The sequence below is a fragment of the Colossoma macropomum genome, unplaced genomic scaffold (assembly GCF_904425465.1).
Source record: "Colossoma macropomum unplaced genomic scaffold, Colossoma_macropomum, whole genome shotgun sequence".
In the NCBI taxonomy this organism is placed as follows: Eukaryota; Metazoa; Chordata; class Actinopteri; order Characiformes; family Serrasalmidae; genus Colossoma; species Colossoma macropomum.
In genome coordinates, this window is record NW_023494792.1 from 52,928,104 (window position 1) to 53,072,282 (window position 144,179).

At 39.9% G+C, this 144,179-nt stretch overlaps 2 protein-coding genes across 2 annotated transcripts; both read left to right on the forward strand.

Annotated features, from left to right (window-relative positions):
- The first annotated feature begins 58,052 nt into the window (after positions 1-58,052).
- On the forward strand, positions 58,053-110,439 carry arhgef39 (Rho guanine nucleotide exchange factor (GEF) 39). The gene is made up of 12 exons (XM_036577577.1): positions 58,053-58,098; positions 63,502-63,693; positions 65,473-65,567; positions 69,573-69,693; positions 75,520-75,638; positions 89,117-89,187; positions 94,592-94,720; positions 99,023-99,252; positions 104,940-105,028; positions 107,964-108,093; positions 108,198-108,319; positions 108,893-110,439. The coding sequence occupies exons 2-12, from the start codon at positions 63,544-63,546 to the stop codon at positions 108,930-108,932; spliced, it is 1,296 nt and encodes a 431-aa protein (XP_036433470.1). The 5' UTR covers positions 58,053-58,098; positions 63,502-63,543; the 3' UTR covers positions 108,933-110,439.
- Positions 110,440-135,461: 25,022 nt separating this feature from the next.
- Positions 135,462-140,221, forward strand: rergla (RERG/RAS-like a). Its single transcript, XM_036577579.1, has 5 exons — positions 135,462-135,689; positions 135,792-135,848; positions 136,687-136,760; positions 138,086-138,234; positions 139,275-140,221. Exons 1-5 carry the CDS (start codon positions 135,638-135,640, stop codon positions 139,558-139,560), a joined length of 618 nt encoding a protein of 205 aa, XP_036433472.1. The 5' UTR covers positions 135,462-135,637; the 3' UTR covers positions 139,561-140,221.
- Positions 140,222-144,179: the final 3,958 nt, after the last annotated feature.

A 144,179-nucleotide genomic window follows, 5' to 3' on the forward strand; every position in this document is an offset into this window, starting at 1 on the left:
CCTTTGAACCATCTGTAGCAGTCCAGGCTGAGGCCCAGTTATATATTTATAACATTTTTGTTGTAGATCAAACAGTGAGCATGAGATTTAAGCACAGCTTTTATTTCTGAGCAAAAACTAATAGTGAACCTTCAAAAAAGTAACTGACTCTACAGTGAAATCACAAACTGGAATAAAAAACTATAGAATACAACCTGCTATCCCAAAAAAGTTTGTGAGCTAATAAAATAAGATCGCAATGATAAGTAAATTCTGTTTGAAGTCAACTGTTGTTTTTTCAGTCATAGTTTCCTGTTTTAACAATATCCTATCATGACTAGACTTTGCCTGGATAGGCTGCACACTTTCCTTGAATGCAGCCACAAAGAACCCACTGTCATCATTCATGCACAGAAAAAGCAAAAAACTAGTTATTCTCTCTGAAATTTTATTTTGTTTGTGTTGCAGTGGACATTTTAGTTTAGTCTTTTTGTGTTTTAATTATTTTTACTTTTGTAACAGTAATAAGTACCTTTTTTTCTTGCTTGTCTTCATATTAGATTTCATTAATGTTAATAACCCTGCTTCCTCCATGGCAGTGCACTTTTATTGCTGTGAACCCTTCTGAACATCTTTATTACCTCTTTGTTCAGAAAATGTTGATGGTCCAGCAGCATGATTTCTACTTTTATCCTGTTTTGCGTTTCCTGATAACAGAATGTTTTCTGCCCACAGAAAACTGTAGCTTTTGTAAGTCTGCCAGTGAAGTCCCATGCGAAGAAGAGCAGCTTGTTCCTGTTGATTATAACACACTGTAAAAATGTAACAACCAACTGAATGACATGGCTTACTGATATCCGTCTTACTATCTCAAAATGGTGTCTGCTTTGAGATATTGCGACAGTCAGGAGTTTACCAAAACATTGCTTGTTTACAGTCTAGATTCTCTGTGTAAATGATGCGTTCTGAGGGTCATGTATCGAATGAACTGTAGTGAACTACAAAGAAAACACAGAATGAGTAGAACTGCCAGGCCTGAAGATGGTTAAAGATGGTTAAAAAAGGACAACAGGACACTCGTTAGCTCTATTAACTCATTAGCTTATCTGAAGAGGCAGGCTCTATTACTCATCCAAAACGAAAACCTATCGATGTTCCCCAGCTGTTATTGAATGATAAAACATGTTCTTCTGTTTGCTGCTTTATTTTTGTGCAACATCAATGGTGTCACCTAAAAAGTCTACAGCCCTACATTATTTTTGGCCAAAGTGTTTTTTGCCATTGATTTTCTTTTTCTGCGGTTAACCTGATATCCATTAATAAACTCTCATGAATACTCATATATCAAAATAAGTCTGAGTGCACACCCCTAGTAGCTACACTTTAACAAATAAAGGTTGCTAAATGGTTGTTCGCTTAGATGTACAGTTCTAAAAAAAAAAACAAAACTTTCATTTGTACAGAACCTACATTACATGGAGGTCCTTTAACACCTGAAATAGCCACCAGTGGGTGGCTATTGCCAGTGTAGTTATTAAATAATAAGCCTTATGATGTAATAAGCCTGAGATCTTAAAAGGTTAAATTTGAAAAGGTTCTTCATGCTCACACCTCTCATTTACAATAATGGTTCTGGTCATTGCCAGCTCCACTCACCAGCTTATGTTTGCCCTACCAGTTCTTGCCGCAATCTGCCACTCCACATCCATCTGCTCACCGCTGGTGGGTGTTTCATTTTTGTTCTTGAAATGAAGGAACTACATCAGACATCAGACATGTAGCATGGAAGCTTGCAATCACAATAAAGTGCAAATATTTGCTTTTATAATTTTCAGAACGCATCAGTCATCAGCACAAGTTGTAAAGTTAGCTTTGCTTAATCCCACTAGCAAGCTAGCTACCTTAGCATATATCCTATGAGCTACATATGGGTTACATTTTGTCTTCCTATTTGAACAATGTAAACTGTATCCAATCGAACGTGTAGAAAACCAGACATTTTCATTATTATCTTGAAACACTAGAAAAAAGTTGATGATGAAGGCCAGTCAGCTCTGGCCTGATTAGCTAAATGCAAAGCGGTAGCCGCAGTTCTTCTGCATAACGTTGAAATCTGCTGAGCATTTTCGCTGCACCGCAACCCATGATGCACCATGCAATGCAGAAGAGCTCTCCATTGAAATAAATAGGATGCAGTGAGACAAAGTCTTAGGTGGACGCCTACCACAGTACACGATGCTACCAAACCGGGAGAGTGAAGACGAGCACGTGCTTAGTCAGAGACACATGAAATGGCATCACATCTTTTCAAACCGCTGCTGACGTCACTGGACAGCTTGGAGGGCTTGGAGAACAATGTTAACTGACCATTCTGATAGCTGTGTTGGCTAACATTGCTGAGTGAATGAGGGGAGAGGGAGGCCAATTATGCTCTCTTGGACTTCTGGCCATGGATGACTGCGGCATTGCCGGGGATAAAACCCACAGTCTCCCAACAATGGTGCCAGTGCTTAGATGGTTGGCCCCCCTTCACAAATCCCCTGTCTGCAATCGAAAACTGGAGTCTCCCATATTGTAAAGTAAAAGAATCCATCATATTCTAGATCTGTTGATTTTCTCACGTGTTCTTTGTTCTCACACTAGCTGCTGCATTAAAAGGATTTGCACAGGAAACTACACAATTATCAGCATGATTTGTATGAGACATTTGTGAGTCTGTTTAACGTGTTATTGCTGGTACACTTGTAAATCAGGGGAACTTTATTATGGCGTGAGTGAATGCGATGGCCCTCCAAAGGGAAAGCCTTATGTTTATTAAATGCAATCTCACCTGGCCCACTGGCGAGGGGAATGCATGTAGGGTGAATTGCCTGCAAAGCTGCTGTCCGATTTGAATTGTCAATGCGGCCCTCTTCCATTTGACTCGTACGGAGAGCACTTTGGCTCAGATAGTGCAAAGACAGATTCCATCAGTTCCTTATCTGTTACAACCTGCATTGCTTGCAATTGGATTCAATAGCGCCCAATAATGGTGTTATTTTTTAAACATTAGGATACCTGGGTTTTCTGCACTGGTCAGCAGTGGGGTATATGAGAATGCGAAAAAAAGAGCATATAAAAAGAGACCAGCTTCTGCCTTCTCCCCCCCCCCACCTCCTGCTGTCCGGTGCCATGAATAGTGTATTATTCCAACCATTTTTCTGACTTTCAGGGGGAAAAGTAATTTTATCTTGTAAAGGATGTTTTTTTCTCTCCACGGCCCTGTCCCCAGAGTGGTGCGTATTGTGCCAGGACGGAGGAATCTACTCCCTGCATTGATACATCATGGAAGCCAACTGCAATCATCGTCTGACGGACGTCCTCCGAGACCAATTTAGGACCAAAAGATTTTGACCGTAACATTAAAATCACAGCTGACTGATAGAGTTGGCGCGAATATTCCTAAAAAAGAAACAATTACTATATCTTCTACATGCCAGCATTCATTTAAACACCAGTATCACTGCAGTATCAGTACCAGTCCAACATTTCTATAATTTCCCCTCTGCATGCGTAATTGGATTAGGCCTCATCTTGAGGGTAGTGGGAAAACATTAACATTAATTAAGATACCCTCATTTGCAATCTTATTAACAAGGACTAAATGAAGTGGTGGAAGCACTAGGGCTTTTTCAAATGCGCTGTTTTTGATTGTGCCTGGGAACAAACTGGTTATCTCCAGACCTATTACTTAAGATTAGGACTGTAAATTGAAGGATTGACCTGCAAACACGGCCTCGCCATGTGTTGACTCACTATTAAGGTCTTTTTCACGCTCACACCGCTCAGCTTGGTAGCCGGAGATAAAAGTCTGTTATGATTTGCTTTCACATTATGAGTTCAAGTCAAAACATTCATCCTCTGCCTAAACCTCTTACTTTTTTTTCCTTTTTTCAAAGTCGAATTTGCGCTGGTATCAAGTCAAACAATGTGTGCATGTGTTCAGAGTTGGAATAAGACAGGGTAAAAAAACTCCGGCTTTAAGAAAAGGCTTTTTGATTGCCTCAGATGCAGACGTTCGCTCTTGGAACGGAACAGAGTCGTCGCAAAACTCTATCTTATTTACATTTTTTCCTTTCCCCCCCTACACACACACACATATGCCGCACCGTTCCAGGAAAAAAAATGTGAGGGGGAATAAAACAGAGTGAAAATGAAAGAGTGCGTTTCAATGCCAAGGTGCCGGGGCCCTCTTTTAAGCAGTAAATGTTCTGACAGGGGAGAAGAGAAGGCGATAATGAGAGTTGAGCTCCTTTCCAAGACGGCTGTATTGTTTTAATTGTTAGAGCCTCGAAAATGGAGGGAAAGGGAAGAAAGAGGGAGGGAGGGAGGGAGGGAGGGAGGGAGAGAGAGAGAGAGAGAGAGAGAGAGAGAGAGAGAGAGAGAGAGAGAGATGGAGAGAGAGAAAGAGAGAGTCTCAGAGCCAGCATTTAAAAAAAGAACAAACCTGGCTTTTTCCAGGCAATGTGTTGGAGCAATTATGTACAAACCCTGTAATTATGCATATCTTTTGGAAACATGTAAAGCTGTATGGAAATGAGCCTGGGCCGTTTTAACTCCACACCCAGCACCCCCCACTGGCTGCACATTGTCTGATATTTCAGGCAGTTTTGGGAAAGTAATGGGGAGTTAAAGTCTGGGTTATGTATGAGTGTCTATGTGTGTGTGTGTGGGGTGTTGGAGCAGTGATGGGGGGCCTTAGGTTGTTTACTATAGGCAATACTAAGAAACATCTACCAAAACACTCTTGGCATGTATACTCCTTCGTTTACACCCCCCTCACACGCTTCCTCCTCCCACCCTCCCTCTCTCTCTGTCTCTCTGTCTCTCTGTCTCTCTCTCTCTCTCTCTCTCTCTCTCTGCATGTGCTAAGTCCCACCCTTAATTAAGTCTGCTGGGGTTTAAAAGTGTTGAATCTTGTTTAAAGACCATCTCAGCACATTTGGAGGTTTGCATGCATGCATGGTAATCAGGCCGTTTGGGCGCCGGGTGCAAAATCTTATTTCCAGCCTGATTTTTATTTTCAGGCTGTCTCATTTGTTTCTTTGCTTGTGATTTTTGCTTAAAAAAAAGAAAAAAAAAATTAGGGTACGTGATTGTTCCTTGTTCCCGACCATCACTGAGCGCGTCTCCTCTTACTGCCTCTCTTCCTCACAATTACCTCTAGTTAATCTTATCAGAGCGGAATTCAATTACTTTTATCAAGGTTATTTCATACATGATAGATGCAGCCAGTGCGGGGCCTTAATTCGGCCCGTGCTGAAAGCCAGCATTGTGCATCAGCCCACTGTTTCCACACAAATAAATTGAGCTTGGCTTTTCTCTTCCAACAGAGTGGCTTTGCCCAGAACGGTGACAATGCAACATGTAACAGCTCCATGAGAAAGCAATAATGGTGACATTATTTTGGTTCAGAAAGAGCTAAGCACCTGTTACAGCACTTCAATTCAGAGTCCACACTGACATTTAAATTTTTCATTTTTCAACATTGATAACAGGTTAGCAGTGGGGGCCGCAAGCCAGGAGCCACGTGGAGGCTATTTAAATGCTTGCAAAGTGGCGAGATTAAAATCGAATAAGTGCAGATTTCTCCCTCTCTCTCTCTCTCTCATGCCCTTTCTCTGTCTCTCGTCCTCCTCCTTTCCTCTTTTCCTCTTCTTTTCTACTTGACTTATCAGGATTGGTTCCTCCAGACCCATTTGCAGGCATTGCTGTGGAATCTGGATGAGTACCCCTCCCTCGTTTCTCACCAATTACCCCTGGATGGATGGATTGCAGCGGGATAATTGTGTAATTATCTGGGTGAAATAGGAAGTCTAATGTGTTAAAGTCGGATTTTTTTAAGCTGTGGTGTGGATGGAGTAAGTGGTATAGTGAAGGTTCGACTCCGCTACCAGTGAGGATGCAGCTTGACAAAATAGATAAATAAAAAGATAAGAGCAGCCGTGGTGGTGAGAATGCCGCTGACCCCTACAGCAGGCCCGAGAATGACACCTGGAAGAGCCGTTGGAGATGGAAGTGTGTGTGTGGGAGGGGGGGTGTCCAGGGCTCCATCAAGACCACAATCTGAATGTGCAACGGCTACTGTGGAAGTTAAGGGAAATTTTGCACACATCTGTCGAGTCAATTACAGTAGCTGCTGCTAGCCTTCACCTGGGATGACCTTTTTCTATGACCACATGAGAAAAATATAATCAAAATAGAACAGAGCAGAACAGAACAGAACAGAATAGAACAGACTGTCATTGTATTGTGCTTTAGAATAGAATAGAACAGCTCAGAATAGAATAGAATAGAATAGAATAGAATAGACCGCTACTGTTTCAAGAACAGAACAAAAGAAATTAGAATATAGGATGGAATAGTATAAGATACAATAGACAGCCATTGTTCTGTATTCTAGAACAGCACAGAATATAATTGAATAGAATAGAATAGACTGCGATTGTTTTGTATTCTAGAACAGCTCAGAATAGAATGGAATAGAATAGAATAGAGTTCCATTGTTTTGTATTCTAGAACAGCTCAGAATAGAATGGAATAGAATAGAATAGACTGCCACTGTTTTGTATTCTAAAACAGCTCAGAAGGGAATAGAATAGAATAGAATAGCTCAGAATACAATAGAATAGTGTCATTGTTTTGTATTCTAGAACAGCACAGAAGGGTATACAATAGAATTGAATTGAATAGAATAGACTGCCATTGTTTTGTATTCTAAAACAGCTCAGAAGGATATAGAATAGAATAGAATAGAGTGCCATTGTTTTGTGTTCTAGAACAGCTCAGAATAGAATAGAATAGAATTGATTATTATTGTTTTGTGTTCTAGAACAGAACAAAAGAAATTAGAATATAGAACAGGACGGAATAAAATAGAAAAGAATAGACTGCAGTTATTTTGTATTCTAGAACAGCTCAGAAGGGAGAGGAATATAGAATAGAATGAAATAGAATCGAACAAAACTGAACAGAATACAATACAAAACAATACAATACAATACAATTGTATTTGTTTTCTATTCTATTCTGTTCTATTCTGGAAGACAAAAGAATGGCATTCTATTCTATTATTATTATTATTATTATTTATTATTATTATTATTATTAAATGCCTTTAAGTCATTTCCAACTCCTGGTGACCATAGCGATGGTGTTTGTTCAAAATATTCTGTCATCTGTTTGGGTCTTCAGGCTTCTGAATAGCTGGTTCATGATTCCCCAGATTGTATCCATCTATCTTGTTTCTGTTCTATACCATTTCTATTCAATTTCTATTCTATTCCATTCCATTCTATTTTAGAATACAAAATAAAGGAAGTCAGTTCCATTCTATTCTATGCTACTATTATGTGGTCATGAGAAAAGGCTATTCCAGTCGAAGGCTAGCAGCAGCACTTGGGAGCCTCAAAATACAGCCTATGCGACTCCGTCCCAGTCCTCCAGACTAATATCTAGGCCAGTCTATAACAGCAGTGCCATTCAGAGGTTTTCTGTCGGAAATCTCTTTACGTCAGTAGACAACAGTGCTTTTTTCTTTAATTGAAGTGGCAAAAACAACGGAATCCCACCCAGGTCTATTCCTGTCAAAATCATACATTATTACATTGACCTTAATCCAAATCCCCCCACAAACCAAGCAATTTCTCTCTGCCTGTCTTTAAGATCCTGGCACAGAGCGAGGAAGGCGGCAGTAAACAGCAACTCGGAAAATGGTAAAGGGTTGAGGGGAGAGAATAACAAAATGAAAATTCAGGGGAAAAAGGGAACATAAGATATGTTGTCTGCTTTCAGTGGTTGTTAGGAAATAAATTGCTTTTGAAAGTAGAAATGTTTACCTCAATTGAGAGCCGTTTTATGCCCTTGACAGGAAATTATTTCACAGCCTCTCTTGCGGTTGCTCTTTCCAATGGTCGTGTTTTCTTAACCTTACAAAATAACTTGGCCTCCACATTCACTTCGAGTATAAACACTTATTCTGTGTTTTGAGGCCTCTCTCAACGGGTAGCTCAACTCATTTCTTTCTTCAGTGGAGGGACTGCCGAGGCAGAATGGAAGAGGGAAAGAAGCACGCTGTTATTCTGCCCTCTTCCCATATTTGCCCTTTGTGTTGAGTATGTACCTAGTAGCGGAAAGCAAATCGAATGTAGAATTGCACTGATAATCGGGAAAAAAATGATTGACTCAATAAATTTGTATTAAAGGTACGCATCATGCACACCGTTGCAATTTTGGTTAGGCAAACAAATCAGTGGGAAAAAAGTCCAATTTACAGTTGAGTATATATATTGCATATGTCTGCAAACTTTGGAGGAGCATGAACAACATTTGCCCATTGTTAGGACCGCAAACAATTTCCAACTCACCATTTCAGAGTTTAATGAAAAGTGGGGCTGCATTTATTGATTGGAAGAGGTTATCGGGGTGTTCAAGTCAAATCTAAAGGTCAAATCGGACCAGGACATTGCTTCCATTCTCGGCACTGAAATGAGTCATGTTTTCCCCATAAACATTCACATTTGATGGTTTACTGGTACAAAACATAACTAAATAAACACAACAAGAACAATGATCTCAAGGCCATTCATTTCTAGAAGGCAGTGAAGAGTTGATATGTGCCTGCTTATGCTTGAGTGTCTGGTTAATCTTCTGCATATATGAGCTGATAACACAATCATGGCTGAATATACACTATGTGCTCAAAAGTATCGAGACTCCAACAGCAGAATTGGGTGTTTAGGTAAAAATAAAATCATCCTCCTTTGCAGTAAAATAAAGCTCTGCTGATTGTTCAACACAGTTTTAACAATAAATGGTCTTAAACGCTGGAGTTAATGTAGCCTATAACTGCTAATTCACCCACCTTTAACTCTGAAGGTTGGCATGCAGACTGCTGGTCACATAGCAACGCAGATAACAATCTCATCTAGCTAGTAATCTTAGCTAATGAAAAGACAATGAGAAAGATTTGAGACAAACATCAATGATTTGGAGATAAATGGACTTATTTGCTTTTATAATCTGCAATGAGAAACAGTCAAACACTAAAAATTCGGGAAACTGAAGTCGCTTCTCATTCGCCAGCTTCTTTTTTGAATTTTCCCATTCCACCTTAAATGGTGCAGCAGTTACATTCTAGCGCCTCAGGCGCTATTTAAGGTGGAATGTGAAAATTCGAACAAGAAGCTGGTGAATGAGAAGCTGAGTTCAGCCTCGTAAAAATAGAACATTGAGAGACATTTTACAAGAAACTATTCAACTTTTTCAGAAGAGTGTCCTGCTGGAGAGATGTGAGAAAAGCAGCTATAGCTAAGCTAAAGCTTAAAGTCTGTGTTTTCATTTATATTAAATTTGTTAGCCTATACTAGTACTAGTAGTATATTTACCGGCAAGATGGTAAAATGGACATAAAATGTTGTGGCTCCCAAGGCGGTTTGTTTTTTGTTGAAAGGACAAAATGTCTCTTCTTGACATTTGGGTTGTCGATCCCTGCTATATAATTCATAATTCCCATATACCATGATAAGCCGCTTTTACTTCTGAAAAACTGGATAACATTATATTCCCTGTTTTTGCTGTAAAAAATTTTTCCTGCCGTTTTTGAAAGCCTGATTTATGTTTTCGGTCTCATCTTCATTGTAATTAAAAATGCAATTCTTGCTCTTCTTATAGCCCGTGACTGGGCTAAATCAAAGAACATTTATAGCATTCTTCCACCAGACAGTGTGGTACGGTGTGGTTAAAAATCTGTACCAGTTTTGTCATCACTTCCTCTGCCAAATGAACCACACCATACCTGAGTGTTATTTTTCTTGCTAGGGTACAAAGCGTGCCAAAGCAGGGATGTGTGGGTGGAGTTAGACCTGGTGCAAACCACTGATTGGTGAAATTCTGTTATGTGATGGGAAATGGACATAGGTTCCATTCCACGTATGGATAGTTCTGGGTATTGGGTTTGTAACCATACTATGCTGCCTGGTGGAAAAACACCACTGCTCACTGGAAGGTTGAAAGAAGATGCATTGTTGTTGGCACTATGCCTAAAACTAGTCGTTTATTATAATTTAATGAATTAAGCATTTCAATTAAGAATCTTTCATTAAACCTAAAAGATGCAAAAATAAAAGGTACAACCTTTGTCTCTTCTGAGCTCCTGGAATCATCCTAACCTCTCCACCACATTACAGCACCCCTGCATCCAAACCCTTTCAGATGATTTGGAGCGGCATCTGTGATCTGGAACTAATCATCCAACATCAGTACCTGACCTCAATATGCAATTGAATGCTCACAACAGTGTTTTAGCATCTAGTGTAGAGCCTAGAGGTGAAGAGCAGAGGCTGTTACAGCAGCAAAGAGGGGACAAACTCCCTATGAACACTCTTGATTTCAGAGGAAACACTGGATGAGAACATGTCTACAAACTTTTGGACATATAGCATAAGAGTGCATGTAGAAGCCTGGGGTCCCTCCTGACATTGACACTGGGGCTCAGTCCTAATCTCCAAACCTGCTCTTATCATGTACTCTCCAACAGCCTAGGGGCCACCCAGTCCCCCTTTACTGCCAGAACTGCCCAGCTAGGCTAGCACTGCTGCCCAATCTGCCTTAACTGATAGCCAGTGTCCACTGCCTGAAGCTCCTCAGGGTGGAGACAGAGAGCCCATTGATAGAAGGGCCACAGCAGACAGTCTGCTGGTCAGGCTTTTCTTTGAATAGGAAACTATTCAGGAAGTTATTTTGCTCTGCACTCTTCTAATAAGGTATCTTAACTGCTTTTGTAACATTACGCCTTACATAAGAGCACTTTGCATACGATTACTACTGCAGCAGCAGCAGATCCATTTGATTCCATTAATAGCATTCCTGCATGTTTGCATTGCCATAACAGGCATATAACCCATATGGACAGAGTCTCATTCTAATCTGGATTCTACCAATAAATTGCATACTCTGGCTCTCCATATCACTCTGCCTGTGGTGACTACAGTAGAAGCACCATGTGTGCATTTCATTTCAAACCATGACAAGTTTCCAGGCCTTTGAAGTTCAAGCACAAAATTGCAATGTTCCTCCAATTGCGTGGGCCAGCTGTAAATAGATAAATACAGGACTGCACACAATATGAAAAGTAAAGAAATAATGTGTTCCCACCAAATTAATGTGGTTCAAAATTCATAAGTGAGTCACACCTGGGAAATGAGATCTCATAATATTTCACTTACGGAGGAAGCATTTGTTCGCAACTCGCGCTCGAGTGAGGGGCAATATAATATGCAATGCACTCTATCAAACAAGTTCATGCTTTTACTCATCGTACACTCAATTTTGCAGCGGAAGCCACTGCAACCTCTGTAGAGAAGCAGGGCGTTGCGTGTTATTGAGTGCCTCTCAATCAAAAACACGGGTAAACAAAAACACAATGGCACTCCAACCAAAGAGCATGAGGAGAGATGACCTTCTCCTGATTGGTGCTTCTCCTGTTTAAACAAAACAAAATGTGGGGGGAAAAAAGGTACAGCAAATTAAGCGTGACTAGCTCCAAAACTGGATGGTCCTCACTTCCAGAATGAGTGGCCTCCCAATGGCCACCTCAACTTCCAACTGCTACAGATTCTATTTAAAGCAATAGTTCAGAGTAAAATCAAATTTACGCAATGTCCCCTTTTAAATGAGGTCGATCAGCCAAAACATGTTTGGTCTTTTAGTTTTGCACTGGAGCTACGAGGCTGATGTACAGTCCTACGTCAAAGTTTCAAGATCTAGTGGACATCCAATGATTAGGGGCACCAAAATTTTGTGCAAAAAAGTGCACAGTTTTAAATTATTTTAATCTGTTTACACTACAGTCTTTGAAAAATTCAGTTTGTGCTAAATCATTCAGTTAACATTAAATCTATTCACACATATGTCAGTCTAATAATCTAGCTATTATTATCCAAAAAGCAATCACCGTGGCAGACAGTGTCGGTAAAACTATAGGGACAGGATTATTTTGGCGTCTTACAGTGATCTTCTCACTCTCTCACTGGCATTCCTGACCAATCTTGACAAGTAAGAAATTAATGCTGGTTCAGTTTAGATATTTTGTAAAGAATTGATAGAATGAGACTTCAGAAAAACAAAAACCTTTTCTGGTTATTATGTTAAAAACAAAGACCTTTTAGGTTATTAGTGGTTTGTGGGGATAGGCCACTTTAGCTCTAATGCCCAGTGACACTACAGGATGTTAATCTGACCCTGCGTGTACTCCTCCTCAGTCAAATTAAAACTTTCTATCGAGCACAATTGTGCAAACTCTCATGCTTAAAGTTGCAGGGAACACAGTATAAAATATTTGTGTGATACTAAATTGAGTGTTATGTTAAACAACCATTGATGTTTGAATGAAAAAATGTTATGAAGATATTATAAAATGTGAATGTATAAATATAAGAAAATATAATAAAAGAAAGTTTAAAGCTACACTATGTAAGTTTTGGGGATTTGAACCTCTCTGGTGGAAAGGTGTAATTGCTCGCAACGTGCAGAAGAATATTTTGTTAGAAGGGTTGTGCTTCAGATGCTTTCCCTGAGCTAATGAACCTGATTATTGTGAGTGAGTTGAAAGAAAATTCAAAGAATTCAAACACAGTCAAAACTTGGTGAAGGACGTCTTCAGAGGATGTAAGTGCATTATCTACTACTGATATCAGTGTTGGTTTTTTAAATCCAACCCAATGCCTCTGACTTTACAATATTATTTCAGGCTTTACAGCGTGACTCCATACTTTAGTGTGTGTCTTTAAGTTTTAACAGAAAATGTAACTATATACATGCTAAATTGCCCCTGTGTGTGAGTTAATGTGTATGTCTGTATGTCTGCCTTGCAATGGACTGGCGACCTGTCCAGGGTGTATCCTGCCTTCCGCCTGATGACAGCTGGGATAGGCTCCAGCACCCCCCGCGACCCAGAAGGAGAAGCGGCTTAGAAGATGTGTGTGTGTGTAACTATATATACATATATATGTACACATGTCCCACATCTCTGGATGCTACCCAAGATTAGGACTTTCTAGTTTACTTTGAAAGAGGACAATTTTGCCAACATACACAGATGATTTAGTGGGCACTGGAAAGTTGTTCACAGGACATATTTTATATTTTGTATATTTCATATATCGTGTGGCCATAAAAGCAAGATTAACCTTTTACCCTGTGTTTTAAGAAAACACAGATTCAGGTTCTTTAGGCCTTTAAATGACTTCATACCTGCCACAAATTGTGTCAGGTTGTTAAGCAATCTCTGTACTTTTATCTATAAAAATGGATAGAAGTGCAGACAAAACTCAGGTATCATGATGTCACTGTTTTAGCTATATAACATTTTTTGTCCATTTTTATAGATAACACTGTGCCATACAGTGTTAGAAACCACATAAGCAAGTCTATTTGAGATTACGCGTGTGATGATTTATGCATGCAGTTTGCATGATGCTAATTGGTGTAAACCTTCAAACTTGTTTGCCGCATTAGCCTCGTAGCTCTAGTGCAAAACTAAAGATGCGAACCCCAGACACGAAACATGTCTTGACTGTCTGGCTACATTTGGGGCAAGGAGGAAAAAACTGTATGAAATTTGATTCTTTTGGCAAAGTATTGCTTTAAAATCTCTAAACTACATGTTTACACTTTTCCATAGTTGATGCTATATTAGCCCAGTGTAATTATGATGGTGGTGCAGAGTATGTACATGGTTTCCTGCCACTGAAACAAGCACACCAACTATTCGGAACAAGATGCCACACCTCGAAACTTAAAATTTAGATTAATGCCTCCATGAAGCAAAAGTAACTTCTGTGCGACAGCATCACCAATAATTCTGATTGAATAGTGATGATGAGTGTCGTGAAAGCCACGGTTGTCTGATCAAGTTACTGCATTCAAACTAACGACGACAACGGTGAAAAAAAGGAACTGACGATAGCTAATTAGTAAATCCATAATGTTTCCCTCCTTTTAAGCGTCTCCCTTGAGGGTGTTTTGAATCATTATGCAAATGATGTTGTCAAATGTCAATTAGCGCAGGAAGACACTCTCATGATTTATTATTTTCAAGAGTGCTTCTGCAGTTGGAAACTTTCTCCCACTAGTCATCAAAGGAAATAGAAAATGAGGTGTGTGTGTGTGTGTGTGTGTGTGTGTGTGTGTGTGTGCATGTGAGTAAAAAGTACACGAGTCCTTCTCACATGTTAAGAGGAATTAAATCCTTCATTCCAAGCCAAAGGACAAGGGAATGGTTAAGTGCCTCACTCAAGATCCTTATTGAAGAACCTTTGCCTCATAATATAGACAGTTTACCAGGTGCTAGGCTAACATCATTGCTCCTAATTGTTCCAGATAGCATGGGCTTAAACACAAGGGCCCTACAACTCGACTCCAAAGTTTTACAACAATTTTTTCCACCCAAAAGGGTTCAGAAGCCTTAATTGCTGTCACAGGCAAGAGATACTTTTTTGATGCACTGCAATCATGATTCATGCCAAAAAACATCAACAAAACTGCTGTCCAACAGCTGAGGGACCCTCTTGAGTTTGTATTTTTCATCCGGTTCTGTGGGCATGATGAGGGCCTTGTTACCAAAACTACTTACCACTTCATGACCAAGGGTGAAGTGCCTTTCTTAGTCGCAGAGCAATTGCTGAAAAAAAAAGCAGCCAATAAAAGACAACAGCGGATGTCAATTAGGTTGTGTAATTGAATAATTACTGGACAGGGCACCATGGCAGGGTGATTACAGGAGCAGTTCTCCAAATGTCAGAAAGCAATTGAAATGAATTACACAACTCTAAACTAACTGCTCTGATTGGATGGCAAATGTCATGCTCCGTTTACTCTGTTTAGCAAACCTCCTCTTGTGTTCTTTCTATTTTATTTTTCTCAGTTGAGGCTCCTTGGCTCTGTGATGGCGGCATCTCTTAATAACTTAAAAGATAGGACTGCACAATATACACAAAATGCAATATTGCAATTATGCTGCGATTATATTGCAGTTGTGATATGCTTTGAAATGAAACTCATGGTACATGGCTAACAACCAGCCTACATTATTCTGACCGAAAGTTTTTAAATTTACTCAATTACATGAATGTCTTGACTCGTCACAAAGCCTACAGAAACTCATTTGGAGTGCCTGAGGTTTCTTCAGGGTGGCCATGGAAAATAAATAGATTCGTTTTTAGTTGAAGTCAACCTGAAATCTAAATGGACCTTTTTTACCATGCTAGTTCTTGTCTCTGATCATTTTAAGCATGAGTCATCATATCATACAATTTAAAGGACATAATTCTTATTTTCTTCAAATTGTAGTGACTTTTGCTTGGTCTCTATAACATCTTCTGAGTTTTACATCACTGTGCACCAACATACAGGGAAATAATATACGAACCAATAATGTCTTATTTCACCTCCCCCTCCAACTATTCCAACCTATCATTGAGTAAACATGATCAGTTAGCTCAGATACCATGTTTTACTTGGAAATATACTATATGCCCAAAAGTATGTGAACACCTGACCATCACACCTATATGAGTTTGTTGGACATCCCATTCCAAAACTATTGACATTAATATGGAGTTGGTCCTACCTTTGCAGTCAGCAGCCTCCACTCTTCTCTGAAGGCTTTCCACAAGATTTTGGAGTGTATCTGTGGGAATTTGTGCCCATTCAGTAAAAATAGCATTTGTCAGGTCAGGCACTGATGTTGGATGAGAAGGCCTCGCTCACAACCGATGTTTCAATTTATCCCAAAGGTGTTCAGTGGAGTTGAGGTCAGAGCTCTGTGCAGGCCACAGGAGTTTCTCCCCAAGCTGTTAACACAAAGTCGGAAGCATGTAAGTATCCAATGCTGTAACATTAACATTACCCTTCTATGGAACTGAAACCCTGAAAGACAGCCCTAGGCAATCATCCCTCCTCCACAAATGTTTACTGCTGGCACTATGCAGTCCGATAGGTAGCGTTCTCCTGGCATCCACTAAACCCAGATTTGTCCATCTGACTGCCAGACAGTGAAGTATGTTTCATTGCTCCAGAGAGCACATTTCCACTGCTGTTTCCAGTGGCGGCGAGCTTTACACCACTCCAGCCGATGCTTGGCATTGCATATAGTGATCTTAGGCTTGTGTGCAGCTGCTCAGCCATGGAAACACATTTTATGAAGCTCCCAGCACACAGTTCTTGCACGGATGGTGCTTCCAGAGGCAGTTTGGAACTCTGTAGTGAGTGATACAACAGAGGACAGGGGATTTTTACATGCTACACACTTCAGCACTCCTGCTCCGTGAGTATGTGTGGTCTTCTGCTTCATGGTTGAGCTGTTGTCGCTCCTAGATGCCTTCATTTCACAATAATGCCACTTACAGTTGACTAGGGCAGATGGAGCAGGGCAGAAATTTCACAAACTGGCTTGTGGCAAAGGAAAGTGTATGTCATGGTACGAAAGAAAAATTAAGATATTTTTCATTGATATAATCAAATTAAATATTTTTCCCCAAAACTCTGTTATCAGATTACCGAGGACTGTTTGTTTTCTGTGTGAAATGTTGTGACTCTGTGTTGAGCTGCTAGTAAGCAATTTGGGGTGAAATTAGAGGTGAGAAGAACCCCCTGCTGTGAAAACCACTCAAACCTTTTACCAAGATGGCTGTGCCGAGATTAAACAGACAGCTTAACTACAGCTTTCATTATACCAAGACTTGTGTGCAGCTACCACACTACAAAAGAAATATTTAAACACAAATGTTGACTTGCTTGTTCATCTGTGAAGACAAAAACTCAGACCATTACTGAAGAAAAAAGCACAGCTCAATTGAGGGTCACAATGCAACAAAACAATTGCATTTTATGGCTACTGTAAAAAGGGGTTAAAGCACTTTTTTACATACAGTAGTGTTATGACTTATTACGACCTTAATTAACAAACAGCATATTGTGCATCTCTTCTTTCTCTTTCGTAAACTACCACAGCAAAGCCTTGGATGCATATACGATACACGCTCATGAGGTGAACAGCAAGTAGTACTTTCTGCATATGGGCTATTACAGATAGAACACTTCCCAACTGCAGCATATTGCACGCAAGCCATTTGTTTAAAGTAAATTCACATTTATCCTCTAATTCCGGAGATTTAGCCACAGCATAGATCTAAGCTTGTGCTCCTGCCTGTTCGCTTGACATTATAAATTTTTGAACTTATTGAGCCCACTAATTGAAGAGTGTTTCAAGTTTATTTGAAAAGTGCCAGGCCAGCAACGGAATCTTCCTTTTCATAACCCAATTAGGGGACCACATCAGAGTTGTTAGGTGAATGGTTTATTCATTATCCAGAGGTACATTTAATGGGGCAAACTCATTTAGAGGCTCATTATCAAACTTGGCAACAGATCATATTATCCAGCCGTTTTGATCTTTCTGAAGCGAGCTCATGTACTGAAAGAAAATGGAGCTCGGAGAAAAAAAAGCTAACGACATGCCAGATCGGGCCTTTGATTAAACATTGAGAGATTGCCTCTTACAAAGAACAGAATCATATATTGCTGCGCTGAGTTCCTATGGACTCCCAGGAGTCCCTCCCCCCCAGTAACTGTCCACCAACCACCTCAGCCAAGATCTTCCAGAAGAGCCAGGGGAGTCCATTGGCTGCTCCATCACTTTGATAGTCCAAGGTCAGGTTAAGATTCAAGATGGCTACCACACAAAATGCATCAAGCTTCAAAACTTGTCACAAAAGAAGAGGCATGCGTGACAACATGGAGGGTTGGGTAAGGCTGCGGGGTGGGGTGGAGTGGGGGTAGCTTTTGATTGGCAGCATCAAACATATGCTGAATATCAAGGTCTTTATTAATAAGTTCATGTTGATTCATGTTTGTCATGGATTCAGTGGGTCTGCAGAGACAACGTCCCTAGGTACAGTATGCCCCATTTTGAAGGAAAGTATAAGAATAACGTGAATAAAACAATGAGTTTTTTTTCCCTTTTTCTCCCAAACAAGGCATACATTCGTGGGTAATTTAGAGATATTTTCTTTTTATGGGCTTGATATGCATAACAAGGCATAACAATGTCACTTTGATGAGATTACCCACATGGAGACAAAACTGTCAAAAGTTTGACATGAAAGAACAAGGTTCTTAACAGTAGAATCGTATTGTATTATTTCTTATTGAGGCCTCATAGACAGAAGCAGAATATTAACTAGAGGGCTAGTGGACTATTTATGAAGCTACACACTCAACAGCATCAAATCAAAGTGTTTATCTTCTCTCTATTGGAGGAAATATCAGCCTAGAGTCATTATCTGTGGCAAACACATGAATCATAGAAATAGAGTATGTGGAAGCAGTATCTAGATTACATCTAACAATTCTGACTTACAGTAGTAGAATCCAAACTCAACCTCTTTACCATCAGAACTCAGAGAAGATTTATTTTCCTATATGGCAAGGAGAAGGCCTAGAGATTTCTGTGAAATTAGAAAACACATGAAAATGGTCCAATCATGGTGTCTTGGTAGATACAGGCAAGCAAGGATCTGAACTGAAGTCTAACATGTCAGATTAATCACTAACTTACTTAAGAACGGATAGTAGAATCAGCTAATCATATTTTGATTTCCAATGGGTGGAACCAATTTTGTGAGAAAAACACCACTTTAGGCCATCTGGAAGTCCTAGATACATCACTGACTGTGAGCACGTGCAGTAGCTCTGAACAATGCGTTTCAGTCAGAAGTTGAAATGGAAAACAGCAACAGTGAAATAGACACTATAAAACTGATAACACACATGTTGACATGTCTATATATACTTATATATAGAAATGTATGTCTAAAGGTCTTTTACAACTTTTGAATCTCCAGAGCCGCATGCCGCTGCTGCCGCTGCTGCCGCTTGTTGTGGTTCCACAACAGAATTAGATTTTTGTGTAAAAGGTTGACAACAATCTCGCTTAGTCAGCAGCTAACGAAATGGCAAAGAGAAAGATTTAGGACGAACATCGATAATTTGGAGACAAATGGACATATTTGCATTTATAAGCACAAGTCAGCTTCTCGTTCACCAGCCTCTTGTTTGAATTTCCCCTTTCCACCTTAAATGATGCTGCAGTTACATTCTGGCACCTTAGGCACCATTTAAGGTGAAATGGGAAAATTCAATCAAGAAGCTGGAGGATGAGAAGATGACCTCAGCCTCATAAAAAATCAAACGTTGAGAGACATTTTACAAGAAACTGTTCTATTTTTGGAACAGTTTCCTGCTGGAGATGCAAGAAAAGCGGCTACAGCTGAGCTGAAGCTTAAAGCAGAGCAAAGTGAGTCTGCGTTTTATTTATTATTTATTTATTTATTTTTATTTTTTAGCCTATACGAGGACATTAGCATGTACTGAGACATATTTACAGCCAAGATGTTAAAATGGACATAAAAAGTTTGTGGCTACCAATTTGGTTTGATTTTTGTTGAAAGGACAAAATGGCTCCTGATCTAGAATAACCAAAAAAAAAAAATGTTCATGGAAATCATTGTTATCTTAGTGCTAACATACCTACAACTAGAATTCCACTAGCAGAAAATAGCATTATCATAGAGTTGTTTTTCTTTGACTTCTTGACATTTTTGACATTTATGGCCTGAACCGAAGGCTTAGCTCTAACAGTCACAGTTCACCACTGCCATATAGAGATATACTGGTTTTGGAATCCAAACCAAAACTGAAAATTCCTACCCAATTAGTCAAAAACTATGATTATCCTTATGATTGCATGCCCCCACATTCAAATATTTAAAAGACCCCTTTAAGGACAGACCCTCTCTGCTTTTTTTCCATCCTGCATATGCAGTTAGTGAACTCTATCAAGTGGTATAAATCTTTAATTTTCAAGATCAGCATTAATGGCCGAAACAGCCTAAGATCTCTGCTCTGTTCCCGCCTTTCATCCTCTCTGCTGGCGGAATTCCGGAGGGGGCCGCGCTCAATCGTTTGCTCCCTTAAGTACACAAAATTAGCTGCTTATCTGTTGATCTCCGTACATGATCCCTGCGAAATCCTTTCTGTGTGTCCAAGGCTGCCGCCTTCACGAGAGCCTAGCTGCAGGAGCCCATTCCCTGGCATCAACCCCCCCTTTCCAAACCCCCGGCCCACAGAGAGGGGGAACTGGGCCTAATTAAATAGCTCTCAAAGACAATAAGGACCAGGCTTCCAACCTCTGACTGATTCCCGTCTCACTTCCGGGAGATCCAAGCAGACCTTAAGCCCCAGGCTTTTACCTAGCAGCTTGGTGGGATTTTCCAAAAAAGAAAAAAAAAAATTGAATCGTCATCTCTCAGCCTTGCATTAGAACGTCCATTTTCAGGAGAAAAAAAGTGAAGGGAATACGAAAAGAAATGAACACAAAGCAAGAGAACATAGTGAAAGATGTGCAGACTCAAGAAACGAGGTGGAGAAGCATTTGCAGGATGAGAGTGAGGAGATGAGAGAGAGGAGAGAGGGGGCATGGCAGAGAAAGCTGAGGGGCGCAAGGCTGATTTTGTTTTGATGTGTGCCCCAGTTTGTGGACTTGGGTTTTCATCCTCGCCGTCCAGTCTGATATAACGTTTTTTTTTTCTTTTCTTTTTTTTCCAGTTCTTACATTTCGTCCAGGCGTCGGACCATCTGCAGACTAGCTCTTAATTGTGCTGCGCCGCTGTATTTGGCTGTGTTAATGAGTGCAGGCTGTAGAAATAGGCCTATGCCTCTGCCTGTTAATGCAGCTCGTGGAAGCCTGAGAGTGACTGCAGCCCTCGTTAGCCGTGCCTGCTTGCTATTGATTGCGGCGGGCCACTGGGGGCTCCCTACCTGCAGTTGACTTTGTACTTCTGTAGGAGTTGTAAGGGTCTGCGGAACAACAGGGACCACGCACATCTCAAACAAGGTCTATGAAAAGCCTATCAATTAGGCTTTGAAGGTCAAGCAAACTCTCTCTATCCCTCTCTCACCCACTCTCTCTCTCTCTCTCTCAGACTCCCTTGGACTCTCTCGTCTTGAGCTGGAGGTATCTTCCATGCACTCGCTCTCTCTCTCTCTCCCTCTCTCACTCGCGTCGCTCTTTCCAAAATACATCTGAAGACTCCATTCAATTAAATATCTCTCGGCTCCAGCTGCTCCCTAAGTGAAAGGTCAACCAAGTCCAGGAGGCTAAAAGAGAAAGGCTTGGCTTCTTCAGAAAGCCCTGCCCTCCCTCTCTCTTCTCTCTCTCCCCTCCACCACCCAACAAAGCCTCCCCCAAGCCTGGGCTCTCTCCTAATGATCCCCACTGGTCAATCCCTAACTAGCAATGACAGTTCCCCCCAGAAGCACCACTGCGGACGAGAGCCAATCGATCAGGTGGAGGGAAAAGAAAAAAAAAACACACATATAATGATAACCCGCAGACATAATGTCAAGCCCTTGTGCCGTCCCAATTGGTTGACATTCAGGTAGATAGAGGGGAGAGCCAACTGCCCAGACATCAAAAGGGAGGTGCAGCAGCGGGTTCTTCTGCGCTGAGCCAGGTCCGTTAACCCCTCTCTTGCGTGAACTCTAATTACCCACAGTGTGGCCTCTGGGATGGTCGTCCTACTCGAGATGACCCGCACTCAATAACCATCAACACAAACACCACATAATTGAGCCTCATTACCGGAGCTGTAACCCAGTTACTGCTCTACTGATGGGGTGTGCTTGCAACTTCAGAGCACTGACGTCGCTTAGGCTGAGGCTGCTCTTTTGTGAACCGCAAGCCATCTGGACAGTCACTTACGCAAGTTGAGATGAATCAGTTCTTAGATTATTCTGTAAAATGAGCAATTAGAATCTCGGAGGCCAAGAGTTAAAAAAAAGAAGTGGAAATGATAGCAGCATGGGTGCAATGTCTGGGTTTCACCCTTGAAGCAAAAGCTCCCTTTTCACACTCGAACGTAAAAGACAAATGACTCTAGTGGGACCTGGAGCCCCGCGCGGGTTCGTCTTACCGCGCAATGCTTTGGCAATCTATTTCCCCCTTTAATTGCAAGCAGACAAGTGGAACCATACATCTGCTCCATGCTGCTCGACCCAATACATAAGTGCCATTGATCAGTCTGGCTTAAAAAGCGGTGCCACTTTCCAATCCCTCACCACTAGCATAGCGAAGGCATTATCAGACGAGCTGATATGATACACCAACTCCTGCCTGCCACCCCCTTCTCCCTTTCAGATTAAATTCAGGGAGTCTCTTTTTGGACGGGCGGCGGACAGACGGCCTGACTCCAGTGCTAGATGAGAAAGTGCTGGGCTGGGGCCGTCCCCCTGCCCTGAAGTTCCATCAATAGCCTGAGGAACGGCAGCCAAGCGGCTGCAACGACAGGACGCCTGTCGCTTGTATGCCGATTAGAGAGGAGCAAAGGGACGGAGAGAAGCAAGGGGACTGGCATGGTCTCTTAACCGGAGTCTTTTTTTTTCCTTTCTGCAGCTCTCTCTCTCTCTCACTCCCTCACTCTCTCACTCTTTCTACTGAACACTGGGGCAGACTGAAAGGTGATCGTGTTTCCCATACTATCAATACTATCACTTCCTTGGGCCCTGTCTCTTCCAGTCGCCAGTGGTTTTATAACCTTGTGGCACACTGCACCTCCCTAATAAGTGCCTCCATACTGTGAGACCCATTATCTTCTGTCAGAGTCAAAAATAAAGTATTTTTTCACTGACATGCATCACCCTCAAAATCACTGAGGGTTAGCTTAAAGACATTGGCTGATCATAAACTGAGAGTACTCAAATTTCACTGACTGTTTCATCACTCAGAGGAAAATTTTATGTGTTGCTGTTTAGTGACTCAGGAGACTTAATGGTGATTCTCCTAAAATTCATTAGATAAAGGAGACAATCTGAGCACAATGTGCAACTTCATCGAGATCTCTACTAAAACTCAACTGGAGGCATGGGAGATTAGTGGGTCCTTTTTCTCAGGAGAAATATCTGTGCAACCAACTTAAGCAAAAACTACTTTGTCTTTCCATCTGATCTTGTTGTTGTCTAGGAGAAACTACAGAGATATCAAGGAGATCTCTTTTTCTGTTTTTCTTTCCTGTGGGTGTTCAGCATTTCATCAAGCTCACATCTGGTCAGTGTACGTGTGCAATTTAGCAGAATATTTAAGCAGCTTGAAAAAAGCCGGATATGCAGTTAAAACATCAAAATCTTTGCTGCACTTACACGTGAAAGAATGTTCCATGACTGGGCTGATTTTTTCAGCCTAGTAGGCTCATGAGTCTACTGAATGCTTTGCTTTAATTGGCTCTCTATAACAACCCCTGCACGAATTAGGACATTTCATGTAAACTGTAAGTATGTGAGAGACTCTGTTCAAAACAAATTTCTAAAATAGTAACTTTACAGGAGACAGCAAAAAGGTTCTGAACTTTAAATGTAAGTTTAGGTAATGAGGTTTTATTCCAAGTCATTTTGGAGCATTTCTGTTGGTCCATTCGTCATGACATTTCACACAATGTAGGGTGGCTGCTGTGTTCAAATGATGTAGAAATACAAAAATATAAAAAAATAAAAATGTTTTAACATGATGTTTTTTTTGGATGCTATGATATTTAAAAAAGTGACTAGTGGGCAGGGAAGGGGGATGCTTGAGTATTTGTACTTTGTTGTTACACTGTTACACTGTTATTATTTTTAAAGATTTGTAATGTACTCCGGTACTATTGAATTGAATACTCACACTTTTACTGAATTATGATTATAAGAAAAAATATACTTTTTATTTCTTACATTTTCATTTTGACCCTCAAATGCAGATGACAATGGTCAGGAGATTTTCTCTTTTTTTCTTGTCAGTAATTTGAGTTCCAGTGCATTTGAAGGCGCAGCTTTTGTTAAAATTTCCCCTCAATTAATATCAGTGTTAAATAAAACTATCTGAAACTATGCTAATTTGCCTTTGTGCAAGGACCAGTACCACTGATAAGCCGCAATGCTGCCCACCACCAAACAAAGAAAACTTCTAACTCATTTGTTAAAACATTGGTTTTTACCTTTATATACCTACATATGTTTATGTGTGGATACTTTTTACTCAAGTATTTTTACTCAAGGATATTTTCTACTGATACTTTAATAGAGTAATCATACTTTCACTTAAAAAAAGAATTCCACCAATTTTTCTTTAAATTTTGGACAATTCTGTTGTAGACAAAGTCATTCAGAGTGGTGTGATATAAAGAAAGGCTCAGATTTCTTTACAGTGGTGGTGATAGGAACCAGGGGTTGCCACATCGACAGCACAAATATAGCCATCATATTTACTATCCAAAGCCACCAGTGAACCTACATGTGTCTTCTGAGTTTTTATATGTAAAGCTGATGATGGCAAGTTAGTGGGAAATCTGAAAAAATACAAAAATTGCCCCAAAATGTCCCACATGTAACCCCTCCACCATGAATGGATTAAAATAAATGGACAACAAGAGGTTTTAGGCCAAAAAGCTATCACAACACTATCGTAAAACAATGTCACAGCCATCAGGGAGCAAATTGGTACCATTTTGTGTAATAACTTTCTGTAAGGGAGCATTAAATTCTTCAGACATTTGGTTCCTATCACCATCACTGTGAACAATCCTGTTTCAGTACTTTTCTGTAGAACAGGGCATTTCACATCAAATCACTCTGAACATCTTTGTTTACATCTTAACCATTTAATTAATTAGAAATTTTGAAAAATTAAGTATTACGTATTTTTTCTTTTATTTTTTTCCACTCCTGTTAGTGGGTGAGTGATTGTTTCAGCACAGCTGAAAGTGATTCATTAGCTCAAACCACTACGCATTTCAATGTCGTATGAAGGTTTCATGAATCACACGTGGATTAGTCAGCACATCATTCCAATCTGCTCTCATTTCTACACAACTTTGATGAATAAGAGCCATTGTCCAGTGGCATAATAAAGCTTGAATTAAGGCAGGACCAGTGCGTACAGAGCAAAAACTTTGATATGGGAACTTTCTCCAAGGGAGAATTTGTCTCAAACCCCTCAGCAGATTGTATTAACTTCAATTTAATACCACACCCAAGTCCCAACCAAGATATTAAGCTATAAACTATTGGAACAGAGAGAAACATTTATTTTCTTATACCCATTTGATAGTGCAAAAATCATGAAGACATGTCACATGAGGCTGGATATAAAGTACATGATGATTGTAATATTCAGCTTGCATCAGTTACCTTAAAGTGAAAGAAGTGCTGTGTAAGTTATGACAAAAAACAGATTCTTCGATCAATCATTTTGTCCCTTATTGATCCAGGGGTCATACTTCCCCTTGTGTCAAAAACAAAACAAATGTTTCAGTGCTTTATGATTTCTCATTATATCCATGTCTCCAATGGTCTCCAATGGCCTGCAGACACACCCACTAATCAATAGCTCTGGGTCTCTATGAATTGCCATTGTGATGATTAGTAATCGACCTGCCTCCTTATGGGAATGCTTTATATGACACAAAGACTGGTCACGTATTCAAATACCACAGTAGCATATGATTTCAGTAAACACCAAATCTATGAGTGGATTTGAATTTCCTACATCCTTCAGGGAAAGCAAAGATATTATAGCAGCAGGCCCTGAGTGTATCAGTTAACAGAACCGGCCTGCTATCATTTCTGTCCAGTTGTAATAGGAACTCTGCTGTGTATCATTAGAGTAGTCCACTGGGCAACCAGTTTCCTCCTAGAAATAGCTTTAATGATTCATATATGATGACTTTACGCTAAGTTACCAGTTTGAATGTAGACTCATTGGCCATTTTATTATGTATGCCTACCATGAGGGGTGGAAGAGACAGCAAAAATATTATATCACACTACTTAAAGCTGCACTATGTAAGTTTTGGGGATTTGGAGACCTCTCTGGTGGAAATGCATAACTGCATGCAATGTGCGGAAGAATATTTAGTAAGCACGTTGAATGAGTATTCAAAGAGAACTTGGCGAAGGACTTGTCTTTCAAGGATATAAGTGAATTATCCAATATCGTCATCATATTTCCATCAGTTTAATGTTGATATTGCATTTGAGATGTAAACATTGAGCTGGACCTTCTTTTTGAGTCTGTGCAAAGTTTGACACCTTGTAAAAAACAGTTTCTGACCACAGGACCACTCTTGGCTGAATATTTTGGGTTGGTGGGCTATTCTTAAAGGTCCCATATTCTATATTTTTCTGTATATTTTATTTTTTCCTCTGAGGTCCACTTATTATGTTTTTGTAGGATGATAAAAACAGTCATAATTAATTTTACATGACCATTTTCCTACCTCTCTATATACCTGATATAGGCTGTATATGTCGAAATATGTAAATGAGCTGGTTTTTGTGACATCACAAAAACAGTGAATTCAAAATGGGTTGTTTTTGCAGCTTAGTTTCAATGTAGACTGTATGGACTGGGAAGTGAATGGTGTGATTTGAAACTATAATAATGTTTATGTACTGTACTAAATTTAAAGTCTTTTATTTTAAAAAAAAGTAAGGAAAATTCAGCAACAGATGAGATATAGTCAATGATTATAAACCTAACCATCACACTTACATGAGATTGTTGGACAAGGTTTTCCACAATATTTTGGAGAGTGTCTGAGGGAATTTATGCCCATCCAGTGAAAAGAGCATTTGTGAGTTCAGGCATTGATGTTGGATGAGAAGGCCTGGTGCGTGAATCAATGTTCCAATCCCAAAGGTGTTCAGTGGGGTTGAGGTCAGGGCTCTGTGCAGGCCACTGAAGTTCCTTCACACCAAACTCCTCAAACCATTACTTTATGGACATCTCTTTGTGAACAATCATGCTGGAACAGGAAAGGGTCTTCCCCAAACTGTTGCCACAAACCCTGAAAAACAGCCCCAGACCATTATCCCTCCTCCACCAAACTTTACTGTTGGCACTATGCATACCTGTAGGTAGCATTCTCCTGGCATCCGCCAAACCCAGGTTTGTCCATCATACTGCCGGATAGTGAAGCATGATACATCACAGAGTTTCCATTGCTCCAGAGTCCAGTGGTAGTGTGCTTTGCACCACTCCAGCTGCCACTTGGCATTGTGCATAGTTAGGCTTGTGTGCAGCTGCTCAGCCATGGAAACCCATTTCATGACTCTCCCAACACATGGTTCTTGTGCTGATCCAGAGGTAGTTTGGAGCTCTGTGGTGAGTGATGAGCTTAAAGTCACTGAGCTCTTCAGTATCACTCATTTTACTGCTTATGTCTATGGAAATTGCATGGCTTTGTGCTTGATTTTATACTCCTCTTAGCAATGAGTGTGTCTGAAACATCTAAACTCAATAATTAGAAGGGATGTCCACATACTTTTGGCCATATAATGTATATAGTAGATGTTTCTGATAAAATGACCAATCACAACATTTCAGCACTTCTCACTGAAAAAGAAACAAATTTCCAACTGAATAAAACACTATAAAATATGGGCTCTTGTTAAGAATTTCTTAATGTTGAGTTAACCTAATACATTTTTTACATTTTTTACAGCCTTGGTCCTCAGTCACTCACCATGGTAGAGGCACAGAACGACCTGTTTCATTGCACTGATTCAGCATAGCTCTAGTAGCACAGGTGCTGCACTCAAAGTCTTTCGCTTCCTTTAGCTCTTCACTCTTCGCTTGATTTCTGAGCGGTCCCCACTCGTTTCCCTTTGATTGAACTCAATGGGATTACAACAGAGTTAATCGCTCCTGGGTTTGTCCACTTATTACTATGTGAACTCCCCCTCAGCGCCCCATTGTTTTCCGACCTTCTGTAAAGATTACCTTGGAATTGCTCTATTGTCTCCGCCGGTGCGTGGGAGGCCTAATGAAAGGCGAGCGGCGGCCAGCACAATGGAGACGACGGCCGCTGTGGCAAGAGGTGCATGCATGTTCATTAACGAAAGCACAGGGACTGCCTTTAAAAATAGAAATCCTGGCAGGTCTCAGATTGAGCTATTAGGAATGTGTGATTATATGCTGAGCCCTCCCCTTCCCCAAACTCCCCTTCACCACTTTACACCAGCAGGAGACAGACAAAACTGTACCAAAGGCCAAGTGCAATGGAACCCATACAGGCCCTTTTTATCCTTGTCTACACTGCAGTCATGATTCTTGATTGAAAAAAAAATCATCGATTCAAATTAGACTTTTCGATGAATGCAATGATTAGTTGGCAGTTTGCATGATGATAATGCATATTTAAAATTCTCCTACTGCTTTTTCCCGCAGTAAGCCTGATACACACACCCATTTAGATGCATTTTTGACACATAGTGTTTTTATGTTTTAAGTGTTTTGGCGTTTTGGTTTGTTATCATTAATTAAGCCTATTTTTATTGTTTGACCTTTTCAAAAAAACTGTGATTACTTGATTTTGTCAAAATAACCAGTAGATTACTTGATTACTAATATAGAATACTCGATAGTGGCTGCTGTGGTTGCAGTACATACTTGGTACAACCCCATTTCCAAAAAAATTGGGACGCTGTGCAAAAAGTAAATACAAACAAAATGCAAAGATGTGCAAATAATTTAAACGCTATATTTTATTGAAAATAGTACAAGGAAAACATATCAAATGTTGAAACTGAGAAATTTTATTGTTTTTTGAAAAATATTTGCCCATTTTGAATTTGATGCCAACAACACGTTCCAAAAAAGACAGGGGCAACAAAAGGCTGGTAAAGTTGTGTAATGCTAAAAAAAGCACCCGGTGGTTAATTGGCAATAAGTCAGAAACATTATTGGATATAAAATGAGCATCTCAGAGAGGCTGAGTCTTTCAGAAGTATAGATGAGGAGGGACTCACCACTCTGTGAAAGACTGCATGATCAAATGCGACAATTCAAGAATAATGTTTCTCAATGTAAAAATAACAAAGAACTTTTGCTTTCATCGTCTACGGCACAAAATAACATTAAAAGATTCAGAGAATCTGGAGAAATCCCTATGTAAGGGACAAGGTCAAAAACCAGTATTTGCTGGCCATGATCTTTGGGCCCTCAGGTGGCACTGCATTATCACTGCATGGGCTCAGGAACACTTCTGAGAACCACTGTCTGTGAAAACAGTTTGTTGCTGCATCCACAACTGAACAGATCAACTAAATATCAACTAAATTCCTGAACTTATGAATTCTGAAAGCCTCATAGACTAAACATTAAAGAGTTTTGTAGTCTTCATTTCCATTCCTAATGAATAGATTTGCCCTCATAAACTCCAGGTTTATTATTTTGTTATTAATCTTAAAAGATTAAGGTTTGGTAAAAAATCAAATTTACTCAATTTTCCAGTTACCCAGACATGTTTGGTGTCCAAATTTTGCTTCTTTAGTTTAAACTGGAGATACGAGGCTGAGCATGCTAACAAACACTAGAAGTCAACAGTCATCCAAACCTTTTCCATAAATATATGTCCAAAATCTCTCTTAACTCAGTCAAACTGCATCCAGTTTTTCATAGACATGGATGCCCAGACTTGTCAATGTATTTAATGAAACAATGTAATTTACTGTGAACTATAAAAAAGAACAAAACCACCATGTAGCTAAACAGAGCAGGCAGCTATTTTTGACAACAGGTGTTTGGTTGCATTCTTCCCTGCAGAAGCCGAGTCCCCTTCCCACTCATCGTATGGACATATGGACTCTAGATTGTGTTGATTTTATCTTTTGGTTCTATTTCTAAACATATGTCTTCAGTTCAGAGTTTAAGATTAACAGTTATCAATAAAAAGAAACATCAGAAAGTGTGAACATAATCTGTAATGTCAATATGTCTGCATGACACGCATACATGTGAAGGGAAGTCAGATTTTGACACAATGCCTGTTTTACAATGGGACTGTCTGCTGCATTCAGCCACGTGGTAAAGCTTTATTTTTATACTTTATACTGCGAAGCCTAAACCACTTTTACAAGTCTGCACAACCTTAATGAAGACCTAGATGCAGTTTCAACTGGTTGAGAGAAGTTTTTCAGGAGGTACTGATGAAAAGATTTGGGTGACTATTGACGTCTTGCATTTGTTAGCAGTGTTAGCCTCATAGCTTGAGTTCAGAATAAAAGGAGCAAAATCTGGGCACCAAACATGTCTTGGCTGATTGAATACATGTGTTGGAAGTGGATAATTTTTTGATTAACCATTCCTTTAAGTCTTATAGCTTAGGCACCACCATAAATATTCAGTACTTTTTTATGAAACTAATAGGCAGGTTATGTAGTCATGAGAGTGTGGAACTGAATTGTGGGCCCACATACAGGATTAAATAATGATCAGCAATTCAATAATACACAGTACCCTTTCCCCAGTATTTCAGATATTTTAGAACTAAAGTAAATGCTGCTAACGGCTGGTCCGGCATATTGGACTTTTTAATTCACAGCAGTGATTCATATGGTAATTACTTTACCAAACTTGAGTGAAGTAGGCAGACTAGGCTCACTCAGAGGAACGGTATGCTTGTGTGGCCTCCAAAACCAAAAGGAGGGCTCTCAGTTCAAAGCCCTTGTAATGAGGCATTCCAACACGATGGAACTGATAACCATTAACAGGAGTGTTTTGTTGCAGACCTCGGTCTATGATAAATTGGTGAATGGCCTTTCATGGCAGTAAAGGCATTGTTTATAAAGGGTGTGTTTTCATTATTATCGTGAAAGGATGCTTTTGAAAAGCTAATCAACAGCAAAGGTATGGTCTAAGTGTATTTCATGGTAAGAGCATAAATAATTGTAAACAAAACATTTTTCTTTGATAATAGTAAGAATGTTATCTCATGGCCACTAAGACCACAGAGCTTAATCAAGTGTGTTGAGTTTCAGTTCATCTCAGTCCAATTTTGCAATCTAAATGATCCTTCTAATCAAGCTGCAGTTCATTTTTGGCCTTTGTGGAAATGCATGCAGTCTGATTAGCATGCAATAAAACATGGTTGCAAACATCTTCTAAAATATATGTAAAGTTGTAATTTTGGAGATAATAAGAGGTTTTGCTGTCAGAACAAAACCTTGTATCTCCAAAATGACAACTATCTACTGCTTATGTATGTATATATATATATATATATATATATATATGTATACTGACTTTATCCCAAGTAATTTTGGGCCCTTTCTTTTGGTCTTTTCCTTTTTTTGATGAAATTTACACACAATGTAAAGGACAACAGGCATTTTCAAATTATGTAAAGAACTGAAAAATGACAAAAATGGAGATGCGAGGTTTTCTTCCGAGAGCAGCGATGTATTGAGCACTGCCTACTGGAAAGCACAGGGGGCTGTTTTTTAGGGTGTGAGCAAGGCTTCTTAGTTCCGGTGAAGGGTGGTGTTAATACTACAGCATACAAAGACATTTTAGACATTTATATGTTTCCAACTTTGTGGTAAAGACATTGTGTGATGAGTTTGGTTTGGAAGAACTCCAGTGGCCTGCACAGAGCCCTGACCTTAACTCCACTGAACACCTTTGGGATGAATTGGAACATTGATTGTGAGCCAGGCCTTCTCGTCCAACATCATTGCCTGACCTCACAAATGCTCTTTTGACTAAATTCGTCACAAATTCCACAGACACACTCCAACATCTTGTGGAAAGCCTCCCAGAAGAGCAGATTAATGCCCACGGCTTTGAAAAGGGGAAATCCAACAAGCTCATATAGGTGTGATGGTCATGTGTCCACATATTTTTGACCATATAGAGTTTATATATATATATATATATATATATATATATATATATGTGAAAAACTTAAAAGATTGTAGCATAGTGTCAATACCCTGTCTCAGTAGCCAGACGAGAAGGTCATGCTGTTGTTTTGTGTAATTAGCCATCTAGCATCTAGCCATCTAGCTTTCAACAAAAAGCTGTCAACTGAGATGTTGTGTTCAATTCAGCTGAGGTGAGGAAAACCAACCACCCTGTGATTCAGGCCTGCAGCTCTACCAAACATCAACTTACACATACGTGAGCTGCTAAGAAAAGGTCAGGTGCACCATTGGCTAAAAGCTTCAGCGGTCTTTTGCTTTGCCACCAGGAAGGGCGTTTGCTGAGGGACTGTCAAAACTGCACGAGTCCCTGTCAAGAGAAGGGTGCACAACCTTTAGTACCCAAGCATTAAGGTGCACCACCTGCTTCACCTTAACATCACCTTAAAGGTTGCCTTACCCTTTAGTCCTCTCTCTTCGGATTTGCTGCTCTCTGACTTGAATATCTATTAGTTTTAGAACTGAAGTCTTCTCTGGGACAGCGAAGTCTCATGACTAGAGGTAGTAGGATGCATTCTAATGTTGAATTTTGCTTGCTTTTACAGTAAATATTGCATTTTACTTTATTTAACTGTCATTTTTGAATATTCAAATTCACGCACACATGTAGATTGAATATATAATGTCAATTTTTTTTAAAATGTCAGATGTCAAAAATATATTACAAACTTCACACATATTTTTTAAAAAAATGAAAATGAATGTTTTAATTGAACATCAATTCCTTGCAAGTCATCAGCATTACCATGATTATGAAACACCTGTAGATATTTAAAAGAAAATGAAAAAATAAGAAAATGAATAATATTTTTGTTGCATAAGTATTCAAAACCCTGTACTCTGGTAGCCCTAAACTAATACAGATGACAAAAAAACCCTTAGATGGACACAATTCCCTCTTAATTGGACAGGACGTGGAACCTGCATCACACCACCCAGACACAGCTGCCCTTCAAAGCTGAGCAAGACATAGACTTCTTAAAGAAGCCACAGATAAACCAATCACTTTGAAGAAGTGACAGAGTTCAGTAGCTTAAAGTGAAGGTGCAACAATCCATAATATCAACAGATCTGCATAAAACAAGTTTGTGTGGGAATGTATATGGCAAAAAAACAAGAAAGTGACCCAAAACGTTCCCAGAAAGTATGGGAGTGACCGGACAAAGTTGTGGTAAAATATTTTGTGGTCAGGTGAGACCAGGATAGAGATTTAGATCAATTTTTTATAAAGCTATGTGTGCTGCAAACCGAAAACTGCCCATACCTCAATAGATACCATTCCTACAGTAAAGTATGGTGGTGGAAGCTGTGGAAATGCTTTTCATCAGCTGGGACAAAGAATCTTGGAAGAATGGATGGAGCTAAATACAGGGAAATGTTTTAAAAGAGCCTGCTTCAGTCTGCTGAGAAACTGAAGCTTTTCAGAAGGTTCATTTTTTTAGCAGGACAATGATTCCAAGGCCAAAACCACATTAGAGCATCTGAACTCGAACAACCTGCTGCTAAAAATTCACTCACCAACGATGTGCAAAGCTGGTACATACTTACCAAGACTTGCTGCAAAAGGTGTATCTACTAAAGATTATGGTGGCCGGCGCAGTGTGTGTTGGGTCTGGGTCATTTACATTCCCTAAAGCTTTTGCGTAGCTTTGTCAATGTATAAACATCAGGCCTATAGCTTTAATTAGCCTGACATAATCATTGTACTTTCTTATATGTGTAATAAATAGCTAGCCAGCTAGTTTTACATCTAATTGTGAAGAGTACTGTTCATGTGAGGTTATTACTCCCCACTTTTCGAAAGTGGGGCTCAGTCCATTTGTTAGCCACCAGGCATGGAGAGCTACATGTTGTAAATGTGTGCAAGCAAGCCAAACAGCCAAAGAGCATTTCCATACCAAATGCCTCCTGGTCCTGCTCTTCCCTGCAAACCTCACAACAATGAATGCTTGGGATTTGAATACTTATGCAACAAACATATGTTTTTATTTGTCTGTTTGTTAGAATTTTTTTTTGATAAATCATATATTTTAACAATGAATTAAAAGTTATGCCATGAGTAAATATTTGCTATGATGATGACTCTGAGATTTTTACTGCTAGTTTTTTGTCATGCACTGTTTTACTTCTTGGAATCAGTTAGACAGAAGATGTGTGTTCTGTGAAGTGTGGTGTTTTAGTAAGGTAGACAAAATTGCTATAGAACACATTGTGAACTGTCATTTCCATGCAACACTATGAATATTACTGTATTACTTAATGTCTTTGCACTGTTTAATGAAGGAGGCCTGTAGCAGAAAGAAGTGCATTTTCTGCCAGAGCAAACTGACTGACAGCATTGTATTTGATTGGTTTCCTTTGATTTTTCATTATACATCAAACATAATTAACAAGTAGAACAAAATATAACCATTGTTGTCAATTGTGAAATTCTAAACCTATATTGAAATTTTATCATTAATGTCTTGATGGTTGTAATTGATTGATTCTTGTGCTAGTAGTGAAATCATAGTTGGATTAGATGTTGTTTATGAGGCCCCTGTTTATTTGTGAGTTTTTCTTTTTGTTTCCCATTATTTTTGTTTTTGTTTTTGGGTTTTGAGTTAATGACAATTTATTTCCACATTCAACACATGTTTTGTCTTTTCAGTCACTGAATTCCCCTGGTCTCACCTTTCAACCATGCATCTCAATATTTCATTTACTCATTAGCTAGAGGAGAGCTCATTAGTGAAAATCGCAGAAAAATCACACAGAGAGGTGCCTCCACTTTGCTTAGCTACTACACTGCCACATTAATTGATTACATGTTCATTCTGTAGGTCACGAAAATATTCAGCACTCATTAAAGCTACTGCATACAGCAAACTCCAACCTAACAGAGCAAACAAGAGGCTTCACCAGCTTTGGTATTACAGGTATTTGTATTTAGAGTGGGATACAATATATGTGGAATAAAATTATAATTACTTACAAAAAATATCTGTAATAAGATTAAAATAACTTTTTTAAGGATTGAAAAAAATTGTAAGGATTACAGTTTTGATTAGGCAATATCAATAAATCAGTCTTTTAATTGTTAATTTACTGAGTGTACCCACAAACTGCATAAAGCACCGCCACCATGACTGATAATGTGTAGTTTTGGAAGAAATTTGTCTTTGAACAGTCAAAATAGAGCAGTTCGCATTCAACATCTTTACTTTTAAGGAGGCATGGGGAGAAGTATAAGCTTGAGAGTAGTTCAAAAGTAATCAAATTTGATTACGTAGATCTGAAAAATTACATTTTCAGACAAATAATCTTGAATGTCCAGTACCCTTGTCCAGTAATCTACCCATCACTAGTCAGATTTCACCTTAGACAGCCTTTTAAACTGCAGTTGTATTGTCAGTTTAATCTCTGCCACACGGCCATCTTAGTGGGGAAGTGTGAATTGTTTTCACAGCAGGGGGTTCTCAGTCCCTCCCCCTTTAAACCCTCATTGCTCACTAGCAGTTCATCACCGAGTCACAACATTTCACACACAGAGAGCCAACAAGTGTCCTAGTTAATCTGAAAATCCAAGTCGATTTTTTCATTCTGCTAAACCCGCAGAAGGAGGCTGCAAGCAATGCCATATATTCATGAGAAATGCATAGCAAAACAAATGAATTTACAGACCTGTTCATGTGGATACTATACATGAAAAGGTTCAGCAATCCACCCACCACTAGTCAGATTTTACTTTAGACAGCCCTTTTAACTGAGTATTTACAGTATTTGACCTCGCTTTCCTTAGTTAACAACACACAGGGACACAATGTTTGGCTTAAACTGCATTATAACGTTTCAGCACAACTGGCAAACATGAATAATCTGATAAGTGCTGTCTCTTCACACCTCTATCATGACATTTACAGCCAACAGTGAGAAACTCAACATCCAGTGGGGGGCTTTATAATTAGCAGCGCTTTGCATGATTTAATCGATCGTCAGAAACATAGAATATCCACAAGGTATTAATTACTGCTCTCCTCCATCTTCCCAGTGCCACGGAGCCAGATTTCATTCAAGTGGGACACATTTAAAGCGATAGCCTCTCCACTATAAAACATGAATGAGCATCCGGGGTGGCCTCAGCTTCTAACAATGCCCTGAGTCAATGCCTTCGGCGAAACGTTTCTTTGGCTCATTTCTGTACAACATCCCCCCAGCCATGAGCCGTTCCCTTTTCAAGTGTGCTACATAAAGTGGAAATGTTGAATAGAGAGAGGAAGGAGGACCGCGTACACACATATATATGAATCAAAGGCACGTTGGCATCAGGGGAAGGGAATACACACACCTTAATCAAGACAAGTAAGCATCTTTTATTTATCAGTGATTTATTATTGAGTATATATCAGCCATTAAAAATGTAGGAAGTATTGCCTACTTCTTTCTTCGCCCTAAGTTTGGTCTCAATGCACGGTACCTAAGGGGTATTCTCGTATTCTTTTTTTTCTCTTTTTGCAAGTATCACTGCTAACATTAACTCAAAACTTTCTTAAACTACCCCGGGAGTTTATGTTTCATAATTCTAACATAAGCCCATTGAGGTTAAAGAGCAAAAAGGTTTTTCTTTCCCATTCAAAAGGAGTTTATTTGTGCAATGGCCATTGCTTGGAGCTTTAGAAGGTGCAATGCTGCAACATAATGGTGTGGTATGTTATGTTAAGATGAGAAATGAAGGCCTTTAACAGTTTGAGGTTTGTTGAAGTGCGTTTCTATTCTTTCTGTTCGCACTGTTACTTCTAATGTCGTACTCTTAAACATGATTAACCCCTTCTCACATACATATGCATTTTCATCTTCAACAATATTAATGGGATATATTTTGATGGAAATTATCGCTGCAGAACTTTTGCATTATGTGGAGGTTTTTATCCACTGACAGATTCTTAATGGATTCAAAAGTGATTCTTCATTTGTACAAGTGTGTGACAAACAACGTGACCAACTTTCGGCCATTAATGCATGACCTGCAGTCACATAAAACTTAGCATACACAAACAAAACTGATAGACAGCAGGAGCTAAAGTGGTAGTGAAAATAGCCAAACAGCTGAAATATCTGATAATCTGATAACGTTCACGGTGAATCATCCATTAATATTGTTATTTTAATTCCTACAATTTTGATGAAGTAAATCTGTAGCTTTCAGCAAAGCATGACAGTGATGGCATGAGAATCTGAGAGAGAGCCCTTTGCAAATGAGAGCAAATGAACAAACAGCCCAGTTGGCCAGCCGCACTGCCTGAGAGACGTTTTAATTAAAACTGTGACATTGTATCATAAAAAGCAGGAATCTAATCATGATGGAATAAGTATAATGTAATTATCGTCCAGGTTATAAATAGCTTTAATTTCATGCTTTGCAGGAAAAAAATGAAATGGAAATGGCAGCAGGCTGTTTACACAGATCAGCACCATCCTCAGCCAGTGCCAGTGGACAGGAACCACGTCCAACTTCTCCTCCACTGCATGTCTGTCCACTCTTCAGTCCGGCAAATCTTTCCTCATTTATCAGTCACGGCGGTCATCATGAGGACTGCACTTTATTTGTAGAGTCCAGTTGAGCTACACTGTAAATGCAAATGTTTAGGCTTTAAACACTTGAGAATGAACAATGTGGCATCAGAAACACTGGTTTAGGTTTGGTTTAGGTTTGAAACACTGGTGTTTATGGGCCAGTTTCCTGGACATGGATTAGGCCTAATTTTGGAATAAATTACATCACCATTCGTGAATTACCATTGGAAATTCTTTTCAGTCGAGACTTTATCTGGGTCTGATAAACTGGCCCTATATGATGTTACATTCAAGCTTTCCCCACTTTGTTCTCAAAGAGAGGAACAGCTCGAATATACAATGAGATGCACTTAAAAAGTATTACAGAAAAGTATGTAGAATCTTAATGAACCCCAGTTAAGCCCAAACCTAGACTAAAAAAATGTCCAGTGGTCAAAGACTATAAGCTAAATCTATGCAGCCTCATAGATTTACAGTGTGATACTAGACGATAAAACAGAGTGCTTCATACTGGAAACTCATTCACCTCCATCTCAAGGCATACAGCGAGGCAGATGGTTTAATGCTCACACCTACACATTAGTCACATCAAGTGAGAACATCGCTGGAGCATAAACAAATACCTAAGCAGACTAAACAAGAGCGTCTGCTTGACACTGAGACAAAACAAATGAACGCTGAGGCTACGGAGGTGTGAGAAGAGGACAGAGAAAGAACACATAAATAACTGGGCATTAATAACTGGCCTGTAGAAAAAGAAGAAGAACGCAAGGAGGAGGAATTCATGATGAGGAGTCACTAGTGGCACAGGTGCGAGAGGTGAGAAGTAGATCTGTGTGTGTCTCTAATGATCACAAGGGGCCCTTGAAGTGGTCCCTGGGGAACACCAGTACACAGGAAAGGAGAATCAAGCCGAGAGAGAAGGCTATGGCAGAGATTGAGCAAGAAACGTCTCAAATAATGATGCCTTGGACAGAGATTCAGTGGATAGAAGGGCAAACAAAGATCTATTTTCTGAGCAATATTTTCCAAGCAATCTGTTTTAGTACTGTGGTTAACAAGGCATAAAAATCTCACAGTTTCTTTCAAGACTTTTCACCTGTTCTACTTCAACACCACTTTTATAAGGGGTGTGAGAAAGAGAACTAGGTCCTAAGCATCAATATCCATGCTTAATGAAATTGATTACCATTAAATAGCGAGGACAACAGAATGACAAAAGGCTGGCAACATTGAGTTTTCTCACCTTCTGTCCTTACAAGCAAAAAGTCCTCATTATAAATGCAAGAAAAAGCTCTGCCATTACTGAAAGTCATAAACGACCTCAGATTATCCATGCCCTAATCTGTATTACTTGCCGGGTTATGCGCTAAGTAATCATAAAATGGAAATCCCAAATGTCTATTATGAAGCTGTTTCATGATGATTCCTCCCACAACCATAATGATTGTGCTGCCTCTAAAAAACAAGAGATAATACCGTGTCTATGTTTGTGGCGACATGAAGCTTTAAGCCTTATTTACTTTTATTTTGTGTTTCCACTGCCCCTTCATTTGTTTGGTATTGAAGCCGTCGCATTAATTTCCCCTGCAGTGACATTCTGATAGGAGCAGAACAGATGGAAATACGGGATTGTCCTGGCAAAATTCATCATGAAAAATGCATCCGACACCTGTGTAATTTGCCTAATCATCTTTTCCTAATAAGCTCCCTCCATTAATTATGCACGACTTCCACAATGCAATCAAGATAAAAGTAAATCTGATGACTTAATACCCTTCAAAATAATTGGTTCACCCCCACCACCCTGCACCCCATCTCTGGGACAGCTTCTCTTTTGATTCAGGCTCTCCCTCGTTCCTCCTGGACTTTAATTGGGATTAGAGAATATAAAATGCATGCTATGGAGTGCGCAGTGTGTCAGCATACGCCTGACGGGGGTTAGGCCTGCTAGGCGGTGGAGGATAGGAAGTTTCCCTGCTGCTTTTTCGTTGGGAGGGAATCCAAAAGTACGGGCAGACTTAAGGACAGCTTTCTCTCTCTCTCTCTCTCTCTCTCTCTCTCTCTCTCTCTCTCTCTCTCTCGCACTCTTTCTGTTTATCTCTCTCACCCCCCACCCTCCTTTTAAGCCTTCCCCGCTCGGTTCTGGCTGGCTGTCTCACTGCAGTTCACAGATGCAGGTGCGGATGGGCGCGCATTCGCTGCGGCAGCTGCAAGTGCCTGTCGGCGAGGCTTTGGAGGCCTAATGAGAGTCAACCTTTGCGAGCGGCGCTGTCTTGCCGTGCGTCCCACCTGTCACTTTGTTACGGCCGGCGTGTGTCTTGAATTAACTGGGCTAAATGAGCGGTGAAAAGGGGGCCTGCCACCAGCTCACGCTGAGGCTTAAAGCTGGAACGTGCATGGGGCAAAGCAGGCTTCTTCAAAGCCCTGAGAGAAGAACCGCACAATCTGCTGTTCCACACACTGTAAATCCAAATGTTTAGGTTTTAAACACATCAGTGTTGAACAGCGCTTACTTTCATAAATAATCATATAGTGTCACTTAAAGGGCCCATGTCATTGAAAACCAGATTTTATGCGTTTTTATAAAAATATACTGTATTTGATGTGGTGTAAAAACACAGTTACAAAACATATCATTTGCTCCCCAGTCCATAATATCCATTTATGTAAATTAAGCTGCAAAACACTCCATTTTAGATTTATTGTTTTTGTGATGTCACAACTGCCAATGCATTTACATATTTTCCTCAAATTCAACCTGCAGCGGTTTAGCCCCGCAAATTCACACCAAAGTGAAAAGGAGCCAGACTGCTTTTGAAATGAAGTAGAATACAGGGCGGCCAACGAGAACAGAGATCATTTACATACATTACTCTTAAAGGCAAAGGCATCATTTAATTCTAAAGGATATAGAGACGTTGGGAAACAGTCACATAAAGATGAATTATGATTCTTTTTGGCATAAACCCACACAAATGTCAACTAAACAGACAATATGCAGGAAAAATGTATTATGCACGTCCTGTAAAACCAAAACATTTAGATGTACAGTGCACAATAAACAGCCGTCATCACAGCTATACTAGCAAATGCAAAAATGACATTGTGTCTGCAGTGGAAACTGCCTTGGACTGTCTGTGCGCTCATCTCTCCATAACAATATCCCAACCCTTGGCTGTGAGTCTTTCGCGCTCTCTTTCCTTTATAACACCGTGGCTAATCCGCAGCATAATTAAATCCCTGCTACTTTTCAGATTTCCGAACAAAGCCCACAATTTCTGATTCCCCAGCGTTCCACCTTTGATCAGCTGCCTCACTCCTGGCGAGAGGCTGTAGTTAATAGGAGTTAATGTTTCTCTCGGCTGTGTTGCCCGCAGAGTGCTGCGCTAAGCCCACATCAATGGTGATTACAAGAGCATATGTGGAGGTGTGCTTCAGAACACAACTGCTCTTTACATGGCGCTGGCCAAGGCTGCCCATATACACCGCTGTCTGCTGGCTTGCAGTTTAAACCTCATCGAACTATCCACAATTGCTCATGTAGCCTGGCAGTAATTAAGTTCTGACCATTCAAGGTGACATGGCCAGCACAAAACTATTGAAGATCAATGGATTAAAAGGACGACAGAGAAAAGAAAACACCTACATGTTGTTGGGGCACCGCTGAAGGGCTGCAATGCCAGGGAGATCGGTGATTAACCTCACCTTCGAAGGACAAAGATAAGTTTTCTGCAGTTATACAATGAAAATGAAGAAAAGTAGTCTATGAAAATTAAATGGAGTCACACACTCTAGCCACAGAGCCAGTCAGAAAACAGCTGCGAAAAGTGGTCAAATCAAGCTCTGTCACAAACCAAAATATATGTCACAGTTTAACATGTTGGTGATGTTCTAATACATCAGTGTTAAAGAACAGCACTTCAAAAATAATCACATGGTGTCACTTAAAGGGCCCATGTTATGGAAAACCACATTTTATGCACTTTAAACTATAAAAAACTATAAAAATGTATTGATTGTGGTTGATGTAGTAAAAAAAACACAGTTTCAAAACACATCATTTGCTTCCTAGTCCGTATGGTCCATTTATGTAAATTAACCTGCATAACACCCCATTTTAAATTTATTTGTTTTTTTGTGATGTCATTTACATATTTTCACAAATTCAGCCTGCAGCAGTTTAGCCCTGCACATTCACACAGAAATGAAGAGGTGTCAGACTGCTTTTAGAATCAAGTACAATGCAGGGCAGCCAATGAGAACAGCAATCATTTACATACATCACTCATTATGTGCACAGTATGGATATTGTTTCAGAAATATTAAGAAATACCATTAAAAGCATGAGACCAACTATCACTAGCCATCCGACAAAGATATGATACATATTCTCACACCTGTCGGTGACAAGAGCTAATTTTTGCTGTATCTGGAAGAGCGGAACTATTTGCATTCAGTAGCTGCAGGCATCGTCATTCTGTAGTCTGTGTCATGCTCATATCAGGAAATCTGGGTATAAACAGATTTCTCCATGGGAAAAATGAATGCCATTTTCAAAAATTGAATATATCTTTTTTGTTTGGTTTGCATGGTAAAGAAAAAGTTTCCAAGCCCTGTTTTGTCATACGTACATTTTTCCTCCAAATGTCATTGTATCTTCTGAAATATTAGGTTGCTTAGGAGCCAAAATATTGATAGATGCATTGGCAGTAGTAGCCTACTTCCCTCTGTCATCATTTCAAGGAGTGTTAACTTGTTGCATGTATGTAGTTCAGAGGATCCAGTGACACGGGGGGAGAGGTATACACAGGACAAAACATATCGGATTTGGAACATATTTGTTTACCACATGGCGTGACAATAACTGTATTTGTACATGACATTATTGGTGTAACATTATTTGCAAAGCTGCCCAGGACTAACTGCTAACTTTAGCCCCTCTTCACAGTAGCCATAAAAGTTCCACTTTTTTGGAGGTCACTCAGTTTTCGCAGCATTGTTTTTTTAAAAACATTGATGGAATACATTTTGGAAGAAATGGTCATGATTTACAAAACTGAAAGCAAACTGGATTTCTGTCTTCTTCGGTGGAAAGATAGGAGTTGTTTTCTTATCCTCCTCTTTTATTCATCATTGCTCACTAGCAGTTCAACACACAGTTACAACATTCACACATAGAGAGCCAACAGTGTCCCAGATAATCTGATAACATAAGGTATAGTACATAGTGATCAAGTTGAGACATAGAAAGGCTGTTGACTGCCTGTCGCTACACTTCGAGATCATCTAATCTAAAATGTTGGAGAACTGTTCTGACCCACCCTCCTACCGTGACATCCACGACCCACAGTCTACGCCTCCCCCAGTCGTGTTTCCAGTATGAACGCTCCAGCCATAACACCTGCACAGATGCACTGATGTGCCTATGCACTAAGTAGCTGTTTATGGGAGCTTTTACTTCATTAATTTCGAGACTGCTGAAGTGTTAATCAATGCTGTTGCCCTGGCAACAGAACAAACAGTGAGTGCCGAGTCCCCCGCTAATTGGGCTTTATTGTTTCAGACAGAGTAGGCAGAGCAAGAGGGCTTCAGGCTGACGTCTGTTCATAAAGACGATGTTCCAGTTTTAGACTGCTGTCTCTCCATCAAACTTAGTTGGGGTGTTGTTTCCATTAACGACTGGTAACACCTTGCCACTGCAGAATGTTTTAATCAATTATGGTCTGACTCATTCAGGGTGTACAGAGAGCAAAGTGAGCGCATTCATGTGTTATTTTTCTTTTTTTCCACTTTGTATTCTCTCAGCAAAGCGTCATATAGGCTGACATGAACTTTTCTGGAAGGGTAGAGGATTTAGCGGAACTGCAGGCAAACCTGTATATGTGCCTGGACAATAAAAGCTTTAAAGTAGAGCATTTAACATTCTGAAAGCTATGTTAGCCTGTCCACTTATTTCCATTTTGTGAGGCATTCACCTCCCAGGAATATAAAAAAAAAATCGCAAACCAGCTATGAAAAAGTGAAAGTTTAAGGGAGGAAAAAATCAATAGGAAGTTTTAATAGGTTTTATGTGGGTAATGATAGAGGAGGTTAAGAGGCTAGGGCATGGGTTAATGGTACTATCAGGACATAGACCAAGTTAAGTGCAAAGGAAAGGTCTACCACCAGAGGTTAATTAACCTTTTTAAACCCCAAAGTGTCGGAACACACATACATATTGAATGGAAGCTGCCACAAAAAGCCTGTAGGTCACGGTTAATACATTCTGCGAGTTACAATTAAAACATCATCAGACCACTCCAGATCTCGATTTAAGAGCCATTTATGAGGCACAAACTCGGAAGGCAATTTATTACAGTCAAAAGCTATCTGAGCGGAGGGCACCAGGGTTACCAGATATATAATTTGAGTCAATGGCAAAGCGGCTAAAGGGACGGTAAGGCCAATGATGCAAGCACAAAGGCGTCCGTGTTTTTTATTTATTTTTTCCCCCTTTCTTCATATTTCAACCACTCTATTTGCACAGACACGGCTTTGTGTCATGGCAAAGAATAAGAAATATAATAACTACCGTGTACTGCATTCACTCATCAGTTTAACTATTTTATGCAACACTTAAAATGACCTACAGACAAGAGTTAAATTTTCAACTTTTCTCTGGGAAATTGAAAAGAGATTCAAATAAACTATGTTAATCTGATAAACAGAAAAGAAGTGTTATTAAATTGTGTTTTTCTAAATGTTGGGCCCAATCCAGACCAGCTTCAATGAATCAACTTTGAATCAAGATAAGCATAATTAGAGGAAATAAAAGGAGAGACGGCTTTAGTCCTGCATCTCTGCAGACAGACCTTCACTTATTAATTCAGGACTACCATGTTTATTTGTTCTAGTTCTACAAGGATATGGTTTAAATGAGGTTTTCAAATGCTGTCTTGCTTAGGGTGTCGTTTCTGCAATTGTAAAAACTTCAATTTCTCTTATATTAAAACTTTGCAACAAGACATAAATGGGTCCATGGCTGCGAAAAGTTCTGAACTGCTGCAATACACAAACCATACCCATACAGGCTCTATCGATTTATGGTAAATAATGCTGAAAGCACTCCAGATGACTTAGGATACGCTATGCAGGATCAATCAGCAAAGTTTCTGCTTTCAACAAACCCAGCTCGGCACATTCTACCATTCCCCGAGCGACTGGTATCCCTGCCAGTGCCTCCATTCTGGAAGCCTCCCCAAGGCCGGCCGTTCCAAAGGGAGCTTAAGCAGGAAGCTTCTTCCTGAAGATCCTTTTTGCATGGAGTGCCAATAGAGGGAGTTGGGGGTGGAAGTATAAAAAATCATGAAACTCATAAAGATGAGGCTCGCACTGTTTCCCCATCCACCCCCAATCCCCCAATCCTCTTTTCCCCGTCCTGTCCCAGGAGCCCACCTATCTACACCCAAAACAAAGACAACAAAGAAATCCCCAGTGGAACCCGGCGGTCCTCAGCAGCCGGAACTGAAGTGCCGCGAGAAGCTGCTCTCCACGCCCATGATGTAATGAACCTGCAAGGGTTTCATACACCCCCCTCCCCCCCAAAAAACCTCCATATCTTCCCCCCTTTTCCACTCCGCTTTTGGGGATGCGCTCACTTTTGACTTTAGGGAGAAAGTTTTTCTGCATACTGCAGCGTCTCTTCCTCCTTCTCTCTCTCTCTCTCTCTGAGTTTGAGCCTGAGTCTTGCACCCACTCTCCTGCGATGAACACTATTCCCAAGGTGCGCTCTTTCCAAGTAATTGCCCTGTTTTTTTTCTGAACACACTGGATCCCCGGCACCACACCGATGCTGTGCTTTAATTTGCGGGTAAATAGGCTTTCTGCTGAGTTTAAAGGCGCAGCGCCCATTGGGGGAATTAGCCGTGGAGAGGTGGTGGGAGTCTGGGAGAAATCATTAGGAAATGGAGGCACCTTGTTTCTGGCTGTGCATCCGAGAAAAAGAAGCAGAAGCATAATGCTGCAAACACGATTCATGACAATAACTAGGCTGACCCCCCACGCACAATGTTCTCATCACATTTCACCCACTGAAGAGGACTGCCAATCAGTGCTTGAGTAGATACTTTCAGGAAAACATCTAGGCTCGTACAGACAGCACCTCGTTTGCACAAAACACTTGAAGAGAGTTGCATTAATATATACCAATATAAACCAATTATATGGGTGTTAAGGCCACTGCACACTGGACACATCACACTGCACAGTGTCGCATAGCATCACTTAGTAGATACAGTACAAAGCGCTACTATATCTTATAGAATGCACTGCAGTGAGAGTGCTGAGAGACCCAAGGTGAAAATAACTAGGCTAGTAACGTTAGATGAGGTAACAGACCATTAGTATTTGTCTGTTTATTTAAACGACTGGCTGACATTATGTGTGCAAATGTCATCTGCATAGGCTTTCTATTGTCTTGACATGGCTTTAACTTAACATAGTAATGGCAAAAATTATGTTTGAGTTAAAAATCTAAAACTTATCATGAAATAAATATTTTGTCTCAAATCTATGTGTAGCACAATTGTTTGCACCCCTTCATTTATAGTCCGTGTAGCCTCCCTTTGCAAAGATAACAGCTCTGAGTCTTCTCCTATAATGCCTAATGACACTGGAGAACACATGGCAAAGGATTTGAGACCATTCCTCCATACTGAACCTCTCCAGATCCTTCAAATTCCGACGTCCACACTTATTTACTCTCCTTTTCAGGTCACCACAGGTTTTCAATGGAGTTTAGGTCAGGAGACTGGGAAGGCCATGGCAAAAACATTGATTCTGTTGTTAGTGAACCATTTTTGTGTTGATTTTGAGGTCTATTTTGGATCATTATCCTGCTGACAGATCCAACCATAGCCCAGTTTTAGGCTTCCTTGCTGAGGCAGTCAGATTTTGGATTATTATTTGCTCTGCTGGTTCCATGACACTGTGTATCTGAACAAGTTGCCCAGGGCCTTTGGAAGAAAAACAGCAACACAATATCAGAGATCCACCACCATACTTCACCGGGGGGTGAAGTACTTTTCTGCATGGCTATCTTTGTGTCTATGCCAAACCCACTTCTGGTGTTTGTTGCCAAAAAGCTCTTTTTGGTCTCATCTGACGATAGAACATGGTCCCACTGAAAGTTCCAGTTCTTCTGGCAACACTCCAAACAACTTGCGGTTCTGTAGGTGGTGTCTGATTGTAGTTTAAGAGATGTCCTGACTTCAAGTTCCCAAGCTGTGATCCTTGGAGCTTCTTAGGCCACTCTAACTATTAGGGGTGCGGGAAAAACTCGATTCTTAGATGCATCGCGATGCGAACGTGAACGATTCTGAATCGATTCATAAATGTCAAAAATTGATTTTCTTAATATTTAATTTATAATGTAAAGTTGACAGGACGCAAAGGGCGGAACTTGGACGTGGGTAAGTGCAGCGCCCGGACAGTCTGTGGCGGCACATAACAAAAACACAACTGGATGAGCGAGAAATCCGACCGGCTCCCTCTGCATTAAAAGCCAGGTTAGATCAGGAGTCACAACACAAATGTTAAGAAGAACCATTTTGCCTTTCAACAAAGTCAAACCACCTTGGGAGCCACAACATTTAATGTCCAGTATATGTTAATGTCGTAGTATGGGCTAAAAATATAAACGAAAACGCAGATTTACTTCGCTCTCCTTTAAGCTTCGCCTACAGCCGCTTTCCTCCCATCTCCGCCAGAAAACTTTTCTTCAAAACTAGAAGAGTTTCTTGTAAAATGTCTCAGCATCCGGCTGTTTTACGAGGCTGAAGTCGCTTCTCATTCACCAGCTTCTCGTTCTAATTTTCCCGTTTCACCTTAAATTCTGCCTTAGGTGCCGAATGTAACTGCTGCACCATTTAAGGTGGAACAGGAAAATACGAAAGAGAAGCGAGTTCATTTTCGCAACTTTTTTGAGAAAGACAGGCATCCCTTAAAAGGTTCTATAAGGAACCAAAAGTGCTTATTCTATGGCATCACCCCAAAGAACTCTCTTTGGCAGCCTTGTTTTTGGAGCTCAACTCAGTCACTGGGCGAAAGGCTGGAAACACCCTGGACAGGTCTGTGGCACACATAGCTTTGAGAAAATATTTCTGTCATGACTGCATTTGAGTTTTTTCTTTCAATCATAAAGTTTTAAAAAATATTAGATTTTTGTTAATATTCTAAATGAAAGCTCAAGAGGATTAGCAATAAAGAATGTTTCTTAGAGCCCATTTTGCTCATGTTCACCAAGCGTGCCAATTTTTGTGGAGCGTGGTGTAATTTCAGCAACATTTGACTGAAGCAAAATGATGACTGCATCTACGTTGTTGCACATCTTAGAGCAGAGAGGCAAAAAGAGCTGGCGTATGATATAAGAATGCTGGTTTGGGTTGTTGATTGATGCTGTTTGTTTGCAAACTTTGCTGTTCAAACAATGCAGTTGCATTAGACAGCATAGTTAATAGAATGCATATTCTCCATGATGCCCTGTCACTGCTGATGGTAGAAACAAGCAAAATAATATTAAATGTTTTGGTTCTTTTGGAACTCATAAGTCTGAAGCAAAGCGAGGTGTACAGTCCCTGTCAACATGTACTGGATTCAGCTTACTCCAGGCAGAATTATTGGCACCCCTACTGCTCCTACACTCCTTATATCTTCAACATGTATGGGCAGGGCTATTCACAATGAGCTGTTTTGCAGCTTAGTTTCCATACATGGACTGTATGGACTGAAAAGTAAATGGTATTGGTAATGGTTTTGAAACTTACTAAAAATATACTACATCACACACTTTTATTTCAAGAAAGTCCAGACAATTCAGTTTTCCTTGATATGGACCCTTTAAAGATGCATCCCTTAAAAGGTTCTATAAGGAACCAAAAGTGCTTATTCTATGGCATCACTCCAAAGAACTCTCTTTGGCAGCCCTGTTTTTGAGAGTTGAATTAATGAAAACAAATTATGTGTGGTGCAAATGAACATGCTTGTACTCTAAACCCACACAAATGCACACCAAATGATCAAATACACACATGCACACAAAAGAAAACGTGCGCGAAAAGACCTAAAGGTAAACGCTCTACATTAAATATTTTCTCAACAGAGGTTAAGAATAATTCTGTAGCAGCCCTGCGGCTTGTAAGATATCATTAAGAATGCACAAACAACTTTAATATTAATGTCTGCGAGTTTATTGTTTCTTAAAGAATTATTAAAACAAAGTGTCCTACCACAAGCAAAAGGTTCACATGCAACTCCAGGCTCTGTAAACTCTGGTGAAGTCAAAGTCTTTTGATACATGGCAACCATCTGCGATTCAAATCTCTTGGGACGGTCTTTTGGGATCTCTCAGTTAATTAACCAGAATGCAACCTAAGTCGGATGAAAACTTAAAATGCATTTAAGTAGTGCTCTGCATGACCTCTGGCCAATATAAATGTTCACTTCAGTTGATTTTCAGATATTTTTTAGATATTTAATGGCTTTCTTCTGTCTATAGCAGCACATTTGTGTAGTTAAGTCACATTTGAAGGAGGCAAATCACGCTAATTGAAACAGACGTATCAGGAGCAGCGGAGTGCTAATAATACGTTCAAATGAAACAAGAGCGCACGCGGACCTTCTTTGCATAGCATCACTTTGAAATAAAAGACAAAATATCTCATGAGAATAAACCCATTAGAATGAGATAAAAGAAAGCTAAAAATAAGGTTGCAGTGAAATGAATTTCCTGCTTGTTTTCTGTTCGCTTGGACTAGCAGTGACTTAAAGGGCCCATATCACGGAAAACCTCATTTTTCATCGCCTTTTTGAGATAATGAGACTGATGTACTATGTAAACATCAGTAAAATTTCACTCCCTACACCATACAGTACACATATGAAAACTAAGCTTGAAAATAGCCTGTTTTCAAGTCATTGTTTTTGTGACGTCACAAAAAACAACACATTTACATATATCTGTCTAGTCAGCCCACAGCTGTCTATTCACTTTCAAGTTATAAGGAGTCACCTTGGACTGTTTTCTGAATAAACCACAATACAGGGCAGCCAATCAGAACAGATTGTAAAACTGAGAAATTTTATTGTTTTTTGAAAAATATATGCCCATTTTGAATTTGATGCCAACAACGTGTTTCAAAAATGTTGACAAGGTCAACAAAAGGCTGGTAAAGTTGTGCAATGCTAAAAAAAACCCTGGTGGTTGATTTTCAACAGTCTGTAACATGATTGGGTATAAAAAAGGATCTCAGAGAGGCTGAGTCTTTCAGAAGTATAGATGAGGAGGGGTTCACCACTCTGTGAAAGACTGCACGATGAAATGGTGCTGTTATTCAAGAATAACGTTTCTCAACGTAAAACAGCAAAGCGCTTTTGTTTTTCATCATCTACGGTACATAATAACATTAAAAGATTCAGAGAATCTGGAGAAATCTCTGTATGCAAGGGACAAGGCCAAAAACTAGTATTTGCTGGCCGTGATCTTTGGGCCTTCAGGCGGCACTGCATTAAAAACAGACATGATTCTGTAGTGCAAATCACTGCATTGGCTCAGAAACACTGAAAACCACTGTCTGTGAAAACTGTTTGTTGCTGCATCCACAAATGCAAGTTAAAACTCTGTCATGCAAAGAAGAAACCATATATAAACAGCAACCAGAAACACTGCCACCTTCTCTGGGCCCGAGCTCATTTTAAATGGACAGCAAGGAAGTGGAAAAGTGTCCTGTGGTTCGACATATCAACATTTGAAATTCTTTTTGGAAATCATGGACACTGTGTCCTCCGGACTAAAAGACCACTCAGCTTGTTATCAGTACACAGTTCAAAAGCCAGTGTTCATGATGGTATAGTGGTGCATTAGTGCACATGGCATGGGTGACTGGCACATCTGTGAAGGCGCCATTAATGCTGAACGATATGTACATGTTTTGGCAACATATGCTGCCATCCAGATGTCGTTTTTTCAGGGAAGGCCTTGTTTATATTACCGAGACGATGCCAAACCACATTCTGCATGTATTACAACAGCGTGGCTCCGTATTAAAAGAGTCCTGGTGCTAAACTGGCCTGTCTACAGTCCAGACCTGTCACCCACTGAAAACATCTGGTGCATTATGAAATGAAAAATACAACAAAGGAGACCCTGAACTGTTAAGCAGCTGAAATCCTATATCAAACCAGAATGGGAAAACATTTCACTTGCAAACCTACAGCAACTCTTCAGTTCCCAAATGCTTAGAGAGTGTTGAGGTGATGAAATACAGTGGTAAACATGCCCATGTCCCAACTTTTTTGGAACGTGCTGTTGGCATCACATTAAAAATGTGCATATATTTTTCAAAAAACAATAAAATTTCTCAGTTTCAACATTTGATATGTTGTCTTTGTAGTATTTTCCTTTAAAAATATGGTTCACATGATTTGCATATCATTGCATTCTATTTTTATTTATGTTCTGCACAGCATCCCAACTTTTTTGGAAATGGGGTTGTAAAAATGAAAAGTAAACAAGGTTTAAAAGGCCCATTTCCTACATTTGTCTCTATTTTTCCCTCTGAGGTCCACTTATAATATTTGTGTGGTTTATGTACTAGGGATGTGCATTCTGACTAATATTGATATTTGAGTATCTGCAAGAGTTAATGAACAGATATCTGGTTAACTGCTTAGGTTAGACTTACTCTATTAGGTGATCGCTTTGGTGTTAAGAGGCAAAAAATTGTAGCACAAACATTTAGCAGCATGCAGAGAAATACATTTGAAAATGTTTTATTATTCAGAAAAGGCTTGTTGAATGAGTAACAGAGGCTGCCTCTTCAGATGTGAGCTAAAACTACAGATAACTGGTTCAACACTGGATGCTGATGAGGACTCATTGTCTTACACAAGGTCATGTTGTCATAAAACATATATTTTTCACTGTTTCTGGACCTAGCTAACATCCATCCATCCATCCATCCATCATCTAAACCGTTTATCCTTCTGGGTCGCGGGGGGTGCTGGAGCCTATCCCAGCTGTCATTGGGCGGAAGGCAGCTAACATCAGCTACAGTAATTAGTCTAGTTTGCAATTAAGCTGCACTACATTCAGAGTAGCACAGTGTAATATGCTTACAAATACAAGCATAACTGTAACTGTTTACAGTCTTGTGAAAACATAGAAGTGGAGTTTCACTGAATTGTTAGTCAATATATTTTCTCCATCTTTCTGTGTTGAATCATAAAAAATTTCTAAATAGGGATTTCACTATTTAAATACTGGCACTTAGCACTCATGCACATCCCATCTCCCAACCTCTCTTTATCTCTCACAACTAAACAGGCTGTTTTTATTACTGTGCCTTTAAGACTGATGTATCGCTGCTGTCAGAACAAAATCTTCTCCTTTTTTGTCGTTTTTTAGGTTTTGGGATAATTTGAAAATACCTGTTGCCCTTTACATTGTGTGTAGATTTCATGATGAATGGACCAAAAGAAATGGCCCAAAATTACTTGGAAACAAGTCTAGTTCCATTGACTTACATTGAAGGTAAAATATATTTTTTCGTTCCCCTGCAAAGTTACAGTTTTGGAGATTTTGTTCCGACAGCAGCGATATGTAATGTTGAGCTATGTTATGATATGCTCATTTAAAAAGCAGTCTAGGCTGAAACACTCTTTATAACTTCAGCGTGAGTGGGTGGGGTTAAACTGGTGTAGGCTGAATAGGTGGATGTATGCAAATATTTTTGTTTTTGTGACATCACAGAAAGAATGAATTCAAAACAGGCTGTTTTTGCTGCTTAGTTTGCATATACAGATTTTATAAAGAGGGGAGTGAATGATCTGTTTTGAAACACAATGTTCACATACTAATTCTCAAACTCTTTTATTTCAAGAAACTGATTAAATTCAGTTTTAATGATATAGGCCCTTTAATATTCACTTATTTGATGCCTTATTTGAATACTCGAATAAGTAAACAAATCTTATGATGAGTTTGGATGTCCCTACGTTAAAAGGACCTCCCATACGGCCCCATAGTGCACAACCCAGGGTTGTTTCAGTAGGGAACACTGATGTGATATACATAAACCTACAGAATCATCACAAGTGGACAAGAAAAAAGTAGGACACTTTAAGCGGTGTCCTAGAGGTGGACGTCTGTAGTTAACACACATGGAAGGACAAACCAAGCAGAACTTTCAAAAATCTGCATTTGCTCTCCCTCCCACAGGTAACAAGGAGCACGGACATTTAATGTCACGATAAGACTTTAACTTTAGAACGCGTCTCCAGCGAGAAGGTGACAGGCGGCCCTCCCTACATGGAATGCTGATTTTTTTTTTTGTTTAAAAAGTTTTACGCTCTGATTTCCATTCCCAAAAGTGGACGTCTCTGACAAATGCAACGGTGATGGACGTCTACATATCACAAGCACAGAACCAGACAATTCCCAAATGCTGTGCGCACACTCACACATGCACGCACGCATTCACACACACACTCACATGCACACCAATTCAGTACCCTCTCATTCTAACGCTTGATGGCTGAATGACAGCTTTCAAGAGAGTTAGTGTCCCCCATCGTCAATTAGGAGCAAACCTCATTGACACGCATAAAACCCAGCCATCCTGCGGTTGTGGTAATTGCAGCCATGACAGTTTATCATTATCCATGAAAACCGCTGGGTTTTGCAAGCACCACGCTTTTTTCAATGGCCCTCCTCAACTGAAGAGTCACTCCATTTTTTTTCTGTGCGTGTCTATTTGTTTCCATGTGATTATTTTTTTCCCAGGGCCAAACAGTCATTTTACTTTAATGAGCACACTGTTTTCAAATGTGCCGAAACAGCGACAAGTATGGAGAGGCAGGTTGCAGAGGCTGATTGAGAGCTTTAATCAAGGCCACCAAAGGTAGACAATAGGCAATTCCAGCAAATTGCTTTTGAAAATCCTCTGCTGACTTTTTTCCATTCATTTGCATTGTGAGCCCCCACCACCATAATCTTTTCTGTTTATTTGTCCATCCATAACTTTCCATTTCAGGTACTAATCTGTCATTTGCATTTCAGTTCCTGTATTAAGACATATAGTACTGCGAGCATGATGAATAAAAATCAAAGTTGAGAAGATTGGGGGCCATTTCGGCGTACGCCAGCAGACCTAGGAGACTGAAATAACTCACAATGTGTTATAATTCCCTGTAATTAAGACTAACAAGGACAATTACATACTTTAGTGGCAGCAGGGCTGATTACAGAGAAAGTGGCAGCAATCAGCCTTTTAATAATGGATCATGCCATTAGTTATTGAAAATTATTTAAAATTTTACTTGGCTGAAGAAAAATATTGACACTTCAAAAAGCCCCTACACGGCAAGGCCGTAAACGACACGGTGCTAAAAACCAGCATTTGTTTTTTGGCCAAGCGATTCGATGTGTTCTGGAGCTACAGCGTGGTTGCTTATGACATCTTCAAGCTTAGGGTTACCTTCCTGTTCTCTTTTGAATGATTCATAAGCTGAAATTCAATACTATTGGACTGGAGTGAGGGGACTCAAAAAAAAAAAGTTGAATTACAAAACATTGCATTCTTTCATCTCATGAAGTTTTTGTGCGGAGCAAGGGTCAATTAAGAGTCCTCTGGCAACTGTGAGGATGAATAATGCACCACAGGGCTGGAAAACCTTGGGAGAGTTGCTTTACTTGTGTCGAGTATTGACGCTCATACCATTTCTCACCCCCCTCCTCTCTCCTCAGGTGTAAAAGGACCCTTTGTCTGTGGTGTCTCCGACTGCTCATGCCTCAATAGCCCCAAGGCAAAACGGGCCTAATTTGCACAGGTCTGTTTGGGGGCCAATTATTATAATACCAAATGTTCTGGAAACACAATTAAATAAATAAATAAATAAATAAATAGTGGTCTTACCAATATCATCATACATTTTAATGAACCTCTCATTAAAGATGCATTTTATCAGTCTGCCAATTCTTAATACTCCACGCTCTTTGCGATGCTTAGCATTAGGCCGTAACTCAGATTACGAGGTTAGTTTTATGTTGTCCACCATCCTTACAAGCATTTTTTAAAATGAAATTCTACCTCTCGTCGACCCCAGTTTATCCGACCTTCTAAAGGCCTGCATTTCTTGAAAGTGTTCCAAAATAGCAGTCAATAAAATTTATCTTTTGTATGTTTTAGGTTGCAAATTATAAGGATAGTAAAGAGATGTATAGCTTATATCTACAGAAAATGATGTTATTGCTCCTGACACATCATTGATATGGTTTGGGAAGCGTTCAGCGCTTGCAGTTTTTCAGCACGACCCTCGCTCAAGGACGCAGTCTCATCTGGCACTTCAGATCCTGTGCCTTTACCATTACTCTTTCTTGCTTCATAGAAAGTACTATATAGCAAGCACTCTCAATAGACTTACACATTAGATTCCGGGAACAATGTATGAAGCCCAGTTGAAGCTGTAAGAGACATCAATATGCGAAAGCCCTAAACTCTATTGCACGTTTTATAAGAGGAACACAAAGGAAACGTCCTTCGATCAAAAATGAGGTTTCTGCTCCCAAGAATGCTAGACAGGCTGATCACCTCTAGAGTGCCACACAGACAACACTAGATGTCAGTGTTCTCGCTAATGTGGACCGCAGGCTTTGTTCTTGTGCGCTTTGGAGAGGTTGTATTCTTTTTTGTATTTTTTATGGGGTGTTCTTGGGCATGACGAGGAGAAAAGTTAATGCTTGCACTTTAGTATTCCAGGTTCCCCTGCTGAATTTCCTCATCTACAAGAGGCTGTCTTTGAGGAGTTTGGACTGTTACTGTGCCAAGCCTGATCACAGGGCATCACTTTCATCTTGCCCACATACTAGTAATAATTAGCCAAAATTTGCTGAGATATGATTCCTCCTCTCTTCATTTCCTAAGATGTATCATCTAGAGTATAATTTCCATTTTCAGTCTCCTGCAGAGACTAAAAGTGAATGCAGGAAAATGATGCACTTTAACAGTGAGTTTTTTTTTGCGTTTGTTTGCTTTCAGGTCATTCTAGGAAAAACAGACAATTTGGGACCTTAAACCTTTTGTTTTTTTTTAAGATTGTCAGGCTGCTTACATAAAGGTTGGTAACAAGGTTCACAAGCAGAGGTTGATCATTATTCCACTTGAAAGCCAGTAGGTGCCAATGGTGTCACAACCATGTTGTATTGTGAATCATATTATTCTATTTTAATACTTCAACAACAATAAATAACATAAAAATTGTGTTAAAGTAAAAGTGATGTTGTGTTTAGTCTGACAGCCCTTTCCACAATCAAGAAAACAATAAAAATTGGGCCAAAACATGACAGGAAGCTTCTTTACATTCCACCATCCTCATCACCTCATCATAAATGATGAAATTTCATCTTCCTAACTTTTTGACCATGTGTATATATTCTAAAACACAGACACACTTACTGTAACAGTAATAACTTTAGGTTTGAGGATGCACATAATGTTATTTTACTACATTCTCGAATCCTACTTTTGAATTCAATTTTTTCTCATAGCAAAAATAGACAATTTATTGCATTCAAAAGCAGTAATAGGCTGTAAATTGTTCTATAAAATGTCTCAGAAGTTGTGGACCTGAGGGACAAATTAATGTATGAATGGATCTCTAAATGCATTTGTAAAATAACATATGTTTGTTGTTCTTGACCTGAAATTGTAAATCAAGTTACCTTCATCAGTTGAAAATGTTATTATTTTCTAAAATATGCACAGTTTTACTTGTTACCCCAGTGCAACGGATGCAAAAGTCCTGTTTTGGTTCAGATCCAGTTTCTAAAAAGTTGGTAGAGCATGTGAAATGCAAAGAAAAACAGAAAACAGCCATTTGTAAATCCACTTTGACCTGAAAACAGAGACAAAGACATGATGTTTAATGTTTTATCTTATGAACTGCATTGTTTTTTTTTTTTGTAAATATATGCTCATTCTGAAAATAACGCAATTGATTCTTGAATCATAGAGATACAGTGAATCTGGATAAATTACAGCAAGGCCAAAAACCACAATAGAATGCCCATGACCTCTGACCCTCCAGACAGCACTGCATTAAAAACTGCCATGCTTCTGTGATGGATATCACCACATGGCCCTAAAACGCTTTGACAAAAAGGTGTCAATTAACATTGTTCATTGCTGAATCCACAAATGCAATTTAAGACTGTACTATGCACAGTGTAAACCATACATAAACAATGTCCAGAAACACTGCCAACTTCACTGGGCTTGAGCTCATCTGAAATAGACTGATGCACAGTGGAAACGCGTATCGTTGTCTGATGAGTCGACCGTTCAGATTGTTTGTGGAAATAATGAACATCGTGTTCTCTTAGCCAGAGAAGAAAAGGACAATTTAGATTGTTACCAGCATACAGTTCAAAAGCCAGAGTCTGTCATGGTGTGGGGGGTATTAGTGTGTAACTTGTACATCTGTGAAAACACCATTAATGCTGAAAGACATATGCTGCCTTTTAGACGCCATCTTTTTCAGGGATGTTCATGCTTATTTCAACATGACAATGCAGAGCCACATTCTGTGTGCGCATGGCTGCATAATCAGAGAGTGCAGGTTCTAAACTGGCCTGCCTGTCTCCTATTAAAAACGTGTAGCGCATAATGAAGTGCAAAATATGACACTGAAGCCCCTGTATGGTTGCGCAGCTAAAGACTTGTAAGGCTGAAGAATGGCAAAAAACTCTGCATTCAGAACAGGATTTGTGTTTGTGTTTTCCGTCCCCAAATGATTATTAAGTGTTGTTAAAAGGAAAGGTGATGTAACACGGTGGTAAACATGCTCCTGTCTCAGCTTTTCTAGAATATGTTGCAGGCATCATAATAGAAATGAGCAAATATATGTAAAAAAAAAAAAGTTAAAACATCAAATATTGTGTTTTTGTACTGTTTTCAACAGGTCAAACAGAATTTACTAATCACTGCTTTCTGTTTTATTGGCATTTCACATGCTGTCCCAACTTTTTTGGAATTGGGTTCCATGTGGAAGACATGTACAGATAAAATACATGTACAATATAATGTATGTGATGTGATGTCTTACATCTGTGCTGAATATATTTAATATTGTGCCTTTTGTGTATTTAAACATATACCAAAATGCATGAAAAATGAAATTTATGCATATATGTAGATGAAATATATGTAATAGGCCAAATTTCTTAATGTTTAAATACATGTCAAACACCTGTGGAAACTTGAAAAATATTTTGAAAAATATTTCCGTATATATCCTATAAGCTGTGCTCTGATTTTGACCTGTTCTATCTCGGTCCTCAGTGTCTGCAGCCCCTTATAAACACTACACAGGTATGAGCAAATTAGACAGTGTATAATCTTGAAGGGGAAAACAGTGGCCATATAATAGCATACAGTGCTTAGCTTACCTATTGCTGCCATTTCATCAAAAGAAATAAAAATTGTGCTGGAGTCGTTAGGCGAGAACCTATCCAATCCCAAGACGCCTCCAGTGACGTCAGGACGTTTTCCTCTGCTAGCCAATAGCAGTGGACGTCAACCCGGAACTGCCGAGACCGAGAAAAAGACCGCCTGTATTCAATTTGGATAGGACGCACATTGACAGGTTAGTCTGTTTATCTCATAAAAACTAAAAACACACACGACTATACAGCTACATCTTTAATTAACGCGCTTTACATGTGCGCAGGTTAGCCCTGCCATTTCCTAATAAGACAAATGTTTTGTTTATATGCCGTGACGAACGGAAGCGAACAGACAAACTGTGATAGCAAGGTGACTTAAAATGGGCGAATCGGGCTAACATGAGCTCCAAATAGTGCTGGCTATTTTACTTTCCGCCTCAGAGGAGAAAAAAGAGCTCAGAATAAACACGAACTTCAGAGCCACGGGTAGCAGTATTCGTTCAGACAGCTCCTTCTCATCAACAAATCGTTTTGAATGTCGTGCCATAGGTAGACAGAGATGTATAGGTTGGATGTTTTGATAGCCTAAATCTCCTTATCAGAAAATGTTACCGGCTTTAAACGAACCTTATCAGGCGGTTAAGTAGTAATACCAACCTGAGTCTGTACTAATTATCATTAAAACAAAATAAAAATTTGAAAGAAGAAGTTGCTATGTTATGCAAATGAAATGAACTGCGCATGCTCGGTAGGTCACCGATTCCTTTCAATAAGTCGATCGAATCAATTCACAAGTCCAACTGAATCATTTTCTGTAGCATCTGCATGTTTACGTTAACGTGTTTAGAAACTTTTTTCACAATATCCACACAGTTCAGTCCTTGACTTGTAAGCAAACGCTGTCTGTAACGCCAATATAACCTTTTATTTACCATCCAAAACGACCATGTGAGCCTACACTTGTCTTCTGAGTTATATATGTAGGTTAATGCAGATAATGATTAAATCTTTAAAAAAGCTTTTTCTTTGGGTACGATTTTGCCCTACAACACCTACCTCTAAAAGAGAACAATTCTGGTTTATCAGGTTTCTCTAGAACGGAGAAGTTCACTGTGAAAGACTTGGTTTACATGTTAATCATGTACTCATATAGAAATTATGTACATAGTTGTAACAGTTTGAGAGAATCAATTTGTTAAAATGAATTAAACGTCCCATCATTGCAGTAAAACACTGCTGTCACTGGATGATTGTGAGAGCAAGCCTCACCACATTCACCAAACATTTGACTTGCTTGACTCTGACCTGAAAAATTATTAACGTCTGTAAGCTTGTGTGTAGATAATCTTCCACAATCCATTACATAGTGTATCCACTGTGTCACATTATGGCCCCATTTTCATTCCTGAACATTGGTTTGATATATGGATGGAGCAACACTGCTGCAAGTTTTCCCAGTTGTTGCACAAACTGGTTCCAAAAATCCAGATGCTGAAGTCCTTTTAGTTCTGATGTTTTTTTTGGTTGTTTGTTTGTCCGTCCATTATCTAGACCATAAAACTTTAACCTTAAATCCATGACCATTGCATCAGATACCAGTAAACCTTCAAATACAAGAATTTTCTTACTTTCTTAACTATTTTCTCAAGAATAATTTTAAGAACAAGTGGTTTTCTTTAAAATATTATGTTCTTAAATGTTTTCTTAACTTTACGACAGCCTCACACTGCCTCTGCTACTCCTGCCCATCCTCATTCGTCAGCCCACGCTTATGATATTTTCCAAAGAGGATTTTGTTCCTGTTGGCTGTTTCTTCCATAATCACCTCTAGTCCTTGTTTGCGAAAATGTTTTGAATGCTTGGTTTGATGGTTTTCCTCAATTTTACTGTCCTCTAAGTGGATTAAACTAAATAACAGAAATAACAGTTAATTCAAGTTCAGAATGTATCTCGTGTCATTTATACATGTACATGGTAAAATGCAGTGTTGCCTTCATAAGAAAACAATGAAGATTTTTTTTTAGAAAATCTCAAGAAAATAAATAAGATTATCTTAAGAGAATATTTGAGAACTTCTTACATTTTTTTCCAGAATTGCATTAAAGAACATTCTCTTGAACTTTGTAGTGTTTGTCTTAAGAATCTTCGCAAGTTTTTACTTAAGAAAGCCTTTGTGAATCTGGCCCCTGGTGTCAAAAGTTTCTGCTAAAACCTAATAAAAACAGGTTAAAATGCAGTGTTGACTTACATGTCAAACATGGCACTGGAATGAATCTGGTTGGTGTTCTGCGAAAGTATATATATCTTTTATATTAGGTTTTTTGGAATTATATTTCATTTTGTTTCACAGTTAGGCCTTTTAAACAGCAGTTACCGTTTAAATGATTCATATGCATTTACTCTTGATTACAGCTACTCTGTGAATATTTCAAGAAAGTGTTACGCGATGAATAAACACAAAAAATGCAGTTTAATGTTTTCAGTTGAGGCAGAAATTGCGATGCATTTTAAGTGTATCAAAAGCCGTCTCATTTGTAGTAACTATGGAGCTCGTGACATTGACTGTATATTGCGTCCACAACTCCAGTTCTGCCGATGCAAGCACAGTCTTGCTCTCTTTTGGGTCTGTACTGTAGAGGTGGGCAATATGATGGTATTTTATCATTATCAAGACAATTTTTGTAAAAATGATCGCGGTCGGAACAAAACCTTGTATCTCCAAAATGGTAACTTTACAGGAGAAGGAAAAACATTATTGACTTGCAGTGGAAGTTAATGTAAAAAGATTTTTTTTCAAGTAATTTTGGACCATTTCTATTGATCTGGTCATCATGAAATTTTATCACAATATAAAAGGCTGCTGGAGTAAAAAAAAACGGCATGACTGCAACAAATATGCTTCTCGGACTGTATTGTGGATTCTGTCAGTCCTCAACAAACACTGACCGTGTGATTCGTTATAAACAGAACATAATTAGTCGTGTTTGAATGGATTCAGTAAAGTGCAAAATATGAAATAAAAATCATTGCCCATTGAAGTTTCTGTTGGCAGTTTTTAAATGTTGCACTGCTCGTGCATTGTTTCTGTGTATCAGAATATCATCATGTATATCATAAATATGTATCGTGATATGATATTTCACCATAATGTACTGTATTGTCAGCTAGTTAAAGGGCTTGCATTATAATGCTTACTCTGTTTTGCACTTTAGGTTCTTTAAGATCACCCATGTTCATAATGGAATTCATTGGTTGAAAAACTTTTGTCCCCACAAAAAGTAGAGAGGTCAGGTGGTAATGAAATGCTTTCTATAATCCTAATTATGGTATCAGAAAGTCATCATTTTTAACCTGAGCGAGATGAGTTTACCCCTCCGTACCATTTGAATACTGTCGATTTGCCTACTGTGCTGTCTTGATCCCAGCCCTCTTCAGTTGGCTTTTAATTGGCTTCACTGGGCCAAAAATGCTGCTATAGCTCTCAAAATTGGATGATTATGTGTGCAAGGGGGAATGATGCAATTTACAGTAAGTTGCTCGTAAAACAGTAGCTTGGTGTTACTTAACGTACATATAGCTTGGGCTACATGGTGTACTTATCACTTCAGGGCTTTTAGCTCCGTTATTTGTGCTGTTTCACTGCCATGCGTTCGTCCAGACAGTGGGGTGACTGACACTGCTCACGCAAGTTAGTGCCCACTTAATGCGGACAAACAACAGATTGTTTTGGCATGCCGTTAATCCACTTTTTCTATCAGTCAAGCTGCCGGCATAAACTGTTAATGGGTGCTTTGCTGGCAGTCGTCTTGTGTGGCTCTTAAGAAGAGAGTAAGCCTCCCCCTGCTTTGGTGGCACTGATCGAGGTGGCTTGTTTACAGTGTGTTAGAGAGCAGCTGACGCCAGCCTCCCCGGGGACAGCACAAGGGTTAATTGCTGTTAAAGTGGTGGTCTCGTCCCTCTCTCCGGCCCTGATGCTCCATTAGAGCTGACACTAATGAGGCAGTGCAGGGAGGACACCCTAGAGCTGGGGGACCACACTGCAGGCAGGGGAGAGAGAGAGAGGGAGGGAGAAACTGAGGGAAGAACTGTGCTTAGAGAGAGAAAGAGAGCAAGTGAACACTGGGTCATAGATCAAGAGAGTGCTGTAGTGTTAGTGAGTGTGTGTTGGATGTGTGTGTAGTTGTTTTGCCTTAATTGGAGGCTCAGGCTGAGCTTATGGCCTACATATGGTTTGTTTGTTATCGTAAATTCAGTGGGGGCAATCTAGCTTGTTGTGATGTGCTCAGTTGTGCTGTTCTTGTATATTCTCTCACAGCACCGATTTGCTATGCAGCAAAGTCAAAGACCACCATTTCATTTATTTAATTTCCAGTCAAAATGGCCATTAAGTGCAAGTTCTTCATTTTGCAGTTTCAGGAAAAAATCTGAAACATATTTAACAGAAAATTACACAGAAGCTTCTTTTCAGTGTTTAGTGTGTCTTTCCTTTCTCTTTATTACAGCTTCCATTCTTTTCAGGAGTTTCGCTTTCAGTTTATCAAAGAAAACTGCAGGGATATTTTTCCACACCTCCAAAGTTCAGTCTTAGAAGTTGGTTGCATCTTCTGCCTGTCATCATCAAAGTAATTCCCAAACACATTCAGTGACGTTGAGGTCTTGACTGCTGTGATGGTCAGTTCATTGTTCTGAGAGTCCCAGTGATGATATATTGATGGCTGTACACCATTTCAGACCCCTTGATTTCAGATGTCTTCTCACAGTGGAAGGATGGACCGAAAGCATGTGGATTTTTTTCAGATCTGAAGCAAGAGTGGAGCTTAATTTTCACCTCTATCTCATAGATGAAAGCTTTCAGTACTTTTTATGTGATGGTGATGGTTTTGTGGTCTACCAGGTATTGCACGGTTGTAAAGAGTCACATTTTCTGTTATTCTTAATCCTTTTTTGAACTCCAGTTTTGGAACCTCTTTTTCCCCTCATTTTCCTTCGCCTTTCCGCTTTTATATCCAAGTGGATAATCTTATATTTAATCTCCTCAGAAATATCTCCTCAACAATTAATAACTTGTACTTAATGGCTGTTTTGACTGAAATTAAATAAATTGTGATCTCTGACTTTTGCATATATATATATATGATATACGATAGTTTGAGATTAGTTAGGAACTCACTAATAAGCTCCAAATTTGTTTATTGTGTAACCACAGCAAGTTCTATTAATAGGATATCTTATTGGTTGAGGTGGCACGATACCACTTTTTTTTTTATGGATGCCAATTTCGGTATTGAAACCTTGAGTATCAGCTGATACGAATCTGATATTTCTTCTTTAAAAACTGCTAAGCTTTAAAATTTTAATTGAAGTACTTCATTTAAGATGAGCACCTAAAAATAGGCTATCATGTTCAAACTCTCCAAACTCTTAGCTGTCCTACAGGAAGACATACACAGACAACAATTTCTCATCACACCGTAAGAGTGAGTGCTATTTCAGGACAGATTTGTTACAGAATCGGTTTGATCAGATTTATTCTTTTTTTTCCTGCCAATAACTGATCCAGCCAATACCACTGTTAATTATTACTTTATCTATATATCTTAAAGGTCACTACCTGCTCCAGAGACGACACCCTCACAAGGTTGGTCATGAGTTTTGCCCCAAGCCCGTGTGTCCCAGTAGGTGCACGCAGCGTCCAGGAGCAGCGAGAGCGCTGGGATAGGAAGAGGAAGCGCACAGGTCGCGAACTGGTCCAGAGTGAGCAGAAGTACTGTGAACAGTTGGACCTGATCACTACGGTAAGTTTCAGCAGGATTCTTCCTCTTATACTTTAGCATTTTCTGTTTCTTTTTTAGAGCAGTATAAGTCAATGTTGTGGTCAAGCTCTGAGACCACAAAACTGATCAATTTGTCGTTTGACTGATAAAATCAGCCAATGTGTGATGTTATTGGTATTGCAGACAATATTGGCAATAGAAAACTATTTGTATGTAGCTTCTTTCATATTATAACAGTATTTTAATATTTTATACTCTTCTGTCAGCCTTTATAGAGACTGCTGAGCCAAGAGACAGGCAGTTTCTCACTGTTTTTAGCAGCATACAATGTAAACTTATCAACGAATATTGATGATTTAATGATTTAAGGCTTTTGAGATATTCTGACTACAGTCAAAACCAGTGTGCTACACTAAATCCAATTAAACAGGAGTAATTTTTATAATTAAACACGCCGTTGGTCCATGTTCTTTAAGTACTGACGATATCCACAGTATGCTCCGAGATGTGCATTGTGGCCCAATTTATCATACATACATACATACATCATCTAAACCGCTTATCCCTCTGGGTCGCGGTGGGGTGCTGGAGCCCATCCCAGCCGTCACTGGGCGGAAGGCACAATTTATCATGATAATGATAAATATTGTCATATTGCCCACACCTAGTTTTGTCTCTATAAAATTATATGGAATATCCAAATTTTTAGCCTCTTAAAATCGGTACTGGTATTGATCATGAGAATTTTCATATCAGTTGGGCCCTAAATATTGATGCAGCAATGGGAATTGTGGGCCAATGTCGATGCTAATGCTGATACCAAAACAGTTCTAAAATGTGGAAATTGGGACTAGATCCACCTGGGTTAGCGTTGTCGAATTTATTTCTTTAGAAATGTTGAATTTATTTTTATAGGATTTGCAAATGCAGTAAACTTTAATTAAAATAATACTGATATTCTAGTTCAGTAGCCCAGCACTGCCTAAACGTTCTGGTTTTCTATAGTATAATAAATACATCATCAATAACAGTTAAATCTAAACATTTGTCCCATGCAAATATTTTTAAGGACATATTCTCTGATGCTGATATGATTCCGATCATGCATTCTTGGCCATAAAGTGTGCGTGTTCTATGAGATGTATTTGAAATCTTGCATAGTGCTTCTAATCAGGCCATATGAAAGATGCATTTGTCTCAGATTGAAAGTCTTCCTGAAGTTTCCATTTTACTCTTGAGCAGTTCTTCCAACCATCACACAGTTCTACTCTGCACTTTATAACTCACTGAAGGCCTAAAGTGCATTCAATTTGCTTAGCTCATTTTATTACTAAATGACCTAAGAGCACTGCAGCTGTGTCTGTATTTGGAGTCACATTGTGTGGTCTAACCCTGCATGCTTACTTTCTCTGAGTGAGGCTCACCCACACAAAGAAACAGCCTGCGTCGTAATGATCAGTGTTTGAACCCAGAGAGCTAACGCTGCGAACCAGCGCATTGTTCTTATAGTTTTGCAGTGTGCTACGTTAGTTAAGTGGCTGATTATTAAAACCCACACTCACTTTTCATAAGAATCTGCATATTCTCCTTCGTCTTTTCTTCCGCCCTCGGGTCGTGTTGAATTAGCTGTGCGACTAACCTGTTAAAAGTAATTGGGATGCCACTGATGTAAAAATGCCTTCCTCCGTGTCTCAAGGGCGTGTTGTGTGTAAGGTGACACTCAGCGAGATGAAGAGTTATGTACGAGTGGCAGTGAAAGATTTAATTTTCTCCTCCTTCCGTCCCCCCTCTCTTCTCTAGTACTTTGTGGAGATTCTGAAGGCCAAAGGAACCCTGAGGCAGGACATTAGAGAGAGCATCTTCAGTTCAATTAAATCCATTCATTTAGTAAACCAGTAAGTATCCTTTCAATAATTAACTGGATATTGCTGCTCTGGGGAGGGGAGGGTGGTGCATGTGATACCGCTTAAAGAGGACGAGAGGGTTGGGAGTATTAATTGGGGTCTGACATAAGAATGAACTTTGAGAACTTGGTGATTGCCTGGTAGGTCTTATCTTGTTATTCTCTCAAGTGGGATCAGGAATCAGGAATCAATGAGGGTCCTGCATTTAGGCTTATGGCTGCACTTTCTCCTAAGAGCACCTACCATTCCTGCTATCACCACATTTCCTTTTTTTAATGATGGGCACTTGATACTTCTGAGCACAGCATGCTGATTAGAAGAAGTTTGTATAAATGCTGATGTTTTTAAACAGAAGCACGTGCATTTTTCATGGATGTGCTGGTCCTTTTCTACCCTTTTTAACCCTCCTGTTGCAGGTTAGTAGGCTTCAGACAAACAACTTGTTTGGTACGAGACTTGCTGTTTTTAATGGGATGGGGAGCTCTCACTACTAATTTATGAAGCCCAGTTGTGACTCTTTTGCAGGCCTTCTGGATTCCCTGCTTGCGGATGCCTTGCTTCATGACAGCAGCCAAAGCAAGGGTATAGAGAATTGAGCAGGCAAGGATGAAATAACATAATGGAAGGAAAAAAAGCAAGCCTGAAGTCCACTTTCACATTGATCTTTCAGCGTTAGTAGAACAAACTAACAACAAATTAACTCGACAAGTGTCAAGAAGCCCACTCCCGTTAACAGCAGATTTTCTCCAAGTGCTCTGTGTAGGCTATTCGTGGCGTGAAGCTCTCTTGGAACATCATGCGTTTTTGATTTACCGTAGGTTTAGCACATGCGAAAGCAACAAGCAAGCAACCGAATCCCTCTCCTAATGTCCAATAGCCGGAGAGCAAACAAGCCTCCAGGTTGTGTTTGTTACTTTCTTTTTTTTTCTTTTTAATTTGTTTATTTATTTTTAAAAAAATACTTTATTAAGACCTCCGGGACTGTGCTGCGCGGAGATCTCCACTGCTGGATGCCTGACCACATTTGATATTTAACAACACGATCAATGTCGGTGTATTTGCCTTACATGTTTGGACAGGCGTTTTTAAATGACCGCAGCCCAGTAACAGGATTTCATCAGCACCCTGCCCAAATTGCCCCGAGATCTAACGTGATTGGACGGTGCGGGGCTGCACACTGACTGTGTACATTTCCAGCCTTCCAAACAACGGGCAGAGAGGAGGGAGTGACAGCCTGCGAGGGCTTCATCCTGGCCTTGTTGATTGAGAATTATATTTACAGTCTGAATAATGAATCACTAGGGGTCCCTAAGGCTCCCATCAGTGCCAGACTGACGGGCCGCTCCGGCTGCAGTGGCTGAATGAAGATGGAGGGCTGAATTTCAGAGCCTGATGTATTGGATAAATTGGTACTCAGTTACCATATATCATCATTAGAATCGGTTATTGAATCGCCGGGTGAGCCGTAATGGCAGCCTCTCAATTTAGATCCCTGAACAGACAGTAGTGGTTGACTGATTAAAATGAATAGAGCGCTCCCATACTCCTAACCCTCAGTTATTAGGTCGCCTTTTTAGATGGGCTTGCTTACACCTTGATTTGGAGGTTTGATGTTTCAGGAAAATCATGTGTCTTTTGTTGAATTGTAGCCCAAAAAAATCTGGTTTTATATGAAGTTGCATTCAGTCATGTTCAGTTTGCATTAGATTAGTGTTCATATTGAATGGTGGTGATATTCAACTGACTGTATTCAGTGAACCACTGTTAATTGAAGAATCACATTGTACCTGCACACATATGTGATTATGTATATGTATCTATATATATATCATCGCTGTTGGAACAAGGGTAGCTTTACAGGACAATGAAAAAACATTCTTAACTTGTAATGAAAGTTAATGGAATGCGATTTTTTCCCAGTTAATTTTGAATCATTTCTGTTAAGTTATTCGTCGTGAAATTTTAACACATTTTAAAAGGCAACTGGAGTTTTCAAATCATGCAAAAATGGAAACACAAGGTTTTTGCGGAACAGCAACATTATCTGTCTATCTGTCTGTGTATCTGTCTGTCCATCCATCCATCCATCCATCCATCCATCTATGTATCCAGTCCAACTGATATAAAATGTTTGTAGCTAATACCTAAAAATTCTAGGGCTAATAATTCCAGTAATAGTCTGGTAGTATTGGCCAATATGATTTTGACACTCCAGCAGATTTATGTGCGCATATAATGTCTTGCTAATGTGTATATATAATGTCTTGCTTTTAGTGGAAATGATATCTACAATACCTTTCTAACCACTGGCCTCCTAAAATACAGCAAATGCAAAAATGTGCTGTCTGTCAGCTGCGTTAAAGCTAAAAGTGCTTTGGTTCAAATAATGAGATTCAGGATTGTGATATTTCATGAATTTTGTTTGTTCTTCTTTGTACACTTCTGATACTCCTGGGCTGAAAATTGAATAAATTCGATTCACTAAACGTTGCTGAACAAAATAAACAAAAGGGGAAAAAAATCTGATGTACTGATCCACTGGTGCCATTCATCATTGTTATAGCTGTTTATCCAATGAGGGGATCAGGCGATGGTAGGAGCATTCCAATTATCCCAGCCTGCACTCTAACAAAACATGATAACCAACTTGAAAGTGCTGTCACTTTGTTGAGTAAGTAGCACAAAATCAAAAACACATTTGAAAGATAAATATTCCGAACGAGTGCGTCTGTTTTTTCCCCCCTTTTAATGAGAGTAAATGTGGTGTGGAAATAGATCAAATAATATCCCATAAGAAGGAAGTCGGTCCTTGTCACCAGTGGAGGGGAGGAAAGACATGCTGTGCCGACTGAGTGCTGCTCTCTGCACTGATTGGGCTTCTAAAATGTGCTGTTTTCTCCTCTGTGGTTTTTTTCTTTGCGTGTGTTTGCATTGTGCTAACTACCCAGCGACAATAATTAGTATTCCTCTGTTCCAGTTCTCCACAAATGAAGCCACATAGGCCCCCATTGTTTAGCAGAGTCTGTGCCCACCCCAGATGTCGCAACTGCTAAGAATTAATGTGGATTAAAGTGACGCAGGAGGAATGCTAATGTTATCTTTGTCGTCTTCCTGACGGCCAGAGAATTTAATTGCTCTAAAAAAGAGCATAAAAAATGTAATTCGTAATTTCATATTTATTATAATAGCCTCTGGCTGTGAAGGGGGGGTGGAATCGGAAACACTGTTTTTCCCGCCCTTTGCCCTTGTTAGAACTCTCTCGGCTGCTCCAGCGTCTCCTGATTACGAACAGAGGCTACCTTGGCTTGCAACTTCATTAAAATCTATTTAAATCAACTTCAACTGCAAAGTGCTCCTTCTTCCAGCATGTAAGAATGTTAAGTCTCAGGGAACATCATTAGAGTGTGTGTGTGCTGTTGTGTCTGCTACCTTGCTCCAAGTTTGGATAATAAGCTACCTCACAAGTGTCAACACCCTCACCCTTGAATTCCGTCCGTGTTGCTGTAATGTGCGTGACAGCCAGGGCGTCTGTGCCTGCATTCCACTTGAGCACGTTTTGTTCCTGGATTTGCAGTGAGCACGTTCACTGTAAAAAGTGCCACGCTGTTGCCCTTGGGCGCTAGCCCCACTGCCTTGGTCTCGAACAACTGTCACCCCACAGGGAAAGGCCTTAGATGACACCACACAGAGCAAATGGCAAACGCTTACATTTGTGGAACACTTCTGCTTCTGAACTTTACCCTCTCATTATTTTCACAAAGTGCCTCGGTTCCCAAAAATAGTGCCACAGTTACTGTTTCATTGTGGCTGCAGTGCAGGAGAAGCTGCCATGGTGAAACTATATTTACCAACACCATTTATGTAGCTCTGTTTTAAATGTGGAGTATATTTCTCACTTCTGTGCTGCTTATGTTTTCAGAGTTAATTAGTGCTTTGTTTGTGTGCCAGTTGCAGCCTTTTATGTGTTTAAAAAAGGGGTCTTTGTGCTCTAACCAGGACACTACTGTCTCACCTGGAGGAGGGAAAGTTTGGTTATGGCTTTGAGCAGTTTTGCCCTCACCTTCATTTCTACACTGCCTACGTCGACAACATCCAGACTGCAAAAAGGGTTCTGATGGTAAGTAACCGTTAAGTGATTGTTGGCCACATGTTCTGTAAATGTGAGAAACTTGCACTGTTGTTTTATTACTACTTAGTAGGCTTGAGCTGATTGGCAATAGTATTGTAAATCGCTGATGGTTTTCATCTGTTGTGACTCCATGTCCATGTTCTAAATAAACCCTGATACACTATATGGCCAAATGTATGTGCACACCTTATCGTCACAAACATGCGAGCGTGGATATCCCATTCCAAAGCCGTTGACATTAATGTGGAATGGGCCCTCTTTTGCAGCTCAAACATCCTTCGCTTTTCTGGGAAGGCTTTTCCACCAGATTTTGGAGTGTGTTTGTGGGGAATTTGTGCCCAATTAGTCAAAAGAGCATTTGTTAGATCAGACAGTGATGTTGGACTAGAAGGCCTGGCTTGAAATTGACATTTCTAATTCATCCCAAAGGTGTTCACTGGGGTTGAGATCAGGGCTCTGTGTAGGCCACTGGAGTTTGAATTCATCAAACTATGTCTTGATGGATTTTGCTTTGTGCACTGGGGTACAGTCATGCTGGAACAGGAAAGGGCCTTCTCCAAACTGTTGCCAAAAAAGTTGGAAGCATGTAGTTGTCTAAAATGTCTTTTTATCAAAAGGCATGTTTGATTTCTGACGTCCGCTTCTTTACTTTACAACAGGAGATGCTAGGCTAACGTTGCTAACAAGCACTGGACTTTCACGAAACACGTTCCCCTTAAATACATGCCAAAATCTTAATTTATTTGCTTCAGAAATGTGTGTAAATCTATGTAAAACTCTACATAAATAAGTTTAAGAATAAAATTTAGTAAAATGGCACAGATAGACCTTATTTCAACGTTTACGTTAAAATTCGAACTACCTTATCATCTGCATAGTGCCCTACTTTGTAGTACTCCGGTGCTACGCAGATATCATGTTTGGTTTTTCAGCATAGCAAAGGCTAAATAACTGTAAGACAGTAAGCTAGAAGTTGCATCTCGAATGACGATAAAGCTACAAAAATGAGCTGTTGTGTTCCATTTTGTATAAACAATAAACAAAACAAAAAATCTAGGTGTAGTCCGATGTATTACTGCTGTCCCTAATGATACAAAAGCATGCAAGCTGTGGCTTTTGGCAATTAACCAACAACTAGCAAGAGTGTCATTCAGTAAAATATCATGCAAAATCTCACAAAGCTGAAGTTAGATTGTTCTTTGCCAGCTTCTTATTCGAAATTTCCATTCCTCGTTAAATGTTGCAATAGTTGCATCCTGGAACTCCAGAGCATCCAGATGCCAGAATGTAACTTCTGCACCATTTGAGGTGGAATAGAAAATTTAGCTGGCGAATAAAACGAGCTTCAGCCTCAACAAAAACTCTGTGTATGCAGTGATCATTTTTCACCTAATGATTACAAGGAAATTTGCAAAGAGTATATTCTAAAATTTGCAACTAATTCAAGTAAATGTCTATGAGTGAAAAGTGAATTTGAGGTAAGCTTTATTTACTTTTTCTCTGTCTTTGCTGACCATTTTATGGTCTCTTAGCTAAACTACTATCATGCCATATGCTGCTAACATGCGTGATAAACGTTGCTTTACGTAGTTTGACTATAGAAATAAACATCCTTTTTTTGTTGTCTTAAATGCCGTTTGTATAAGTGCTGGCATCAGTACCTCCTGTTTTTTACAGCAGTTTTTTACAACACTCGGTTGGCATCACCTGGCACTTTCCACAAGTAAGCCCAAGGAGCCATAGATATGTCCGGCAAGCCACTGGTATGTCCAGCATCCAGCTGATGTGTTTCCTCATCTGTGTATTCAAGTTCAAGCATATATGACTGAAAATATGCTCCTCAAAACCACCATTGAACATTGTTTTGATTTTTGAAGTACCAGAGCCTAGGTTCTGTGCCAAGTTACCTTACGTCTTTGTGTTTAGGCATACACATAGCTCCACCTTTGGTTGTCTTGCATGGAATGTTAATACATAATATGCTGAGGTAAAATGGTTCTGGTGACTCACAATAGCTGCCCTGTATAGACTAAAGTCATAACGTGTTCTGAACCACATTGATGTGTCTGCACAAAACAAATAAAGATCTGGATGCATTTTGAGCAAGTTGAGAGACGTTTTTGGGCTTGTCTTTACGGAGATGTATTAGATGACTTTCCAGTCCAGTGTTTGTTAGCAACGTTAGCCTAGCATCTATCATTGTAAACTAAAGAAGCACACGTCAGATAGCAAACATGTCGTGGTTGATCAGCTGCATCTGGTCAGCTGATAAGCTGCATTTTACCAAACTATTCCTTTAACAGTAGTTTTCATTGGAACAAAGGGGCTGAACCCAAACCCTGAAAAACAGCCCCAGACCATTATCCCTATTCCACCAAACTTTACTGACAGTGTGCTTTCTGGTAGGTAATGTTCTCCTGGCATCCACCATACCCAGATTCGTTCATCAGACTGCCAGATAATGAAGCGTAATTCATCATTCCAGAAAACATGTTTCCCCTTCTCCAGAGTGCATATTGCGCATAGTGATCTTAGGCTTGCATGCAGCTGTTTGGGTATGGAAACTTATTTTATGAAGCCTCTGACACACAGTTCTTGTAGTGATGTTTCTTCCAGAGGCAGTTTGGAATTCTATAGTGATTGATACCCTAGGATTGGTGATTTCAGCACTTAATGGCCGCGCTCTGTGAGTTTGCTTTGTCTGTCGCTATGTGGCTGAGCTGTTATTGCTTCTATATACTTCCTTTTCACAATAATACCACTTACAGTTGACCAGAGTAGATCTAACAGGGCAGACATTTCACAGGCTGCAGCGATGGCATTCACAGGTGGCAACGATGGCATTCTATGTCTGTGCCACGTTTAAAGTCACTGAGCTGTTCAGTATGACCCTGTGGTTGTCTATGGAGATTGCATGCTGTGTGCTTGATTTTATACACTTGTTAGCAATGGGCGTGGCTAAAACACCTGAACTCAATAATTAGGAGGGTTGTATTTATACTTTTGGTTGTATAGGGTATATGCAATTGTGTAGCAACGTAAGGCAGCACAACCCCCCCCCGGCCCCCCAGTGGTAGTATCGTCAGTCAGCCTTGGCTAGGGGGTCCAATCAGATGAGTGTATACCACACATGATCTCTCAAGCCTATTACTTAGTTACTACCTATCATTACTTAGTTATTACGTACTACTTATTAATGTAACCCTACAGCATGCTAGTTCTTTTAAGCTGAGTTTCCCACATGCACCTTTAAAACTAAAAAATGAACAGTGCCTGCTCTGAGTTAGCATGCATTTTTGTCTTTGATTAGAAATCTGGATAGGGGTCATCTCCTCGTGGCCCTGCTGTCAGTAAGAATTCATGAATATGTATTCATTATAGATCTATGGTAATGTGCAGGATTGACAGTGTATCATGTTCTGGCTCTAATTAGTCTAAACCTATTAAGCCATTGTGTTGTATGACTCCTTTTCTCTAATCCTCTCTACAATTGTACAATATTGTTGTGTTCAACTTTAGGGGTTGAAGAAAAGAGTCATTGTTGGGTCAGTAACTCAAAGATCGCCACTCAAAATGATTGACGTTTGGAGCCGTTAAAAAAACGGAGTCACCTACCTGATTAAGGCTAGTGGATGACACCCTGTGCAAACAGATCTCTCACAGGCAAAGCCCAGCGGTACCATTAAGTCCAGCACTCCCGTCTCATTAGGCCTGACTTAAGTGGGCAGCCTCCGTCAATTGGCCCAAAAAAAGTGCAATAGGGAATCTCTGTCTCTCTCTCTCTCTGTGCTAATTAGCTCCTCCTTCAGCAAGGCACCTGTACCCCCGTGTATGGATGACTGATTCCTTGTTAGACCAAATCAGGTAGTGGTTAAAGAATTATCACCATGCTATGCTAATGCTAACTTCAGCGTTCAGCACGAATGAATGAGCACCGTTCCAAATAGGCACAAAATCAAATTAAACTTGTTATACTGTGGGTAGGTGGATGTTTTAGACTGGATGTATATTAGGAAGAAGGATGTTCCAAGCGTTCTCCTCAGCTATAAGCTTCTCCACAGCCTGCCTTGCTGTGGAGCCCAGGCGCCGCTAACATCTGCTCTTATTTATCTGTGGGAAGCCTGGAGCTTCGCAGATATTAATGTCTTAATTAAGAGGAGGGATACGTCTGCGCCAAATTGACTGATTCCCATTGATTCAGGACTGAGCTGTGTAAGTTAGCATTGATTCCCCCGCCAGGCCTACATGGCAGTAATTGCAGGAACACAGAGCGGCATGTTTGCCCTGACGCGTGACTCAGACACAGGCAATCTGTCCCTCTGGATCTCCACTGTGTCATCGCCTGCCTGGCAAGCATGTGGTGAGGAAATAAAGGATCTCTTGCAGAGAGAAGGAGCAGTGGTTATTTGGAGATGAAGCAAGGACCTATTAGTGTTTTGATAATGATCTCAGTATGAATTTGCTTAGTTATTCATTTATTTACTCGGAGGCCTGAGAGTAGCCTTTGTAAACTCTTTCTGACAGCTGCCCAGCTGAAGATTAAAATAGCATTCTATTCTTATCTCTCTAATGGCCTGTTTATACTTCCCGTCAATAAGATTTGAAAACTCCTTTTAGTGCTGAATATTGTCAAGTTCTTGTTTAGTCCAGTAACAAATGATAAGGACAAAATCAGTAGACAACTTTTAAGCATCTAAACTTGTTAGTTAATTTAAAATTAGTCAAAATCATGATTTTGATCACTGCAGTTGCTTAATCGTAAAATATTAGTCAGGACGTGTTCATTAGTAACATAGTAAAGCCTTTCCTGTTACAGACAGCATTATGCATCAAATGAGTAAGTTACAGGAATGTTGTTGAATGACAGATTATTAGCCTGTTATGTACTATTATATAGCTGATAATATTATGCAAATATTGTACAAAATAATTACATTTCCAAGAATCATATTTGACCTAATTATAAAACACTATAAAAGTATAAGCATGACAAGAAACTTCCATTAACCTCCTCCAGACCAAATCAAGAATTCGTCTCATAGCATGGGCAGCATGCCTGTGATTTAGTGTCTGTCGACCTCGCAGAGGGAGACCCCAGCTGCCTCGTCCATAAAAGCCATCCGAGCAGGTGTGCATGGTCAACTTGGTGCCTATTACGCTGCGCAGGACCTGTGCCATTTGAAGATGATGCCTCGTTTAGTATGCCGTATGTATTTTAGTGGGAGATATAAACAAACAAAACTAGAGCCTAAATCAAACTCCAAAGACCACAGATGCAGGATTGAACTTTGGCAAACTTTAGGAGAAGGTGATCATGCCTGGCCTACTGATGCAGATACATTCTTGTGTTGACAAATAAATGTACATGCTTATATAAGGATTGAAGCAGGCTTGCTTAATGTATCTACCATCTTAAGCAGTGTCGAGGTAGTTTACGTTGTTTGTCACTCTCTAACAGCTTGATCACAAACTGTTTGAAGGAAATAAAGGTAATTTTAGAGAAGTTCTGTATTTTTACGGAATTGATTTGGGCTGTTCGGGTGACTGTTGAGTTTGAGTGTTAGCAACGTTATACTCATAGCTCCAGTTCTAAACTAAAGAAGCAGCATTTGAGCTCCAGACATGTCTGGGGTTTATAAAAAATTGGGTAAATTTGAATTTTGCCCCACTATTCTTATAACCCCATGTTACCACTGAGGTAAGAACTACATTACGGAATATCCTTTGGTGAGCTCACTCCCTGAATAGAGCCAAGTTCTTTCCCAGCAAATTAATATTTTATTTAAAAAAAAACAAAAATGCAATTTGTTTCAGGTGCAGCTGAAGAAAAACAAAGCGTTCAGAAGATTTAAGAAGCTTCAGGAGTCCAGACCTGAGTTCCATAAGATGAAACTCGAAGATCTGCTTCCTCTTCCCCTACAGCGCATTCAACAGTAAGTTCCTCTCTCCACACACACGAGGAAACGTTTTAACTTCAAAGTTTCCCAGTACCTCACAAACACATTCTCCTACTAGGTAGAAACGCTGTGGTTCCACGGAACATATTTTACAAGCTCTCCAACTATTGACTAAGACAGGCTCTGAAAGTTTTGACTCATCAGTTGTCAGAGTAACTCAGGCATTGAATTCCATATTACGTGCAAATGAAATGGATTGTTCACCAGCGTAGTTTTAGTGCATTTAAACCATCTGCTTTTGCAGAGAGATTACGGCCGTTCGACAGCTCCTACAAGATGGCTCCACTGATATGTAGTCATTTTCTGAAGCGAACGTAATGCATTTTGGTTATGCATCAGTGGCTTCTGACACTGGCCAGTCTGCTTACTTTGATGTGACAAAAGTCTTCTTGTTTGCTGTCAAATCACTCTGCAACGCTCTCTTTCCCTCATCTGACTATGTGTGTTCGGGGGAAAATTTTGGGAATCGCTGGGACTCACTTGTAGCCGTGCAGAAAGCTGTCACCACCGGGTTACGCTTTCCATGCTTGAGTTCTCCTTTTCTGTTTGGTTCGCTTTGGTGAAGTCACCCCAGCACCACGTAAGGAGGAAGGCTTTTTGATGACGGACGTAATTATTGTTTGATGTCATGCTCACGCCAGCCTCTAGACTGTCCAAGAACTGTCAAAATCCCCTTTGTTAAGCAGGCGATTTTGTTGGCTGTAATTTCATGCGGTCGTGGTCTCAGCCGTTAATTAGTGTAACAGGGTGCGAAATGGGCTGAAACATGCTTAAGAACCAGCGAAAATGATGTGACATTGCTTTATCAAGCTGCTCAAGTCGATCTTAATTAGGCTTTCATGTCACTCCTAGTTTGTAAGGTGTACTTTCCAACATGAAAGAAGCAGACATGATGTCAGTGTTGCAATGGAGATAATTATATCTTTAAATTTCTTCGACTTGTGTAACAGTTTGTCTGTTCTGTCTTATAAAGTGCTATATGGACACTTTTTCCATCTTGGCACTTCCATCTGTTGTGCTGAGGTGCACCTATATAGAAAATTGTGAAATTCTTCTGTTCTGCGAAGTAGCTGTCCTTCTGTTCCAAGAAGTAAAACGCAGAATTCGGAATTCTGACATATCTAGTATGTTTTTTTTTTATGTTTTGTTTTCTTTTACAGCTAACTACAGCTGAAGTAGCCTGTCTTCTTTTGTAGGGTCCATATAATTATCCAGTTCCTTGGTACTTGCTTTTTTCCCCATGCGCAAATATCCTCCAATTTCCTTCAGAATTGCAGTGCCCTGTCCCCTCAATCAGCGTGTTCAAAGGCACTTCTTGATCTGGCCGCCTCCTCTGAGGCCCAGATCACTGTGTTTCCCATTGTCCCCCATTGATTCTGCCTCGCTCCTCAGGCAGGCTGAGAACACATGGAGGACACATAATTGTATGATGATCTTAAGTGGTGCAGCAGAAGGGCTCCATTCTTGGTGAGTGCAGATAATCAGGAGGCTCACCTCCAGCAGCGACTCAGGAGGAAATTGTTGTCACTTATCGGCTCGAAGAATGATGGAGAGCCACTGCGGGTGCATCTGGAGCGCCGTGGCTACTTAAGACGTGGCACAGGGTGTCGGAGAGGAAGTTAAATCATTACTTATATTAATTGGCATCTGTTGGTGGAAAAGGGGATGCTGCCTACCACTCTCTTGTCCTCTCTTTTTCTCTCCCTGTGTCTGTATCTGTTTATCTATATCTCTAAATCTATATTTCTATATCTATGGCTGTGGTTATTGATTATATTAATAACCTGTCAATTGTTTTGACATTTAATCAAGTAATCAATATTTTAAAAAGGCCAAACAGTTAAAACGGGCAACAACTATCTATGCATAATCTTTGAAATATTCCAAATTACTTTATTGGAAAATTACACTGTAAAAATTGGTTCGTCAGGTCTACCTAAAAATTACTTCATGTGGGTCCAAGTAAATTAACTAGTTTTATTCAACCTAAATAAATACTTTGAATGAACAATTCTTTCGGCAAAGTAATTTTTTGAGTTGAATAAAACTAGTTTAATTGCTTGTTACCACATGAAGTATTTTTTTAGGTAGATCTGATCATTTTTTAAAATGTATAAACTAGGAAATCTTTAAAAATACTTATATAAATATATCAAAACGTTACTGTACTTTGAAGAAGTTTAGAGACCACTCTTCATTTATTTAATTTCCAGTCAAAATGGCCACTTAGTTCATGTTTTCATTTTTCTGAGGAGAACAGATATAAGCTAATGCACTTGCATACAGAAGGAGAAAGTCAAAGGAGAAAGTCAAAGAAATAAGTTTTAACAGCATAGGTTTCTGGAACTGAAGTTTAAGAAATGATTAAAAGGTATAGAGAAAATAGGATTTCTAAGAGCCATGAGAAACTCGGTAGACCACTAGAACTGTCACCATCAGATGAACAGTACGCTGTAAAAAAATAAGTCAGTGTTTTAACTTAAAGTAACCTGGTTACCTTAACATTTTGAGTTTCTTGAACTTCTAATAGTAAGTTAACAGAACAATAATCTGTGTTTTACATTCTGTTAACTTATTGTTTGAAGATCAGTGACCTCACAATTTTAATGCAACGAGGTTACTTACTTCAAGTTAAAGTTAAAATACTGAATCATTTTTACAGTTTATGTAAAGCTTTAATCTTTGAGAGAGGAAAAACTTAAGCTCCACTATTGTCTCAGATCTGGAAAAATCCACAGGTGTTTCTGCCCATACTTTCACTGTGAGATGACAACCCTGTGGGTCTGAAAGGATGTGTAGCTGTCAAGAAGCTCTTACTGAGAAAAGGAAATAGACAAAAAAATATGAAAATTTGCGAATCAGACAAAGAAGCTGTTGGTGTTCTCAGAACATCACCAACATCACTGAACGTGTTTTGGATTATTTAGATGGTTTCAATTTTTTTTTTCTTGACACAGAAAAATTAATAATGTGTTCTTGGCTTCAAATTTCATAAATGAAGGCCAAAAAAAGTCAAGCCTTGTTTCTTACTGTTTCTTAGTAGTAAGAGTTTTTAAAAGAGTATATAGAATATTTCTTCCAGTAAGAGTATTTAAAATATGCATTACTGCCATACAAATAGCATGATTCTCATCTGTTGCAGTCACTGATTCACTGAGAAAGTAAGTTTTAGTTTATTTTTTTTTATCAGATTTCATTGTGTAAACGATAGCCTTGATCTTTACCTACATTCCTTTGTAGTAATTTGAACATCTACAGACAGATTACGTTTTGTTGGTTTTCCAAGTGAAAGCAAGTGCACATTTTATTTTTTTAATTATTTCTTTTGTTTATTTATTTTTTTGTTTTTTAACTCAGCGAATAAATGATTGTAAAAAAAAATCGAATTCTGCATTCCATTTTTTCCAAAAAGAAATATTTATTTTAATTTTACATATTTAAGTGTGTTCTTTGTAGAGGATATGGTAACTAATTTTTACCTGTGAAAAGATCAAAACATGTAATTTGATCATGGGTGTTCGAACTGCTTCATACAATTGTATATCGATTATTATTATTATTATTTTTTTCCCCACTTTCTGTTTCTCTTTATCTGTTTCTGTCTAGTCTTACCTTCTCCCAGGCCCCTAAGGCCTTACCTCTCCAGGACATTACTGACCTTGACCCAGAACAGAGGTGAGGTCTGTAATATTTAGACCATTGAGAACAGAACAGATGTGACTATATTATGGTTGTTACTGTCTTACAGAATTATACTTCTCCAGCCTAAATGTAAGCATAAGGAACTTGACCCTCCATTTTGCAGTGAGGCGTGTAACTCTGAGCAGGTCATGGGGTCATGGCTACGTCTTTTAAATGGAAAGAGCAGGGGACGCCTTGTGCTAATGGAGCCGAACACCATTATGTAGACGTTGGGTTGGGGCTGTTATGTGGGCCTGTGCTTAGTCTACTGTTGAGTTCATTGCAGTCTGTGCTTCACGTAGAATATAATGTCTGGAGGTCACAAGGTTTTCTACTAGTTTATTTCCATTAAAAGTGCATTTGAAAGAACACAGATTGAACTCATTTGAAAGCATCTGTTCACTTCCCTTCCTTTAATCATGTTTGTATTCCCATTGAGGGGATGCTGTTTAGGCCCTGCAGTGCTTTTACACTTTGAATGCGCGACAGCCACTATTGTACATAAGCTGACAGATAACAGCCTGAAATGTCTTTAGATATGTTACCTGGCGAGGCCTAAAACGACCTCGACTGTCCTCTTCCTTTGATGTCTGCAGATCGGGGAGTTCTGCCATACTGATTAAGCTTAAGACACAGAGGAGCAGCGCTACAGTGAACTGTTCGGGAATCTTCAGGCTCATTAAAGAGCTTTATATTTCATACATTCGCTCTCACCACTGCTATTGATTCCCTAAATATAACATTACCTTCACGTCATCGACCTTGATATGTTGACCTCAGGTAGCGATTGCTTCTCATAATGGCTGCTTCGGGAGAGAGCGAGGATTTATTAACATTCTTGGAAGCAGCCGAACGATTCAGCTTGCTTTTTCTTGTTGTTTCCTTGAGAACCTATAGGGGAGAGTCAGAGATGTGTGAGGTTATTATTGTTGCATTTTATGTTATCTTTTTTGTTTTTAAAGAGTCTGTTGTAGCAGATTGGGTTATTAGCTATGTTTCCAGTGACTTTCTGTGCAAATCGAAAGTGATACGATGAGTGAAAAATGTACAAAATGCATTAAGAAATGTGATTTTTGTTGCCCAGCAATTTGTTTGTCTGACTTGTAGCAATAAAAATGTATGGAGACCCTAAGGGGCTGTGGTTAAAAAAAAAAAATTAAAGACATTGCGTTCCCTCGCAAATGTTTTACATTCGCTTACAAAAAAAGCGTTCCCTCGCAAATGTTTTACATTCTCTGCAAAACAAATTGCATTCCCTCACAAAATGTATGCTTGTCAGACAGCAAGAGGTGCCCAATGACATTGCCTGCATTAGAGCTTTGTTTTTAGCATAGCTAACGTTTTCCCAGTTTTGCCAGTCTATGCTGAGTTTATTCAGCAATTGTTCTCTGCAGTCTCTGTAAATGTAGCTTTTACTGTACGAGGGCACTCGGTCTCAGTTTCAGTTTGCGCTCACTAATAGCATAATCATGTTTGACTTTGAGAAGTGACACTGTCTTTGTATTTCAATCCAAGATCAACGTAAAATCCCTTGTCTGAGCTTCAGCAAAGCACAGCTTTTGCAAGCAAATGCAAACCGTTTGCATCGTTATGCAAAACATTTGCGAGGGAATGCATTTTATTTGCAAGCAAACACAAAACATTTGCGAGGAAATGCAAAACATTTGTGAGAGAACGCACTTTTTTTTTTTTTTTTAACCACGGCCCCTTAGAGGCTTTGTAAAAATGCTTTACGTGAACACACAGTTTCCAGCAAAAAAAATATTGTCGTGTAAATTTTGGTTTATCAATTAAGATGTTTTGTTTGACTTGTTTCCATCTGTAATGTCACTTTCTATTAACAAAGGCTTTTCTGGACAAAGGCTTTCTCTTTAAGAGCTGAAAAGTGGCAGCATTTGACTGGCTTTACGTGATAAAACTTTCATGCAACTAATTGCATGTTGTGATATGCCTGCAACCTAATTTCCATGCAGTTTAACAATTACACAAAGCAGTTCAAAAACAAAGTTGCCCGCAACACATTCAGTTACTCTGCTAGATTTTAGCAGCTGCCAGATTTGTAGCTCATATTTTTGATACATTGTATTGTTCTCGCTACAAAATCATCCATGAGGGGTAATTTACATAGTTGCGTAATTTTAATCATCTTCATATGTTTTTTTCCTAGCTATCATTGCTGTTCTTTTTCCCCATGTCTACACGCCATCTCTGCTTTTATCTTTCTATCCAGGGTTTTTGCTATATATTTGAGAATTGTATCTGTTTTGTGTGTAAAGACTTGGAAATTTAACATTTAGGTGGCCATTACAGTTGTAGCCTAGTTGATGTCACTCATTCTGTCTGAGAAGCACAACAGCTTCGATGAGGAGTGTCGCTCCCTCCACTTTTGTAATAATTTTGATCTCACTGGTTTCACTGGTACCTGTTAGGATCTTATCACAGTGAAAATGAGCGTTAATTCCATGAACATCAGTGACTATTGTTAGAAGCCTGTTGTGATCATATGTTAGTATGAATATGAGAAGTGCTCAGTGTTTTCTGAGGCAGGTAAAACAGTGCCTATGATTAAATAATTTGAGTCTGTGCAGCAGCAGTATGGGAGGGTGAGTGGGGCAGATGAAGCTTTCTGCACAGCGTTGTACTGCAGAAAACTTCATGATGGTCAAACTAGTCCAGAAGGCAGGCAAGCAGGTGCTCCCAATCAAGGCAGACGAAGCAACAGTATCGGTCCACGCAGGATGGACATTTGTTCAGCTCGACAAATACACATACAGGCAGTTAGTTCTGTTTGGGGTGACCAGAGAACAATGTATAGTGTTGACAAAGTACAAGCAATGACTCCGGCAGACCCAGCTATTACAGCCTGACTAAAGCAGAGCCAGAAGATAGCAAAGACATGAGGGCTCCCTGAGATGTCAGTGCCCCTTCACTCCACCATCAACAAACTTGAGTGAGCACTTGAGAGCAGCCGGACGACAGCACCAGCATTCTCAGCTTACCGTAATACTCTGTGTCAATAAACCCCCAGATCTGCACCTTTTATCTAACAGCAAAACTAATTGCCAAAGGCTTGACTAAACTAGTCAGGCCTAGCCTTAAAAATTGAGTCCTGAACACTGCCTGGAAGGTTATTGCAAAGCTGGGGCTTTGTTTGAAAAGGCTGATCTTACCTTATTAATTTTAGGTACTGATAGTAAGCCAGCAACGTGACCTAATTAGGCATGATGGTTCATAATAAGAGAGAAGTTCGCTCAGGTACTGAGGGGCGAGGCTGTTGAGAGCTTTATTTGTCAGTAGCAGAATTTTGTCCTCAATGCTGAATTTAACTGGCAACTAGTGTAGTGTTGATAACACTGGGCTGATGTGGTCAAACTTTCTAGTTATTGTGAGGACTCTGTCTGCAGCGTTCTGGACTAATTGAAGCTTGTTAAGGCTTTTGCTGGAACATCCAGACAGCAGGGCATTACAGTAATCCAACCGTGAGGTAATAAAGGCGTAAACTACTTTTTTCGCATCGTGTGAAGATGAAGGAAAGCTACTTTAGTAATATTGCTTATATATACATCGAAGGACAGATCAGAATCGACCGTGACCCCAAGGCTTTTCACAGATATACCTGATGCGACTCAGAAGCTATTAAGATTTAGCATTTGTTTTTAGTGGCTTTTGGACTAAAAAGAAGAACCTCTATTTTGTCAGTTCAGTAGGAGGAAGTTACTTGACATCCAGTCTTTTGTGTGTTTTACACAGTCCTCAGTCTTATTAAGGTGAAATGTATTATCTGATTTGGCTGAGATACACAATTGTTTGTTGTCAGAGTAGCAGTGGAAATTGACCATAAACAGCTGTAAGCATTAGCCAGCTAGTTAACACAGCTGGTTATAGAAATGTTAGCTTTGAGGAAACTCACGTTTGTTGTCATGACTCAGGAAAATGACAAAACTACCAACCTTGAATCAGTTTGAGGGAGTTTCCTTTTCAACTGCCCAATAAACCGTCTTCTGTTTTAATTTCTTGTCCACTGAACTGGTGGGAACAGTGGTTAGAAAATATGTAGCTCTGTGTAATCACATGATGTGTTGTTGGCATTTTGATGGCTGTTTCATGAATTTTCTTCCACAAAGTTGAGATGCTTGCAACTGTTGGGGCTGAATTTCAGATGAGTTGCAGGACTTACATTATGTGACTCAAGTGGAATTTAGTTTCATGTAGATTTCAAGCAACTAAAGTTTCACAGTGTAAAACCAACCTTCCTTTCAAAAATGCTCTTGGCTCCCCCTCAGTACAGTTCTGCCTCTCCAACATGCTGTTTGTGTTTATTTTAAGAGACACATGAGTGGACCTCTGTCATGGCACTAAATTTATGTGTGTATGGGTTACTTTCCAGTGTATGTTTTTGCAACTTGGAAATTATTGACAAATAATTTTCTGCTGAAGTTAAATGGTAAACAAATGTGTCTACATTCATAAAATGTTACGAACAATTTTTGCTTCTATAGCCTATATCCCCAAACATTTTGAAGTGTTAAAATCCTTTTTTCGTTAAAAAATCCTTTGGATGGAAACGTAGCTGAAGGGGAAAAAAACAGACGTTGTTGAGGATATACCAAGGTTTACCTCAGGCTTAGGCTGTACATACCCACACAGTCTGTTTTGCAAAGCTTATGTTCCTCGAGTACTTTACAAAGTTCCTTTTTTTGTTTTCTTTTTAAAGACTCTGCAGAGGCCATCCATACTGAACAGAGGGAGCCAAACTAGGCCACGCATTTCCCATCCCAGAGAATGTACAAGCTGTCCGTTTTAAGTCGGACAATGCACATTCTGTTTTCCTTTCCGATTCCTGTTTAATTGCTATAGTTCGGCAAGTGCAGTCGCAAGGCTCGCGCTGTCTTTCACTGCCTCAAAGTGTATTGCTCATACTCGGGAAGCTATTAAAATGGAGTAATTATGCAACCGCCTATGCCGTGCTCAATAACCCATGCAGGAGCCTGACAGTTTCTGTTGTCTCTTAATTAGGAATTTTAATCCTTAATGCACGTATTTAAAGGAAAATAATTAGACAGATATTTCCTCTCTCTTCTTCTGCACTGACGTGTGTGTAAGTACAGAATGACCCACGTCTGCTGGGGGCAGGCGGGCGAGCTGGGCGGGTGGTGGCGGGGGAGAAGATGAGGGGGAATAAAAACATGAAGCTCATTTCATCTGCATATTACAAAGGCATTAGTGTGGCGGGGCGTCTGTGGTGGTAACTAGGCCAGCCGTGCTTTCTAACACAGCGTGCCTCTTCATTAGAATATCTGAACTGTTATAAATATGGCTCAGATTATGTTATTGTCTCGTTATCTTCTCTTTGCTTTGGTGCTAATGAGTGGGACAGGGTGGCTAAACGAGCAAGTTCCATCTACATTATTTGGAATGTGCTTTAATAATGCTCATTAGGCCGTTCCCTTTTTTGTTACGCTGCTTCTTTAATTAGATTTCCTCCACATCCTCCCCCCCACAACCAAACCCTAATAAGGGCATTCGTGGCTGATAATGCCTGTAATGTGTTTGTTACTACAACATGAGACAAGAAGAAAAAGAAGTAAGATTATTTCTCTTTTTTAAGTGCCTCTTAATAGACGGAGGCTTAATTGGGTCTTGTTTGGTTTTCCTTTGATTCCTAATGAGTAATACAGCATTTCTCCCTCTTCGCTCCCCTCACATTCAGAAAGACTTGCCTGTTCTGTTAAGGTTCATTTAGACTGTTTGTAGGCCTGCAGAAGGCTTTGTTCTGTGTTCTGTCAGCTTAATAATCTACTGTAAAGGGATCATGGCATGAAGAATGTTCCATGACTCAAAATTGAGCTAAGAAAAGGCATCTGATGACATGCACCCACTTTTCTCAAGCTTATACTTGTCAGCTTACCAGACAGCATCACTCTTTCCATCCTGTGTCTACTGCCATAGTTAGAATGAAGTCTGTGGGTTGTGGCGTTTTTGCGTGTCTCTTTAAAAGCCACCTTGGCACCTGTGTGTCTGCTGAGGCCATCTCAGACTGCAAATGGAGGAGGACTGTTCCTGTCTCCATCTGATGGAGAGAGAGAGAGAGAGACTAGAAAGAGAGAGAGAGAGGGAGACACTTGCAGCGGAAATCAATGTCAGCTGTCAATGCACTCCAAGGTCACAGCGCCCGAATGGATAGATTAAGAGAGTGACCGCTTAGCAAAACTACTTTTTAGATGGCAGCAGAGGTCTTCTCCTGGTGGGTGACCTCCTGTCCTCTTCTCCAGTGGACCACAGCTCACTGACACTGTGTGTCAGGTCCCATATTGGCTTTTCAGCAATATGAGGAAAGGACGGTCTTTGCCTAGGCCATAAATTCCCATCACTCCTTGTTTGGTTGTACCTCAGATCACATTTCAAAGCCCTATTAACTTTTATGTCTTTGCTTAGAAAATACATGGATTCTTCACGCTTCACTTTTTCCTTTCAGACTCCGAGGCAGATGTACATACGTGAGGAGATGCGACACAAAATATTTCTCGATGTGGATGCTCACAATATGGCTGAAATTACTGTCCAGTACACTGCTTGTAAGATGAAGAGTTTAAAAGGTGCACTGAAATAATGGAGCCGTCAATAAGCTCAGGACAGAAGACAGAAAAAAACGATGAAGAGTTGGTGGAGTCAATAAATGAAGCTTTCTCACTAAAGCTTTCTATACGGCTCTAATTCTACTCAGTCCTCAAGAAATGTAATGTTGGGAACAGTAATAAGGATATTAACATGGCATTGACTGCTGGGTTAATACCAATAGTCAGTGCCATAGGATTCTCTATGCAAGCTCTGGGAAAGTTGAAAGAGTGTTGTTCTGTTATTCTTTTTGAGGACTATGTCACCATCTAGCCATTACAACTGCTGCCATTGTCAGAGGAGGTCAGACAACATTTTAATTTACACCCGATTTTAAAAGGATTTTTTTCCTTCAGTTGTTATTATTAGGAATGGTTGAATAGTGTAGTGGTTAATGCCAGTAGAGTTTTGAAATTCCCTAGTGTCTTTCTGGCAAAACACTTTCATTTAACCTGTTTCAGTACTTTTTATGGTTTATTCCGCCATATAATTTAAACAGAATTTCCCCATTTCTGCATTTCACTGTAGCTTTTCCGTATCTCCATGCACACGTTGCAAGTCAAACGAGATTAGAGGAGAAAACTGCACCTTCATCATGAGACAGAGTACCTAGCTACTTTTTCACCATGGTAATAAATTTAAATTGTCTTTGTAACTATATGATACTGTAAGGTGTAGTAATAATTTAGACACGTGGCTACAGTACTGAACATTGGCTGAAGTTAGAATAGTGAAAGTAGCTGTTAAGTTAGCGAATAAGCTAGCATAGGTTAGCTGTAATTTTAAATTCTTTTTTATGGCAGCGTTAATTAGCATGTGCTACAAATTTTGCCGTTTCGAACAGCTTGACTACTAAACCATCCGTGTTGGGCTAACCAGACCAGTTTTTTCCAGTTCCTGGAGCTGCCTGGTGGAGTTTTTTAATGTTCATGGTTATCACTTTTAGGAATATGGATTGTGTTACATAAAGCTAAGTAAACTATTCCCATTATCACACGTTATAGTATAAAATCTAATTGTATTTATTTTACAGCACATATCATCTTTCAAACACTATCAAAAAAATGAGTATTAACATGAGAATCGTGACACCTCTATTAAATATGTATCTTTTAAAATAAAAGATTTTGCTTTGTTTTCTGTTTAGCTCTTTCTGATTTGCCTCAGTAAATCACAATATAATCATATTTTGGCTCAATCATATCATATTGTGGGGCTGCTGGTGATTTCCACCCCTACATAAGAGGTGCGCTGTTTAGGCCAGAGTGCATCTGTTAGTGTTTAAACCCTGGCACACAGTACTTAATATATCTGGAATACATCTAGAAACATTTAGATGATTGGCTTGGGTGTTGGGTATAGACAGATATATCCCATCCCAACAGCCTGAATGTACCGTAGTCTAGGCTTGGAACATAATGATCCTAGATTTCTCTGCAGGTAATTGCTCTGGTTCATCTCAGTTGTGAGATGTTTTACTACATCTTAACAGATGCCACTCGCATCAGTGTTTTTTTTTTCTAATCTCTTCTCTTTTTTTTAATAAAAGAAATCTGTTACTTAGATTCTAGTCAAGGTGCTTGGAAATTCAGGCGAGGTTTGGCAGATCTGTCTGTGGGAAGCTAATGTACAATCATGAATTAATACCTCAATAAATGAGTGTGCACAATGTGGGATTTTGCCTCTCTGGCTTTTAAAGTGGAAAGCTTTGCACTGATATCCTCCAGTCACTGTTGTGAATAAATACACATGCGCCCTTCACTTTAGCAGGAAACTGTAGGCACTCAGACTATATCAGCTCAACTCCTTGTGCTCCGAGAGAGAGAATTTTGAAGGGCTTATTGTAGAAGCTCTCTCTCCCTCACTCCTTCTCACTCTTTAGAGCCTTGAAGTCTCAGCCTCCTAAAACTGCTCTTCAGAAGCAGAGTTTAAAGTGTGCTTCTCTCTCCCTCCCCTCCATCCCACCCTCCTTGTGCTCGTCACAGGTTGACGGGTGACACGGCGTCGTGGCGGCTGCCACCGTTGTTTACATTATTCCGACATGGCCGCGGGGAGCGGTGGGCTACGTTATTTCTCTCTCATCACCCTCCTCCAATTAAAAAGGGCCCTGCTTTGCAACTTCTCACGTCTTTCACAGAACCCAGAGTATTTAAGCTCAATTTTTAAGCCCTGAGGGATTAAGCAGTGAGAGGTGAGAGTGCATTTTACCCTCAACTGTTTTTTGGTATTTAATGGAGCTCTATAAACACATCATTAAGTTAATTACTTGCCCTGAAAGTTTTTATTTCGGCTGACTTCTGCATCTACAAAGCTTCTATAGAAGAACGCACATCTGCATTGCTGAAGACCCATTTCTCTTAAGTTGAAATCTCTTGAAAATCAAAGTGCCAAAGTCTATGGAGAATCAAACAGTCAGTGCTGACATTGCCACAGCGCCTAACTTTTCTAAGTGCTGTCTCAATTGAGAGAGGCCTTTGATGTCTTCAGATGTTGGAGTTCTATTTAAGTGAGCTGTAATCTCCGGTATTAAGGCTCACTCTGTCTTTATCTGTGCCTCTGAAACAGTGAAATGAATTGCCCCCAAATTTCTCTCCCTCTCAATTTGGCCTCATCTTGTGATAGGGGTCATTTCTTTAATGGGGCCCTTGATTTGGCCAGCCATTAATAACCATTTTTTCCCCTTTGGACAGGGCGGCGATAGCACAATAATCAATATTTAATTTTTCCTGAACATGTAGAGCTTGACCCCATCAAATTCATTCACTTGTTTATGTGCAGTGGACGGCAGGAAATATATTCTCTTCCTCTTGCTGTCTATCTTTTCCTGTATTTCTTTCCTATTGTTTTTCTCCCTGTTAACTGTAGCCATACAATGGCATGAAACAGGTCTCTGTTCAGTGTGGATGAGTAAAGCAGCACTTCTGTGCTGCGTATTGACTAGCAAGCGTAAATTGAATAGCTCTTTATTCTTCACTAGAAAAGAAAAACATTTGTGACCCAGTGATCTCTTAGCGTGGATAATCTCATCATGTGCTGATGGCGCCTGTCTGACCTCTTCACCCTAACTTTACTGGCTCTTTTCTTTTTTTTAAGGATGTATTTTTAGACATTGTTGTTTTAGCTTGTTTATTTGTGGATTTTTATTTTTTTCCTCCCAGGTACAAGCATATCTTGAGGGACTTGACAGAGAACACCAGTCCAGACAACCCAGAGTTCCAACAGCTTTCAAGTAAGAGCCTCCGCCGTCTCACAGCTCAACAAACGCTCCTTTATCCTGTTAGCGTTCGGTAACAAAAACGTTGATGGGTTCAGCCAGCCTAGATTTCTTTTTTTTATTATTATCTGTTTATTGTCAAGATCTGTATCAAGCCGCAGATTCATACTCACCCAAAGCCCCACTTGTTATGCATGTCAAATTTGCCTTCCATTCTAGTTTGTCAGCTTTATACAAACCTCAAAAGATCACTCAGTGTTTGTGTGATCTCAGGGTGCTTTTGCACCAGGTAAGCGAGGATACCTTGGCCCGCTGGAGGAGAAAAAAGGTGCCAAAAGTGGTGCGTGTGGTGGCAAAACAAATCTGCCTCTGAAGAAGTTTTTTGAGCTGGCAATGGAAAAGAGCTTCCCTTGTCTTTGTTAGGGTGACAAACAGAGCAACTTTGGGCTTTCCTTTCATCGTTCATTTGTGATTATTGTCACAGCGCTGCTCTGCTCGGCGAGGATGAAAGTACGGCAAAGCTTAACGTGAGTCTAAATTCCCTGTGTGGATTTTGACATAATTAATTGGGACCAGATCAGAGGATATCAAGCGTGTGAAATATAAATAAATAACATCTCCAACGTCAACAGAAGCCTCGATAATGACTAATTTCTATCGTCAAATAAACAGCAAATCCAACTTAAGCGGCAGTGTACACAAGGAATTATTTATGTGTATCAATTAAAATCTCATTGGTTGCGTGCTGCTTTTGCTTACAAATTAAAACAGCCCCTGATTCAAAGATGAAGGTACATATCCAAATTTGCCCCTCCACCAGCTCTTCCTCTTCTCATTAGAGCCACTTTTTTTTTTTCCCCAGCTCCCTCGCCTTTCTTAAGTTTCCGCACCCAGCCTGGGCATATTGTAAAGGGAATTATTTAAAAACAACCCCAGACAAATCACGCTGTATCTGATTAAGCAAACTAGCAGTGAGAATCACAGTAGGGCTTTGTTGTTTTCCAGTTCCTCTTGTTGTGGAGGATTTATTTATTTTTTTTTTCTCCTCCCTTGTGCTCTCTCTTTTCCTCTTTCCTCCCCTCCCTCTCAATGTTCTGTGTGGAATGGCGTAGCTTTAATTGTGGTAATTGCTACACTTCACACTCCCCGTCTATCATATATTTAAAGCACGGTACGTACTTCTGCATGCCTCTCAGCCAACCACCATCCTAGTCACCCTCCCCCCTGACCGTTTCAGCGCTGTCAAAGGTTAATTAAAAAAAAGTTAACACTCGAGCTCCTACGACCGAGTTCTATTTAAGCAAACTCGATGGATAATATTTAGATTGGGCAAAAGTGTCTGCGGAATGTGAAATGAGATGGTTTGTATTATTAATGCATCAGGCACGGCTCTGTTGAAACACAATTACAGAGCGGGTTTTCTTAAAAGCGAAAGGGGCTGCGGAGATGTTCCGAAGGCCGCAAAAACATACGCTGTCTTTGGTTTCTGGTGTAATTCCTCTGAAGATAAGTGACCCAATTAGGCTGCGATTATTTTATTATGGAGAAACCGCCCCAAGCATCATATTCAGAGCTGCAACTGTCTCTGCAAGCAGACCAGAGGGTGGAGTTTAAAACTCAGTTTGTTATTGTCGTTTTCAGCTGCATTACTGTCCATGGCTGTGAACATACTCAGTGGGAAGGCAGTTGGCTCACACACTGCTCAACCGAAAACTGTTCAGTTGTGTGACAGTTTGGTGTTTATGTGCAACACAGTTCGCTCAAACTAATTTATAGCTTAATAATACTACATTCACACCAAATTACATCCGCAGCTGGTGGTGTAGTGAAGTACATAAATATAACTGAGTGTTGATCAAATGAACGCTCCATTGATTCCGATATTTTGCTTATCTATAGCAAGGCTTATTGTCAATTAGCAGAGCATTCCTGGTCTCGTCTATAGCCTTGTGCTTTTTAAGGGTGGAATAACAGGCTGTAACAGGGCGTGTGCACTCTGTCTAATTAAGGGAGATGCAGACATATACACACACCCCACTGCGGCAGGTCCAACTCAATCAGTAGAGTCTGAATGTGTTAATTCACACTCTCTGGGTCATCTGTCTCTAGGGGGTTGATGGCAAAATCAAACATGGTGATGGGTCCCTAAAACAAACCTGCAAGGTTTATGCAGTTATATGGCCCATACATTACATGCAGGCATGTGGCATATATACATGCCTGTAGGACTGGTCTGAATTATTTGAATGTTGTTGCTGTTCAAAAAGATGTAGCTCCATTTTCTTCTGATTTTGACTTGATCACTAATGAGTAATGCCAGAGAGCAGAGCAAACTGTGTCTTTGTAACCTCAGCTTTTTGGTCAATTTTTGTCAGAGTGAGTGCATGTTTTAGATTCTATATGACGCAAACGTTTTCTTTCTACTCTGCATAAACAGCTTGATAACCAGCACACAGTCATTTTTTTCAAAAATAAATGCAGTGGAGAGCATGCTAGCTAGCGATCTGGAGCAAAAACACCATCCACTTTTACGTTTACATCCTTCTTTTTTAAAAGTAAGACCTCATGCTGTGAATAATGTGTGCTCTGATAAACACATGGAAGTACTTTGAAACTGGATAACCATTGTTTTCTGTTGTTTTGCTATGCACCAGCAGATTATATAAAAAAGTAAAAAACAAAGAATTCACAACCCTTGTTCACAAAGGCCCAATCCCATTTTACCCCTCGCCCTTACCACTTAGCCCTTGGCCCTCTGTTTGCGCGTTCACGTCTAGGGTTAGGGTGTCCCAATTTTTGTTGAGATAGAGGGGTAGGGTGAAGCGTTAAGGCTACATGGCTCTCCAAATGGAGGTCTTTCAGAGGCAGACTCCAAACAGAGTGTTATAAGAAAAAAAAAAAATAAAAGAAAGAAAGAAAAACTGGCAAGATGGCCGCGCGAGCTACCAAAGGAACCCACAAATGTGAGAATCTTCTCCGCTAAAAATTACGATAACAATTGTATTATCTTAGTTTAATGTTGTCTCAATGTATTAATGTATCTTTTTCTTCATAAAATAAAAATCGCTAATAGCATGCTAATGTCTCGATAGCTAGCTAAATTTCCTGTTCCACGTTACATAGTCCAGTAGTATTGACGCCTGAAGTGGCAGAATGTAACTGCTGCTCTGTTTAAGGTGGAACGGGAAAAATCAAACGAGAAGCTGGCGAATAGCTGACTTCAGCTTCATATCACTGAAGAATTAGGGTGGGCAATAATAAATAATTGTCGCATCCTCTCTTTGAAAGCATATGTTGCCCTAACTTTACCTAAAGCCCAGCAGTGAGGTTGCTGAACTTTACCGTTGCTCTACTATCACTGCGGACTGGCAGCGTCACCTACAGAGCACCACTAGTAGCCTATTAGCTAGCTAATGCAGTAATGCTCTTTTTTATTTCACAGTTGTCCCATTTCGTAGGAGAATATTTCAACCACTACCTCTCATAACCCAGTTCCAAGGGGCAAGGTGACACTTGAAAACAAGGGATGGGGTGAAAATAAGAAATGGGATTGGGCCATAGACTCCCAAGTTAAGGAGAGACATTGTAATCTTAAATATAATAATATAATCTTAATGTCATGTTTGGTTTTCGGTTGCAAATCTTAATTAATAATGTGGCTCTTTCACCAATAAATGCTGGATTTCATCTCTAGTGATCATGCACTTTTACATCCGCAGTGCAATCATTTTCAGTTTCTGTTGGTTTTGAGGGTTTTTGCCCTTTAGTAAAAGAAATGCATGCACAGATGAGGTGATTAACATGGCCACTGAAGAACATTCCATGTTTTGGCCCTGAAAAGCCCCCCACAGTTGATTCAGCAGTATATTAAAGGTCACTGTGCAACTGTAAGGTGAGGTGCAGTCCAGTGAATTTTTAAGAATTTGGTTGAATCTGAGCAGATACTTCTCTACAATCCAGATTTCATCTTGCGGTTGCCCTCGGCAGTGCTGACAAGTGAGCCAGCTCCACTTGCAGACATACACTCCCAAGACATGACACACACTACTTTTCTCGCTCCATCACTTTGGTTCAGGTTAATCTTCAGCTTCTCCTGCTGAGAACTCTACAGGCTATTTTATGCACATTTTAACAATCTATAACCTGCTTTCTGTTCTCGAGGCTTACCATTGTTTTTCATTGTTCCAAACCCTCTCAGGTTATACTAGTACATTTCTTTCTTTATGGTTTCCTTTGACATATCTTCATATTCCTCAAAATTGATCTCTTCTAGAGTTTAAAAAGGGGTTTAATTCCTGTTTGAAAGTGTTGTTGGTTCATTTGCAAATGTATACCAGTTTGTATGCTGTTGTTAAACTTGCCAGTGTGTTCTTGCTTCTTAACAGTGTACCAAAGAATTGATTTTGGCTTTGAGTAAATCTCTAATATATGGATACTGGTTATCCTCGCTGTGCTCTGACGTCTTTAGTTTATTCTAATTTTTCAACATATAATGGCTTTGGTGCTTCTATGGTCCTCATGTTGTGAAAGAGCAGGAAATGCGACAGATAGAATCAACCGCAGGCCATTTGTTTGGTCTCTTTAGCATGAAATAGTGATACAGTGACACTCATCTAGCGAATAAACAACTGAACAACCAGGTGTCTGACTACTTTTAGTAGTACTGTGTGAAAGAAGGCCTTTTACAGTGCTGTGCAAAAGTCAGAGACCACCCTTCATCTATTTAATTTCCACTCAAAATGGCCAAAATCTTTCAGCATCAGGAAGAAAAGGCAGAAAAAACAGATCACAAAGGTGACTTGCTTTCAGTTTTTCAAATGAATCTGCAGGGATAATTTTTCTGAAAGAATCAGTCTTAACAAATGGTGCTATTTTCTGCTTCACACAGTCCACATAATCTCAAACACATTCAGGGATGTTTAAGTCTGGACTCTTAGGAGGTCTACAAAGTCTTGCACAGTTTATATGAGTCCCATTTTCTCAGTATCTTTTAATAACCTTTGAAATTCCAGTTTTGGATTTTTTTTAATAGAGATGTTTCAGAAATATCTCCTATAAATGAACAACTTGTAATTAAAGGCCATGTTGACTGCAGATTGGAACATGAAGATTGGTTCTGACTTTGGCACAGTATTGTATTTCTGCTGGTTTGTGCTGATATGTATTTGCTGCAAATATCTGCTTTTTATCTTCATTGTCATTGTATCAGTTGCAAATCCAGTGTGGTGGAGCACAGAGCTAAAACAACAAAAACTGTATCGCTGTCTAAATATTTAAAGACTTTGTTGTATATATTTCTCTAATCTCACTGATGCTGTGAGGAAACAATTCACATTTGTCTGTATATCTCCAAGTTCCTAGTGTATGCTGGGTGGTTTGGAGAGGCGTTTCATCTGTGCTGTGTGTCATGCTGCTGCAGGGGCGGTGAGGGCTGTCTCTGAGGTCGCCCAGCGGATCCAGGACAACGCCCGCAGCCATGAGAACCACCTGCAGCTGCGCAGAGTCCAGAAACTGCTCAAGGGCCGAAAGACCAGGCTGCTGGCTCCAGGTTAGAGTCTGTGATCTGCTATTCCTTTCATCTAACTCTCTCTCTCTCTGTCTCTCTCTCTCATAGAGAGAGAGAGGGAAGTAAATAAGGGATGGAATGAGGTAAGTTGAAACACAGCGCTGTCCATTTCTCCATAATCAATGAAAGTGACGCAAGATGAGTTTGCGTGGCATAATCTCAGTCTCAGACAAGAGAATTAAACGAATGTATTGGCCAACTCTTGGCACTAATTGGAAAGGCGGAGCCATGCCCTTCGTCAGTTCTCTCCATCTTCTCTTCTCTTTTGCTACTTGTGGAGTGGAGGTCCTTTCTTCTCTGTTGTTTGTCGCGGGGGAGAATGCCCATGTGTAACAAAAGAGAGACAGCTAGAGAAAGAGGGAGAAAGAGAAAGAGAGAGAGTGAGAGAGAGGGCCTTGTCGTGAATGCCTTGGCCTGCCAATCTCCCCCAGGACCAATTAGCGCATCTCCTCATCTCGTGGACCGGCAGATGAAAAGCAAGCTGGGAAAAAGAGGGAGTGTGTGTGAGTGTATACGTGTGTGTGTGCACAAAGGTGGTTTGAGGCTGGTGATGAATACCCAACGAGCGATAGTCTCATTTCACGCTGAGCTGAATGTAGGAAGTGTAAAGAAAGGCCCTCCCTCTTATGCTGGATTTTCAGGCCCATGGATTTCTGCTGGGCCTCGTGCTCTTGTCCTATAAGGCTTTTCTCTCCAGCTTTTCTGCCTGCTCTTTCTTCTTTCTTCTTCAGATAACTGAACCCTACCCAAGTGTATGCACCTTCTCCAACATTAGCTCTGAAGTGGCTAAGGGAGACTGATGCTTGGTGAGAGGCATCGGAGCCCCTCAACAATATTAAGTGGTGAGCATGGAGATAAGGGTGAGAGTGATTCTTAGACGCAAAGCCCGAATCAATGGGACATCGATACGCCAGACAGTCTGTCTGTTTCCTGGGACTTCTGAGTGGGGCTTCTGCCGCCACCGCTGCTGTCCGCAGGCCCCGGCTCACCTCCCCACTTTCCACATTGAAAGGAGAGAAAGCGAGAGAAGCTACACTTCATTTTTCTATCCCACACATTGGTCTACCTTCATCAAAGCTGCGTAAAGTCAAATCATAAAATGACTGCAAACAGATTTCATCTTTGGCATATATGATCAAACTTACATCTGGTAGGAGTGTATGTGAATTTGAACATGATAGTTTAACAACATGAAAAAATGCCTGATTTGTGGTTAACTAACCAAAACTATATCATCCATGATACCAGTAAAAAGGATAAAAATAGATAATAATACAGATTATTTGGGCAATCGGCAGTCAGTACAAATGTAAATGTACTTATTTTGCAAGCATATTGCTATCGACAGATGTTGCAACACTTCCATGTTCCATTAAAAGACATTTTACACAGTGCTTTTGTTTTATATTAGTGACACCAATCAAAAAATAAACAATACAAAAGACAGCCAGTGCATAAGCATTTCATGCATTGCAATAATATAGCTTTTAATTATGTTATGAAAATAATCACACTACATAATCACATCACCCTCGCGTCTTAATGAAGCTGTTTTGTTTATTTCACATTTTAATCTTTCCAGTCATCCTAATTTTAACACTTTAAAGTTTGTTCAGTGCACCCACTGCTCAACCTCAGATTCCTCCTACAAGTACAGCCATTGGCTCGCGAGCCGCTGAATTCTGTTGTGTTATTGACTCCCAGACTAAGTATCTCCATGAATTAGTGTTTGCTTCATGTAAATGATATGTAAATGAAGTTCTTGTAGGCTGGTGATTGATTTCACGTACTGAAGTGGATCCATCATTGTTTCCCGTCATATGAAAGTTACGATATGTCACGATATGCTTTCTTTTACTTCTAGGACACTGAACATGTGCATGTATCATAAAAATTACCAATTATTGAGAGTTGGAAAACAACAGCAGCCAGTTTCAGCTCTGGCTTATTTAGAATAACTACATAAACTGCAGTCAGTAGATTGTATAGTAGACAACAATAATAGGCTAACTGGATGTCAGCCCATTTTGCCATTATCTTATTCTACTATTCTTCTTATTCTATTAATGGATTTTGACAAATTGTTTGTTTCTGATTAAGTAGTTTATTTTTGACAACACATTCCCCATCAATATGAAGAACTATTTCACGATGCAATGAACACTTTAAGCAAGCAGATGGATCTTTGAGTTTTCATGGGTCAGATCTGTCAAAACTTCTAAGATATGGAGCAAGTCGACAGTGAAATCTTTAATGTTGAGCGGCTTTCTTTCTTGTTGGTGTTTTGTTTAATTTAATGACTAGATTTTACGTAGTAAAAGCACAGAGGCTGAACACACTGGCAGAAACAATGGCTCAAGAAATGTCCATTAATCAGTTGCAGCATCTGGTGTCTGTTTACCATCTAGTAAGACTGTTATCTTTTTCTCACTGATAAAAATTTCAATTTCTTTGTCAGTCTACTGGTATAATATGCATAAAAATACATGGATGGAAACCTCACTATGATGGATTGTGAAAGCTTCTTTATACATCATGTTATATTTTTGTCATATCGTACACTATCACTAGAGAGAAGAAAAGAGATGTTGGTTAACTTGTTGCCCTCTATAACCTCTCCTATACAGTTTTACATCAGGATACCTCCTAACAGTCTTTCTTGCCCCCATAAGCCCAATGCACCTTGTAACTTTGAGTGTATGTTTTAGCGGGAGGAATTTCAGTGCAACTTAAGAGCAGGCTTGAGGGCTTTGAAAAGCTTTTCCGCTGAAGGCTTTGTAGATTCCTGACATGAAAGTATAACCTATCAAACAAAGTCCCCTCTTCAAATTAACAATGATCATGCTCAGTGTCATCCAGTCCCCCTCATACGGAGACAGGCTTTCATGTGTCTCCTGGTCTTTGGCCTGGTCACATCAGGAGCACCCCAGCGCCTTTGTAGTGCAACCTTTAGCACCCAGAAAACTGCTGGGCCTTTGTAGCTAGGTAGAGGTGCTCTTTGACAGGGGGAGTTGAAAGCGTATGACACGGAGAGGGGAGCTCCAAGTTCCTACTCTTTGAACCGTGTACTCTTGATGGAGCAGACAGAGCCTCCTTGAACGTGTCAGTCCAAAGCGTGGACAAAAGGGACGAGGGAGAGATGGAAAAGTATGAATGACAGAGAAAAATGTATTTGCTTTATTTAGTGCATCCTGCTTTAGTGTATATGGAGAAAAGAAGAGGCCCCTGCACCCGTATGCTTTTATTATTCACTGTGTTCTGTACTTTGTTGGGCCTTTCCTGTTGGAATTCCCTTCCTGGTGTTGTAAGCATTGAGGCTGTGGTCAGGTATAGCATCTTGATTTAACCCTTAGAGGTTGAGAGTTATTACTTTTGTTTTGCTGCACTATTCACATGTAGTTATGTATTTAATTATGTGAAATACACATTGAATTGCATGTAGAAAGCTAAAGTCTGCACTCCTGCCTCTTGTACTTGCAAACAAAAAATTGATGTGGACAAAGTGAAGAATTCACACTTTCAACAAAATTCTGCTTGTTCTAATGAGCTATATGCAATACTTTATATCAAATTACATTTTCTTGTTTATTGTGGTCTATAACTGTGACTTCAAAGGGTTAAACCAAATTACCATTTATTGTGGAGCAAGTCGAGTTTGCCCAGTTTAAATGGATTTCACCAATTTACAGAAGCCATCAAACCCAATCTGCACATGCCACCTGGGAGTATCGCGTGCTGTGTCCTCATTGTTGTCACACATTAAACCTGTGGCATTTTAAAAGCAATTTGACCCCAGCGTGGCCCCACTGCTAATCATAGAAAGCTTGTCTTTTGCTCAGAGTGTCCATTTTGAACCCTGCACTACGGCTGTCACTGAAGTGGCAATCACAAGGTGCACCGGGGCAATGAAGAAATCAGTGGCAAGGCTGAAAATTCATCTTATCTTTCCAAATGTCAGCATCTAATTTAGTAGCCATCATAAACCTCCCAGTCAGTCATCAAGGAGATTCTACAAATGCCTCTAGTATTCTAAAGTATTGACTTCATAAACACCCGGCATTACATTCATCTCTAACCATGTTTTGGATGTCAGTTTTATCAGTAGAAGCATTACAGCATTAGGGTTTTAGAGGACGGTATTTGGGTTTTCAGTATGACAGTCGATAGAGTAGGCAAATTTTAAAGCTTCATTACTGTTACATAACATCTCTCTCTGTAGTATTAGAGGAATGACTTCCACAGATTTGTGTAGTCTAACTTCTGTCTCCTCTCTCTCTTTCCTAGATCGGTGGTATATTCGTGAAGGCTGGCTGAAGACAGTGCCCCCTAAAGGCACGGAAACCAAACCCAAGATGTTCTTCCTGTTCTCCGATATCTTGATCCAGGCTAAGCCATGCAGCCCCATGCACCCGACCAATGGCGACAAGTTTTCCTGCCAGCGAGTCTATCCTCTCAAGGAGTGCACTGTTGACAAAGTGTTTGGTCACACTAAAAGCCAGGGAGGCCTCATCAGTGTGAGTGTGAAACCATGTAGGTCTGTAGTTGTTACGCAACGACAAGAAGGTTGTTGCCAGCAGCCAGAAGGTTGTAGGTTCAAATCCCAAGACTGACTGGGTGTTTCTGGTCATGCCCTTGGGCAAGGCACTTAACCTCATTGCCCCAGGGCAGCGTTGTTCTGCTTGCGATGCTGTGCTATCAGCTGGCTCATCCCAGACTGGGCATAGTTAGGCAGCAAAATGATAAATTTCCCTTGTAGGTACAGAAAAGTATAACATTAACATATTAACACAATGTTTGATAATGTTCATATGATGCAAAATGCCATTCCATTTCAGATTTCAATACCATTACAGGAAGTGTAGGGGATGGTTTGGTTTCTATTTTGTTGATATTTCTTAAAAGATGAAATCGCTTGTTGCACCGATGAAACTTAAATGATGAGTGGTGCTGTGATTCGACAGAGTGAGAGGAAATGACAGTGAAATCATGGCTTGATTGGTTGATTAATTAATCAAATATCAGTTCATAGATTAATCAATACAGAAATAACCATTAGTTTGCATCCCTATAGTTCTGAAATACTGTTGCTGCAGTCAGTAGGTTTTGGTAGGGTAATTTCTAAGTTTTTATTTAAAATTAGCAAGTATGTAGAAATTCATGTGATCAAATTTCTGTTCATTCTCTATTCCTCATGTCACTATTCTTCTAAATCCTGCCCATTGAAATGAAACATTTTAACACGCTTACAGTCATTTTTTTTTTTTTACAAATTTGCTCCCTAAGTTAGGGAAAATGCACCATGTATCATTTTTCTTCTCTTGCTAATTGCTCTGGTTCCACATAAGGGTTCAAGCTTTAATGTGTCTCCTCACTGCTTGATCTCTTTCCAGGCCTCTGTTGCCGCTGAGTGACAAATTACATCTAAACGATCTCCGTACTGTCATGAAACATTCAGCCGAGTGTGCTGCACACCACTCCGTTCCCAACCAAAACAGCTTATGCGACCGTGTTTAGTCAACACTTGGGCCTATCAATATTCATACAAGGATGGGTGTTTCTAATGTGTGCTCCACTCCCTTTTTAATTATGCCTTTTTGTAAACTTGACAAATCGTCATACTTTACTCATGCTCACTCTGTCAGCATTAGACTCTGGCACAGAAAAGCTTATTATTATTAATACTGTATAGATATTATTTTGTTCATTTTTAACTAATTTATTTTTCATTGTCAGGAGTTTTATAGTGAAGCCCATGGACTATGCTCTATACTTTTTGAAAATGCCAGCTGACCTGTACACTTTGAGAACAGCTAAATGAATAAACTAATAGAAGCCGTGCAAGATTCCTTGTATTAAAGGTGCCATAGAATGGAAAATGGTATTTACAGTGACATAGTTGAATAAGGAGAGTTTGGTACATGGAAGTGACATATTGTGAACCTCGACCACTGTCGTTTGGAATACTATCGGCACTTTTTTCCATACCCTTCCCAAGGAACCAGTATGTCGATGGGCGTGGCTGATGTTCGTCTTTAAACAGGGCTGAAGTTGGCTTCCTATTCACCAGCTCTTAATCAAACTAGTATAGGTAACTAGCATAGCTAAATAGTTTGACGACCTAGCTTATCGACTAGTATGACAACAGAGCTCATCACATTATTCATGAGCCCACCAGAACAGGGAAAACAGCTTGTTTCATTCTAGGACTAAACAAAAAGGGTCGTAAATGGCATGTAAAACCGCATCTGGGCATTTTTACCCCAACAAAAGTCACATACCTTCTTTAAAATGTTCCTCACTACTTTGAAATAAAGACTTTGATATTGTATGTAAACATTAAGGTGCAACATTCAGTCTTGAGTCCATACAGTCAATATATGGCAAACAAGCTGCAAAAAACAGCCTGTATTGAGTTTTCATAATATAATGTAAAATATTTCCATATAACCACCTATTTAAACTATAGGAGTTTAGCTCCACCTGTTTATGCTGATGTCTTAAGGAGTGTTTCAGCCCAGACTGCTTTCTGAGGGAGGCACAATATATCACAGCCAATCAGAGCAGAGATCATTTACATATACCAGTCTTAAAGACACAGTAACAGAAACAGCCTGTTTAATTCTAAGGAATGAAAAGAGGTTGAAAAATGGTCATGTGAACTTGAATTATGACTATTTTGGTACACAAAACCATGTTCTAAGTGAACCTAAGTGAAAAATACAATACAAAAAAAGGAATACGGCCACTTTAAATATGTTTTGTTGTTATAGTGGTGCCTCTGTTAGGTGGTCTTAGAAATCCAGTAGGATCATATGGTAGGCCTAACCTTGTGCTGTATGGTTTGGGCATCACTTAAAGCTTGCTGATGGGCGGCTTAAGTACTCTTTCTGAAGGAGAACGAAAATGCTCTTGCACCACTCCATCAGATTAGACCAGAGAGGCATCTCTTCCTCCCTACCAACAAATACATCTTCCTGATCCACTGTCACCACTCTCTTCTCTCCTCTCCTCTATTCCTACTGCCTGTGTCTCTGCCAGTGCTGCTGCTACTGCACGTTATCTAATGGCAAGAAATGGCATTTCATTAGCTTGTTATCCCACAGAGGGCTCAAATGCATACTCAATAGCATTAGGCGTAATTTCTCATAAGGACACATTATTGATCCTTGGTGCACCCCCTCCTACCTGGACCATCGAGGAAAAAGACTGTCAGCACTCTCAGGCCCCTCCTCATCCATGCCATGAAGAATTAAAGCCAAATTAAATTTGACAGTTGGAAATGCCATGGCAATCTATATGCAAAGTTTGAAAGAATAAGTAGAAGGAAAAAGAGGCGCTTGGACATTATGGAGCAAAAAAAAAAATGCAAAATTTTTCCGCTGCACACAATTTTTTGCCCTTCTCCATGTGTTTAGTTGAGAGAATGTTTGTATTTGGTGGATTTCGTTCCCCCCTTTTCTCTTTCCCTTGGCCTCACTCTTCTCTTTCCATCCTTCCTCTCTCAGTTCTGCGCCCCCCCTTCCCATTTCTCCTTGAATATTATTCCGCATCCATGACAGATTCCCTTTGATGTATAAATAATCAAGTGAAATTATGTGCGGCGAGAAGGATCCATGCACTGCCGTTCATATTATACAAAGTAATTTCTACCTAAGAGGGTCAGATTTCCTGACAAATCCCTAATTACCGTGTGGCAATAGAAGCGGGATCTATTTGTGCATAAATCAAGCCTGCCGTCCCCCAAGTGGCGGCCCCCTAATATCGCGCTCCACACCGTCTTGGGCCTCGCTCACTGAACTCTGTAATTAGATAATACTTTTGATGATGGCACATTTGAAATCTTAATCCATTTAATATATAATAGGAAACACCCCCCCACACACACACACTCACACAGCCCAGCCTCCCCCTAAAACCTAACGAGGGCACCATTATTTTAACCAGGTATCCATTAGCGTGCCGCTTGCTAGTCTCCTCTCTCTCTGTCTCTCTCTCTCTCTCTCTCTCTCTCTCTCTCTCTCTCTCTCTCTCTCTCTCTCTCTTTCTCTCTTTCTCTTTCTCTCTTCTGGTCGTTAGGATTCTGTTCCCGGCCGTAATAAAGATTAGAGCTGATTATTGATATGCCGCCGGTAACCGCCGCTGTTTCCTCCATTCCGATGGCCTCAGGTAAATGTGAAAGGTCATTTAATATTTTCCAGGCCCCCCAATTATAATCCGTTCTAATGGGTTCCGGTTGTAATTATTCAGGGATAAAGCCCATGCCTTTTTGTTTGGGCTTGGACGGTGCCCATTGTGTTGTTTGACATGCGTAATCTCTTGGTAAAGTCTCCTCAGCATGGATGAGTGATGGTAATTACTGTTGACTCTAAGGATGAGCCAGCTGATAGCAGGAGGAGGAGGAGGAAGAGAGAGAGGCAGAACTAGAGAACTTCTTTCTCAAGTGCAGGGTGCTGCCAAATTAGCATCTGAGAGTAAGAAATGGCACAGATGTGCACTTTTTGGTCTAGAGGTTTCTCTCTCACTCTCACACACTCTCTCTCTGTTTGATGACCTATTTTGTTAGCTGACATGTAATGCTGACATATATAAACAGTTATGCATGGAGACCTACTGTTGCTGTCGTGCAAAAACCTCTCCATTTTGTCGTCTTTTATTTTTTTGCATTATTTGACAATTCTGATTATCCTTTGTATTGTGTTAAAATCACGTGATGAACAGACAAATAAAAATGATCCAAAATAATCTCTTTACATTAACTTCCATTGCAAGTTAAGAATGTTTTTTTCTGTCTCCTGTAGAGACAGAGACAGTTTTGGAGATACAGAACAAAGGTTTTGTTCTGACAGCAACATCATTTCATAGTCCAACACGACATGACATAGATCAATACTGCTTAAATTGATCCATCGATTTTCCAAAATTTCTGCAGAATTCAGTCACTTAAATGGGTTTGATGTGAAAAGGTGCATTGTAGGGGAACTTGAAACTCTGCTTTTGTTACAGTGGTGATGATAGGAACGAGTGGTGATGATGTCTGCAGTGCAAATTTAGCCATTTTATTCACTGTTCAACAGGACCAGTGAATCTACATGCGCCTGCAGTAATGCTGATAATGGTAAAATAGTAGTAATTCTGGAAAAAGAAGAGTTTTCTTTGGGGACTGTTCTGCTTTACACCCTGCATGTACCTATCTGCTGTGAATACATTTAAAAAATATATGTTTTAGGCCAAAATGTTCTATTAAAACTACCATAAAAGAATGTTTTAGGCATCAGGCAGCGTATTTGTAACTATTTCATGTAATGATTTTTGTGCCAACTTGTTTAAATGACAATTCCGATTTCTGAATAATTAAGTCATTGAGATGTAAACAGTGTCATTCAGAGTGGTTTTATGTGAAATAGTTAATTGTAGAGAAATGTATAGACCCAGATTTCTTTACAGTGGTGGTGATGGGAACCAGGAGCTGCAATTACTGAAACACAAATATAGGCATTATATTTACCATCTTAAAACAACCAGTGAACGTATATGTGCCTCCTGAGTTTTTATGTGATTTTAATAATGTAATAGATTTCTGTGAGGCAGTAAGTTCCTCAGTCGTCTGGTTCCTGTCACCACCACTGCGCACAGTTCTGACTCTGTAAGTTCCTCTATAACATAGCATTTCACATCAAACTACTCTGACTGTGTACATCTTAACTATTCAATTATGAGGAAAATGAAAAAGATTGGTGGACAGAAGGCTGCAGATGTTGCCCTGCCCTCTGTGTGTCATGTCCCAAGCTTCTGTTCAACCAACTACTGCTTTCTCTAATGAATTAGGTTTTGCCACCTCAATTACTGTCCACAGCTAATGGATGTGGTCTAAACAGTCGTATATTTACCACTAGTCGTGGTGGTGGAAATTCTTATTGTTTCTTAGTGATTCAGGGCTGCCCTCTAGTGAACAAATGGAGAGTTTTGACAAAGTCACTTTTTACTTTGGCGGACGAGTAGCAAGATGAGCAGGTCAATGACCAGCATATGCCTTGGGGATAGAAGGAATGCTCCTTAGGCAGCTTAAAATGACACTCACTTTCTCTCTCTCTCTCTCTCTCTCTCTCTCTCTCTCTCTCTCTCTCTCTATCTCTATCTCTATCTCTATTACCAGCACCCTCTATTTCTCATATTTCTCTCTTCACTTTTTTATGTCTTCCAGTTGACCTTCACAAGAGCCAAGCTACTCCTCATGTCCAGCGATCAGGAGGACATTAATGATTGGTACCGGAGCCTTTGCCTGGCCGTTGGGTACGTGCCTGCTTCGTCCATTCCTAGTTTAATTGTAAGCCTCAGAGCTGCCTCCTATGGCAGCAGCCCATAGAAGAGTCGGGTCACGGTTAGCTTAGCATCAGCCCTGTCGTCTTCTTCCAAAGGACGCAGGGCACGGGGAGGTTAGCAGTGGGGCCAGCTCCTCACAGGGGAAAAGGCCCAGCTCTCATGGCTAGGCTAATTAGTTTATAGGCCTGTCAGAATGACGGGGAAAGAGAGGCTGTCAGTGTAACGCAGCCCTCACAGCGGGGAGCCTCCTCACTCCTGGCCCTCGGCCCAACCCGCAAGCCCAGGGGAGCGCAATTAGCCACTGAGCCGGACAGGTTGTGGTGGCCGAGGTCAGAGGCGACCTGGAGGAGGTGTGTGTGTGTATGTGTGTGAATGTGGGTGTGTGAGAGAGAGAGAGAGAGAGAAAGACACATAGTTAATGACCTGTTGAGAGTGTAGTCAAGTGAGACTTAAGGTATGTTACGTTAAGTGGACATTCTTCTGAATGACTTTGTGATTTGTCTGCTCTTTGAGATCTAATGAACAGATATCAGACCACTAGAAAAGCACTAAACGCTCAGTACAGAGATTCAGGAGCATGGTAGTTCTCAAAGTTTATCTGCAATGTTTATGCAGCAGATCTGCTCCGGGAAATATGACAGCCTAATCTGCTGCTGTTTTCTTATTGTCGTTCACTCAATTTTCTGTTCGAGAGCTACGCCTCTGATCCATATCACATTGCTGGCTATTGCCTTTCCAAATCCATACGCTCAGTGATTATCAGTAATGCAAATAAAATCGTTTCCTTTCATCCGTGGCTATCGGATTTCTGCTGTTAATGTAAGATAATGTTGTTGTTATTGCTAGCGGTTGAGAAATTCAATCCTTTTGCTTAATTTTAGTTATTGAACACCAGTCATCTTAATGTCACTGATTATTGACTTAAAACAAGCTTGGGAAGTGGTGACCCTGGTAGATTTTGATAGCAGTAGCTGATGTAGCAAAAAAAAAATCTAGATGAAAAAAACACTTGTGTATATTTGTTTAACACTGTTTCAGAATATTGCTTGGATTAATGTGATCAACTTAAGCCTTATTCTCAGACATACATACAGTAGAGTTCAAAGTTTGAGACCACACTGAAAATGTTTTTTTTTTCTTTCCTAATTACAGTCTGGAAATAAACAACAGAAATTGTGCAACTTTGAAAGTAGTAAAACCAAGAAATGCTATGATGTAAAATGAAGTAGAATTTTTCAGTATTCTGCACTATTTCTAGGCCAGTGTTTAAATTTAGGCAAATTTGTGACAACATGTTAAGGCCTTTGTACAAAAAGGTCAGATTTGTTTTTAGCCTCATTAGACAACTCTCAGGGGTTTGATCCACTGATCAGAGGCTTTGGCACAAACTTGTGGCAGCTTGAGCACAGGGTGTCATTAAAGCAAAAGGGAAAATACAGCACCAAAAAGATACTGCTTTTCTCTCAAATTGTTATGCTGAAAATATCATTTGTAATGACAAATATGTATTAAATTAGGAAAGAATGCAAAACAGAAGCATTTTGGTGGTCTCGAACTTTAAGGACACCACTGTACATGCGCACACACACAGTCACCAGTCCTTAGTCAGCTGGCAGATCGATGACATAAAGTGACAATTGGTGACATAAGGTGCAAGTAGCTGAAGCAGCAGAGCCTTAGGAGAAAACTCAACATTTCTCACAGGAGACTGATCCAGCTCAGGAAGAGGAGCCAGAGAGACCTTGGGGTCAAACACTTCCCCAGACTCCTCCACATCCCAAACACTGCTCTCACTGCATACACAAACACTTCTACACAGACTGTGGGTAGATCCTGGTTCAGTCTGTGTGTCGGTTTATTAGTTGATCAAAGAGAAGATGAGAGTAATTATAATTGATCAGATGTTAAAAATTTCATATGTTTGAAACCATAAATTGTTTAAAGGAGAATAACACTGATTTTTCAAAATTTCTGCATAATTCAGTACTTGAGATGTAAACAAAGACATTCAGAGTGTTTTTTTTTTTTTTAACACAGTGGTGGCAATTGGAACCAGGGCACATGGTGTCTACAACAAAAATATTGCTGGTATATTTACTGTCCAAAACAACCAATGAACCTACATGTCTTCTGAGTTATGTGTAATGTTGATAGTTATTTCATGTGATCATGTTGCTTAAAGAATCTGTGAAATAGCTTTAAAGAGGCATTGAACTCCTCAGACCTCTGGTTTCTATCACCACTGTGAAAAATACTGACTCAGAGAGTTTCTCTAAAAAGGAGCATTCAAAATTCTGCAAGCCATTACATTTCATAAAAAGTTACTGAATCAGTTAAAAAGAAATTCCACCAACATCCATAAAATTTTGTACAACTCAATGGTTAAGATGTTAACTAAGTCATTCAGAGTGATTTGTTGTGAAATGCTCCTCTTTAGAGACGCGTGTCACTGGATCCTTGAATTACGAGGTTATTGACAACAACTTAGCATTAAAGTAAGTTTACTATTAAACGTCCACTCTATTATGTGTAAACACCTGCTATGTAAACGGTAGGCTGAGGCTGCTAAAGCAGCTTAAATAGCATATTTGATGAGGTTGTTAAGCACTGTTAGCTTGCATGTAGCAATATTCTTATTTCAATTCTTTACCGACCTCATAATACAGAGGATCCATTTACATTTCAGAAAATATGTCAGTACAGCAAAACGTTCCAGCTTTGGACACTTGTTTCAACACTTATTTAAAAGCCATTTGTTTTTTTCCATTGAGAAAACCAAATTATACTTTTCCAATATCCAATATTTTCCAATAGCATGACGCTGACTAAAAAATGATGAAATGATTTCAAAGATCTATGCTAGTTCAGACACTTAATGGCTGTCTTTGTGTGTCCCTCCTGGCAGTCAGTTGAAGTCAAAGAACACTGTGTTGCACAGGAGAGAGGAGCTTCTCCGACAACCCCTCCGCTCAGCCATGGATGGCCAGCAGAGTCCTCTGGCCTCCCCGCAACCTCATGGGCGGAAGAGGGCTATGGTCAGTGTTTCGCATGTTGACGTGGTCATTTATTCAATTGGTTTTCTGTTATAGGCATAGAAAGTTAGAAATTGTTTTTTTTTTGGTTTGTGTTGGCGGTGCAGGCAAGGGAAGAGGGGCCAGAGGGCAGTCAGAGGCCCTGCAGCAGCAGCTCCAGACCCCCAGCTGGAGACGGTGCATCCAGCGCCTCCAAGAAGATAAAGCTCTCTGAGGCTCCTACTGCAAGGTAAACTTTCACTTTAACAAGGTCTAATGTCAGCTTTTGCATTTAGATGTGTTTTGATTGTGAAGTGTTGCAGTGTTGTTACGCATTTATGTAGGACAATCACTGTCAATGATATTAGTAATCAAGCAGGCTGCTGATTATTTGGATGATTAATTGAGTAATCATTGAAAAAGGCCTAATAAAAGTCTTTAAAAACATTATGATAGCAAGTAAATGCATATAAATGGGTCTCTCAGGCTCTGCTTCATACCATAAGAGAGACCATTAGGAGAATTTAAAGTACACATTATCATCATATAAATTACCAACTAATCCCTGCAGATTCATTGAGCAGGTAAATTTTAATCAATATTATTATTGATTATAATATATATATTTTTTTAATTAAGTAGTGGATTTTAGTTGGTTAATCATGTGCTGAGATTTTGAGGCTATTTAAGGCATTCTGAGTGTGATGAAGAAAGACAACTACTATTTTAATTTTAGCATTCTTTCATCTTCCTCTTCCATGCTGTGCCTGATGTAAGGTTTCAGGGAGCGTAATCCGTCATGAATCTTTCACTTTTGAAACAGGTCCCAGGAGTCCTCAGGCTCGAGCTGTGTCATTCTGTGAAGGGATTCAGATGCTGCTTCATCATTTACCACAAGAGGCTCGAGACTCAGATTGCAAGGGTTGGTGGTACTGCTAAAGCAAGACGAAGAGGGCCAATTTAACCACATGTGTAACATTAGAGCTGCCTTCAACTTGACCCAAAGAACGCAATCGGTAGCTCGTTATCTGTACCATTTTAAGAGACATTTTCTCTGAAATGTTTTAGTTAGGTCTGTTTCAGAATACCAAAGAACAAAGCGAAGGGTTCATTAACCATAAGTAAGTGTACACTTCTGTTTTTATATAGAACATTTTTATTTTCTTGTCTGTGTTGTGTGGTGCATTACGCATAATAATGTTGACTGAAATGTGTCAAAAGTGCCAAACACATTTAACCATATTACGTTTTGCAAAATTGTACACAACTTTATCTGTGGCGTGTTGCGTGTATTCAGTTAAATTGGAATTTCAGTATCTATTAAACATTTCTGCATTAGTCAGTTGAAGAGATATAAACAGCATCATTCAGAGTAGTTTAATGTGAAATGCTTTGTTCTAGAGAAACTTACCAACTCTGATTTCTTTACAGTGATGATAGAAACCAGGGGTCGTACTGTCTCCAACACAAATATAGGCATTTTATTTACTCTCCAAAATGACCAGTGAATCTACATGCGTCCTCTGAGATTTGAGTTGTAATTAGCATAATGGTGAAATAATGTTAGATTTAAAAAAATGCCCTGTGTATACACATTCACCATGAATGTATTTAAAAGTATATATATTTAGGCTAAAACCATATCTCAAAATTTGCATTGAACAGTATCTCAGGCATCAGTGAGTGCATTCATAACTATTTCATGTAGTAACTTTCTGTGAGGGAGCTTTTAGAAACATTAATCTCTTCACATGTCTGGTTTTTGTCACCACCACTGTGAACATTTCTGAGTCAATAAGTTCGTCTAGAATGGAACATTTCACATCAAACCTTTCCAAATGACCTTGTTTATTTATGCAGTGATTCTGAAACATCTGTGGAATTTCCATTTAACTGCTCATTTTTATGATTACTAACAATATACACTCCATTTCTATATTACTTTAATAACGCCAAACTGTATATCATGTATTTACAGGGTATGTGTTGGATATATAGTGCAATATCTGTGGTGCTGCATGCAAGATCAGCATTTGCTTTATTTTACTACTGGAATGGTGGAGGTGGTCTCTGATATTGCTACTGATTGTCTATAAACAACTTTTACTGATTTTTTAAGAATGATTATAGTTATGCTCTACAGTGCATGATCACTGGTTATTTGATTCCTAACCAAACTGATTTACATTCTATGTGTTTTATCATGATAATGTTTGTCTCTTGTGCTGCTGTTTTTAATATACTTGTCGCACTACCTCCCGACTGTAATGGGAGTATTATTGCTATTGAAAGCTGTTACACTGGTCAATATTAGATTCACATTCCTTAGGAATCAATAAAATCTCTGTGCTGAGAGTTCACAGACCTGCCCTTTATGTGATGACTGTGTGTTTATAAAATCATTATTGCTTATTGGCTAATATTTTACCATACAGTTTTGATTGGTTAGTGGGTTGTATTAAACTTTCACATTTTTCCCAACGCTTAGCTGTTCATATTGACATCATATTGAAGCAAACTGTTAAACTTGCTCTGAACATGCTTTATTATTACTAATGTCTTAGGACATACTGTGTAATTATATGTAACAACCCATATTTACTTCAACTTACCCACAAACTGCAGGCTTCCTAAGAGAATTGCTTCAGTCTTGAGGTTTCATTACATGTACAAGAGTGCCCTCTTCTGGCAAATGTAATGATCAAACCTTGTACATCACACAGGCTGTAGAATCCTCTTAAAAGGAATGGCTTGCTGGAGAATCACATTTTCCCCTCACCCCAAATGTAAATAACATAGACTTCTGTTATCTGTTAGCTACATTAACTTTGAAGGTCGGGGTGAAACTTAAGCAGAAGACTTGGAACACTAAACGTGTCTTGACTTATCAACTACATTTGAGGCAAGGGGAAAATTGTATGTGTATGATTTTTCAGTGAAGTATTCCTTTAATGTCAAAAAGCACATAAGGCCCAAAGCTTCATTTAAATATCCAGTGTTCAATCATTATTGGTTATCATGTATCATTATTCGTCATCATGCATCTGTCTGTTGGTGTCTTTGAGCATAGTTTTGTACAATAAGACCATGACATTCTGTCAAGACTAGTGCAGTCAATTGTCACTTCTTCATGGTGATGAATTTGAACTAAACTTACTGACACCTCTAAAGTACTGGTGTTGGAATTGTCTTATGTAGTTATGGTTGCTGTAAGTGGTATGAGTGATGTCAATATTACAAAAGCTTCAAAGTATTAATGTTATGCACTTTATTTTCTACAAAGGTAGTTTGTCATTTTGCTGCCTTTTCATGCCCAATCTGGACATGGGGCAATGAGGGGGGTGGTGGTTAAGTGGTGCTCACTCACCTCTCCTACAACTTGGCTACCAGGGTAAAGTGCCTTGCCCAAGGGTAAACAAGATAGATAGATCTGGTCAGCCCTGGGTTTTGAACCTGCAACCTTCTAGTTGCTGGCTCACCACTCTTACGACTAGGCCGTCTGGGGTGGACAGTCCATTGTTTTGAGAACACCAGCACCTTCTTTGTTTCATTTACAAATTTCTTTCTTTTTGTCTGAAGGGCCTGGGTTCGATTCCCGGCCAGGTAACCACTGTGGAGTTTGCATGTTCTCCCTGTGTCTGTGTGGGTTTCCTCTGGGTGCTCCAGTTTCCTCCCACAGCCCAAAGACATGCAGTCAGGCCAATTGGATATGCTAAATTGCCCCTGGGTGTGTGTGAATGTATATGTCTGTCTGTTTTGCGATGGACTGGCGACCTGTCCAGAGTGTACTGACTGCCTTCAACCCAATGACCGCTGGGATAGGCTCCAGCTTCCCCCGCGACCCAGAAGGATAAGCGGTAATATTCACAGCCCAAATAAATAGATTTACATATCAGACACCCAAGACTTCTGCACATGGAGTTAAAACTGTTGGGGAATTCTGAATGTTGGTGGAATTTATTTGAAATTAAAGCCATTTTAATTTAAAATCATCCTGTTTTGCAACAGAAAGATGGTTTAATAAATGGCACTGTTAAAGCAGAACATGAGTGTGAATTAATAGATCAGAAGTTTGGGCTTGCCTCAGGGTTTCTCCTGTTCTTCATTAAAGCATTTCACCTGAAATGGTTCTAGGCGGTTTCCTCTGAAGTTGGCAGTAAGTTTGGTAAAGTGTCAATATAAAGCATGATTAATAATGCCTTCGTGCATTGTTTATTATCTTTAAGGTGTTTGACAGCAATATCCTACTGTTGGTTTTATATTCCTCACCAAACATGCTTGTTTTTTCAGTGTACTATATCCTCAAACTGTTCCGCTTCTGTTTGCTGATGTTTGCGGTAAACATAAAGCCTACAGAAGAAAAAGATGTTTGCCTTTATTTGCGGTCGTCTACAAATATCAGTTAGGAAGCACCTTAGGGCACCTGTGTTTGAGTGTTGGTTGTTTAGTGATTCGAAGAGCTGTTTTGAATTCCCACAGAGGCAAACACGCCATCTATATATTTACATAACGATACTTTGTGGTGCTGATGGTTGGCCATGAGGGGGCAGCAGCCCTTTACTGGAGGAGCACAGACTGTTCTTCTGTCTGCATTTACCCTATGCACCACCACATACTCATTATGCTGAGGTTTATGGCATAGACCAGCGGTGTCCAGTCTTACCTGTGAAGGGTCAGTGTGGCTGCAGGGTTTTACTCCAAACAAGCTGGAGCTCACCTGATTCCTTTAATAAAATCAGTTGGCCTCAGTCTTCAGACGGTTGGTCCTGTGAGCCCCTGCTGTGTTGGAATGAAAACCTGCAGCCACAGATATATATTGCAGATAAGATTGGACTCCACTGGCACAGAATATTGCTCTAAATGATTCAGTGACTCTTTTGGTAAGACTGGGCGAAATGGCAGAGAGACATTTCCATAATTCACAATATGTATCACAATATTTAGTTTTGCTAAGGCTTGTGAACAAATTGGATCAAGTAAAAAGACCAGCAGAACAGCAATACTGCCTTTAAAAGCGTTCTGAAAAACTGAGAAGTGTATATTTTCTGTACAACATTTGCAAAAATAATTTTAAAGGGTAATTTTGCCATTTTTTAAATTTCTGCATAATTTAGTTATTGAGCCCTCACTGTTTTTCTCTCTCTCTCTGTCTTTCTCTCTCGCTCTGTCTGTCATTCACTCTCTGTCTCTTTCTTTCTGTCTCTGTCTCTTGCTCGCTCACTCACTCTCTGTCTCTCTCTCTGTCTCGCTCTGTCTGTCTGCCATTCATTCTCTCTGTCTCTCTTTGTCTCTGTCTTCGTGTCTCTTGCTCTCTCTGTCTCTCTTTGTCTGTCTCTCTTTGTCTCTCACAGTCTGTCTGTCATAAACTCTTGCTCTCTCTCTCTCCTTGTCTTTGTGTCTCTTGCTCACTGTCTCTGTCTCTGTCTCTCTCACTCTAGCTGTCTGTCATTCACTCTCTGTCTCTCTGTCTTTCTGTCTGTCTCTCTCAGTCTTTCTGTCTCTGTCTCTATCTTCTCTCTCTCTCTCTCTGTCTTTCTGTCTGTGTCTCTTTCTTTCTGTCTCTCTGGCTCTATCTTCTCTCTCTCTCTCTGTCTTTCTGTCTCTTTCTAAAGCTTTGCAGTCATATGAAGGTCAGTATATTATTCAGAAGATTGTTCATGGTCACAGTGGGCCCATGTTATGTGTTGCCTAAATTGGCCAGAAAAGCAGAGATTTGTCCTGGTTAAATAGAGATAATAATGTGTTTAGTTTGTCGTTTGACCCTGTATGTGTACTCATATGTCTAATCTCCATACCTGTTTTAGATGTAATGGAGAGATTTGTGGGGGGGGGTGTAGTGTAGTATCTCTGGCGGAGCCTAAGCTACTCCATCCCTCTGGGTCGCACGGGGGTCATTGGGCAGAAGACAGGAAACACTGTGGACAGGTCGCCAATCCATCGCAGGGCAGACAGACAGACACATTCATAGCTAGGGGCAATTTAGCATGTCCAGTTGACCTGACTGCATGTCTTTGGACTATGGAAGGAAACCCACGCAGACATGGGGAGAACATGCAAACTCCACACCGAAAGGAATCAAACCCAGGCCCTCCTTACTGCACTGGTAGGGCTTACTGATGCTTAAATCCCTTAAACTGGGCTTTTTGTTCAGTTATTCATCTAAAGGGACAGTATTCATCTTAACCAGCTACTTCTTTGTTTGATTTGTTTTTTATCTATTTCCTTTTCTCAGTAACAGCTTCTTGACAGTTACACATCATTTCAGACTTATAGTGTTGAGTTGTCTTCTCACAGTGGAAGGATGGACAGAAACACCTGTGGATTTTTTCAGATCTGAAGTAAGAGTGGAGCTTGATTTTCTCTCAAAAATGAAAGCTGTAAGTGCTGTTTATCTGATGGGGACAGTTTTGGTTGTCTACCAGGTCTTGGATGGTTGTCAAGAGTCCTGTTTTCTCTGTATCTTTTAATCATTAATCATTTTTTGAACTCCATTGGAAGCTGTTTTTTTCCGGTTATTTTCCCTTGACTTTCTTCTTTCTTATCCAAGTGGATTATACCTTTATCTAATCTCCTCAAAAATACTTCTGCTCAGTGGCTGTTTTTACTGGAAATTACAGTTTTTCTTGATTGCTAAAATGCATTTCATAAAACAGGTTCGCTTCATCAGTTTCTTAGCAAAGCAGGAGTGTCATTTCACAAATATGTTAACTCATTCCTATTGCTTTCAGTCATTTTCACATACCTTCATAGATCAAAACAGATTTTACCAAAATACACAAAAGCTCATTCAATGCGTAGGGTTTGGCATCATTTGGACAGTGTTGCCCTCTATGAAGTACATTGCAATGAAATGTATGTCTGGTAAGATTAGGAGACAAGAATTAGTAGACCAGAGGGCTCCCTAATACGTTCTGGGTTATTACTGTACCATTATGCTGTTTAACATGCTCAAGCGAGGAGAAAAAGCAACTGGTTAATCATGTCTCAAAAGAGAATGTACACATCAGGAGTTGAAAAACAAAAGAATGAAGATGATGAAAAAGTTAAAAGATAAAGTATTATTTTATAGTGTTAACATTGTCATTTGTTGTGGCTTGTAGTTGGGACAACAAGAAGTAGTGGAGTTTCAGCTTCACAAAATATCAGATGCAAAAACTACCAGACACAGTTAACTTGTTTTACGACAGTGACTAAGTTTATGACGAACAGCATGAAACATGAGGACGGGTTGGATGGCCACATATATATATATCTATATATCCATCTGTCTATTTATCTATCTATCTATCTATATATATATATATATATATATATATATATATATATATATATATATATATATATATATATGTATGTATGTATGCCTCTGCCACCAGGGTTATATCGAAGATTAAAGTATTAAAGTTAGCTGCTTTAGCCCTGGATAATGCTGAGATGGTTATCCGTGAATTAAACTCTGACTTATTAGAACCTCAACCAATAATCCAATCATCAACAATGGACAAATAAGCCTGTTATAAATTTATTTGCCTCTAATTTATAATTTAAATAACTTTAAATAATATTTATATAAATGTATTTGTTATTTATATATATTTATTCACTATATATATATATATATATATATATATATATATATGTTATTTATATTTATTTATATTATACATATTTATATACATTTGTATAATTTAGTTAGTTATTAGCCTCTAATTTATAATTTACATAATTTTATATACATATTTACATACATTTATATTGCACTATTTATGTGTGTGTGTGTGTGTGTGTGTGTGTGACTGCCCTGCAATGGACTGGCAACCTGTTCAGAGTGTTTCCTGCCTTGTGGCCAAATAGGGGCTCTAAAAAAATCCTTCTTAGGGCCCCCAAAAGGCTAGAGCCCTGCTTGCCTTTTGGCACATTCTAAACTTGTGTTGTGTGTTTAGTGTTTTGTGGGGGTTTGATCATTATGCAAAGAAAAAGCGTTATTTTGGCCAGGAAGCCTCTGTTTAGTATCTTGTGTGTACTGTTTGAAAATATGGCTTCTGAATGGACAACAGTGTTCAATCAGCTGAGGCCAGTACAGTATAAATACAGACATACACATATAACTTTTATGTGAAATTAAGCTTGGTGTTTTTTGGTTTAGGGTTCTGCTGTGTGCTCTGGTGATCAGACTATGTTTGATAACGGATTGAATGTCCTTTCATAAGTAATTATGTACAATGCCTGCTTTTAAAACTAGGACACAGTAGAAAAACAAGAGCGACAGCAGATGTTGCTGATTTTTCCATACCCTCTAGCCTTCGTCTCCCCTACTCCTGCACTGTAAATCACATCTTATCTGAAACTATGGCGCTGAGCCTCTGAATAGTCTTGGAATAGCCCTTCAATTGGAAAAAAAAAACTGGCCAGACGAATCAGTACTTGGTCCTGGCATTGAGCATGTTGATGCAAAGTTGTAATCCATCAGTCCAGTGATCAAAAGTAGTGTCTCATTTGCAGATTCTTCAGGTCGATCTCTCTGTGTGCTGTTGAATATGTACGAGTCAAAAAATATGTCGGTTGCATAACGGTCACAGTTCAGTGAGAGTGATTATGGAGACAAATAGCTTGTTACTGTATGGGCAGCCCCCTTGTTCTTATGCGATGCAAACATCTCCACCACATGGAGCATATTTCACATATTCGCAATCCATGAGTGATTGCACTACTGCACGAATGTTAGCTGGCGTCACGGCTCATTGCTCTCCAAAACAACCATACTTCAAGATACAAAACATAGCCCGGCACTTAAAAGAGATGCTTTGAGCTGAGTGTCGAGAGATCAGTGTGCCGATCTGTGTTTTCCTCAAAAAGGGTTTGAAGAATGCCTATTTTCACAGAAAACCTCACTAGTTGTGTCCTTTCTACATAGTTTGTACACATAAGCAGGTGCTGTCTGATATTTTAACATTGTGTCTTTGAGTATTGAAGACTGAGGGGCTAAACGCTGCCTTGCTCTCACTTCCTGACCTCAGCTGCGGCTTTGTTTCTCCAGGGCCCAATTTTGATCCAAAGGAAATTAACATCTTATTCATTTCCCCTACTCCCTTCAACTTGGAAAATCGATGGTACGTAGATAAACAACATTCTATTTTCGAGTCGGTGTATAATGCTAATGTCATTTTCTCCCCCAAAGACTTACTTCTGGAGAGCTAGATAGCAGTTTCTAAATGCGTTATCTGGAATTAGCAGAAATAACTATTGTACAGATTTTCCAAATGGAAGCAGTTAGGTGAGGGAGAGCTTCACTTTTTGAGTTGGAATCAAGCCAAGTTCAACAGAGCTCTTTTAGATCCTGCCTTCAGCAGTGGCACGAGCTCTTGCCTCCGTGAAACTCCGTGAACAAAGACTGAGTGGTTTGAACGTTTCATTCTTTTTTGTGACTTAAATGTAAATTGTGAAATGCATGCAATAGACATCTCTTTAAAGCAGGCCTTCTTTTGGCTCTTGGTCTGGACCTACTTTAAGTTCCGTACAATTCATGTACAAAGTGTGACTGTTTAATTCTTCAAACTACCCAGGAGTTCTCAGTGTTTCCAAGAAGTGAACAGGCCAAAGTATGCTAGAAAAAACTTGTAGCTAGGAGCTAAACCAGATGGAGAAGATGTTTTAGGAAGCGTTTTGTCCATTGCCTGGCTCAGGGGTTCTCAACCTTTTCCACCACAAGGCCAACCTGGGTGATTTCTCTCTAGTTTTGAGGGTTTTTGTGATTCATTTGAAATAAACCTCACTCCATTCACCAGGCTTTTGGATTAGCATCGTCACAATCAACAATAATGATAAATCTTACTTGATATCTTCTTCTTTGTCATTAGTTTATCAGTTTGGATTTAACCACTCAGGTCACTGATGCTTGACCAAACATACACTTCAAATGCATCTCTTCTCTATTATTTTATGGCTCGTCTATTGTTTTTAACAGCAGCTTGTGCTGAGAGTCTGTAAAGAGTCAGTCGTTAAAACAATCGGTATTCTGGCTGTACAGCTCCGACGTGCCTCTAAGAGAAAGGAAAGCCAGCTCTGTTGATGAATTCCCTCATTTGATCACGGAGCGCGTTTCCGTCAGCAATGACCTGAACCAAAGTTCGGTTTGAAGCAGACAGAGACCCGCGGGTTTCTGCCAAACCGGTTTAGCTGTTTGCTGCCGACCCAAATACAGATGGAGTGTTCACACGTGTCAAAATGGAGCGAAATAAAGAAAAAGGTGTGATGAGTCCTCACCAAACAAAGCACCCTGAGAAACTTCTCCATCTCTGGCTAGCTGTCTGCATCGCGTGCCCACGGCTGCATTGTCTCAGACTGGTGACGTTCAATTAGCCCACTACTGCGAGGTTTTTATTTGTGCGTCTCTATATTAAAATTTATATTTTTTTTATACCATACAAACGTTTAATTTTTAGATTTTTAATTATTAAGTTAATCGTTTTTCCACTTTAGTTTTTATGACTTACAGTGATGTTACTGGCCCGAATTACTGCCTCAATCTGAGCTCAGGCCCGCGGACCACTAGAGGGTGCTTCACAGCCCGCTGGTGGTCTGCGGCCCACAGGTTGAGGAACGCTGGTCTAGCTTACATTGGATTTTACCTTTTTTTGGTGATACCAAAGGCTTTTACGGGAAATGCACAAGCCAAGGTAAATAGGTAAATAGGTACAACTGGCTCTCTTGCATCCAGTCCTGCTATCTCTATGGTAAGTCCAAGAAACCACAATTACCTCTGTTGTCTGGGTGAAAGAATGGCCTAGTTCCTTTCTGCTGTCCATCTAGCACAGTACTGGCAGCTTGAAAAGATGCTCTGATTGGCTGTATGTGTCTTCTTTGAGGAATCACATGCTTGCCTTCACTCGCCCAGATTTAGTTGGTGTCACGCAAAAGGTTAGATTCAGACAGTGGATAGGAACTGTTGATGACTAACACTGGAGAGATAACTAGGCCAGCTAGCCAGCTAAAGAAACAAATATTTACATCCTGGGAGTGTAGCGCATAGTCTTCGTGTCACAACCGTTACCTAGACCCTTTTTGAGGAACCTGTCAATGTAGGGTCTAAAGACAACTGTCAAACAGTTTCTTGAGCAGGAACATTCTCCAAAACATCTTGAAGTCTTTAGTCTTTAGCTCTGCATTCCAATTCATTCCTTTCCAAATACTCAGTCCAGTGGAGCAGGTGGTGCCCCATAGACTGTACATGATGCTGTTTGGTCGGAACCCCGCACCCCTCAGGTTAAGCTCCTAAATCCTCACCTCCAACCTTGCTGTGTTCCGCCTCACCTCAAGAGATTGGATATATGATTTGAAAGACCCCTAAGGCAGAGCTCAGAGTAAAACTTTGTCCACATCCTGCATGTCATGCCTTTGAAATGGATCCACCTTCACTCGATCCAAGTATTTCAGCGTGTAAACACAGGGCTCAGGTAGGACAACTTGGTGTGTTGATTCAGAGAATCCATCCACATTTGCAGCATATGAAGCACAAGGACTGTTGAATTAACTGGTAACATACTTGCAATTCTTTTTCCCTTTGAATCACAGCTGAAGAGTTTGTTGACAATTTCACAGCAATCTTTTCAAGGCATGAAGGGTTTTAGTGTACACTGATCTGATGCTTCTAACTTTGGCTAAGCTACAAATAGGCAAAAGCCAACATTCGGTAACGGTCTTTTAGGTACTCTGGTTCAGTTTTCTTTGTGGAAATAGATTTAAGTACTCTTCCTTCATGTAGGCACTTTCTCAGGAACACCACATTACATTTTGTTTACATGTTTGTGTTCCCACACCCTGAAGACATGTTTGAAGATGCCTATCTTTTTGAGGTGCTGTGCCTGACTCATCATGTGTTATCACAACTTTTTTACTACTTGTTTGCTCCCCTTTTTATTTTATTTGTTCGCGAGAGGTGCATTGAGACTGTATCCTCATTCAGAAGAACTCCCTAAGGGGACGGAGGAAGTGTGGTGACATGTTGCAGCATTTCTGGAGTGACTTTGGGTTAAGTAACTCACTCAAGGGCCATTAGAACCAACAGTTTGCATCCTTTGGCACCCTGCCCGGGTTCAGATCCTGGAGTTTTCACCTACTGAGCTACTGCCACTCTAACATGTTTTGCGGTTAATTATAGCCCCAACACTGTTTGTCCAGATGTGTGGCTGTTCCTGGTGGATATTTTCGGCTCTGTATCATTGGGGTAAATAGTGTTAGTTACATAATCTCTTCGGAAGAGGCCTTTTTTTACCCTTTTGTCTTCTGCTCAGTAATATTTGCTCATGTTGGTGGAACATTTTGTTCCCGCGATAGTGAGGAACCCCAGAACATGTCTGTTAATAACAGCCACTCAGAGATGATCTGCATCTGTGTCCCCTGGCGCCTGCGTTCATCTTCTACAGGCTGGGCTATGCCCCGCTTCCTCACGTGAGAAGGTACCTTAGCATAGCAATGCCCTTCTGAAATATAAACTCTTTCCATTTTGTCACGTGTTGGAGTTATGAGCTTCTTACAGAAGCGATCGTGATTTTATACAAGGATGAAAGCTCTCCTGTTCAAATGTCATTGAATAAATGTTTTGTTGTTCTCAAGGGTCTTTAGCTTCACTGTGGTCCAGTGTAAGACAGCCTGCAGAAGAATTTTTTGGCTGCTCAGAGCTCAAGTGTTACACAGAGCTCTTGTGAAGTATAGTCTCTTATACTGCACCCACAGTGCAATGAGGGGAAGTTTTCAGACGTTTTGTTTTTGTTATTCGGTATAATTCCAGTGCATGTCCACTTCAGATGTACACACACAATGTCTTTTGACTTTGTACTTATAACTATGAACTTGAATTTACAAGCATAAACAAAGACAAGTATAAAAACCAAAATTGAGAGGGGAAAAAGTATTCAAACATCACAAGTGAATAAAATGAGTGCTGTGTTGCAACGTCATTGTTGGAAATTGTAGCTTTGAGATGTTTATGGTAAGATGTAATTAGATTTAGATTGCAACATTTTGGTTCAGTTTTGTTCCATTCCTCTGGGCAAACAGTCTTCAGTTCTCCAAAGTTATGAAGGTCCCTCTGTGTGAATCTCTATTTCAAAATCATACATTTTCAATAGGGTTCAAGTCAGAAGAATGGTCAGGCCACGCAGGTACCTCCACTTTCTTTACAAACCAGTCTTGAATGATTTTCACTGTATGTTTGGGGTCATTGTCTTGTTGAAATGTCCATCTTCCTTTTCATTAGTCTGTTGCACACCTAGCGTTGCACACCTGTCTGAGGATGATTAGTTGTGGTTCCGTGAGCTTTCCACTTGCATATTACAAAAACCAGTTACACCGACTTGGATGTTTTTGGCCTTTGCTGTGGCACTTTAGCTTTTTCCGTTCAAATGTTGTTTGATAATGTTGTTCCTGAAAACTTCAGGAAGCTCCTTCACCTTCACCATGATTGCTACTTATTGCATGCAAACAACTTCCCAACGAGTGGTAGCATTTAATGACCCTGGTGCAATTTGCATGAGAACATTTTTATTTTAATTTTTGCATCTTAGACATGTAGAAACTTTGATTGTTTTTTGTTTTTAATACATTACATATATCAGGGGTGCCCAACTCTGTTCCTGGAGGGCCAGTGTCTGGCACAGTTTGGAGATTTCCTCACTCAAACACACCCACTTAACCTGGCAATTAACAGATAAGTGTAATCAGGTGTGTTGGAGCAGGTAAATCACCAAACTGTGCTGGACACTGGCCCTCCAGGACCGGAGTTGTGCACCCCTGACATATATGCTAAGGGTGTTAAGTAGATATATACACTGGACATATATTAAATAAGAAAAACAAAAGGGTCTGAACACTTCTTTCCCCTCACTGTATATCAGCATAATGAAAATGTGATGTCCTCAGGAATGCTTCACAGACGGCACAACTCCAGCAGTGCATTTATCAGTTGATATTCTTAGCCATCTCTTTCTTTTGCATCCTTTTATCCTGAAACGTTTTCGTTAAGCTCTCAAAGTAGGTTTCAAAAGCAGTAGATAAAGAGTTACTTGCCATTGCCAAACCATTCCTCAATTTCACTTGAAAAACACTTTGAAACCACTTTAATATTTTCACAAAGATAACACATTGAGTTGTAGCATCTGCTGTATGAACCTCGTGTTCGGTTACCTTTTCCTTGTGTCGCCTGAAAACAGTGGTCGCCCCCCTGTGGACTCTCATACTCAGTGACCTTTACCTAGAGCTTGTGGTGACGTAGGTCAGTAGAAGACCAACGCCACAACCCCCTGCTGCCTCCAGGCATGAGGGAACAGATCAAACAGTGGAGTCTGGACTCAGGTTCACATCAACAATGCAGTGTGCCAGAGCAGTACTGCACTCATCTGCCCTCTAATACAGCTCGTGCAGGCCTGACTGCACTCAAGTCATAACAACTTTAAGCCCCCATGACATTTGTGTGACCTAATTCAAAAAACCCTGCCAACTTAAGCATGGCTTGTGGACGCAAGCAATATCACCTACGGAGACATTATACTGCTTTGCAATGTGTTCTTTTTCTGGCTGTGGTGTGGTGGGCAAACTGACTGGCACAGCTTTTAGATACGTTAGGAGTAGCATCCCTCGCTTCTAATGAGAACGAGAGTCGAGAACCTTTCACAATATTTACATGAAGAAGACACTTTTAACTGACCTACATTCTGTACATGGACTATTTGTACTTTAGTTATATATAAGTCCTATGCACCTGAGCTATATTTCTTCTACTGGAGTTTATACAAGACAGATTGTTCGGCATATACCCGTCAGTGACATATTAAAGAGCTACTCTGTTTCTTGTTGGCATGATTGTATTTAGGGCAAGATAATTCAGTGTATTAAAAGCAATAAACCATGAGAGGCTGTATTACAGTGACTTTTGCATGGTTAAACTGTGTTAGGGAAAACAACAAACAATAAAACAAGTGACTAAATACAAAACTGTGACATCAGTACAGAATAAGACACAAGGGAGGCCATGATTCTGCTGTGAGAAGTGCTCTTTTATTAAACACCAGCACAAAGCACTGATCTCATGGGGAGGTCACCACCAGCCATAGGTTTTCTTTTTACAGCTAGTGTGTGCCTGCTATGAGCCTCTGTGGCAGCGCAAGCCAGTTGCGGGATGCTACAATATGATAAAATACATCAGTGTTCAGTAAATAATAAAGGCCTGGTTTTGCAGACATGAATTAAGCTTAGTCTTTGTGCCAAATTGACTTGAATCACCATTGGAAATTCTTTTTAGGATTAAGCCTAAACCCTGTTTGAGCAGGATTAGTTTGACTTGGTGAGGTGCTATACTGATCCATCATTTTAATCTGTTACAAATCTGCAACGTCCATAATTTTTCCAAGTCTGCAAAGTATTAATTCCAGAGTGAACTGCCTTCTGTAATTCATCGAGCTCAGAGCTCCCTCTGTAATAGTAGCCCTGTTCGAATTGACCTTGATCTGTATCGTAATGACAAATCCTGGTGATAGTTATCAGCACCTCTGTTTTTTGGTGACCAGGAAACAAGGCTAACTGCTAAAATGGAGATCTTGGCATAGTTCCTTTATCCTCAGGTTGAAAACAGCAGTTGTGTAATCTAAAACATATGTAGTGATGGGCTAGTTAGAAGTGAATTAGAAGTGAAATATCTGAAGGCACTTGAAAAGAGTTGCAAAATAACCTGAAAGCACAAGAAGAACAGTTACCCAAGCAACAAACTCCAGTTGTCTCCATTTCTGAAGCCCAAGCAAAACTCCCCTGCTAAAACAGAAGCACAGAAGCATTTAGACAAATCAGAACCCTTTTTGACCATGTACTCTGGTCAGACGAAACAAAAACGGAACTCTTTGGCAATAGTGTCATGTTTAGAGAAAGAACATGATACCAAGAATACCATGCCCACCATGGAGGTTGGAGCATCATTTTATAAGGCTGCTTCTCTGCAAACAGTACTGGGGCATAACACATCTTTTAAGGTATCATGAATGGAGTGGGAGATGTTAGAGGAGAATTTTATCTCATTGGCCAGGAAGGGGATAAGACATCTCAACAAGATAATGACCCCAAACATACAGCCAGAATAACTCAAGGTCCTGTTGGGTTACATTTGTTAAGTTAAATGAACCCACTTTTCTAGCCTAATGCTATCCTATCTGGCATTAACTGGAAATTTGTTTTTGTTTGGTTCCATCTTCTTAACACTAGTAAGTAAACATCCAAGCTGTGATGTTTCTATCCGAACTATGGGGAAATGACACAAATACTTAACCTGTATGAATCAGCAAGTAACATCCCTTGCTAGTTACATGGCCAAACCTCATCAAGTAAAACTATTCCAGCTCAAATCCTTCTGCTTTTTCCTTTAAAGGCCATTGGATATTTTTAATTAACATAAAATATTTTCCCCATAATTCTGGTACCAGGTCAAATAGGATACTGTTGGCTTCCTGTTTGTGAAATGTTGGGCCTCTATACTGAACTGCTAGTGAGCAACAAGTGGTGATATGGAAGGGGTGACAATCTCAACTGCTGCTTTCTTAATATAAAAGACTTGTGTACAGCTACCACAAATCTATGAAGACGAAAATCCAGTTTGCTTCTGGTTTTGTAAATCATTGTAACACCTTCATATCAAAATACATTTCATCAAAGTAAAAAAGCCTTAGATTAACTGCACAACCAAAACACATGACTTTTGTCTTTGATGGCTACTGTGCCAAAGTGTTTAATCTGGGGCTGGTGAACTGGCCCTTAGTTTATTATTATTAAGAATAATTACAAAACAGTTCTTCTTCCAAGCAGTGTAGTGTTTTATCATTTGGCTACGTTTTCCATGCAACATAATGGTTTGTAACAACTTGGTCAATTAATATGACATTCAATTGATGTGTGCAATCATATGTCTTTATATCAAGTACTTTGCAGTGGCTTTTGAATGTGGCTCAGCCAATCAGATTTTAGAACCAAAAATCCTAATTTAGCCACCCGACATCAACACAGTCGTGCCACTCGCTTCCTTCTCAATGTAGCAATGCGTCTGAGCGTTAAGTTGTTTTTCCTTTTTCAGTTCTAGGTACTTAAAATTACATTTTCTTGAAAAAGCCATTTGTAACCATGTTTAAAATGAAATGTGTGCTTTGAGAGGGAGGACAGCATTGGGCCCTAGTTAAGGGGGTTAGGGTTTTGTTTGGAGACGTGTCTGATGAATGGTGCTTAAAAGTAGGTTCTTCTGGCAGTGTGCCCTGCTTTTGTGAGATATCTTATGATACCAAGGATCCTAACTCTCAGTCTCAGTAAACATGGTGTAGTGTTAAGCACCAGGAAGAAATAACAACCTCTTTATCTCATACTGCTGGTGTAGGCCCCAAGAGGGATTCACACGCAAGAGAGTCCATACTACAAGAGCTGGTCTTCATGCTAAGGAGCAATGACCGTCCACATGTGAGCGCTAAACATCCACATTAATAGATCAAGAGTTCCTCCCTGTTTTTCGGCAGTGGGTCATTAAAACACAGAAACAGTAATATAAACAAACTCTGAACTGCCTGGGACATTTAAATAGGCTGCCTGTGTCTATTGTTTGCACCAATAAATATACACAAAGCTGTATGCATCTCCTTACTGAGCAGAACATTCCATTTTTGGACAATAAGTGTCCAGTTACAACAAAAAAGATTGTTATGTGATATTTACCTGTGTTTACGTGTGTTTTTGGACACTTCATAAATGAAATATAAGTGGCTTTTCTGTGAGGGCTATTATGCACATCATTTATTGTTGTAGGGGAGAACGGTTGGTTGGCACATCGGTTGGTTCTGGGTCAGGACGTGGAGTTCTCACAAAAACACACCACAAAAGATATGAGAATAGTGTGCTTGTGCTTTTGCAACTAATTTGGCTTCTATTTAGGGCTCATTCAAACTAATTTTTCCCATAGCAACTGAAAGGCAGAATGTTGAAAATTCAAATTTAACTGTGACAAATGATGGCACAAAGGACATCTGTCACAGTGCTCCTTATAGACATTACATACAGACTCATATTCATACACATACATACTAGCACATATTAGCAACCATCTGGGATACAATAACAATGGCCTAGCACAGCTTAGCAACCACCTGGAATTTCATAGAAAGTTTGGTTAGTTCTTAGTCCACAAATGTTCCCTTTCTAGTTAAATATGATTTTCTAATTGTGAAATATAAATAGAGGATCTCTTCTTTTGGGTAGTATTTTACAAAAGGTATCTCTACCTTCACTCAAGTACAGGAGCTGAACCACTGTTCAAATCAAGCCATTGACAAAATAAATGAAATATTCATAAACACTTAATTCCAGGATTGGCCTGATGTTCAGCTTTCCATTGTTGCTACACTATATGGACAAAAGTACTGGGACACCTACACATTACACCTTCAGGAGCGTTTATGACATCCCATTCTAAATCCATAGGCATAATGCAGTCAGGCAGGTGATGTTCTCCTGGCATTTGTCAAACCCAGACTTGTCCATCAGACTGCCAGAGAGAGAAGCATGATTTGTCACTTTACAGAATACCTTTTCACTGCTCCAGAATCCAGTGACGGCGAACTTTACACCACTCCTCACAACACCTGAACTCAGTAATTACGAGGGGTGTCCCAATACTTTTGTCTATATAGTGTAGTTATTAACGTTAATGTTATAACTTATTGCTTACAAGGGTCATTTTGCTGCCCAGTGCCCAGTCAGTGTTGACCAGTGATCTTCTGGTTGCTGGGTCGCCTGTCTTACCAGTAGGCTAACTGTTGTGAATGAAATGCAGTATGGTGTATTGTATTGTATTGTATAGGACAGATTAGCATAATACAGAATCATATACAGTTATTCAGCTATGTTCTAGGTTCAATGGAGCGATAATCAGAGATTTTAGTCACTGGTTCTAGCTTCAGGCACCAATGCTTTGGCTTTTTATGGTGAATTTTATTTGATATCAAGCTTTTCTTTGTTTTCAAGTTTGAGACCTGAAATGTGGTCTGCATTTCACTGCTCTATTCTAATAAAGAGAATAAAATACCAAATCCTCTGTTGTTTTATAAGGAACTGATGTCATATTTTGGAAGCATATTTGGACTGGAAGCTTCATGATTACAGATGTAACAAGTTAAAAGGGTGCTCCAGCTAGTCGTTCTGGAATATCTCCGCTCTAGCCCAAACACCCACTGCCAGTGTAAACCTTTAAGCTATTAAATCTACTCCCCTACATAATTACATGTCAAGGCTTTAAGTATTACTTCTGCAACGTGCTTGAGTTTCACCTTAGGTGGCTTACAGTATGTGTAATATTTGTTTTCCCCTCATTTTAGGCCATCATTTTCAGTGATTTGCAGCAGTTTTCTGTGGTGCAGTATTTAGGGCAGGGGAAATGAGCATAGGCTACATTTAAAGCAACACAGAATGACCTTCTTCTGCCATCCTTTAGAAAAATCTATTTTGGAGATGGTGAGTAATGTTTTGGTGGTAGCAACTGCCACATAATTATGCACTGGGCAACATCCAAATCTGTTTTCACGTTGTTGTGTATTGGAGAGGATTGAGGTTTTGCAGTTCCCATTCTCATGTAAAAACATAGGGTTGAAATCATCACTGTCCACCAAATGACCAAGCAAGCTGCACATGGATGTTTTCACATGGCTTGCTTTACTTTCTATTGCTGTTTAGCTTTGGAAGCTGGAGAGTGGAGCCTGCACAGTGTCAAAATGTCAGACAGACAAAATGCCAACCTGAATAAATGCATTTCTTGTATTTAGAGCCCATTGAAACTGTATAAATACGTAAAGCACAAATGCTTGTTTTGAGAATAGCATGACTCTTTGAGATGTACATCAAACAATAGTTAAAAACATGCCAAATACTGTGCCACGATTTACGTCATCCTCGTTTAGCATGATTGCAGGCATGCTTTCCGTTTCTTTCTCTGGACTTAAACACCTCTGCTGGAGAGAGGGTTGAAAATAGAGCTGTGACATTTCAGCCAAATGGATTTCCATGTTTTAGAGTGGCACTCTGCTCAAAGCATGCGTGCCAGTGAGTGTGAGTGTGTGTGTATGTGAGAAAACCAGCTGTGAACATCAATGTTCTTTGATATCTTGGCTCACCTCTTCATGTTACAAGGTATTGTGCTTTGGTTTGGTTAGAAGCCTCAGAATAGCTCCTGTCCTGCAAAGGTGCTATACACCAGCATGCTTTATCTGGGACACGAAAAGTAGTGGAATTCTAATGTCTAACTCAGAGCGGCATCTTATTTTTTGTGAAGTTTTGATTGGAAGCAGGGAAGGAGATTGCATTTTTAGTGAATGGGTGCAAGCCAGAAAGCCTGGGTTAGGGGCAAGATACAGTAACCAAATATGGTAAAATTGTTCATTTAAGCACAGTGATATTACAGTAACAATACAAGCTATTATTGCAGTTACCTGTATAAAAAAGTGTAGTTTTACTTGGGGATTATTTTGACTGAATTCACCTGGTTACAATTGTTAGTTAGTAAACTTGCTATTGTGATGGGCTCCTGGCTAAGCTGACAATTAGTGTGAGTCAGTTTAAACAGCTGCATACCTGCTGCCAGCCGCTTGTTTTTTATTCAAGTGATTTATTTTTTACACATCTACACCTCTCCTATCAGTAGGCACATATGCCAATATCATGAGAATAACCTAACGTTTTATCACACAACGATATTATAAATATGATATTGTATTAAGAAAAAAAACAAGTTAAAACAATACATATACATCTACGTACATATGGTGTTCTGAAAGTTATTTTCATAACATTAAATAACAATGTGTTGGTGGTTATACATTTTTGGGATTTTTGTCTTTAAAAAAAGGTCCCCTTGCTAGCACACTGAGGATAAAAATTACCATGAGTGTTGAAGGTACTCACACCAATAACTTAAACCTAAGAATGCACAAAAATAAAGTCCAATGAAAATTTTCAGCAGAGAATGACCAAAGAGAAAACAAACTGACTAAAAAACAAACAAACAAAAAAAAACAAAGATTAAATAGGTCTGCAATAAAGTATCAGAATCTTGCAATTAACAAATAATTTGAACAGTAAAAAAAGAAATAATACATAAAAACACTGTTTTCTTCGCTCTCCTGTGCTGATCAGAGCAGACGCGTTCAAACAGTTTGAGAGGCAAAAGATCAGCAGTGAAAAACTCTGTGAAACACTGCCTGCTGCAGCCGTGTTCAATACAATCTTCAGCTTACATTGATTTGATGAATAATTTAATGAAATTCTTCAGTGGGAATCACATACATAATACTAAGTAACTCAATATTTTGATATTGAGTAACTTAATATCTTTTGGTAATAAACTCTTTTCCTCTCATATTGAAAGTTGTTACTGCAAACATGTCAGTTCATTAGATCCCTCTGAGGTTTATGGCTGTTTCTGCTGTAAATGATGAACACTAAAGTGACTTGCATGCTAATAGCTAACACACCACCACCATATCACATCAGTGTCACTGCAGTGCTGAGAATGATCCAGCACCCAAAAATACCTGCTCTGTGGTGGTCCTGTGGGGGTCAGGACCACCGAAGAGTTTTCACTGTTCAGAAAAAGGTCAGATATTGTTTCTAAGATTCAAAGTAAAACAATTTGTTACTACAGTAAATGTCCAAAACTTTGTAGACACCTTCTCAATACCAAGTTTACTCCCCATTTGCTGCAATATCTTTGACTCTTCTGGGAAGGCACTAGTTGTTGGAACATTGCTGTGAGGATTTGATTGAACATGTAATCTGATTAGTTCTCGATTACAATAGCCACTCATCTCAAAAGTACTGGATGGAGGACCATCACTCCTGAGAATGCAGTTCCACTGCTCTAGAGCCCAATTCTGTGGGGCTTTACACCCCTTTAACTAATGCTAGGCATTGTGCATGAAGACCTTAGGCTCATGTGTGGCTGCTCAAGAGCATCCCAATCTATTGGATGGAGGTTTTCTATGGAGATTATATAAGCTGTGCCAGCAATGGGTGCACCTTAAATTAGCTGAATTCATGTATTACATGGGGTGTCTGTTGATCATATAGTGTATTTTATGATAATATCAATACATTCTAGAGGCTTGTCTGCATAGTTGGCCCTGAATAGATTATATATAGATTCAAAGGGCCACCAATCAATGCTTTGGGTGACTGAGTGCACTGGATTTGGCTACAATAATAGCTGATTTTGTTTGAGAGCCCAAATGGTTTAGCTTGTTTTATAAACATCTGCTCTTCCTAGGAAGAACAGTTCAAGAGTATAATTAGAAATGATAGCAATGGTCAAAGCTTTCCTTTGCAAATGTAAATAACCTAATCGGTCTGACCCTTCAGTCAGGATACAATTGTATGAAGTCCGGTTATTTTAAACTACTTTTCTTCCTTGCTGTCAGAACATTACTGCAGGAGAGGTCTTAAACTGTGAATTTAAATGGCAAGCGGTTAAATATAGATGTTACTTTTTGTACAAAGATAGTTGTAGCATTTTCCATCACTGCAATAGATACAAAAACTAAAATACAAATGGCACTCTGACATAAATATTTAATCTTATGACACTGGCCAATCTTGATGAAAAGCACTTTTAAGAGTCCGTTTAGAGCTAAAGTCATGGCCAACTGGACAATGTAGAGATATGGCCGTAATGAAAGTGTAGCACCATTTATGGAGCATCAGTCTATTACTATGGGCAACCCTCAGCACTAATGACTTCACTGGACAAGTCTAGAGAAAGAGAGACCAGTTTGAGCTTGTTGCCTGTCTAAACAAAAGCAGTGACCATTAACTACCTAAACTTCACTCTCAGCACTAATGTTTTTCTTCCATTCCATTAGGACATTATCCTCTGCACCACTACATCATTCGTCGTCTGTATCTGTAACTTTAGAACATTGTGCCTAATTTATAAAAATGTTCAGAAGCCCTTTCACCTCATTCCTAGAATTTGTTAGTTTTTGGGTTTGCTTGTTTTGAGGTTCTGTAAAAGTAGCCCAGTTTTTCTGCGTGTGACCTGATCAGCACATGCTCCAAAGAGGAACTTGAGGACATCTTAATTTGCGCTGATTAATGAAAATAATCCTTGGCTAGGTCACAATGTTCTTGAGAGCATATTACAGATAGGAGCTTTTTGTTCAAATGGAATATGGATTTTAGAGCAAGAATAACTCTGGCACGGGGCTGGAGATGGAGTGCTACATCAGCCTGAACTCCTTTCACAGGCACAGAGGGTCATCAATAGCAAATGAAAAATATCGAAATAGAGAAGGAGGCTCTATTCTTCATGTTCCCTCTCTTTCACATTCTCGCTGCATTCCCAGCAACTTCAGCCTCACTGTCTGTGTGGATTAGTGGGAGAAATATTGTGAAGGTTAAAAGTCTCAACCACTCTGAATTGCCATTTCTCTCACAGCTATTTCCAATTTGGAGGTGCGCTTTAAAGCACCAGCCAAGGCAAACAAAGGCCCCAGAAAAACTGAGGCTGAGTACCTTTTCATCTAAAAATACTCCCTCTGTAGGCATGCTCATGTACAGGATACACATGTGGCTACGTAGCACATTTGTCTTGACCTGCTATTTTTTACTGTTTGAACCCACTGATACTTTGACATCAACAGAAAAAAACACTGTCGGTGGTGACTGAATCTATGAATCGGTTCAAAGCGAAGAGATTATATAACAATATAAAAGTCAACTAGCTTTAGCAGAGTTTGCTGATGGAATGTTCATGTCCACCTCCAGAAGAACCCACCCTGTTGAAAAGACCAGCTTTTGCTGGTGCCTTGTTTCAGAGGGTTCAAGCTGGTCTTCCATGGTCTAGGTCAGTGGTTCCCAACCCAGTCCTCAGGGTCCCCCAGATGGTTTACATTTTTGCTCCAACTTTGCTGTCAACTTGCAACATATATTGATAATGATAAAAATGTGGACCGTCTCGGGGGGTCCTGGGGACAAGGCTGGGAACCACTGATCTAGGTGGTTGACAAGCTGAACAACTTGCTGGACTAGACAAAAACTGTGCTGGTCAACCAATTGGTTAAGCTGGTAAACCACCGTACCAGTTGACCAGCAGAGCATGTGATTTTGTTTGAGTTTGAACAACCTGGTCAACCAGCTTGGTCATGCTAGTCATGCTGGCCAACCAGTGTGGTCATGTAAGTTGTGCTGGTCGACCAGTTTGGTCGAGCTAGTCACACTGTTCGACCAGTCAGTCAGTCAGTCAGTCAAACTGTTTCATGTCTCAGTGGTTGGAATCTCCACCATACAAGAACCACTTTAGGCTCCCTAAAGAGCCTTTCATTGAATGGTTCTGTAGAAACTCAATTATACTGTTATTTAGGGAACTAAAAGTGGTTCTTCTCTCACTCCAAACAACCCTTTTTGACACCTGTTTTCACATTCTAATTATCCATCACTTGAAATATCAGCTTCCGATTCCACTGGTTTCCACTGGTTCATATCACCTCTTGACTCTCATAAACAGAAAGTCTTCTCGAAATGAGAAGGATCATCTGCTTGAGACTTCATGATAAAGGTGTTATACAATCACAGCTGGCTGAGTTTCATCAAACTCAGACTGGTTGAGTCTCTTGTGTCTTCTAGTTTATTAATGTCAAACTCTTTGGGTTGCAAGAATGGCAGTTTAATTCCCACAGCTTACCGTAGGAATTCCTGGTGAAATAATGTGAAATATGAGCATCAGGACAAAAAACAGGCCGCTCTATTTTCAGACCAGAACTATTACGATATTACATTTTATGGCATGGCCATCCTAGCATGAGTGCACTCCCAAAGACATAAAGACTATAAAGACTAAAAGACTTGCTAACAAAGATCTCCAGATCTACGCCCAACATAAGTCAGTTTCACTTATTTAGGTCCGAAAAGAATCAAGTGTATGACAGGTTGATAATCCATTATGATGAATGCCTGAAGGGTAGAACACTAGCAATGAGAACAGGCCTTGGCAATCCTTCCTGTGGCCCCAAAGTAAAAGAACCATTGCATGGAAAGAAGGGGAAAAAAAAGAGAAAGAAATGGTAAGATTTAAAGCCAGGTGTGGGAGAAAGAAAATATAGACCCATTAATTAAACATTTTCAGTCTAGCTCAGCTGTCCGTGGCTACGTAGTAGCTTGTTTGTGGCTAAGGAGAAGGATACCTAGGAGAGTTATGCAATGATTTGGTTTCTGAGAATGAAATATGAGGCTTAGGGCTATAAAGGCAACATTCAGAATTTATCTCAATGTTGCTTTTATCACTGAATTTGCATACTACTAGCTATGATTTTTCTTATCTATATAAAAAGCCATTCTTATGCATAGGCAGAGAAAATAGCTTCAACACAAAATAACCTGCCTTCTTTCGCTCCAGTGGTTACTGTTTGGAGCACCACTATCATTTTGTGGATGGAAATTTTCTTCAGTGTTTTACAGCCTCTCAACATTTAAGAGTGGGTTTATAAACATACTAAGACACGGGCACGTGCAGCTTGTTCGGAGGTAATTTTGACTGCTGTTGTTATTGTGAACCATGATAAAAGAAACTGTATAATGGCTTCAGATAAGGATCATTTGGTCCTCTTGGCTGAGCAAGGCCCTTTTCAATACACGACTAACAACAGCTGGGCCAACATTTCATCTCTGCTCCCATCAATATACATGCTTCAGGAAATGCATTGTGATTTATTTCCTCTCTGGATGAAATGTTTGCTTTGAACACCAGTGCTCTGTGTACTGATGAGTAGTTCACAAAGAATGCACAATGACTCAATTATAGTATATTTTGTACAAGGTACACCTGATTGGAGTGTTGATGTACAATGCAGTGCAAGCTTTACTGATGTTCTCAGCAATGGCTCAAACAACACACTTCATATCCAACTATAGACTCAGAAGAGATCACTACTACTTCTCAGAACTGCTGCTTTTAGAAGCAGAGCACCATTCAGCAGTATGAACAGTGTGCTTTTCTTCTGTGTATAGAATGATTCATTTTCTGCATTAAGCTCTGCAAGGTCTGGCTCCTGGCTGAGCTCATCCATTCATATACTCATTTGTGCCCTACGTTCGGCTAATTTAGTGCCTTCTCCTGGTTCCAAGGTTTGGACTGACCTGTATGTGTGGGCAATCATTTAGTATATTAGTCCCAAATTATTGATTTCTCTCCCCCCAATCTAATCACGTAAATCTGTCTTGAAGACTGATTTGTTATCACTGTTCTTATTGTCATAATTTCTTTAAAGAAAAATGTTTCATCACATCAGGTGTTATTTCAAACTTCATGTGAATAATATGTGATCATATGCGACAATGCAAATAATGTGATCACATGTGACCATGCAAATGTGTGATCACATGTAATGTGAATAATATGTGATCATATGTGACACAATGTGAATATTATGTGATCATGCAACAGTGCAAATAATGTGATTGCATGTTACATCGTGTGGATAATGTGATCATATGTGACAATGTGAATATTATGAGATCATGTGACAATGCAAATAATATGTGATTGCATGTGATATCATATGAATATATGACCACTTAAATATGATCATTTAAATTTGCATTACATGTGGAAAAAAGGGTGTGGAAAAACTAACAAGTGAAGTGTCTAAAAGTGATTATTCACAAAAAAAGTGTTGTGATTTTTCTATAAAGGTAAGTTACAAAATGATTTTGCAATCCATCTTCTTTATCTGTATATTATTTTGTCTTTTTGTCCTGCTGCCCACCACACATTGCTTTTTATCCTCCCCAGGATAAAACGTACAGCGTCCCTCCACTGCTGCAAAGCGTCCCTGACAATGGGAAAGGCGCTATATAAATAAAAATGATGGTGGTGGCTTATCATTACCACAGCTGAGTGTGTTAAACCCAAACTCGTAAAGCTCTGTTGTATCACTTCATGCAGGTAAAAAGTGGCAGTGGATTAAATAAAACATGTTCGTAAACATTAATTATATAAGACACTCAGTTCTGATGAGCGCTTGTTGTTTACAGTCCAGCTGAGGTTTGTCGTCATAGTGACGCGAGGCGCTTTTTTTCCCCTCCCTCTCCTGCGCTATCATTGGCCAGCAGTGTGTCGTCTGCACTAGGATTGGCCAGTATCCCGTTTCTTGCGCTACTATTGGCTCGTGACTATCGCGTCTCTTGCGCTTTGATTGGCTTGTGACCGCCTGCGGAAAAAACCTCTAGTCAATGATAACGCAGGAGCGGATTCAGTGAGCCAATCGCCGCACAGGAGGGCGGGGTTTGTCGGATTACGGGTGGGGAAAACAACGGCGCCCGAGTCATGCTGCAGTCTCGAGCTGGTCCAGTGCTACCGCAGCAGCACAGCCGCGCAATGTCAGTCGAAGTTTGTTCTGCTTCTCGTCTCGGTGGTTCTTTTCATGAGGCGCGTTCTCGGAGCCAGTATTAAAGGAGGACGAGTGTAGCTTTACCGCACAGAAGTTTCATCAGCTCTTATAATCAGGCTGCGAGAATGAACGATATCAAAGTTGCTGTTCTTGGAGGAGAGGGAGTCGGGAAATCAGGTAGGCTGGAGCTCAGGCTGTTGATTTCCTCTCTCTTTCCTTTAAGCTCTTGTTTTGGTCACATGAAGTCATTTACAGCAGTCTGACCTTTATTCCTTACAGCACTCATCGTTCGTTTCCTGACCAAACGGTTTATTGGCGAGTACGCATCATCATCAGGTAACTTCCATCTGTTCGGACATCTCTCTCATTTACAGTTCCTTCTGTTCGGGTCCGCAGTGCTTTAAAGTAAAGGGTTCTCTGATGCACTGCGAACCAGTGATAAGAACTGACCCAGTTTGCCTTAAGAATCACTACACAGTAAATGGCTTAGGGGAAGTATAACCTACACTCTCAAAAAGATGGTTCTTCAAGGGTTCTTTAGTAAAGGGAATGATTCTATAGGTGAAGTGGTTCTTCAGATTGATGGAGAATGTGTTATATATGGTTCTATACAGAACCTTTTTGAATATGGTTCTGAATAGCACCAAAAAGAGTTTTTCTATTGTTATGATGCCAAGCGTGTAACAATAGCAGAACCCTTTTTTGGTGCTATATAGAGCCATTTTCAGAAAGGTTCTGTATAGAACCATACATAACACCTTCTCCATCAACACAACACATTCTCCATCAATCTGAAGAACATTCCACCATGCAAAGAACCATTTAAGCATGAACCTGTTCTAAATAGAACTGTTTCTTTTACTACAGAACCCTTGAAGAGCCATCTTTTTAAGAGTGTAGGACATGAAAGTAGGCAGTACTTATGCGTAACATCATAGAGAGAAATAAACATCCAGTTACATAGAAATGAGTTGATGTGAACTGATGTCATGATATTGACTTATGAGAACCTGATGGCTGGAAAAAGGCACCCTTTTGTTTTACATGGTAGGCTACAGCAGGAGCTCTGCCAAGCAGCCATACTGAGTTATTTAGAGTGGCAATAAAATGTTGAAAATTGCAAAGTGAAGCAAAATTCGTTCTCCTGACTGTGTGAAACTTGTTCTTTTTTCAGAGTGCATATACAGAAAGCGTATGTCTGTTGATGGAAGGCAGCTGAATCTTGAACTTTACGACCCATGCTCTCAGGTAAGTGTTTAAAGCAATAGTGAAAGCTTCTATAATGGTTATAATAAAAAAAAAGTGTCTGAAAAGCTATAGAGCATAAGCCCCCCTCATAAAGATTAATAGATGCATGAAGGAAAACAAGCTTGTGAATGTGATACCCACTACTGTAATGCACACGATATTACAGCTCATGCAGTAGATTTGACTGGGACCTGGGAGTTTTATTGCCAGCACATTTTACATGGGTCATGTACACTTAACCTTATCTCAATTTAAGACACTCTACAGAATGCAGAGCTCCTGCAAAGGCTTCACTTTGCTTGCATGTTAGTTGCATAATTGCAGAAAAGCTAACATTTCCACTTGCAGCCTTTTTCTTCAGTGTTATTTTGGCGAAACATCAGATTTGGCTTCGTACTGATCAGTACATGCCGTTTGGAAGCCAGTATCATCCATCATACTTATGTTAACGAGTTCTGAAGGCCTACATAATTTACGGCCCTTATGTAATGACTCTTCTAGCGCTGAGACCCAGACAGCAGTATTTTGTGTGAATAACACTTAATCGGTTTGCCATGTATGGCCATATTCTGTATCATCAGACTACTCTTATTGCACCACATCAACAGATCATGGCCAGACATAGGCCTACTTGCATAGGAAGCATGGCAGTGGATATATTTGTGTAGGGTGAATCTGCAGTCTATGCAATAGATGTCTGAGATAAAGTGTTGTTTAATAACATTTAGCAGTTGCACACACTCAGAATCAGTGTGCTAAGGACAAATACACCAGTTTACCAGTTTATTAGGTACTGTATAGGTGCACTTTATACGTTACTGACTGCATCCCATCTGTTTCTACACACCTAGTCACCCACCCTCTATGTCATTCCTCAGTAGAAAGGAACCACCACAGGACAATATTATGGGGTTTATTAAACACTTCAGCATTACCGCAGGGTTCAGAATAGTCCACCAGCCAAAAATATGTAGCCAATAGTGGTCCTATGGTCAGGATGAAGGTCCAGAGAATGAATAACACAAAATGTGCCACATTAACAATCCACTACTATGTTAGTGTCACTACTATGCTGAGAATGGTCCACCGCCGAAATAATATCTGGTCAGCGGTGGTCCTATGGTGGTTCCTTTATACTAATGGATGTGGTAGAGGGGCTTAATGAATTGATTCAGCAACAGAAGGGCTACAGTCAGTATGTGTAAACCTACAAAGTATGGCAGGTGTACCTGATAAACTAGTCAATGAGTGTAGATATGTAAGTGTTGCCAATAAACTGTAAATTATTCTAATTCTGGCTGTGTGGTCTGCATGTGTTTCCTCAGCCCTGTGAAGGGAAGTCCACTCTGAATGAGCAGATCCACTGGGCCGACGGCTTCGTGGTCGTGTATGACATCAGCGACCGCTCTTCTTTCCTCGCGGCCACGGCCATAGTGCACTTGATCCGCGAGCTAAACCTGGGAGTAGCTAAAAGGTAATGCTCTTCACTAGAGTGAGTATGGGCAGCAGAAGAGGCAGCTATTTCTGTCTGCCATTCACAACTCGTCATTGCTTGTGCTGTGTAGGTGGTCAATAACTGACCAGAAAACAGGCTTATATATTTTTATTATGGAGAATACCAGAATGGCTGCAGCTGCTGCGGAGGCTGAGTGGGTGCTCTGATAGCTTAAGGCCAGGCAACTTAACTCGCCTCCGCATTTTCCTCAATGGCTAAAACCACCCACATTTTTGATTTTCTTGTGTTAAAGATAGCAATGGTATAGCAGTGGATCTGCCATTCTTTGTAAGCACTGACAGCAAAGCTATGTTTCAGTTCTCAGATGTTTAGTGCTTGGCTGTTTTGTAATTGATCAGCTGATTCTTCGTCATGTGCATGGATTGGAAACATGCTTCTCCTCTTGCTTCTCATAGAAACTGTTTAGTTTGGTCATCGCAAAGCGATCCAAGGGTAGTCCCAAAGGACCAAACTAAAGCAGAAATGTAAACACCCAATCAAATTAAACCTGCCTTAATTTAACCATTGGAAACATTCCCTTAAGTCTGAGTTTGGGTCTCAATTTAGAGTACCTAGTTTGTAGATGGATTGCACTAAATAAAATAAACATTGAATTTTATTCCAATAAAGTAAACTTTGAACGGTGTCTGTGAGACTCTAGAGTTCTCTGCGCTCTTAAAAATAAGACTGTCTAAAAAGGTTCTTTGGAGTGATGCCATATAAGAATCACTTTTGTCTTCCAAAAGAGCCTTTCTATTGGATAGTTGTGAAGGTTCTAAGAACAATTACATACTTTAAAGCTTAATTAAAGTTCTTCCCTAGAACCATATTCAAGAATCATTTAGGAGCTTCTATTTTTAAGACTGAATTACTTCTAATCTTTAGGCACTGATATACTACAGTTATGCTGCCGTTAAGCATCTAAGCCTGTTGCCGAACTATCAGAGAAAAGTCTTGCCAATAGTTGAAGGAGGATTTTTCTTCAGTCATTCTGAACCACTTCTTCACTTTTTGTCTAGGGACTCAGATTCGGTGGTGTTCTTAGTGGGTAATAAGCAGGACCTGTGCCACATGCGTGAGGTGGACAAGGAGGAAGGCCAAAGGGTGGCATCAGATGGCCGCTGCCAGTTCTACGAGCTCTCTGCTGCCGAGCACTACCAGGAGGTGGCGCTCATGTTCTCGAAGATGGTGCGCAACGCCAGCCTGGGTGGCAAAGCCAAGGAGCGCCGGCGTCGGCCCAGCGGCTCCAAGTCCATGGCCAAACTCATCAACAACGTGTTTGGCAAACGGCGGAAATCTGTGTGAGAGCAGAACAAATGATGGACACTGATGGTGCCATGAACATTAAAAGCCCTGTGAGGAGCTTCATATTGGGACGCAAGTAGCACCCAATAGAGACTAAAGACCAGCTTCTGGCTACTGCATGCCAATTCCTTTAAAATGTCATAGCAGTACTGTGTTTCAGATGGCCTGTGTGTGCTAAAGCGTTTCTGTGAAGTGCGCTTAAGTTGAGACTTATCTGCTCTTTGCTATAAATGTCCCAACTGTGCACTCTAAATGTTTATTTGACCATGTATACAATGTTGGATGTAACAATAAGGGCAAATATGCTCCTTTTGATATATGAGGAATGTCCATAGAGGCTGTTGTAGGCCAAGTTCCAACTTTAAACATGTCAATTAGAGATTAGATAAAAGTGCTGTCTTTACAGTATAAACTGCTTCATGCAGGTTTACTATATAGACTGTTATTCTTCAGTGATTACAGAAAGGACAGATTAACACAGCATTCTGAAAGGTTTCAGCACTGTACTGTGATTTCTCTCAGCTGACATGTTTTGACCAGTCATTGATATCGTCGATAGAGTAGGTTTTTACAGTGTAAAGCAATCTGTAAACTGTTGTGCATTTCTGTTTGAAATGCTGTCCCTTACCTAGAATAAAATGTAACCAGCTTTTCTCAGTGACCCCCTGTGCTGCGGTGATTCTATTTCTGCGTGTTTGGACTGGTCTGCAATGTTTTGAAAGCTTTCAAAGGTCTCAGCGTGCACACTTTATTAGAGGTGAGTGCTGTTGGGCAGAGCAGGGTGACTTGGCAACTAATTCTACAGGAGACTAATTAAATCTTGCAGAATGCTACAGTAGAGAAATACAGTAGAGAAAAGCCATTAGAGTGAAAAAGGATATTTCAAATGATTCCAGATTGATTTGGGTCTGTTTTCTACTTATCTCAGGCTGCACATTTACCAGATACACGTAACGCCTGTTCTTGGACTGCCAGTAGGAATACACCAGAGAAAATCATTTTTAGTCCAGTAGCAATCTCAGTCTCTTAGTGTGGGAAAAAATGCTGATGTGGAGTCAACTAGTGTTTGCTAGAAGTTATGACAGTTTTAAACGGTGTAGATTGCATACAGCAAAGATGTCAGCCTGAAAGGCTATTTTGAGAAAACCATGCCTTTACACTGAGGTAGAAGTATCCATGATTTAGCCATTTTTTTGGAAGCTTAATTCAGTTCAGAACAAACACTGTACAGACAGAAATTTTAGAGCCCCTGTGATTGTGTTAGGCTTAAATACTCAGTATTGAATATCTTTCCTTACCTACCAACCAAGGACTACCTGCATGTCTGAAATGGTTCCATATTCCCTACAATGGAAAATCAGAAACACTATTACACACTGCTTATCATTCTACAACGGCAGTCATATTCCATAGCATTCAAAACAGTGCAGTACGGGCATTTCATGTCCACTAAGGTACACTACGGCAAGGGTTCCCAAACTTTTCCATGCCAGGGTCCACATGAAGAGGTAATGTTTGCCCCATGACCCAAAATATTCTGTGAAGTGACATAAACTTGTCAAAAGAGTGCTAAGCTTGCAGACTTCTACTCAACTGTTCTTTCAATCAAGAAACACAATAGTATAACACAACAAAAGAATAAGTCATGGATAGGCCTACATTAGAGAGATCACAAAACAGAGATTTTGCATTTAGATAATCCATTCAGCTCTTACTTTAAAATTTTTTTAATACATTTTATTAATAAGTAATTGGACTTTTTACAGGTTTCATTTTAAAGTTGTTCCGATCCATTTTATAAGATAACAGAGAGGGCTAGCTAGCGCTGTAAACTGATCACTGTTGATTAAATTGGCTAAAGCAAGCTTGTTTTAGATGTGGCCTGGCAGCAACGCAGATCTTATCGTAAGTAGTTTGAACATTACTACATTACTTAAAGCTTTGAGCATGGCGTCCACTCATCCCTACTGTTGTAATTCACACAACACTTGATAGCTACACTTCAAACGCATGTGACCGTATGTGTTCACACAGCCAGTTAAAGGCCACGCTGATGACACAGGAGTGCTTTGAGAGCATCTGAGGTGCTGTGAGGCACAGAAACAGTATAAATACCACATAAGACCTAAAACACTTCATCTATTTTTGCTTTTGAGGAAAAAATGTATATGCATTAATGTAGCTTTATCAATGCATATACATCTTGGTGGGTCACGACCCACAGCTTGAAAAACACTGTACTAAGGTTTGTGCACTACCGGTTGCAGTGCTGTGATGTGTTGATATTAAAGCCAAGGTGCTAGACTAGTACTGTCTGTACGTGTATCAGCTAATTAATGTTATAGAATCATAGATGAGATGATGAGAAACAAAAAAGGGGGGGGGGTGGTCTCACTGGGTGCTCGGCACCCCTAAAGCTCTGATCCTAGAATCACCTCTGAAGCCATTCTCTGAAGATGTAGAGGGCACTGAGGGTTCTCCTCTGCTATCTAGCGAATAAGGCATAGTTTTAGACATAGCTTACAATTGACATTTTGAGTAATTTGTTGGGATATCATGATGACTCACAGGTGAGTGAAAACAATAAGATCCAGAGAAGTGATAAGCTAAATGCCCATGAATGACTCAAATGCTCAAATTTTACATTTGATTTTGAGCATGAAGTGGATACAAATGCACCATTTACTTATTATGTAACGTCGCCCACGAGCATGCCTTTGCGGTGCTAATGGAATAGAATAATACCACGCATCTTCACTAACAGGCTAATTGTTAGCCATAATGAGGTAAAGCATGCTAATCATTTGTGCACTGAGGGTAACTAATGCATGCCCTTATTTATGTAAATCAACTAATGTGTTACCTAACTGAGTGGATATGCAGCAAGGCAGCAGAAAGTTATAAGTATTGATTCACAGTGCAGAGCCTTTTTATATAGGCTATTCCTGTATAGACAGTGTCTGAATGAATTAGCACTGGGAACTCTGCTATCATGCTAACCACTTCTACAACTGCTTGGCCAGTTGGAGAACAACAATAGATAATTCATAAGATGTCACTGTCATAATGAATCTTCTACTGTTGTATCTACCTAAACAATTATCATAAATTTAATGTATATTATTTTTTTATTTCAAATAGTTTTGTACCCTTTTTCGTGTTCATACAATGTAAAGGTCAGCTGCAAATAAATAAATACAAATGAGTTTGCATGTTCTCCCCGTGTCTGCATGGGTTTCCTCCAGGTGCTCCAGTTTCCTAGAGATAATAAATTGGCCCTAGGGGTGAGTGTGTGTGTGTGTGTGTGTATGTGTGTGTGTCAGTCCTGTGATGGACTGGCAACCTGTCCAGGGTGTTTCCTGCCTTCAGCCCAGTGAGCGGTGGGATGGGTTCCAGCACCCCCCCCCACGACCCAGGAAGGTAAGCAGCTTAGATGATGAGTGAGAGAGTTGCAAGGTTGAGATAAAGGTTCCTAAATGGTACTTGCCTTGGACATAGGGTTCTGGGAAAAACTTTAGAACCGTTATGTTGTATGGAGGTTCTTTGAACTTTCAAACTTGCATATCTCATTTACAGAAATGTATCATCCATTGAAACGTTCTTCAGGGAACCAAAAGTAAACATACAAACATATATCATAAAATAAAGATTCCTAAATAAATTGGACAAATGGTTCTTTAAAAGTCTTTAGTTTTCATGGAGGCCCTTTGGACTTTAAATGTGTGGTTCTTCACACTCACACATCATGAATTGAATAGAAAGGTTCTTTTTGGTCAACCAGAAGTGGAAGTTCTATTTTTAAAGATGTGCTTTTAGCAGAAAATATCCCATTTCTTTGTTTTTATTAATTGCTTTTCTTGTTCGGTTAACAGAAATAAGCACTGATCCCCCCAGAAAATGCCTCAAAAACATCCAAATCACAACCCCAAACAAAGTGACAGGGCATATTGATTATGTAAATATGGAAGATTAGTCTGCAGCTGTTAATCTTCCAGGCTGGCTTACACAGAGACCTGCAGAAGAAGCCAAAGCTGATCCTTTTTGCCATCTCATCCCTTTGGCAGTGGCTGGAGGCAGAGATAGACCATCACATTCTCATTGGCCTGTTGGCCCTCTGGCCAGCGTCCAGCATCTCAGAGCCCTGTGACAGCACACTGTGCTGAGGATACGAAGTGCTGGGGGCTGATGGAGCTTCTCCAGCTTTCATACCTGCAGAGGGATCTCAATCCTCCAAAAAAGAGAGGGGGGAGAGGAGTGTTGGGGTGGTTGTGAGCTTTTAAACATGGCTGTTGATTCTGAGTGAGATACGGTAGAAAAACAGAATGAAAAATTGGCGGTCCTTATAGGGGTCTTGTCAACATTTCACTTATCCAGGATCAACACTGCCCCAGACTTTCAGGCTGCTTGAGCCATTCTCTAAATATTATCCCATGTTTTTGTGCACATGTGCCATCTTTTGTAAGCCACACTAAATCTGTATTTCACTTTTTAAACCAACTGAGGTTGAGATTAGAGGTTCTTTAGTAGAGTGAACGGTTAAATATGGAATTGAAAGGAACCATTTGAATGCAGAAAAATTTATCTTTTTATGAATCCCCATAATATATACTCATGCTACT

Coding starts and splice junctions, on each gene's coding strand:
- arhgef39 (XM_036577577.1), top strand. CDS start 63,544: ATGAGTTTTGCCCCAAGCCCGTGTGTCCCAGTAGGTGCACGCAGCGTC. Junction 69,694..75,519: donor CTGCAAAAAGGGTTCTGATG/GTAAGTAACCGT, acceptor AATTTGTTTCAG/GTGCAGCTGAAGAAAAACAA. Junction 108,320..108,892: donor TCTGAGGCTCCTACTGCAAG/GTAAACTTTCAC, acceptor CTTTTGAAACAG/GTCCCAGGAGTCCTCAGGCT.
- rergla (XM_036577579.1), top strand. CDS start 135,638: ATGAACGATATCAAAGTTGCTGTTCTTGGAGGAGAGGGAGTCGGGAAA. Junction 136,761..138,085: donor TTTACGACCCATGCTCTCAG/GTAAGTGTTTAA, acceptor GTGTTTCCTCAG/CCCTGTGAAGGGAAGTCCAC. Junction 138,235..139,274: donor AACCTGGGAGTAGCTAAAAG/GTAATGCTCTTC, acceptor CTTTTTGTCTAG/GGACTCAGATTCGGTGGTGT.